At 46.3% G+C, this 122,091-nt stretch overlaps 2 protein-coding genes and 1 long non-coding RNA gene across 6 annotated transcripts; 1 reads left to right on the forward strand and 2 right to left on the reverse strand.

Annotated features, from left to right (window-relative positions):
• Positions 1-8,406: 8,406 nt before the first annotated feature.
• Positions 8,407-18,741, reverse strand: LOC119220839 (cdc42 effector protein 4-like). The gene is made up of 2 exons (XM_037477105.2): positions 18,420-18,741; positions 8,407-11,239 (listed from the first exon to the last, which is right to left on the reverse strand). The coding sequence occupies exon 2, from the start codon at positions 11,139-11,141 to the stop codon at positions 10,113-10,115; it is 1,029 nt and encodes a 342-aa protein (XP_037333002.2). The 5' UTR covers positions 11,142-11,239; positions 18,420-18,741; the 3' UTR covers positions 8,407-10,112.
• Positions 18,742-24,093: 5,352 nt separating this feature from the next.
• Positions 24,094-96,110, reverse strand: sdk2a (sidekick cell adhesion molecule 2a). Of its 4 annotated transcripts, none has more exons than XM_037476328.2 (45): positions 95,860-96,110; positions 55,549-55,711; positions 53,864-53,970; positions 53,449-53,596; positions 51,428-51,561; positions 48,080-48,191; positions 47,457-47,647; positions 47,117-47,200; positions 46,787-46,981; positions 46,205-46,321; positions 45,832-45,999; positions 45,337-45,439; positions 44,331-44,507; positions 43,908-44,044; positions 43,183-43,330; positions 41,904-42,044; positions 41,408-41,589; positions 39,320-39,435; positions 38,907-39,102; positions 38,715-38,813; positions 38,421-38,612; positions 37,393-37,514; positions 37,145-37,254; positions 36,850-37,000; positions 35,715-35,952; positions 35,509-35,624; positions 35,172-35,361; positions 34,851-34,949; positions 34,513-34,707; positions 34,203-34,404; positions 33,987-34,090; positions 33,670-33,740; positions 33,450-33,585; positions 33,248-33,304; positions 32,696-32,797; positions 32,474-32,589; positions 32,160-32,346; positions 30,751-30,888; positions 29,953-30,114; positions 29,698-29,823; positions 29,449-29,613; positions 29,211-29,351; positions 28,056-28,200; positions 25,746-25,875; positions 24,094-24,709 (listed from the first exon to the last, which is right to left on the reverse strand). In XM_037476328.2, the coding sequence occupies exons 1-45, from the start codon at positions 95,999-96,001 to the stop codon at positions 24,293-24,295; spliced, it is 6,672 nt and encodes a 2,223-aa protein (XP_037332225.2). In that variant the 5' UTR covers positions 96,002-96,110; the 3' UTR covers positions 24,094-24,292. The 4 variants fall into 4 exon arrangements, with proteins under 4 accessions (XP_037332225.2, XP_037332223.2, XP_037332224.2 ...); XM_037476326.2 differs by having other exon boundaries at positions 28,056-28,224; XM_037476327.2 differs by having other exon boundaries at positions 29,953-30,135.
• A 13,463-nt stretch (positions 96,111-109,573) lies between these two features.
• LOC119219842 (uncharacterized) lies at positions 109,574-112,886 on the forward strand. Its single transcript, XR_005120548.2, has 3 exons — positions 109,574-110,075; positions 110,177-110,239; positions 110,789-112,886. It is a non-coding gene; the product is annotated as an uncharacterized LOC119219842 (long non-coding RNA).
• The last annotated feature ends 9,205 nt before the right edge of the window (positions 112,887-122,091 follow it).

Genomic DNA, 122,091 nt, shown 5'->3' on the forward strand with positions numbered 1-122,091 from the left:
GCATACTACAGCTTGTACTACTCCAGCAGGATTTAGCACACACACACACACACACACACACACACACACACACACACACACACACACACACACACGCACACACACACACACACACACACACACACAGCAGGTCCCACCCACTCCTCTCCCAGCCTAACCTTGCTATTGAACCACAGCAATGAGAGACGTTGGGATGTTATGCTTTATGCATTCCAGATGAGAACTTAGCCCGTTCCCCCCACCCATATATCTATGAGTGTTTCAGAGCATGTGTCCCCTTCATTTAAGGATTTTTTTTTTTTTTTTCGGGAAGAAAAGTTGGGTGTGGTCAGAAGCGACGAGTAGTGTTACAAACATAAAACGTCTATACGTTTTGAAGCAGTTTTTACATTCTTTGAAACGACAACGTTGGGATATAAATTCCGATAAATAAAGCGCTTTCAAACGGAAAGATGACATTAAATCTCAAATGTTGGCCATATGGTGTCGGCCAGATGTGAAGACAGAGAGCAAAATAGAGCGCGGCTGCTTGGATTGAAGCCCCCACTCTTTCAGAGATGTGGGGGGATGGTATGGAAATACTTAATTGAAAACAGGGGTCTTTTTTTTATATTTTACCCTAATAAAGTTACCCTTCAAAACAACTACCTGGGCTCTCGTTGCAGTGGGCCTACAGCTTCATTCTTGTTAAAGAACCAGCCTTTCCTTACTTCTACGTCATGAATACACAGAAATGTGTTACCTGCACACAAAAGCAAGTAGTAAGTCGGAGAGGACTTTTGAATGTGTCAGCCCGTGTTGCTTTCCCCCTTCCACGCACTCAAACCACACACCGCCAGAAGGCCACTCTGGAGATGTGGGGGGGGTTTTCCCGAGGAGAATATTTCATTCTTTGAGGTCATGGTTGAGTTTGTAGATCTCCAGTCGGTAAAAAAAACTACACGCATGACTGTGGGAGGAGGGAGCAGGGGGGGGGGGGGGGGGGGGACGCCGGCCAATTCCTGAGAAACCCCAGACGTGACTACAGCTCTACGGCTGCACCGTCGGTGACTGGAAAAAAAACGAAACTCTGCGATGACGGTATAAGTTCCCCCCCCCCCGCCCCCCCCCCTCGCACAAATGCGTTGAAATACCTCCGTGTCTAATGAGAGACGGCCAAATGCCGACTACTCGTCGGGTCTCATCATCGAATTTGTCTTTCTTGGGTTCTGAACTCTGAAATTCTGAACTCTATCAGTAGTTCTTATCCAACGAGAAGCCCTATTTTCTCCCTTTGTGTCGCCGTCCCGAGCTGCAGACGACAGGCAGCTGGAGCGACCATAACACACATACACACACACACACACACACACACACACACACACAGAGTCTGGGCCACCCCGGTCACACCCAAGGCATCCCAAGCACGCAGGGCCAGGCACCGTCACAGTGGTCTCCAAACATGCCGACGGCCCTCACTTTGCATGTCCGTGTGTGTGTGTGTGTGTGGGGGGGGGGGGGGGGGGCGCAGGGTTTGATAGTGTTCTAAAATGTCAGCATTGTGCAGCGCTCCGGATGTATGTTGCAGACGGAGCGAACACACGGCGCTGTGACAGTGGGCCGAGTGTCTCTTTTTTCTCTCCTCTCCCCCCCACCTCCCCGGGGGCCGACACCGCGGTGACCTCACCTCTGCCTCTCCACCCCGCACACTCCCCACTTCCAACGCTTCCTGGCGTGCACAGAGCAGCGGCACAGCTGGAGAGGACAGAAAGAGAGAACAAAGACCCGAATGCGATGATCACTTAACCGTTCCTTCTCTATTTGTTCCATCCTGCTCTGGTTCACATTTGGTCCAACCACGCTGTAGCCGACCAAATTGGTCAAACTCCCACGTAAGCATTCTTACATTCTTGATCACACACACACGCACGCACACACATACGCACTCCCATAAAGTCTGAGGTTTGTTGCTGTCAACAGCTGACGTGTTTGTGGAGATCGGGGTGTGAATGGGGCCGTTCTTCGCTTGAAGTGAATCTGGTACGACTTCCATTGCCCCTTTGAGGATCCCATCGAGCTGTCAATCAAAGTAAAGAGCTACAGATGTAAAGGGTGGAGAGGGATTTAACCGGGCTTTACAATGCTGGATACACAGCCAAATGGGAATTGTCAGGTACAGGAGAGCCAGAAGGTGGCTTCGTGCTCAGGAGGGTCTTCCAAACTCCGACAAGCCTTCACATCACATGCGAGGCCTCGCATTGAGTGTTTGTGTTTAAAATAGACACAGCAGAAAGATCATGAATTCAAGCCTACAGGCAACCAAAGAGAAAGATGTCTCGTGGCATCTGTGGGAACGTTGAGATTGTTTAAGAGATCAAATAATTGTGTGCCGCTGCTGTTTTTGACATTAGTTTTAATCCAGCATTTGAGTCGACATCTACACTCAAAGCGCACACAAGGTACGGTCCTCTTCTGCCCCGTTATTCAACGTTTAGCTGAACGACGTTCATGAACAATACATGTGCTCTTTTACGTTTCTTTTTTCGCTTCTCTCCATGTCATTTGCACACCATGCTCTTCTGCAGTGGGCATGCCGTGATTGTGCGTAATTGTTCTATCGAAGCGAGATTCATCCTAAATCAATCATTTGAATGATCGCATAAAGTCAAATGAAATAAACACGACGCTACCCAACCCTTAAGAAAAACAAACACACACGGTACATCTGTTCATCATCTGCTGGCTCTGATTAGTAAACTCAGAGCAGCAGGAGGAGGAGGAGGAGGAGGAGGAGAGTCAGAGCCTGGCCGGCGTGGCGACGAAGGGCGCCAGCATCGGGCCAGACTTTTCCCCTCTTCTCCTCTCCAGCTCTCAGCCCCGGGGGAACCACGGCCAGAGGGAGGGGAGCACAATGTGGATGACGGAGTCTTTGTGCGGAGGAGGACCAACACCCAGGACAGTAATGTTCTGAAGACACCTCCCTGCATGAATCTGTGGGATTCTCCGGTGTTGTTTCGAATCTCCAGACACACCCTGATTCATGATGCCGTTGAGACGTAACCGGAGGGAATGAGCTTTTTGAGGCTGCGACAGGGCGGACTCTTGTGGAGCTCGCGTTGAAGCGGGACGGCGAGAGAACGCGACGGAAAGTCGGATTGGCTCTGCTCGTGCAAATGTTAACGGGCGAGACCCCTGAGGAACCCCTGAGGTTTTAGTCCCTGTGTTTTATAGGGCTAATGCACAGAGACAGCGCTTATCCCAACAAACCGAGTACACACAGTGAGAAGTGAACGAGCAGGAGGTTAAGTTACTCATTAATATAGCAGTGATGTGAGAGCTGTTGAGTTCTTTATTGACACTCATGAATGCGAAAACTTCTGAACTGATATCTTCTTCAATAGACTTTTATTCAAAGCACAGTGCGTTTAATATATGTCTGTGCAAGGCTAACGTATACGTGCAAAGACACATTAAGATTACTGAGGAAAAGATTAACTGAATGAATGAAATGCGTTGGACAAAAGGAGACACTCATTTCAGATGAGTGTAAGAACTCCACCCTTCGGTTCCTTCTGCAGTGAGTTCGGGGCGCTGGCATCACTCAAAATGTCCAAAAACGTGCGGACATTAAATTGAAGAAGGACTCGAAGGTCAAAGTTTAAAGCTGGCCTGTGGGATGTGACCCTTTGTGATCCCGCCCTTCCGGATCAGCTTAAAGTATTTCGCTCCACAGTGGGCACGCCGTGTCTCCTAAACAAGGATGGCTTTGTGTGAACATGCATACATCCTCTGTTGGGATGGCGCCACGGCCATGTTGGCAACGATGTACTCTCGCTGTGTGATCAACATCATAAGCCTCTTTCCAACACTGCTGGGTTCACCGTTGCCTACACGCAGGGATCACCAGGAGAAAAAGGTTTCTTTCTATAGGGAGCTTAACTCTAAATGTACAAAGACTGATGACTGGATTTTAACTGATTTTTTTTCAAACATTGTGTGTGTGTGTGAGGACGTTTCACAGCAGCCCAAAGGCGTGGGTGGCTGGAGGAGTGTGATACGTGCTTCCTCAAAGCGTCGGCCAGCAGGCCATGGACAGGCCTTCGAGGGGAAGTGGAGAGTTGCAGACCCCCGGCTCCCCCCCACCCCCCCCCCGCCAATCCTATGTGGTCATGGCTGAATGCAGGCCAGGCCAGACCTCATGTGGACGCACATGGCTGCAGGAGACGCTTTGAGACAGGGTTGGAAGAGACAGACGGAAGGAAAGAATGCAAAAAGGAGGGGAGGAATTATTGTTTCTGCGCACATGGCAAAACTGATTCCTCCGTGTTCACATCGTAACGGAATCTTGGCAGAAGTTGACCTTATAATCAGATCATTTTAAAACAATCATAGGAAAGAAAACGTTGTTGATCGGATTTAAACGGTTGTTTTGTTCATAAACAGCCAGAAGATCTTGTTTAGAATCCATGGTTTCCCTCTGGTGAGCTGACGGCGGATTTGGCCATGCGATTCTGTGGTGTGGAAAAACTTATTTTAACAGTGGAGATTTTTAGTCTCGCCCAAGGAATCTATGACACAATCTCCAGATTCATGAAGAAAACCGCTGGTTGATCAACAACTGAGGGGGGGAGAGCGAGATCTGTGTTTTTCTTGGGGAATTACTCCTTCAGCTGTGAAAGCCACATTCTGACACCGCGTACGTGTAGCGGGCCCTGAGCGGGTAAAGCTGCACCCGTGTTAAGTGGATGGGCCAATCAGCAGAGGCATCTGAAGCTCTTCAAGGCGAGGACACCAGAGAGGTTGTTGTGCTTCCTCCTACCCTCCTCCTCCTCCTCCCAACCATGTGTGTGTGTGGTCTCCTGCTGCTGGCCCGCTCCGTTTCAGGGTTTAGAGGTCAATAGGTCAGCACTGGGTACTGGAATGTTTGTGTTAGCTGCTTGTGCTAACACCGATATCCATGCTGCTGCTTTGGCACCGCTGGGAGTACCTCAGCTTGGCGACGCAAAAATAAAAACATTTGCTGGTTTGACTGTCCTAAAAGTGCTAAGAACGTTTCTTGGGGTGTTCCGATTTTTCACTTCTCTCATGGGCGGGGTTTCGGTGTGCCTCACTGACACTGTGCGTGGATCGGGTCAAAGATATGTGCAACAAAACTATAGAAGAGGATTTCTGGACGCCATCCAGCTTTCTCAGTCTCACTTCCAGCCACAAACATTCATGTGGGGCTTCGGACCGTTGCACTCGCCTTTCAGTTCAGTGCCAGCAAAACAACTACACACACATAACATAACATAACAGAACAGAAATGGCTGTTTGTTTATGACCCATTAAAAAAGGAGAAAAGCCAAATACTGCAAACATTAAATAAATATGCCAGAGTGGCTCAGAAAGGGTGTGGATTTTTTTTTTGTCGAGCGGAGCTGACAAGCGTAATGCGTGTGAGTGTGTGTTTGGGAGGGAAAAGGGAGCAGAGCGAGGCGAGGGGCGGTGTATGGACAATTTTGTATTCTGTTTCTTTTCTCCCCCATCCCCCACTTTTTACTTCTCCTCCCTCCCTCCCTCCTTCACCAGTCCCCCCCCCCCGCCCCCTGGTCCACCAGCAGGTTGCTTAATACTTTCCAGATTTCAGGAAGAGTCTGCTGATGGAATTTGGCGGAAAAGGCTGTGGGTCCAGGCAGGGGCTTCAGACATAATAAAGCTAAAGGCAATGAGCGCCTCCCATTGGTGGCTCGCGTAAAAAAGCAATGTTTTGAACCAAGTTTGAAACCAAAGGGAAATGACATTTGACAGCCGCTGAAGCAGATAAAAAAAACTGCATGCAGGGAGTTGGGAGTGGGAGAAACAGCTGCAAAGCAGGCTCCAGTTGCAAAGCGCTTCTATTGGGGGGGGGGGGAGGTGAGCAGACCTTCCTGAACAAATCTGCCATCGCAGGTATCCATTTCAAATGTGCGGGAACATTTAAACAGATGTGGTCACACCTGGCCTATTCCTGTAAATCATCCAGACAACCTCCTTTGACAGTCTTGGTGATTTTTTTTCTTTTTTTTTTTACTGTTTTTCTATAGAAACTGAAATTCGGGCTTAGCACTGAAAAATGAAGAAAGTAATGATATGATACAAACAAAGGTGATTCATTTACAACCCAAGAGTCAAACCAGCCATGTCACAGACACGCCCATCACCAGATGTGTGCCGCATAGAACCGCTAGGTGGCGGTAGATAACAAGGTTAAAGACCAAGAGCCATTGGCTGCCTGCTACTGGCTTGTACAATGCACAAGATACATAATTCAGTTGAAAGTCGTGATAAAAACCAAAAAAAACAAGACTTTTCCAAACCAATGCAAGTGGTGACTAGTAAAGATTTATATTTTAAGAGGAAAGACTAGCAATATCTGAAAAGAATAACGATTTTATACAGGCAGAGAAAATTAGGATCAATAACCTCACTAGTTTGTAGCCTATTGACCACGCCAATCAATATAAACGGCTTGCTTTTACCACAAGTGTAAGAAAAATTACTTGTTCTTGCCTTCTGGCAGAATGGATGCTGGTCTAAAGTGCCTGTGAAAAACTGAGCGTGGAAAGAGATTAAAGATCCCCTGAAGTGGAGATGAAAGATTGAATTGAAAAAAAGACACTATGGAAAAATGGATCAGTGTTTTTTCAGCACGCAGTTTTGATACGGAGGGACGATGCAGGACTGATCCCAAAGCAGAGGTCACTGAACGCTGACCGCGAGAGGTTCAGGGGCACGTGGTCAGCACTACTAATAAACACAGATGCAAATAATGATAAACGTTCCTTCCTCCAATCCGAGCGATGGAGTTTCGATCCCAGGGACAAATGCAAACCTAGAATACAAAACCAGGCCATTTATTCGTCATAATTTGAGGATAATGGTTGAAAGAAATACGTTTTATACAGGAAGAGGGGGATATTAATAAAATATGTATTTATTCCAAAAGTGGAGCCTGACTACATTCAAATAAAATTTGACATGGGTAGAAACTTACCTTGACACGCTTTCAAAAGACATTGACTTTTACTTGAGGTAATTTAAAATGGTATGTTGGCACATTGCAGGCTAAATAAATGGAAAGAGTGTAAAGTGAGGAGAAAAATGTCACGGTGTTAATATCTCTCAGGCACTCCACACTAAGACGCTTTATGTTTGTTTTTAAACTCTTTGAAGTCCAAGACACTTTACCTGTTTCTGGTGTCCTCACTGCTCGTGTAAGGAAAAATACTGCAATGGTTTTACTCACAGAAAGAAAGAACAAAGACCCGAATGGGATGATCACTTAACCGTTCCTTCTATATTTGTGTGAGGAAAACGTAGCCCCCCTGTTATGAAATATATATATGTAAAATCAACATAAAACGTGCACCTGCATTGAGGAGAAGTGATCGCAAAAGACTTTTGGGTAATCATCACAGCAACATTGGATTTGCTTACAAGGTAATGTGTGTGTTATTAGTCGAAAGTGTATCATCCAAGCATGAGCATACAGCTGTGAATGTAGGTCCCATTATGATGCGTTCATAAGTTTAGAAGGTCGTATGTATGATAAAAAAATGATAACGTAATAGCAATGTATTGAAGAATAGCATAGTATTACTACACAAATCAGCGTAGTTTGGCAAAAAAGTCCGACCCGATTCCAGGCTCTGCTGTCCGTCCATGTCGAGGCGTCCTTGGGTATGAGCCCAAATTAAGAGTTCTATAAAGGGTGATGGGTCGATCCCGACCCATCAATGTTTGAATAGCTGAATGATTACGTTCAACATCCACTATTTACTTTCCACGTGCTATTAGCTCATACGCTGCATGTCTCAATGAGTCTGGATAACAAGCACTTCAAGGGAACTACATTTAGTTACTGGTTTATCCCTGAAACCGCCAATGTTAACATCATTTAGCTATAAACTAGCGAGCAACATGCACAGCGAACATGTGCCTGTGTGGACATTCAGCCATTTTTTTTTTTTTCATTCTGGGTTTCCAACAAAAAACATTCATGCAGATTCATGAAAGGACCAGCTGTTCCTCCTGAGGGGCAAACATAATAACTTCTCAGTTTTATCCTTGTGTAGTTTGTGGCTGTTTTGACACCAGTAAAGCTTCTGCTGAGCTGCTGGCCGGCTGTTTGAAAAGCTGTAGATGCTCGCAAAAAAAAAAAAAAAAGAGATGTTGACTCATCTCTCTCACACAAACACATTTACTCATGTCATCACAGCATTCTCAGCTTGTGTAGTAAATACTTAAGACACACATGCGACTAGACCCCAATTACTTCCTTCCTCCCTCTTCCGACAGGAAACAGGTGGGAGTGAAGGAATTCCTTTCTTCATGCCACTGATTGAGTAGCACTTGTAATATATTCTCCTCGGAGATCATGCTGCATTATATATGAGGCAGTAAAGGTGTTGAGGATTTATTTTATTGAAAAATATAGGTGATTTTAGATAATACACAAAAAAGGTATAAGTAAAGTAATATACATTATACAGAAAGGGCAACAACGATAACATCCCAGTCGCACAAACCGTTAACACTAGAAATTACCTGAATACTTTAAGTAGTGTTTGAGAGATTGCAAATATAAATATCCAGTTATGCAAATTTTTATTTTAGAACACATCTTTATTTTTGCACGTACAAGCTTAAACTCCGCCTTAAAACTTAAAAGGGATACAAAGAAGGAAGTGCCAAACAGATTTGACCGACTCTCCCAAAAGTGAGCTTCATGAGTAGAATTATTTTGGCTTGAAGATTACAATTTGGCACATCTGTCTGTTTCAGTTAAGGCAGCGGAATGAATCAGCGCAACTGAGCCTCAATACTTGTGGCAGCAGCTTCTAATGATGCAAGAAATACAGTCGAGCTGCAATGACAATGCAACTTCCATAAAAACAGCATCCTTTATTTAAGGCTATTGAATCGATTTCTTTTCATCCACTATAAACTGACTTAACATAAATAACATTTTTTTAATTTTTTTTTTTTTAAACATAAAAATAAACAGGTATTAGACATACTGCTCGTAGTGTTCGGCTTAATTGTGCCTGCTGATTTTACCACCAATCCCTGCCCACGTAGTGGTGGAAAGCTCTTGATACACGAGGGGTCAACATCTTGCACACAGTTCAGTTTGCTTCGCTGCAGCTGCCTCGTTGTACAAAAACAAGGAAGGAAGTGGTTATAAAAACCCTTTTTCAGTTTCAACTTGATATGATAGATTGCCGTGTGGAAGGCAGCCAATCCGCGTAAGTTATTGGAAATCAAACGAAAGAACCAAAACACCAATCTGTTCATTGAAAGAAAAAAAAAAGACGAACCAGTGTACAATCGCTCCCCTTTGGGTCACACGCCACTATTCACCCCTCTAACAGCAACACATTGCTTTTTAGTCAATGCGTCGTCAGGGTTTTCTCTAATCTACACTAAGCCCGTGTGGCGCTCACAGTGAATGAAACACAACAGAAGAGTTGGTGTGGTTGGTTTTGGGCTTCGCCGTCCAGCTCTACAGCAGGAAAAAGGGCAGCGGCACAAGGACCCCAAGTTGCATGAGGGGGGGAACCGGACAGATCGATGGACCCATCCGTGCTATATTCATTTCAGATAAAAGGGGCTCAAGGCAGGCCTTCACACTCCGGTGACAAACACAGCCCCCTTTCATTGTTACATGATACAAGCCAGTAATGCTATGGAGAGAGAGAGAGGCCTTCTGTTCACTTAATGCCTCGTGATGTCCCCCGTGGCCAGTGAGGGAGACGAAACAAATCTAAAAAAGCCACGTGAAGTGAGAGGAAAGAGAGGGTGAACTGAGCTTTAGTTATGGAAAGTGTTTTTGTGTTGTTTGTGGCTGGCTCTTCCCTGTCAGCTCCCTCGGTGTTCAGAAGGGGAAAGACGGGATTGATCGACAGGGAAGGCTCCCTAACAGACAGAGTCTCTCCCAAAAAAGGAGCATTCACTCAATGAAATCTTTTCCACAGTCTCGTTCCCACAGCACCAGACAACAGCGCCTTACTACACGCTGGTTTCACCCCCTTCCACAGCGCTGTCCCGTTATTATTGTAAAAAAAAAAAAAAAAAAAAGAAAGAAAAAACTTGGAGACTACTTTGGAGACTCATACGCGGATCTCATCGTCCTCATCTTCCAGGAAGGAGGAGAAGTTGCTTTCCTCCTCTGGCGGGGCGCTGAAGGTGGCGCTGTCCGTGTCCCCTGCGTAGGTCTGGCCGTTGGGCTTCTCGTCCAGCGCAGCGGAGCCGGCGCTGGACATGGAGCAGCTGTCCAGATGCTGCAGGTGCCTGGGCCGAGCCTCGGGCGTGTACTGCGGGGCGTACGGCCCGACGCCCGGGGGGCCCGCGTCTGCGGCGCTGGCCGGCTGCAGGTCTGCGGCGGCGTCCTCCTCCTCGTCGTCGTCGTCCCTTTGTCCCTCCGCGCTGTCCCCTTCCTCGCCGTGGGCGCTGAGAGGCGGCGAGGCGCGGCCCTCGCTGCTCTTGCCCTCCTCGTAGCCGAGGTCGTCTTCCTCCTCCTCCTTTTCCATCACGCCCAGGATGTCGCCGAGCATGGAGGGCCCCAGGTCCACGTGGAACGACATGACCGACTCGGCGTGCTTCATCCCGCCGCCGTAGTGGCGGAGGGGGCTCTCCGGAAGCTCCGTCAGCTCGCCGAAGCGCATCTCCTCCAGCTCCAGGTGGTGAGCGGCCGCCGCCGCGCCTCCGCCGCCGCCCCCGTCCGCCTCCCCGTGCTGCTTCAGGGGACTCGAGGACAAACTCTTCGCCACGATGCCGTCCGCTCGGTGGTCATCGTTGAGGAAGGGGAGCGACATGGCGTTCTTCACGTAGGTGGGGGACCCGGCGGGCGTCGCCTGCTGGTCCACCCGGTTCACCGACTGGGAGCGCTTGCTGCTCCTGAAGGTGCGGGACAGGAGGCCGGGCCGAGGGGAGCGCGGGTAGAAGGTGCTCTCCGGGGGCGGCTCCCCGGAGCGCGTGCTGAGGAAGGAGGTGTCGCCGAACGCGTCGCCGCTGCGGCCCACGTGCATGGTGTGGCGAAAGTCGCCGAGCGGCGCGCTGATCATCTCCCTGGTCAGGTCCACGCGCGAGCGCCGCTTGCTGTGGGAGGAGCCGGACACCAGCTGCTTGAGGATTGGCATGGTGGTAGGTTTGCACCGAGAGAAATCTTGAATATAGTCCTGCCTTAAAAAGGCCGTGGAATGATTTGAGGAGCTTCAAAAACCGTCAGCCAGGGAACCTGGGAAATGAAATGAAATAAGTTAGACATTAAAAAGATACTTTTGATGACGGAATCCTTCATATTCAATTTTCAATCTGTTGGATTGGGATGCACAATCAAACACACATTGTTTCTTACTTGATGATAAATGTGAATGCATAACCAACAAAATTCTAATGACCCATTAATTGCAAGAGTTGAAACTTCCAATTACGCAGCTCCGGCATTGAATTGGAGAGGGTTTGTGGAGGGATCTTCTGGTGCAAAGCTCCACTTTGACTACACAGCATATGGTGTACGAGCAAGGGCTTATTTTCTAAGTCAATGACAGTCAGTTTTAGAAGAGCAATAACACCGAGTGTGCTAGTCAAAAGTCACCTAAGGATTCTTTGACAAAGGGTACATGAAAATATGATCAGAGACAGAAACAGGTCCCTCGCCATCTCCTCCTCCTCCTCCTCCTCCTTAGATAACCCGCCTTTAAGCCCCCAGAGGTGTGTGACTGACAGCTGAGAGAAAATAGTGTTTTTGCAATATTTAAACATGCAGCCCAAACAGCGGGAACCTCACCACAGGCTGACAGCTAGTCGCTGCTGCTGCTGCTGCACCGGAGGAGGACGGCGCCTCATTAGTGAGAAATGGCAGCATGTAACGTAGACATTAAAAAAAACACGGTCATGGTGGTCCGCAAGAATGAACTGAACAGGAAGTTTCGGGGCAGAAAGTCATCCGAAATAGCCGCGCCTCTGACTTTATGGGCGGAGTCTCTACGGTTTCACTTAAAAACAGGCCGGCAGAAAGCGCTGCGCCTGCATCGAGCCCCTCTCTGGCTCGCCCTGGTCTGTTCCGCCCAGATACGGATTTAGCTCGACTTGAAGACACTTTGGGCCAAAAGACACAGGTTGGAGATTTACACGAAAAAAGGCTGCTTCTTGTAGCACATTGACCTCGTTCTCCCGTCCCCCGCCCGCCCCTGGCGGAGCCGCTTATCGTCTTCCTGTTGATGCCCTCACCTGCTTTTGTTACCATAGCAACAACCTCCCGCGAGCGAGCGAGCACAGGCGTTTCCTGTCGGGCCGTTGAAGGCTTCAGGCTCAAACGCGTGTCGAGCACTTGGCCTCCTTCTGCGCGTCTCACATACACTGCACCCCCTTTGAATGAGAGGTCTGCAGCGTGTTCAATCACTCACTCCATCCATGAAGTGTACATTTGAAACGGGAAAGTTGGGGGGGGGGGGGACGTAGAAAAATACATAAACGTTCCGGCGCTGTGGGCAGAAGAATTCACACCCCGACCGGAATAGTTTATTCTGACTAGTTGCTTCTGGGTGGCATAATCAGGAAAACAGTGGATGAAGAGGGGGTGGGGAACTCTGAAAGCCCCCCCCCAGGGCTGGGATAAGGCTGAAAAGCTCAAAAGGTGCCAATTACAGGAACATGGGTACAGAGATGTGTGAGACGTTCACCAGGCACATTGTTCTTCAGCTCAACCCGATCCAGAACGGGCCTTTAAGAACTTTATTCACTGTAATCTAATGATCCACAGCCCTGTTCTTATGGCTTTGGGGTGTTTTGTGGTGGTCCGTGCATGCGCATGTGGGTCTCCACGTGAATTTAAAAAAAAAAAAAAAAGAAAGAAAAACAAGGAAAAGGGCCTGAGAAGGCAGCAGTTAGTGTGGGAACTGCAGGGTCACAGCGGGGGGGGATTGACTTTATAAACAGACTTTCACAACACTCAAGGTCTGGCGGCAGTTGGGAACCAATGGGAAGCCGGAACGTGGGGGCAGGAAAAAAAATAAAAAAGGGGACGAGACGAGCGAGCAAGGCACATCTGCCTCGTTTCATATTGACAGTGAAATTGGAAACCGGTTCTTCCACACACACACACACACACACGCCTGTTGAATGACATATGGTTTTGAAGTGGATGTGGTATTTCTCAACTGCCGAGTGAAGCGCAACACTGGATGTGTGCATCCACAGACTGAATGTGATGAACACTGGGAACGCTTCCAGACTGTCGCCAATGCTGCTTCACTTCACTTAAGCTTTGGGCTAAATGAGATTCCAACCCACTTACCCCCCAAAATGGATTTACGTCATGGGAAATGTCAAGTTAGCTCCGTTTATTTTGATCACGTAATTCAATTATCAATATAAATACCTAGCATTGGGTTGAAGGAGGCTTCTAAAACTGCTTAATTATCATGCTGTTGTGGTAAGGTAATACATGTTTCTTCTGAGAATTTTATCCTCCAATAAAAAGGTGTTATAAAATAGACTACATTCACCAAGGAGAATTCGGGAGCTCAACGGCAGTTCTATAGTCATTTGTAACTGCTGTTAGGAGACGCTATTATAGCAGGAAGTGAGGACAAGACAAAACCTGATTGACGTGTGTCAGTTGTCACCTATCGTCAGTTCTCTCACATGGGGGAAGTCAACACCTAATACACACACACACACACGCACACGCACCTCGAGGGTTGAGCCCTGGAGAATCGTATTGGTGCGTTATCAGTGCAGTGTGTACTTTACTGTCTGGGAGAGTGGCTGCTGGAGTGGGGGAGGTTTTCACTTTGCCTCTTTTGAAGTTACTGACCTGGATGGACAAACGCATGACCTCGGGGTGAAATGAAAGGGGAGAGGGGGGGGGCGGTCATTTTCTCAGTCCTGCTGACATCTCAAAACGCTCCGCCTGTACATATGGCGATCTCTCATTGACGTCCATATGTTAGGTATTCTTCACACACACACGCACACACACACACACAATTAAGCAGACAAATGGGCTTTCGAAGATCGGTATCTGCCGTACAGCTCAGTTAGTGCGGCTGAATGGCTCATTTAGGAGGGAGCAGCCCAAGGACAAACAGTGGAAATCACATTATCTCTCCATCGTAGAGACAGACAAGAACAGACACAAACGGAAGCTGCCCTTTGAGCAATGAGCGGAAACACACTGCTCCGAGAAGTAATGACAAATAAAGCCCCCCCCCCCCCCCCCCCCCCCCTCCTGCTTGTAGAAGGTCCTGATTTGGCCTAAATGACCCAGACCGTAGCGCTGGGTCTGAGCGGCGTGCCATTTGCTTGCGGTGGTTTGATTCCCATCAAACCGTTGACCTACAATTGTGCCCCTCCGGCCATTCACGGCGCCCGGCGCCCTGCACTTCCACTGCCACCGGGGAGCCGAGGGCTCGTTTGGGTTCGAGTGTGAATCCTCTGTGGTCTAAAGAGTGAGGCAAATCCCAAATCTGTTCCTGTGAATTGTTGGAAAGGCCAAAGGGAAGCGCGGCAACAAACTGAGCACGTTGGCTTTCTGACCAACTAGTTTGTAGCTGTGAAGCCGTTCCTCAGAGGGCACGCGGTTCGTCACGCCGAACACGCCAACATTGTCCATTGTCCGGACATTTTAAAATAAATATTTGGGCCGTTTATCGACAGTTGGAAGTGTATTTTTTAGCTCTGGAATAATGTGTTAGACAGCCTTCGTTATTTGACAGTACAACTCTGAATAATTACTGACAGATTATCAATAATATATATATAATTACTCATAAGGTGCATAGAAATAGAATTACTCTGGGAATTCCAAATGAGAAAGCCTTCCTTAATCAGAAGAACTCAATATTAATACGGCTTTTCCAAACGCCTCCAAAGGAGAAGATAAAAGTTCTGCCTGCGTGCAGAAAGGTGAGAGATCTTGTCCGCGCTCTTACCTGGCCTGCTAGTGAGACGTTGTCTGTTATGCTAATGTCACACCCAGCAGGACATTCTGCTCGCTGAGGATCAAAGCGCAACAGAGTTTTAGAGCTTCCATGTTAAAAAAAAAAAAAAAGCGCCTGCAGAGTTTGAGTTGGCATTCATATCAATGAGGACTGATCGGAAGCGATCCTTTGATCAGCCCGTGGAATATTTGAGGAGAGAAGATTGAGCTGGAAGAACAAGTCAACAGTTTTTAAAAATAGCATTTGGTTTCCTGGTGCATGATTGGACAAGTAACCGTCATGATCCATAATAAAAACAGCATTATCGGTTATAGAAGGTATGTCTTAAACGCGGTACATCACATGATGATCAAGCAATGGCAGGTATGTTGTAGTGCTGCATTGTCTTTACTGCTTTTTTTACCCCCGGATGCGTGACGTCACAGACACATGAATCAGTTAATTAGTAAACAGTGAATATGTAACAGTGTTACTTATTTTTTTTACATCCCTTACTTATTCAGTTTCTCTTTTAAACCAAAGCTGGGGATTGTTGGAACTCTGAAAAGACAATTACATTTAGTTTTTAACATTTATTTTGTTTGTCGAGGTTGAATTAAGTGTCTTAGGATGATCAATTAAGTAAAATGAAAGGTATCCGACTCAAGTCTGGTGGCTTTAAGGGAAGCTTTTGTACGTAACCTGTCCAAATCTTAGTTTTGGTTTTCATTAAACATGGAGTCCAACGAGCGCCACGAGGCATCACACCTGAAACGCGTCCTAAATCCCGCGGGTGTCGCGTTGCAACCAGTGCCAACCTAGGGGCGAGAGATATCGGTGACTCCTGCAGTTTTTTTGGCCCAGCAATGAATGCGGATCGTAAACATTCCCACTCAGCGCAAAAAGCCAGATGTTTCTGGGGAGGTTTTTTTTTTCTTTTTTTTCGTCCATGGGAAAAGCAGGTTTAGTTTACACCGGGCTGTCAGATGAGCAGAGGAGGAGCGAAAGACGATGAACAGAGACATTACAATGAATGCATGTGGCACGCGCCTAAAACCTACCCAGCCTTCCCATTGGCACAGATGGTCACCACCAGATCACGAAACACAAAAGCCACCTCCGCTCCGTTTTCAAATTCACATTTCGTGAATCTTACAAAATTACCTTTATGCTACGTGACAGACAACCTCAACGTAGGCGTTCGGCCCCACTCCTTCTCACAGGCGCGGCTAAAAAAAAAAAAAACCCCAAAAAAACCAAAAGAGGTTAGCTACACATGATGGGCGTGTTTCTCTAAATTCATTAGCGTGTTAAAGGGCTTTGTCCACAGGAAGGGCAGGGAGAAAATGAGGCTGTAAACCCTCCCATCGCTCCGGAAATCCACTCAGTCTGCCCTTCCTGAACACTAAAATTAATATAAACAGGGCCCCCATGTCTTCCCTCATTATGCATTACTGATGGGCTAACCAAACAAACACTGCTCATATCTCCATCAGCCCATCGTTGTAATATCCAGAGTTGGGGGCCCGCGCGCTCAACAACATGGAGATCTTCTCCGCACCCCCGGAGACCGCTCGGCCTTCCGGCGTCCTGATCGCCACCGAGGGGGAGACCGAGCGCCCACACGATGGAAAGAATTATTGCTTTAAATGAGAGCGCCATAGTTAGAAAAGTCAAAAACACCCCAAAAATGTTTTTACACTGACCTCCAATCTTATTAATTACACAATATGGGTTCAGGGAGAAAGACAAACTGAAATGTACAGTCAACAAATACCAGTCTTCTTTCTAGCCATCAAAACATTTGCGCAGCGACATTGTCTACTGCAATCATTTCAAAAAATGCTCGATATTACAACAAGGAAACAAAAAAAAGAAAAAAACATTTCCTTTTGACTCGTACCACGAGTAAACGGTGCAAAGCATGCTGGATCAGACCAGAAAACAATGCCACCAAACAAAAAGGCACAGGAACAAACACGGCAGTCACACACTGCAACATGAGACGCCCTGGAGAAGTTGATTTGAGGACAACAAGGTTATGTAAAGAACGGTAGGCGGCAGCGTACTAAAGAACTGTTGCTCTGTGATACGAGTAAAACCATGAATCGTGTACACATTTAAATACTTGCAAACGCCCCACTTCCTTTCAAAAGCACAGTCAAGTCCTCTGGTCATGCAGCAGGGTGCTCTCCCCCATGCAAAAGGAGCATTCCGGGGGGGGGGGGGGGGGGGAGAAAAGTAACAGTTTATGTTGGTATTTCCTGGAATGCGAAGGGGGCTGAACAGGACACACACGTTGCAACGAATGAGCACAAACACTGAAGACATGTTCAAACAAAAAAAAGGTGGCGGCCCTAAACACTCACTGGGCCACAACTAGCACACAACGTTGCCCTTCAGCGCCCCAGAAGGATCTGGTGACAACACAATATCAAAAAAAGGGTTGTGTTTCCTGGGCTGTCCTCTGTGCCGTGGCCAATGGGCGAGTGGTTGGCACACAGGAGGAAGGATAACTTTCACCTCCAGGCAACCAACAACCTACAGGCACTTGGATGCTGGGTAATTTGAGAAATAAGACAAAGAGTAGAGGCAGCAGAACCTGCACGGGCTGGTAGTGTGTGTGTGTGTGTGTGTCGCCTTTCAGAGGGGGGGAAAGCAAACAGGCTAAACCTGTGGACACACAACTCTTGGCGATGAGGCTCCATTGTTTGCAGTGTCGTCAACCTAAACCCATCACAGCGCCTGCGCAGAACAATTCGACATGTCACAAAGCTCTCAGCGGGATGTGGAAAAAGAGAAAATTAAACCTGTGGGAACAAAAGAAATCCGGCCAATTTGATTCGCGGTCAGATAACATTCTCTCCTCAAACAATCGGTGAGGAGTGGTTATCAGTGTGTCGGTGAAGCCTAAATACATGAGGCCTATCACATTATTGTGTGCCCGGCATTGAGCTTATCAGATGCCATTGAGGGTCATCTTTTGGTCAGTGTGCCCCAATTTTGATCATAGTCTAAATTCACAGATGTTTCAAAGCATCATTGGCCCAATTTAGATAATTTTGGGGCTTTACATGTGTCCTCAGGTGAGGCCTGTTACGAGTTGCAAGGTGCAAAGTACAAATGGGAAATCGTTGCTTTTCTCAACAAAGCAGCTGGAGCTTATGAAGACATTGATTACTGCCGATCGCTGCACAATAACCGGCCCAATCCTCCGCAATGCACAGGTCTGTAGCGACCGCTACTAGCGACCATGTGCATGCACCCTTCCATTCATCGGTCCAGTCATTCATTCGCTCATAGGAGCCGGCTGTGCATCGGGGCTGGGTCAAAGGAGAACAATGAGCCGCTGACCACAAAGGCGTCAGCTGGCCGCCGCACGCGCCGCTAAACGGAGCAGCTCGGCTCATGAGAGCTAATGATCCGCCGTTCAGACCCGGTACAACGGGAGCGCCGCAGGTCAAGGCAAGCGAACACGGAACACGCACTTACCGAGCATCTCCCATTCATTGGGCCGGCTGGTGTTTCAGTAGCAGGCCCCCGGCAGGTAGATTGGGGGGGTGGGAGGGGGAGGGGGTGCATTCATCCAAACCAACGCAGGCGAGAGGCGATGAGATCGATCTCTCAGGAAATCCAATCGGAGAACGCGGACAGCGTCTTGTCTTCTCTTCTCTTCTCTTCTCTTCTCTTTGTGTGTGTGTGTGTGTGTCTGCATATAAACGCTGTCGGTGCACAGAGGCGGCGCCGCGGCTCGTAGCGTGCAGAAACCCACTAGAATGCCTCCTGCTGCCCGGGCGGTGCGTTTGAACACGCCCTCTCCGCGTGGCTCCTTAAAGACACAGGCCGCCAGCACGGGGCCCCTCGCAGAGGCCCCGCCCTCCCGCGTTATTAACAACGATGACACATTATCAAACACATTAAGAGAATTAAAAAAAAAAAGCTGTATCATCAGGGAGCCGTGGTGTTTCAGAGGGCTTTTGGTAAAAGAAAGAAATTGAGATGAAACCGTGAACCCATCTTAGAACGTAACGTAAGAAGTATTTAAGGAGTTATTTAAATTGCAAATAGCAGTGTTATAGTATAAAAAAAAAAAAGTATTGTTTGAACTCTTTGTGATATGAGAGACGACTTGGCAGGGGGAATATTGTGCTGTCATCCTCTGTGAGAGCACAAAGGAAGTAAGAGGGGCCCTACGGGATATTTCGGAGAGGGTGCGTGCAGTGCGAGGGAGCCCCGCACAATTTACAGGGATTTTCCAAGTGGAATACACAAGTTAACACAGCTAATGAAGACCCAGACAGCATTGCAAATTGCGGGTCGATTAGAATAAAGCCCATCAGGGTGTCGTACGGGAATGAAAGGAAAAGTGCGTGGTTAAAAAACTTTCTCATTTTAAGGGGAGCAGTTGAAAAATGCTGATGCATTTCTCACGTCCTTTCGATCACCGAAGGTCTTTTCGAAGGACCTTTGTTTGACCACGTGTATTCCAGGCTCAGCCGCTCATTAGTGCCTTTTGCAGTGGAAATGAGTGGGAAGCAGCCAAAGTACACCCCGAGGCTGTGCACGCGCACCCTGAGCTCAAGAGAAAGGAATGTGTGAATGGTTGATAATTATCACAAGGCCCGTCCCTCCACTACCTGGACAGGAAGACTTTTGTCTTTGCGTCATGTAGTGTTAGTCTATCCATACTGGGATGCATGCTGGGTGTCCATCACACACATTCAGAAGTTATTTCCTGCCTTTGGCTTTGTTCCCAGTCAGGCCCAACAGCAGACTAGCATCCTGCATGATGAGAATTTGACTTTAAGTGGCCTTTTGTCCACAAACAAATTGCATTCAAATTTCTAAAAGTAGCTTTTTTAAAACGTACCCAAGACCCAAAAAAATCAATGTTGTCAACCTGTGCTATAATATATATCTGACACACAACTCACACACAATTTACAATATAAGTTCACTTTAGATTAATATTAAATGTGTTGACAGGATGTTTCCCATTCAAATCGGTCTTTTTCTCTCTCTCTTTCTCTCTCTCTCTCTCTCTTTCCAAACCAATTAAAATCTGGCTTAGACAGGAAATCAGACAATGCACTTTGAATAACAAGATTACGGCAAAACCTGCATTCACACGCTTCTGATCTGTCAGCACATTTTTTCTCCTCGCCATTATCCTGAAGAGTGAATACACCCATCTCATGCATCCAAGTGCTCATTTAGTTCTTTAATGCAATAGAGCTGAACTTACATCGAATGAAGCTAACGGGAGCAGAAATCCGGGCTTCTCGGTTCTACGTGCTGCTGCTGAAACAGTGCTGCGACAGGCTCCTTTTGTTGCAGCCATGTGTATCGCATTGATCACTTTGTCCGCTCTGTTCAGCGGTCCAGCAGAGGAAGAGTGTTTGTGCAGCGGCGTCTCAGCTTTTGCTTCGCCAAGTGCAAAACTATGCTTTTGAAGTTTGGGGAAAAAACAAACAAATCCATTCTCAGTTGAGGTACTTTAGACATTCAGGAAAGTCTTTAATTATCTGGCTTTTGATGTTGAATTATCTATATGGGAGTCACTTCCAGGACTCTAGGTTTTTTACAGCACCAGCAGCCTGATGGTGTATATTTCTTAACCGTAAGAACTACGAGAGAGAGAAAACCCTTCCTTAAAGAACATTGACAAGTCAATGAGGCTCACACAGTAGACTCCTCTCATTTGTCTTCTTCATCTGATTTGATTGATCCAAATACTGAAGTGTGGTCAACAGCATGGCCGGAATTAAAACTAAATGGTGAATAAGAGTGCCGGGAAAAGGATACTCAAACGCTTCCGGATTCCCAAATCCAAGGCCCATCGCCTGAGGTGACACGACAGTCCTTCTTTGTTAGAAATACTCCTTTGATTTTAGTTTAGTACTTTGAGTCCTTATGGAGAAATACCCAGACAATGTTCTAGACAGGCCAAGATGAGTTGAACAAGTACACACACTTCAGGAGAGGGCAGTGGTGAAAGCTATTAGCGAGCTGAGCTCGACAAATGGATTATGATGCAAAATCTCCAATTTATTCACCCTCCTGACTGCCAAGACGAAGCCTGCATCGGCTGCATACTGATGGACATTTGACTCGTGAGTATAATAACAAAACTCCAGATGAAGTTTTAAAAAGCAGTAACGTCCAATTTCCTTCTCCATCATCCATCCTTACTTTGTCCTCATTTTGGAGCCACCAGTCAGGCCGAGTAAGCTGTGTAGCAAATGTGCACTGATGCACTCAAAGGAGCACAGTCAGAATAAGGACACATTCTGTAAAAGCCGGTCCCACGAGGAGATACTGAACTGAAATGTGAGAATGTAACAGATTTGTTGATGTGAAACGGCGTCTGTGCATGTGTGTGCGTGCCCAATACTCTGTTCGCCTTCTCGCAGTGAATTGAGTGAGAGTAGACAATAGCCAAGACTAGAATTACCATCATTATTATTATTTATGTTTCCAAGAAGAATTATTCAAAATATTACAAAGCCATATGTGATATTTCATATTTCAAAGCTGAGCTATTGTTTTGTTCAAGAAACAGTGGCTCTCGGGGTACGTGAAGGCCCTCCAGCAGGTAGCTGAGATTTAAAAAAAATAAATACATTTAAAATTAGCATCCATTCAAAAATACTAAGACTAATTTTTTTTTAGGGATTTATTTCATTTTATTTTTTATTATTCAGTACGCTATTCAATTTCATTATCCTAAAAACCCAGTCTCCCCCATACCAGGATGCTTTGACCCAACCCGGGCACGCCCCCTGTCATCACCCGTCAATCACCGCTGGAGTCGAGGCTGAAGCGTAGCAGCGAAGCTGCTGAAAACACGTCCACGAGGGGCAAACCACCCCAGAGTGTTGTTTCAGTGCTGACGGCTCAACAAATGAGACACACGCCGTGTGCTACATCTCTCTTTCAACCCAAAAGGCTCCGCACTGCTTAGGGGCGACTTAGCCGAAAGAAATAACGTGACCCTTTGAGTTGGCGTCACCTTGAGTTATTCTACACCTTGTTTGTCCACTTTGTGCCGCTGTAGAAACGAGTCTGTGCACAACGACCCTGCTAAATATTACGATTTACGATTTCTTCTTTCCAGGTAAATATAACGTTTTGATGTAGTTTGCGTTGTTGGCATCATTAACCGTTCCTTGTTGAGAGCTGTTTAGAGGGGGATGAACTGTACCCAATCACAGTTCTTGCACCTTTAAGTAATAAACTTTTCGATAAATTAAATTATCCATCAACTTTTCAAAAGTATGAATCTGTGAACATTTATCTGAACGTAAAGTGTAAATAAAATTGACCCATGCCGAACAAACTGCACCCTTGACTTGTCTTTTCACTTTTCCCTTAAAACCCCCCCAGCCTGATCCCTTTGGTCCTCCCCCTTTGCCGGGCTTAAGATCAATGTTTTTCTGGCCTGAAATAAGGAGATTACCCGGGCTCACTCTCCCACACTCCCCAAGCTTTATAGCATGCTTGCACCAGATCAGGTTCTTCTCCAAATTCTTCCCTGTAACTCCTGCTCTTAACGCCTCCCGACTACATCTCTGCTGTGCTTGAGCACATCAGGTCATTTGAGGCCCCGTTTGATGTTTGAGTGTCATGATAATCAGATCTTGTAAATAGGTCTACTTAGGACTGTTCTGATATAATTTGCATTTCCTTAAAAATAATTAGTTTGTTCCACTGTTTCAAAGCTTTACCACTCTTTCATATGTCAGAACTATGAGTCACCTGTCTTATTTGCCAATTTATATTTGTCTGTATTATATTCTAAAATATACATATGAGGCATGAAGAAAAAGCCATTACAAAATAGAATAATTTATTGTAGAGAGCCACCATGAATAGGTCCATAATATTTTCCTCATGATCTATACAGTGATGTTCACATTGGAAATTTGACAGATGATAATTTGGAGTAACGGTCTAATTTTATACACTATGGGTCCAACTCCAGCACAGCAATGTCCGATCCAACCTTTGTAAAGAACCAGCATATTCAAAAAGACTTGTAGAAAACATCTATTGTTACATATGCATACGTTTCTGTGGTGAGCATGAAACACATTTTCTGTCATATCAATGCTATGTCACACCGCAACATGTCGAACAAACACGGGACGATTGTTGTTGATGTATTTCATGTGCAATACTTGTGTCCTGTCAATCATTGAATAAAGTTTATTAAATAAACATAGACACAACATGAGGCTGAGCCTCATGAACAAATACATAATATCAGCTTTCTTATTTTGAATGTTTCATTCTTAGATTCATCTCGTGTTATTTTTTGTTTTCTTGTCAAGATAACACATTAAAAAAGCATTTAGGTTTTCCAGTTTGTTGGCTTATTATTAATGTCCCAAAAGATCGTTCCTCTCGTTGTTCTCACGTAGCACTTTTCTATGTGTGATAGGATAGAATAATTTGAACCAAGAGGATGTGTGCTTTTGGTCCTCAGTCATATTCTGTAATGACAAAACAGAAAATGGGTGCACATTTTAAAATGTGGTCTTTGTTTGCACAGCTACTGACAAGAGCACCAGCACACAATCAACACATCCCCATCACTACTGTGAACGTGCCACAATGCTGTAATGTGATTAATAACACAGCCACTAGTGATTTTCTGAAAAGGTTTAGCTTGAAGCGGACCGATATAAATATCTGGTAAACAATATGAGACAAGTACATATAATAAAGACATAATGCAGTTCCAACAACGTTTGGGCAGAGCAAGAAGTTCGAATGCAGCCCAGAGCCACCGTGACCACAAGCGTCAAAGTCGATTTCTCACCATCAGTTCGTTCTCTGTCCAAAAATCACATTATTCCAGAGTTGCTTTTCCCATCATTTAGTCCCGGCAAAACCAAGCGGTCCATACTCTATAGCCTATATGTTCTACCGTGGTGTTTTTTCTCCATAAAGCTCTCATATCAAACAATAATACAGTGTTTTTACAACAAGGTTTTCTTTTTTTTTCAGAACATCGGGTTCTGTACACCCTTGTTTATATATTATTCAAATAAATTTACTTAAGCAACGCATAAAAAAACAACAACCTCAAAATGATTGTCTCTGCCGGCGACTCACCATTCACACGGGCCTAACGCGGCCAATCCGCACGCACTCTTCACAGAGCAGAAAACGCTATTCAAGATGTCTGCAATGCTTAATACTGAGCAACAACTTTTCTTTTTTTTTTAAATAGACAGAAAAGAAAACAAACAGAGCAAAGTACAAACGAAGCAATAAACATCGATGACTCTTCCTCGGGCGTGTTTTTTTTCCCCTCCTCTTCTTCTTCTTCTTCCCGTTATTGGACCGAGAGCTCTGTGTCAAACGAAAGAGGAGAAGCCCGCGGTAGGTGTCTGAGCGGCACATCCCAGGCTGCTGGGGGGGCGGTAGAGGGCGCTGTGCTGGCTGGGGGGTTCGGAGGAGGACAGCAGGGACGGGGTCGGAGTCCGGCTTCCCTTGGACCTGAACAGAGTGCCCTGGCCCTGGGGATGTGGGGACGGGGCGCTCTGGGGGGGCAGAGGGGGCAGAGGGGGCAGAGGGGGCACGGGTGGTGGGTGCTGGCGGGGCTCCTGCTCCACCAGGGGCTCGGGCTGCGCGTAGCCGTACGCCGGCGGTCGAGAGACGCCCTTCTGCTGCCGCCGCCAGGAGTTGTAGTAGGTGGGGTCGCTGATGTAGTGGTTGACGAAGGAGTGGGTCTTCTGGCGGCTCTGATCCATCTCGTATTCGCTGTCGCTGCCCTGCAATCACACCACACCGAGGACGCTTTTTACTGGCGAGACGGCAAAACATTGCCGCGCTACCACGTCGAGGCTAATTCTAACGCCGCACAAAACGGGGCCATGACACGGCGGGGTGTATCTATGGAGGGACGACTGGAAGTCTATTCATCCGTGCGCAACTCTACGGGGCGGGAGATCCTTCCTATTGGGCGTCTTTCAAACACGGGAGCTCGTACCTCTGCGGAGCAATGAACTGATAAGTGTATAGGTCGGTGACCTAGAATTGGACAAAGACAATGTTTACACAATTTATTTAGAGTAACAAACCTTCCGTCTTGTCTGTTGCAAGTGGTTGTGCGGATGAATCCTGCGGCCCTTCACGACACGCTGAAAATATTACAGGGTTGGCACATTTGTGCCCGTGTCTCTATAGAGACACAACGGCCTAACAGATGTTGAAGCACCAAATATTTGCACAAGTGGCAGGTAAACAGTGGGAGGCCTTGCGGAAGGAAAAGAGAAGCACCGGTTTGTGTACCCCACCAGTGCCGCGTTTGTTCAAACGGGGTGGAGCAGTGTTTTGACTGTGCAGGTACCAGTTAAATTGGCCAGGGAGACCTGGCGCGAGTGTGGGAAGACAGATGTTCAACCATCTGCCACCATCAGCCACTCTGCCTCATCATCCGTCATCCCTTCTTACCTCCCTTTCCCCTCACTGGACCTCACGACCCGACACACACATTTATTAGGAGACCCAGCAGCCAGGATTGATACAATGTTTCCTGTGTATTAGTTAGGGCTTGGAGGAATCAACGTCTATTTCTTTCATTATGAAAAGCAGTGATGACAAAAATGATAGGAAGTTATCAAGAAGACGGACGGTCAATGTGACAAAAGTAAAAGGGATGCGAGAAAGGTTTTTTTTCAGAGTTCAGAAAGGTTACAACTTTGCCCTGAAATTCAAACCGCTGCATTTTAATTTTTGAAATTGAAGTTAATTTCCTAATTCCAGAGGTTGATGTGAGATGGGCTGCAGGCCAGGGTCACGACCTACCTGAGAGTCAGATATCTCGGAGGGTTTCTCGGTCAGACTGCTGCTCTCTGCTGGGATCAGGTCATTGTACTTGGTGCTGACATCCTCATCCGAGTAGTGCAGGCTTCCAGGACTGGGCCTCGGTGGAGACCTGGAGAGATGGAGTACACGAGTGTCTGTGAGAAAGAGAAAGCCAAGCTGCGAGAGACAGAGAGACAATTGTCACACAAGAAAAATGTTTCTTTTGATAGTCTTTTTTCAGATTAACTACTTAATGTCCCGTGGTTCTAGACCTCTGCCAACGAGTCATGTCGCGGTTGATAAACATGTCTGTCCAGAAAAACCTTTCTGACATTTCTGCATAGGAGTTCTTGAGTTACGGCCCAAATAATTTTCTTTGACCGTCAGTTCAACCTTGACTGCAAGTGGACGCGTGTGTAAAGACATTTACTCATGGACAGCAAGAACGGACCGGACACATAACGTACCCAGACTAAACAGATCATTAATCTTTATAGCTTAGTTCAGACAAGAACAGGCATTTTTAATGCATTCTGGGAAGCATTTTAATCTTTGCATTTTAGTCTTATTCTTTTGCCAGCGGGCTTTGAGTTCTGCCCCAGTTTAGCTCACATTAGACGTTTCACAATGCACAAACTGGATCCTGCATGCAAACACATGAGCATTTTCATGAAAGGATTCTTTGTGGTGATTATAACTCAATGGGTGTACAGATTGAGTCAGAGATTTAGACAGTGGAACTAAGCGTGGCCCTGAGTTCTTTTAAGAGTGCAGGTCAAGGAAAAGACTGCTTCCCTCTTTGATCTCCAGTCATTAAGTCCATACAGTGAAGCAGAGAGAAACATCTATGCAGACAATTATTTTCCTCTTCAGCAGTAATGACTGCGCTGTGTTCAAGGTCTGCTGGGATTGAATTGGATGGTCAGAGGGCAGAAACTGGACCGATACCCCTCACATGACTGAGCTACATCAGTGGGCTCAGTAGGCTAACACAGCATTAAAGGGAAATTATGCTCGGTTGGTTTTTAGAAAAATGCTTTTTAACTAGGCATGGTATAAAAGTACATTTTTAAATAAAAGTCTGAAATGGAAAACATAAGTTGGGGGCAGAAACGACAGCCATACAACACTGATGTCAAGGGTAATATTAAGGCATAAAGCAGACAACCTTGACAGCCTCTCAAATACAAATTAATATCTTTTGAGATATTTGCGGGAGCTAAATCACTGGGAATGCCAAGAACAGGAAGCTTAAAAGACAGAACATGACAACGACCATGAAAGGGTTGACACAACAAAGAGACATCTCCTCTGGGTTAAAGGGGATGATGGGAGGGGGCGGACTGTGGAAATAACACCAACAACCATCTACTTAGAATTCAGACATGGTTGAGTCAGACATTCAAAGGATGGGGACACTCGAGCGTAGGGGAGGGGCGATGGATCCTGCCACGGATCACCCTCCAAAATGCTGCCAGTAGGCTTTGAATTATTTAGGAGAAGTGTATTTTTTTTCCCATGGCCTTATCCGTCTATTTCATCCCTCTTTCCCTCACCCCTCCAAATATCCTGTAGGGATCCCTCCCACTCTTCATCCCCAGTCCACAGATCATTAGCAGAGAGTACAGTACCAGATTGGATCTCTTCAAAAGAGACGGAGCAACCCAAGACCCTTTGATCCCCTTCTCGGCCTCCTTGGTCAAGGAGAAAACAGCACAACAGAAGCAGACTCTGGACCCCACCCCACCCCCCCCCAAAAAAATACATTCCTTTTGGTCTTGTGCTGCAGAGTTTGCGTAAATTCCTCTTATCTAATGTTTAACTAAACATTACCAAAGAGGCAGCCAGTCAAAGTCCTGCTGACTGGTGGACGGACGTGTTCTCATACAAAGGGGGCTGTACTTTCTGTTGCGACAGCACTCACAGCTCCAAGGAGAACTCTGGGCTGAAGACCAAAAGAAAAGGCACGCCGTTGACCCAAAAGCACCCTTTGTCTAAAGCAGTGATGGACGGACAAAGAGCCCTCCAGAAGCTCATGAATGCTAATTAGCTGGTATTGTGCTGCCCCCTTATGTGCATTTCGCTTCACACAATCGGCGAATGTCAACGAGGGGGAGCGGAAGGAGGCTCAAATCAGCAAATGGGTTCCTCGAGGCTCGCTCGGCTCTCTCCAGACTGACAGGCTATTGTGAGGGAAGAGGAAGATGCTGCACCGTTCATTCCCGTCCCGCAAGCAACGTGTCCTACAACGCAGACCGAAACCGCGCAGTCTGCGCCTGCAGGAAACAGTCGGCTGAGCACCCGACTGACCGTGTGTAGATGCCGTTCTTGCGGCAGAAGGAGTTCTTCACCGAGAGGCGCCTGTTGTTGAGCTCCAGGGCCGGGAAACGTCCTTCGTCGAGGCGCACCATCTCCCCGTGGGTCAGAGGCAGGGCCGTGCAGTTGGAGTGGTTGCCTGGACAGGGGTATGAGGACGACACTGTGTGGGTTGTGGAATGAAATGAGTGATTGGTGATCTTCAGTCAAATCTTGACCCAGTTTCAGCCGAAAGGACGAGTCAAAAACGACACAATAAGATTCAAGCACAAGGCTTTTTAAATTTTTTATAGCTAACATTATCTTATATGAATAGGAAAACAAAAAACTGTTATAACAGAACTTGAATGGATAATATCCTCAATTTACATAGAGAAAACAAGTGACAACTGCAACGTAAATCGGGTAAGTCGGGCCAACAGTCCAGTCAAAACGGATCATAACAATGCTAATTGAATGAATGAATAATTCTCTGCGGCCACGCACAAACACAACAAGTGTTCACACCGAACCCTGTTCACCGATCCGTTACAGGTGGCTTTGAGAAGGCTCAGGGGCCGTTACTTGTTCCCTGCAAAAGGCTCTCCCTTCATTCCCATCACTCTGTCAATCTCCAGTTCTGCTGGGTACCTCGAGCACTTCCAAAAGATTTGCCCCAGATGCCCTCTCTGTGATCATTTGCCAGCCAAAACGCGAAATCTTACGTACATTAACATTGATTGACTAACTGTTTTCTTTTGGGGTTTTTACTCAGTACTTTGTACTGATTAAGAGTTTCTAGAAGCAGAAATGTCTCCTTGGAAAATCCACAATCATGAGAAACGGCTTCTGGATACAGTGCTGGGAGAGCCGCTCCTGCTGTGGTTAATAATAATTACAATTATTATTCTCTGTCTGACTAATGACCTGAACATCAAACCCATGCAAAGCCATTCATCCCGGTATTGATCCTTGCTGCAGTTAAACATGAACAATAACTGCTTATCCACCTGTCTATGTCTTCCATTTTTCCCCCGTCAGCCAAACAATGTAAAAGATAACCAGGAAAATCTGTCTGATTGTGTGAGCCCTCTCAATCCCGTTTTCCATCAAACAGACTTTCAAGTTGCAGAGCTACAGAAAACGTGTGCAGACAGACGTGTTGCCTACCTGAATCGGTTTTCTTGGTGTATTTTTTACTCTGGCCCCGGATGATGAGGATGAAAACAAGGAGGAGGATGAAGATGAGGCCCACCAAGGCAATCACCACCAGGAACCACCACTCCTCATAGAACGGAGACACTTTCTGTGCTGAATACAACAGGTCATACACATTAACGATCAAACAAACACAAACAAATATTGTTTTGTGAAAACATTACGTCATAATGGCTCAGGCTCAGCACACCTGAAATAGAGGGGGAGGGGGCGCTGGGCGATCCGTAGCCGTAGTCGTTGACGGCAATTACTCGAAAGTCATACGTGAGCCCTTCTCGCAGCATTTCCAGGTTAAGCGTGTAGGATGTCACTTCTTTAGGAATATCTTTGATGAGGATATCCCACAATCCTTCATCTACAGGCAAGGTGAGAACATGTATGAATGGGAAATACTAGTTGAAGGTACAGGAAGCCCGAAAACATTACGTGTGTGGCTCACCAGAGGGTCTGGCCTCGATGACGTATCGCGTGATGGGTGCACGGCCTTGATCACCGCTGGTCCAATGCAACGTGAGGGCCGTCCCGTACCGAGAAATAAAGGGTTCTCCGGGAGGGCCCGGGGACCCTAGGAAGAAAAAAAAAAAAAAACGACGGATAGCTATTAAAACAGCCTCCTCACTTCAAGAGAAATGTTATTATTGCCATGAATGTCAGAAGAAAAGCAGTAATGCATCACAGATGTTGAGATTCCCACCTTCTCCCGGGCCGGTGGTAATATTGGCCTCCACCTCGGGGCCATATGTGAGGGTTTTTGCCCGAATGCGATAGTTGTAGGTGACACCATCAGCCAGGTCTTTGATCTTCATCCACAGGGAAGCGCTGCCCTTCACATCTACTGTCACTATCTTACTGACACCTGGGGTGCGAGGAGAGGAGTCTGTACAGGAAACACTAAGACTCTAGATGGTGCTTTCTACAAGCGACAAATTGCAAAAACGCTTTTCTTCCAATGAACAGACACAAACAGTTACAAGACTACGCAGACAGAGATCAGACATTTATATCTTTGCATATATAACAGAAAAGGTCTATTTTCCAGCAGCCCTCTAGACATCCGGGTAGAGACACCAGGATCTTTTCGTAATACGCCGATTGATATTCCCTTTCCTAACTGCTGTGTTCGGCTTGGGTCTGGGTCCATTAGCGGATAGCCGAGGGAGCACAGCCGCCTCAGCTCAGCATTCCACCTCTGCTCCCAATTTACTTGGCAATCTGGTTAAAGCAACCACATTTAGCCAGCTATTAGCCGCTGTTGTTTCTCGGCGAGAGAGGGGGCTGCGCAATGTCTCACCAGAGCCTTCCAACGTATTTTATCAGCCGAGCCATATAGGTTACCGCAGGGCCTACACTCACCTGGAACAGATTAAAGCATGAGCTTAAGCAGCGCGAGTTAAAAATAATATGGCAACGAGGCAAAGGGGTTGTAAATCAGTCTGAGAAAGGCGGCTGAGAAATGTCGAGGAGTTATTAGACTCCGGGCACAGTTTCTCACCATCGACAGGGGTGCAGGGCTCATAAACCAGACGGTAGCCCTCAATGATGCCGTTGGCCTGCTTGGGCTCTCCCCAGGACACGTTGACGGAGCTGGTGGTCAACTCACTGAAGTGGATGAAGCTGGGAGCACTTGGTGCTTTTGGTGGCGAAAAAAAAAACACAGTATGCATACAACACATTAGGTACAGCAGCCACCTTTGAATCTACATCCAGGAAACCACTTGTAAATTAGCAGTGTTAAAATCTGTAGTTTATACACAGATTGGGACAAAAATAAATGAGAGAAAAAGCTCATTATTTATTATTTAAAGCTTATACATCTAAAAGATTTTAGTAGATTTAGGGAAATATGACAGGAAAGTCAAAAGGCAGCCGGATGATCTGCAACAGGCAACGTGATACTTAGAAGAAATAGGTCCTCTCTGCTAAATGGCTGGAGACTGAAATACTAATACATCCAAAATGAGAGAGGATTTATTGTTCGTTACCAGAGCATAATAAAATGTGTTCCCATTACTGGGTAAATCAGGTAGCGTGGTGTACGGCTCAGATCAATACAAAACAAAAAACATCTATTGAGTCAATAAAGTACTGAATCATTCTGTGACCTTGAATAAGAGCTGGGTGAATTTGGCCAGCTGACCCAACCCAGATCCAGCTATGTTTCAGGATTTTGCCACAATTCTGCAATAACATTCACAAAAGCCTGTGCTGGCTCACGTCCCAGTGCCCTGTTGTGCAGAGGGCCGAAATTGTGTTTTTTAAAATTCTCAGCACTTTGTACCCGTTGCCAATGTCACAGCCTTCAACGGGGCGGAAAAGACACAAGAAACGTGTACTGTGAACCATTTTTGTGCTGAAACCGCAGAGGAGGGACTCTAGCTAGAGAGATGCAACTACACAGAGACAGCCTTTGTGTAGTTGAAACCCCCCCCAAAAAAACTAATCTACATGTGTCCCCCGCAGTCTGTATTCATGCTCCGCCACCACCCTCGTGGCTTGTCCTGGATGAAGAGGCTGACTTTCTGTCACATCTCACAGGGCCAAACTAAACTCTTTGGTGAAAGTGTTCTATTTCCTGGCGAAAAAGGGGTGTGAGTCAAACATGATCTGTCCTAAAGCTCACACACTGCAGTTCACACAGTGCCAGTAACTCCAGATAATAATCATAATCTATTCTTTTGTAGACACCTTCTGTGAGGGGAGAGAAGGTCAACTTTGAGTAGTCCAAACAGGCCCCATTGATTATTGAGAATGAAAATCATTATGCAGACGACAAAGGGAGACAGACGCAGAGGAAACACTTACCAGCAGGTAGAATATGTCAGCGGCAAGACAAGTGTCTTACTGCTCTTTTGATCAATCACTTTAATCTCCTCAAACACATCTGGATGGAGAACCCCTCACCTGCTTGCTGAGTGCGCCCTCTGGTGGGCAGGGAGCGGGGCCCGTCCCCGGCAGCATTGAAGGCGGCCACGCTCATCATGTACGTGGTGTAGCCGGTCAGGTTTTTAAGCTTCACCCCGAGCTCCGGCAGGAACAGAGTGCGCAGGCGTTCCGTTTCATTCTGGAGCTGAAACTCCCAGAAATAGATCTGCACACAGAATTAAAAAAAAAAAAAACAGTTTAGGATCTTTCAATGAAAATATAGAAATAAGAAAGGGCGGGATGCTTTTTTGGCTAATAAGCCAAAAAAATAGAAAATAGACATTTTGTGATACCTTATAACCCTGTATGTCCCCGTTCTGAGCATCCAGAGGAGGAGGGTCCCATGTGACATCCAGCTGTGTGGCCGTTGAAGACTGGACCACCACGTTTTGGGGAGGGGATGTCGGGACTAGAACGGAGATGAAAGTGATCGCATTTTACACCCGTTCCATACGACTGACTCAACATCCAAGACGTCGATAGGTAAGTAGAACACGTGACGCAGGGAAACGTACCCGCCTCTCCGACGAACACTTCCTGTGGTGCACTGCTGGGACCCTCTCCCACAGCGTTGTACACACTCAGGCGGATCTCGTAGCGTTTGTGTTTACTCAAATCTGCGAGGACAGAAGCCATAGCAGCATTGTAATTGAACGGTTCGGATGAAAGCGCGAAAAAGAGACGTTCCTCCAGAGAGACACGCAGTCGTAGCGATCCCCGTTGGCAAGACAACATCACAAACTGAACCCGAAGCAAAGACGAAAAGACGAAGCCGTGGAATTTTAAGGCAAAGTGATGAAAAGATGGTGTTGTTGGGGGAAACACGGGTGAAGATTTGTCAGCGAATGATGAGAAAGGAACCCACTGGAATTATGACACATCAGCTCCGAGAGAATCAAGTCATGTGCACATCTTAGGAATCAGAGGCGGTCCCCGAGCGGATGAGGCTGAGTGGGAGGATGGCGCAAAGTGTAGACGGTGTGAATCATTACACAAATGGCGTGTTTGCATGGAGCGGATGACATCCAAACAGATGGAGAAGGACGGAAGAGGGTCATGAGACTTACTATCCAGTTCATACTGGGTGAGCGAGGATTCACTCAAGTTCCTGATGCTGTAAGGAGCTGGAGGTTGGATAAAGGATGGGGAAACAAGGGGTAGATCACACGGAGACATTATTAGCTGCCTTGGACGCAAAGGGAAGGACATTCAAGGCTGCATACAACCAGACGTGGTTGAGGGGGTAGCCAGTGAAGAAGGGGAACTCACCAGCGAGATCGGCCCAGTTGGCGGAGGGACTGTTTACCGTGCGGACAGTGAAGCTACGCAGCCGGTCGTAGTGTAACTCCCGATACCTCACCCTGAACCCCAGCAGGACGCCGTTCATGTGATCCTCGGAGGGCGGCTGCAACGAGAATAGGTCTGCTCATTGCCCAACACTTAACCAACGTGGATTCATTCACGACACTCACTTAGCTAAGCGGCGTACCTGCCAACGGACCAGGACAGATGTGGTGGTGTGAGGTGTAACTGACAGGATTGTCGGGGCTTTGTCTGGAGCTGCAGAAGTGAATAACAAAAACAACAAAAACTAACACGGCTGAGCAGAGTGATTTATACAATTCAAACAATTCGCCGGAGAACAGCTTGAGAGCAAACAGACGTTGTGCATTCACTGTGATAATCCAAAGTCAAAATAATAATGTAAAGCCATGTTCATTCAATCACAAAAGCGTCCTTGTACGACCGAACATAAAACCAGAGGATACGGACTGAATGGTGACATGTTCTGCTGCGAAACCTTACCGTCCTGTAGTGTAGTAATGGCCTCACTCTCCTGGCTGTATTCACTGTCTCCGATGTCATTAGTGGCCTTTACACGGAACTGGTATGAAGTGAAAGGCTTTAACCTTCAAACGAGACAAAAAAGGATGTACGTCACGTACAGCATATTCTGCCCTGCTGGATTCAGGTTCTCTGACTGAAGACTGCGGTCGCTGACAAGTGGGCTTTCACACTTACCTATCCACCATGTAGGACTGGGTCTCATGGCTGACCGAGGCAGAGTGGACAGTCCAGTTGCGGTCCGGCAGCTCTCTGTACTGGACGGTATAATAACGAACGGGCGATAGTCCATCGCTGCCCGGTTCCCATGACAACAGCACTCGGCGAGCCTGAACCTCCTCTTGAGGCACTACGGGACGGCTCGTGGGTTGCGGTCGGGCTGAAGGGCGCGCGCACGCACGCACACACACACACACACACGCGCATTCATAGCATCTCGTACTTGATATTTAGGGGGAGAACAGCTCAAACAGCTGCGGTATTTCACCTCTCTTTTCCGTGGTCACCACCAACGCCTCGGCGGCCTCACCCCAACCCTTTCGGGTCTGAGCGGTGAGGCGGTACACGTAGACCGTTTCTGGTTTCAGGCCGGACGCCGTGTACTGCCGCGCGCTGGGACTCAGCACGTCCACGGTGGCGGCGTTGCTGTTTGAGGAGTTTCTTCGGTACGTGATTTGGTAGGCTAAAAGATGAATATTATGTCACAGGAGAACCATTTAGGCTGCGGCATAAAATCAAACGATATTATAAACGAAAAGCGAAAATACTTTCTCTCATGATAAGATCTAAGGTCATGGATGAAAGTCTGTGAATTTGCAAACTCACCGAGGATAATGCCATTGGGCTGTGCGGGAGGCTGCCAGATGAGCCTAACGGAGGTGGTTCTGACTTCTGGAAAGAGGATGCCTACTGGAGGGCCGGGTACTGTCATTCAAGTATAAAATGACAAATTAGGCTAATTCCAAGTGGAATAGGGCAAAACATTCAATTTTACAAACTTTTTATTTTAGAGATTTTATAAACTTTGCAAAATGATGTAGTAATATTATGTCAGCCTTTTTTTTTTTTTTTTTTACTTTACTTTGAAATTCAAATTTTTCAAGATAACAAAAACATGCCATTGGTGGATAAGATGGATATTTTTACCATCGTCCAAGGTCCTCTCCAAAATGGACGGCGAGCTGCTCCTCCCGTCTCCTATACGTGTGAAGGCTAAGACCTGGATCTCATACAGGACGTACTTGCCGAGACCACTTAACTGGACACTGTGGGTGATGTTGCCCTCCACTTCCCAGAAGTTGGGAGCTTTGTCTGAGTCCTTTTCCCTATACACAACCTGAAATACACAAAAAGAATGCTATATAATTAGATGAGTTTCAGGAAATGAAGAATAAAGTAAGAAACGGTTTGGAATGCTTTTTTTGTTATTTCATATTGCAAAACAATTTACGATATATTATTCTAAAACAAAGATGACGCTGACCTTGTACCCCAAGATGAGTCCATTGCGGTCCGTCTCTGGCACTTCCCCCCATCGCACCAGGATGCTGCTAGAGGTGGTAGCAAAGGCTGACACGTTGGTGGGACCGCTGGAGGGTACTGCGGTTAGAGACATATGGATGGAGCTTAGCACACTTCACCTGCACGCATGGGTTTGGCATGTGTATGAACATATTTCCCCCCCCTCACCAGACTCCCTGGTCCTGCCGTGGACCAGCTGGTTCCAAGGCCCAGAGCCGATACCATTGATGGCCTGAACTCTGACCACATACTCCGTCCACTCCTCCAGGTCTTCGATGGTGAACTCCCTCTCGAGCCGGTCCATAATGACGTGGGAGAGAACGCCCCCCTTGGACCCGGCTTTAGAGTATTGGACCCTGTAGCCCAGGAGATCTGGATTCCCATTGTACTCCCACTCTGGAAGAGGCTAAAAGGATTTGTTTTTGTTTATAGTCCCCCAGTCGAAGCAAAAACAGCATGACATCATCACTGAGTGCACAATGAGGCAATTAGGCAGTAGAAGCTGTACTTCACAGTTAGTTTACAACTGCTAAGAGGCATTAATATGGGGGGAAAAAAAGCTAAGCCCTCTCAGCACTTAATACTAAGTGGTTTTAATAAAATGTGGCGATACTCCATTGTCTACAAATAATTGCACATTTATCTGTTAAATCAATACCTGTGCAATCGTAACCTGCAGCAGGCATTTTAGTTCTCGAAAGGCATGAATACAGGTCGCAATTGAGCATCAAAAGCTGAAGTACCTGCCTAAAAAAAAGATAGTGTTACTGAAATGTATGTGGAGTGATGTCACACCGCTGACACCACTATGTTGTTATATCCAGATGAAATGCTTGCTTTGTAATCCTGCCGGAGGTACAGCAGTATCTCGCCTCTGTCTCTCACTCTCTGGCAAAGCTCAGGAGCTGGCACCGCCATAATGGACAGATGTAGCACACAATAAATTGCTGCTGACGCAGGAAGCCCCAACAAACAAGGATGGGGTGCGTGCAGAGCACAAGAACAAATAATTTTTTTTTAAAAGCATTAAAATTACACACAGTGAAGAATCAATGAACTGTGCATTCACACTCTGTAGTCCCAGCTACAGGAGCAGTGATGGGCTTAAGCGTCTTTAGGACACATGGACAGGACAGCGGGTTAGCCGGACCTGGGATCGAACCGCTAAATCCTCTGATTGGAAGACGGCCGCGCTCCCCAGTCAGCCACAGCTAATTATGGGTCGGTCCAGTTGAAGCAAACCGATGTGGAGTTAAAAAAAATGTTTTGTGATATGGATGGGTAAAAAAATAGAAAGACCTACCACCCAGCGAAGCCACAGGCTGGTCTCGCTGGCCGTGCGCAGGGTGACATTGGCTGGAGAGATGTCTGGAGGGGCCTGCAGGGTCTCGATCTTCCTGGAGGGCTGACTGGGAGGACTGGTGCCCACGATGTTTACCTGACGCATTCTGAACCTGGGGAAGCAATAAACCAGCTAATGGTGATATAATCAAATGATGGGTGATTAGTCAAGAAATGCTGGTCATTTCAGGTAGGATCACATTAGAGTATTTATCAGATTGGCTCAAAAAGGAATAGGAAACCGTGCGTGTGCTTACCTGTAGAAAGTATAGGGGTTCAAGTCCAGGACCTCCAGGGATCGAGCATCGGGTTCGTTAGCCAGCTGATGGACCATTAACCACTCTTCATTTTCTCCTATTATGCCAATCTGGAATGCACAGAGAGATATTGGTGTGATATCTACAGCAGAATATATTAAGATGAAGACATTAAGACATCAACAACTTTTAAAAAGAAAAACCCAGACTGTGAGTCAATGTGTTAAAAGAGATACAAAGCGTCTTACCTGGGCTTCGACGTGCCAACGGGAAATGGATGTCTTTCCATCATAACCCGGTTTAAACTGCAGGGTGACCGAGCGAGGCCCGATGTTGGAGATGGCTAAATTGGTTGGAGGACCTGGCAACTCTGTCCAAGGGAATGCAGAAAAGACAGAATACAACTGTGTTGAGTCATAGTACATTGTTTTCCGCCCATTCAGTGGAGACAAAGCCCTTTAAATTCTACTTAAAGCTTGGATTTGTAATATTGAGAAACTAGCAAGAGTACTATAGATTAAAAAGGAACATCCAACTGAAAAACTCAAGCCAGTGGTGCCAACTCTTACCCAATGAAAGTAGCAAGCAGCACTAGGTCCAAAAGTCAGTCTAAATCTGAGAACAATGCTCTCAAGTCAACTACTACAGACTGTATACGATGCAAATGCAAATGAAATATGCGTATGTCTGTGTGATGTTGGCCATATGTTTTAGTGTTTCCTCTAATATTACATCAGGGCCCCCAACCACCTCATAATGCCCCCTGAAAAAGGTTTTTGCAGGCAGTAACGTCCCAACACATGCGTGCATTTATCCGTGCATCCCTCCCTACACACACTACAGTTGTAAACCTAGGGGAAGCTTTGAAGTACATGTTGCATTGATTTAGAACAGATGGAATTCCAATTTCTGGGTGACTATCAACCTGAGAATGCAGCCACCTGTCCTTAAAATACTAAAGGTGAGTTACAACAGTACAGTAGTAGTACAGTAGTAATGCACAGGGGTATTACTTACAGAGACTAAAATTCTTTTAGCAGCTGGCTTTAAACCTTGGCTTTATTCCTACATTTAACATTTGGAAGTGAAAGGGATTGACTTGTTTTGGATGGCAGCAGCAGGTGGCCATTTGAGGAACTGCAGCTTTGGGCAATTCCACGTTGGCTTTACGTTAAGCCTGCCGAGTTCAACGCTTTACGTTAAACACTGACGGCCCGTCCCCGCGGCCTGAATGACATTCAATTCAAACGACTAATCCATACATTTGAACACTCACCCGGTGGTACGCCAGAAGAAATAGTGGAGGCAGAGAGCTGTCCCTGGCCTTTGGCGGTCATGGCCGCCACCTGGATGGTGTAAGTGGTGAGAGCAGTGAGCCCTGTCACCTTGTACTCCTGAGTGAGGTTGGGCAGATAATGGGTGACTCGAGTGTTGGTCCTGTTGAACTCCTCCCAGGAGATGCGGTAACCTGAAGGGATGAGGTCAATTCCAAATAGCAGCGTCCACAGTAACCACAGAGACCGATGCAAAGACATGCTAACGTGACATAATTATCTCATATAACGGTTACCCGTGAGAAGACCGTTTTTCTCTTGTGGCTCCTTCCAGCTGACTTTTAGTGAGGTGTCCAAGATATCAGTGAAGCTCAGGTGTCCCACGGCACCGGGGGCTGTGCAAATAATACATCAGGCAGTAAACAGACTGAACAAAAGCCCGAACATGTATCTGCAAACACCAGAACGTCCTGAATGGGAGAACTCACTGTCCTCGTGGGTGCGCAGCCGCTGGGGTGGGCTCCGTGGGCCGTCTCCGGGGGTCGTGAAGCACAATACGGACGAGTAGTACTCGGTGAACTTTTTCAGGCTAGAGATGTAGCCAACGTGAACACTGTCCTGGAAGTTGGGACGCACTGTTATCACAGTGACCTCGTTTGCGCGACTAGGTTCCCACGCCAACAGCTGGAAACAATGCAATAAGGGAGAAGGGGTTACTGGGCAGCTCTCGTACGGAGGCAGTAAACACAGGCGAAAAGTCTAATCCAAACTCTTGTCATTTGGGCAAAACGTGATTGACGAAAATTAGACATTCAGACTGCGAGACGAGAATTTGCCTTCACAATCGTCCTCTAGCTCCGACCGCCAGAGCGCTTCGGTTGACAGAGGCGGCGCCGCTCACCTTGTAGCCCTGGTTGATTCCGTTGATGAACTGAGGGCTCGGGGCACTCCAGGTAAAACGCACCGTGGTGGAGTTGACGGCCTCAGCCTGCACATTTCCTGGTGGCACAGTGGGCACTGATCCAGATGGGGGAGAGAAACAGGGAGGAAGTGTCAGGGGGGAGAGATGGAAGAGAGGGGAGGGAGAAAAAGTGAGAACAGTGTGAGACCGGGAGAGAAATAAAACATGAGAAAAAAATCAACAACAAGAAAAGACTTTTGGATGAGCCTCGTTTAGATTCTGATGCATCGTGGAGCATTCTTATTAATTTGGGCTCATTTGGGGAGGAAGGAACGTGCCAATCAAAGCGGGTGTGAGAGCGGCAGCCTCAGGCGGCTTCCAGGTGAAGCCTGCGGCAGTTTGTTTGAAATTACCATGTGATTCTGATGCAATACCGGAAAACCAGTATCGGTCGCCATATCCCCGCGCTACCCTCAATTTCCTTTGAGCGTATTTAAATGCACACCATGATCTGCTCTTGAGCCTTTATTGGAGTGAGTGACGGGAACATCCCACTAATGACAGCTGAGCTAAACAACACCCGTTCCTTGTCCACTTTGCTGCTCACTGACAATTCCCTTAATGATGAAATTATCATTCATTTTTGGCAGGGAGAGGGAGAAATGGAAATTTAAACAAAAAGTTCAGTTTTCAAACTTTTGCTTATTAAGACAGCAATCTTGTGTTTCTTTACTAAAGCAGAGCATTTGTGCATTTGCTGTTCCGAACCTGCTCATTAATTTGCTGAATATTCAGCCACCATTTAAAATACATTCCAAGATTGAACAATAATGCTTAACTAATGAAACCCAAACACCTGCTGATTCGCCCTCTCTAATAAATACACCCGGGCCGGTAGTGGAATAGAATATATTAAATGGAACACTACCAATTTTCTTATGAGTGCTCTTGAGAATATTTAGCGAGTCTGGTGTAGAATATCTCTGTCCATGTAGTGGATTTAACATGTCAAGGAGTTACAGATATTTGATTGTGTTAAGCCTTTCAAAGCTTTACATACAAGATAAAGGAATTTAAAATCCAACTGGAAGCCAGCGGTGCATAGCCAAACTAAGAGCAATATATTCTTTTGAGTGATGGTTAAAGTCTTGGAGCAGCTACACTTTTGTAATCTATGCACTTACTTTTTAGGAAAGCTAGTTTGTTATTCCAATTACGTTATTCCAATTATAACACCGAGATGCATTGGCTGTACTACTGGCGGTACTTTGGCTATATTTTTAGACAAAAAAGTCCTCATCCTCTTAAGTTTTTGAAGAGGAGAGAGGAAGGTAACTTGGGGCAATCACTAGAAATATGTAGCTGTGTGACACAGGGGAAAGTTCACTATGTGTGTTGTAATTACATCCAAAAGATGACGTACCTCATCACCTGGTAGTGCAGAATCAATTATAGGTCTGCTGAGGAAGTAACAGGAAACGTTTCGTGCCACCGTTTCCAGATAGTCAATAAAAATACATTTTTCTTTCTTAAAACCCTCCCAAAAAGTTGATACAATAAAAATCTACAAAATGAAAGTAATCTGAACCATAGTAAAAAGCGTGGCTTGACTTTTAGAAAAATGCTCCGAAGAAGTTATTGACTCACGTCTGCACACAATTAGTTCCACAATACTGCAGCACTTAGTGAGAAATTACCGACATAAAACAGCAGTGCTGGGTGGCAAATAACACTTACACAGCCATGTATTTTACATTCCTTTAAAAGCAAGGAAATGTGCTTTAATCTTTTTACCAACGTGTGTGAAACACCTTTTCAATATTAGCAAAGGAAAAAAAAAATCCTCCTGTACAAAAAAAAAAAAAAACCCTTGGCTGTCACTCCTCTTAATTTGATTGCTCAAAATAGATGATGATGAAAAAACAATCCTTCACAACTTTCAGGCCGCAGGCTCAACACCAGCCAGGAGACTAATTTGATGATGCCCGTTTGTAGAACTAAATAAAGCCTCTGGTGCTTAAAGCGAACCGCAGACTGCTGCTTGGATGACTCGGCCGTATACAAACACCAAGCCTGTGCTCCCCTCACCCCCTTGCAGTGTCCATTCTGTGACTTTATGGCTGTAGGTGCCCAGGCCTGCTCCGTTATAAGCTGCCACCTCGATCTCATAGTTGGTCCAGATGATGAGGTCCTCCAGGAGTAGACTGGTCTGGTCTGGGTTGGTGATGTTTTTCATCTGACAATCCACAGGGAGCCCCGACAGACAGTACCTGGCAGCAGAGGGAGTGATTGATGGAAGAGGGGAGGAGGGACAAATAGACATAAATACATTAGAGCACAGGTTAGAGATAGCGGCAGAAGAGAAGAGGCCATGAGCGTTAAAGCGGTTACTAAAAGTTGAATCCAAATGTGAAAACATTTGAATGGCTGGAATGGTATTTAATTGCCACGAATGAGTCCATTGCAGTGCTGAGCGGGAATGAAGAGACCCGGGGAGAGAAAGATTCAAATTTGAATGGCATTGGCCCAGACGGGCATCGTATCCCTGAAAAAGAAATGGTGCCGTCTATCACAGACTTCTTACCTGATGATGTAGCCCTGGAGTGGCCCATTTTGATGGCTCTCCGGTGGTGGCTGCCATTGGATCATGATGGACTGATTGGTGCGGCCACTTGCAATGACTGTCTGAGGGGGGGCACTGGGAGGCTCCTCGGGGAGAGTCAGTCTGCAGCAGCAAGGAAAGGAAAGGCAAAGAGAGGTGAAGGAAGAGCCAAATATTGAGAACATGCATTAATTATCAAGTTACTGCATATTTCTATCACATTTCATCATCAAATCATCATAAAGGCTGCTTTTTGTAAAAAAAAAAAAAATTAGGAGCACCATAAAGGAAAGCGGCAGTGTCTTTGTCCAAAACATATTCTCATAAAACTGTCCGCAGAGGGACATCTTGCTATGACAAGGATCAAATAGGCCTGGGTAAAAATAGAGCAGCACAATAGAGAGACGGTTTGAAAGAAAGATATAAAAGAACAAGAACGATAGATCCAGGCAGACTTTTTTTCCCCTTAAGCCAATTTAAGATGACATCTTGATTTCTTTCCAGTGCACCGGAGCCCTGCTCTGAAGGAGATGAAGCGGCGTGTTTAGGATCAAAGAGGTGTGCCCTGAGAGATGCCTCAGAACCCCCCCCACACTATCACCGATGCTCAGTCCCCCTCCTGCGGTGCACTCGTGTCTGGGTGCCTCCACACAGGAACTCACCTCAGTTAAATGGGTGTGTGGTACAAGCAGTGTTTGATGGGCTTTTCAGGGAGTTCCTTGCTGCAGCAATTAAATGGGTTGTACCGATATGGACCAGGCCAGAATTTGGTATTTAGGTGAGTCTTAGCATTAGTGTGCGCGTGGGGGAAGGCGCCCCCGTGTGCCGTTTTTTTTTGTCGCGCTAATCAAGATAATCCACTTGAGATTTTGAGTCCGTGTGAAGCTCTGCCTCTTTCAAGCCTCTGTGTAATTTACGATGCCGAGCGGGCATGGAGCTTCAACGGGGGGGGGGGGGGGGAGAGTGAAGCTGGGTCAGCGCACCCATCCTGTCTTCACAAAACGCAATTTCAGCTCATTCACAGTTTTTTCATCTTGGAAAAAAAAAAGAAAAAAAAAAATCCTGAAGCTGGCACTCACACAGCGAGTGAAGCCCACAAATGTGCAGTTTTAAAAGAAAATAATCATTTCCGTTGAAAGACGGGGGAGAAGAACGGCTTGTTCCGGATCTGCGGCGCGACGCCTTTTAATCAGTCGCACGGAGCGCCAGCAGCATCTTTAACGCTGAGCGGCTGCAGAGCCGGGCCGAGCTCGGTGCCTACCGGTCCGTCTCCTTGCTGAACTGGCCCCGGCCCACGTCGTTGACGGCGCACAGGCGGAACTGGTACGAGCGCGCCGGGATGAGGCCACCGACGGTGACGCCAGCAGACTCGGGTTCGATGTTGGCCATGAGCACCGTCCAAGGGGCATCTGAGGAGGACAAGACGCTCAATTTACCCCGGGACAACCACGTGGAGGAAACATTTCTTCAAATTCAATGTTGTTCCTCACTATAATGGCACACCGCTGTTTTATTTTCAGTAATAATATTGCAGCTACTGATAAAAAGCAAGTCATTTATTTTGAACACTCCCTCTAAATATCAGATTGAAATTCAATTATCCCCAAAACAGATCCTATCTGCATTCCCGGATTCATTTTGCCCTTAATGAGTTGTCATCTTCTCTGTGAGCCGGAGCTTCCATGAAAAATGGCTGAACAATTCTGCGAGAGCAAGAGAAGCATTGGGCGTTGACAAATTTGGTTCCACTGATCACTTCCAAAAACAAAAAAAAACGTATTCGCCAGGCAATTGAGTTATACTCGTCGCAGGGAAGGAGAGCGGACGCAGCGGACAATTCTAGGGACACAATGGAAATGTAATCGAATAAAAATGGCCGGCGTATGAGTGTACAAAGTGAAAAATATAGCATGCAGGCTTTTTCCAGCAACCTGCACAGCGACTGGGGACGCTGTTGCCGACGGAAAATCAGCCAGAGCCACTCACTGTTTTCTGAGACCTCGAGGATGTAGCGGATCAGGGGGCTGTTCCCGTCGAAGGCCTGTGCCCATGTGAGGTTGATGGCCCTTTTCTCCGTTGTGCTCAGAACTGCTATTGGGTTTTCTGGAGCATGGGGCAGTTGCCTGTTTATTTGCATGTGTGTGCGTGTGTGTGTGTGCGGGAGAGACAAAGAGATAAAGAGAAATCAGACAAGAAAGGCAGCAAATAACAGCATTAAACAACCGAGCCGAGAGCCTCGCCTTGTAAATATCAGAGGATTTGATGGATTAGATAGAAGTGCAGCGATAAAAAAAAACAACAGTGGGAAAAACATCCATCCATCATGTCCCGGTCAGACATAAATATGAGAAGAAAAAAAATAAAACAGCAAGATAAGACCAGGCAGACGAAAAAGGCAAATATGCACACCTGACTCTGAGGTGGGCATTGCGGGAGTCGTTGCCACCCACTGAGGTCACCCTGCAGGTGTATGTTCCGATGTCACCCGACCACGTTTGGGAGATGTGCAGCGTCCCGTCGGGATCCAGCCGCAGGCGGGGGGACGTGTTCACGTCAATCACCGAGCCGCTCTTCTCCCACACGTGCCTGGAGGTACGCACACAGACGCTTGTTGAGAGCGCTTCGCACGCCCACGCCGCGCGCAATCACACTTTAACACTCTGCATCGGAAAGTTGTGACAGTAAATCTGCGTGTTTTGTGTCAGTGGGTACAGCGGAACACAGAAGGCGCTGACACCGACGGAAAGCCCCGTGAGGCTTAAGGGTAAAGGATTTGAATCTTTAAACCATCTCTGTCTCTGTCACACATACAGTACAGTCCACGCATTCCTCTCCTTGACATGAATGAGACCCCCCCCCCCCCTCCCCCCCTTCTCTCAGTCACATACAAATACACACTCCAGGAGCCCCCGTGATTAATTGCGACTGTTCAGGCTTTCAAGCTAATCTCCTCTGTGTTGCGTTTAATTAAAGGCACTGTCTGAAGTTATTACTCTGTTTACATATTCATCTGTTTACCCCCGCGATCTGATCAATGCCGCGGGCCCACAGGTGACAGGCACTCTAATCACTGGGCCCCGCAGACATCACTTCACTCCCTCGGAGACGGGCGCACGTGCGCACACTCTATCATGATCAAACACCGAGGAATGGGGCGATGTGACGGACTAATTCCAAATCACACTGTAAGACTTTCAAAGTCTTCCCATAGGAGGTCTTATGGGTAGATAAACACTAGGAGAGCACTCGCAGATTTCATAAACTAATTAAGTACAGCATTCATTTACAAGCTTGTTTTCTAAGCTCGGACGGCATGGCAAAAGCAAACGGGGGGTTATTTCTGACGTTTGTAACAATTGCATGTGATTGAAAAAAAAAAGATAAAAGAGACAAAAGAAGTGAACATCGTCATTACCTTACGATGACACTCGGGTCGTGGGTCACACCACAGGTCAGAACGGCCTTGGTCCCTTTGATGACACTTTGGTCTTGCGGTGGCTTAGTGATGCGAGTACGTGCTGGGGACACACACACACACACACACACACAGCTTGTTATTCAGCGGCCGTGTTTGAACAGCGGATTGTTTGCTGGACGTCTTTCACTCGATGTCTGATTGAAGCCGGGTGAATCACAGCGCATCGCCAACGGGTGGAGCTGGGAAGGCTTTCATAGAATGATACGTGGATTTATGCACAGAAAGACTACGCGAAATGAGTCATTAGACTTTATTTTTAGACGATGCTCTCAACGACCTTCAGCAACCACGTGTTCACCGCGTCTACAAGCAAATAAGTCATGGATTAAAAGAAGGATGCTTCTTTTTTATTTATTTTTACATTGCTGCGGAGGTTTAGAAAATGAGAACAGACACATATATAAATATGAGCAACGTTTCTGATAAGCTTACCCCAGACAACTAGGTCGGATGACGCTTCATCAATGCCCCTGGAGTTACTGGCCATGCAGGTGTAGGTACCAGCGTCAGACAGGTGAGAGGGACTGATTAGCAGGCTGCCCGACTCCAGCAGGGTGAACCTGGGCAGCTGGACCGAGCCACTGGCCAAGACACGTTCACCTGCAGGCAAAGGTGCGAGGGAGTGATGGTACGGTGATGGCGGACGGACAAAAAAGGGCAAACGGGGAGAAAGAGAGATTGTTGGAGGAGGAAAACCGCAAAAAGTAAAAGGTTCGAGAGGAAAATGCATACGTTCATTATCCTCATCCACATGCGGCGTAATGCACACCCCACCTCAGAACCCGCCTGCCTTTAGCCTACCCACCTTTCTGCCAGGTAATGGCGGGCCGCGGCGCTCCCGAGGTCTCACAATGCAGAATGACTGACATGCTGTCAATCACGGCGCTGTCGGAGGGGCCAGAGGTGATGTTGGGAGCAATACCTGACAGGGTAAGGGGTCGCGCACAGAGGAAAGAGATTCTGGTGAGACAGAGGCGATAATGAGAGACATAAACAGCTTCCTGCCTAATAAAGCGGACGCCGGCCGAGCGCTTAATGGACTTGACAAAAGCGGCGGCTGTCAGGTCTCGTTCTCGGGGACAGCTCTGAGGGCCTGACAACCCGCATCCATTTTCTCTGCCTCTCTTAAAACTGTTCTCCGATTTCAAAAATAGCCGATAGTTGCATCCGAGTAGACAATCCTGTCAATGTGAGGAGATGTATAGATAGACGGGTGTAGGAGGAAAAAACAGAGAGGGGGGGAAAAGAGGATTAGAGACGAGAACAGAGGAGCGGATTTAAGAATAAAAAAAAAAAAGGAGGGAGGGAGGGAGCTGAGGGGGGAAAGATGAGCGGAATTAAGCGGCAGCCGTGCAGATAGCTTTGAAATCTTTTCAAGGGAACATACTGGTAACAGCCAGGTAGGTGTTTGTCTGGATCTCTCCTGCGAGATTGCGGGCGAAGCACTGAAACATCCCCGTGTCGTCAGGCAGGAGGCCGTTGATCTGCAGACTGCCTCCTACCAACACCCTGTACCTGGGGATCTTCACCGGGCTGATGGGCACCGCGTCTTTGTACCACACTATGTCTGGCTGCGGCGTGCCTGCAGAGGGAGGAGAGGATTATTTCATTCCCCCGTCACCGTGGCGCTTATCTTGATTTTTTTCGTCCCTCCATACATTTTTCCTCTTTCCCAAAATGCAATAGCGCACTTATAAACAAAACACCATGGTCTGACCTCTTGCCTGACACGGGATATCCACCACCTTCTCCATCTCTGCACTGATGTGAGTTGGCGGCTCTTTTATGAGCAGAGGATATTCTGTTTCAAACAAGAAAAAGAAGCAAACATTGCAGCATTAAAGCCCTTAAGAACAACTCACAAATCAGCCATGCTTTTTTATCTTGACCCTTCTCTGTTGAGCTAACATTCGCAACCCTCTAGATAAAAGCATCGACTCAATTACTGAAGTATAAAATGGCAACAAAATATTCTCGCAACATGCTGATGCAATATTTAGACAGTCTGGACTCAGTTTTTCTGTGCAAGTTTAAAATGAAAGCCGTGGGTTATTTACCTAGAACATGCAGGAATGCCCCAGCGGTGACTGGGGGGAAGCTGCTACTGCGGAGGGACGCTTCGCACTCATAGAAGCCGCTATCGGTGACTGCGGGCAAACTGATGACCAATCTGCGGCCAAAATCTCGGATCCCTGTACTGACCACGGCCCCGTTTTTCCTCCAAGTAATACTCATTTTGATAAGGGGTCTGAAAGAGAAGAGAAAAAGATGAAAAAGAGCAAGAGATACGGAGCGCAGTTTGGGTTTTTTAATACAGATGTTTATTCTGTTTCAAGGCTACGGCGCATTGATGGAGCAATGCGTTGCATCTGTCATCCTGATTAAGTCTTTGAGTCAGAGATAATAGTAGATAATAGTTTGAATCCAGGACAGAGATTGCGCAAGATAGCCCCATAACAGAGGGAAGGAAGCCTTAAATCAAAGAGAAGAATAAAGAGGTACAAAAGGAGAAACATATAACAGCTTTCTGCCATGTTCAAACAAAAGGTTTCAAGTTTCATTCGAATCACAAAATGCGGAGGTGACAGGAGGCGTTTTGATAGAGGGTGTCGCTCTACGTGTGCGCGTACGTTCACGTGTCTTCTCCTCCGCATCCATTCGTGGCGCTGTTACAACGTACCTGGCATTAGCAACGCACTCCATGACCGCTTCGTTCCTCCCCATGGTTACGCTGGTGTTCTTGGGGGGGATGATGATGGAGGGGGCAATGGGGTCCGCGGCTCCTCCAACATCTATCGAAAACACACACACACACACACACACAAAAAAAACTATGAACCGTATGCAAATGTGCGATTGAACGTGTGCGTCCGTGTGATGCAGAGAGCTGAGCGCGGAGGCCGTCGGTCACTGTCACCCGCAAGAAGCCCGGCATGCTGTCGCCGACTATTAACACCTCCGGCTCTACTCCAGATCCTCTTTCTAGTGCACACAGCGTTTTCCCAAGCACAGTGTTAGCCCAGGTGTTAGAAGCCATTATGTAGCATAATTGAGACAAACACAAAAGGCGATTAAATGCAGCACCATCACTCACGGGTTTCACGGCGCCTCCAGCCAACCATCGATTCACTGCCCTCAATCAGTGATCTCTCTTTGAATCTGATCTCATTTCCACCCCCCCCCCCTCTCCTCCTCTCCCCCTCCCCAGAGTACGGCTTCGGGCCCTTGCGCTTGTATGTGTTTGAGTGATCGCACGTTTACAGGATATTTATGGTGTGTGTTCTGGGTGCGCGCAGGTTTGTGTTCGCTCCATTTGTGTCGGCGCGGTGAGTGTTTTTCAGAGCTAGCCCAGGTTAATAAGGCTCCTAGTCAACTTTTTTTTTACTATCATTGCTCTTATTTTGTGCCAGCGCGTTGTAAATCACACCGGTTCAAGACCCATTTATTAGGGAATTTTAGCAGCGTAATGACAAGAGCTTCCACTATGAACACTGTCGGGTTATTGCTGTCCCGCTCCCCATTTGTTCACTTTGGTCGATATTCCAGCTGAATGGTTTTAAATAAATTCAAACTGCATTAGAATAATAAAAAAGAAACACAGTTTGGCACAATAAACCATGTAAAGTTACATTGTTTTGTGGGGCTCCGAAAGCAAAACATATTGATTGTGCCACATACTGGACGACTGAGCTTTGCATTTTTAAAGGAGTGTAAAGGATAGACCTGAGTAGAGCAAAAGAACAGCTCATGTTAAAAGTTGTTTCAGCTGTTCCCGAAACGGTTGACTGTGTTTCACATACAAAGAAGAAGGAAAAGAAGAACAAAGTTAGAATGTCAAATTACCTGCTGTTGACATTTTGCTTTCACATTTAAAGAATGCAGATACGTTTCAAAACGAAAATATTTGAAATGACCTCAAAGCATTCCGGAACACATTGAAAAGATAATCCGTAAGCAGCTTGTATAAAACATGATGTTTACTGAAAAAACCCCGACATTTTCGATTTCCTGAGCAGACAGAAGTATACTATGTCAAGCATGATTTTGAGAACATTATTGACACTATTATTCATTGGCTTATTGAAGGCCCGTAATCCGCGCAGAACAGCTCGTCAAGAGTTAGAAAAAGTAAAGTCAGTTGATAGGATACACAAGGAAAAATGTAAATCACTGGAGTCGGAAGTTAGAGGCTAAAATGAAAGATTACAGGCGTGATTTATGCAATTTTCTTTTCCTAAGACTTTAGTGGGATTATGTTTCGATTGGTGTTGGTCTTGTGGTCTCTGAGCTCCTGGTCCATTGTATTGTAGTGGCGAAGAAATAGACACAGAGAGTACGAGGAGGAGGAGGAGGAGGAGGAGGAGGAGACGTGATTGATGGAGAGTGAAGAAGAATAACTGTATCAGCAGTAATGTTTAATCTTCTACCAAGGAGGGGCGAGAACACAATAAAGTAAGACATTAGTATTGGCATTAACAGCACATACGGCCAATAATTATAACAATGATAATAATCATGCGTAATTTGAGTTGACTGCAGTTGCCGTGTGGACACGTAAGCATTTATCAAATGTAAATATACAAAATCAACACTTTGGTCACTTTAAATAAATTCCTCAATAGTTGGCTGAGAATGTTGTCCATGTTTGCCAAAGACAAAATTAAAAATGTGAATCCATTAGTCAAACAACTTATATTTTCAGAGACTCATTGGTGTATTGCATTTCATGAACTCTCATTGAGACTACCTCAAGTGTGTAATCTTCTAATTAAATGGGAAAATTGAACAACACGGTGACCTGAATAGCAAATTCTAACGTCGCCATATTGTTTCCATCTGTCTCAGTCCCGAGTCAGCTGTTGTGAATTTCACATTGAAAAGTAAAATAAAACGCAAAACATTTGCCCACTCGGAGTAAGCTGACAATTAGACTCAGCTCTGTCTCATTCATATGCCTCCCAAGGAACTTCACACTCCCTCTGCTGCATATTTTTGTCTTTCCGGCACAAAAACTGCTAAATATTACAAACAAATGCAGCCGAGAAGAGCTTATTGACTTTCAGATGCAAACTACGGTTGTGTGATATGCAAGGTCAGATAAGTGATATTCATGGATATCTGGTCCCCACAGATTGCTGTGCCATGGGTATTGAGCACTGAATAGTAAACACTGTATTAACAATGTGATGAGCAGATGCCGGAGTGAGCGAGAAGCTGGTATTAAAAAACGTGCAGCTCAGCATGGCAGAAGGTTAAAATCCTCATATGACCCCAGTTAGATAAAATAATGTGAATCCTAAAGAGATCCAGTGATGTTTGTTATCAAAGGCTGTGTCAGGTGTGGTATGAAACATAATCACTAATATCCACTCCAGAGCCAGTTAGTGGCTCCTTGCAGTGGCTGCTGGTGAGAGAGACGTTCTCTATCTAGATGAAAGTAAGTGGCAGGATTGCAGCAGCTTTGCTCTGATTGAGCCAAGGCGGGAACACGTGGGAGGACGTAACCTCGCGAGCCTGAGCAACGCCGAGCCGTATCTCAAGTGGTGAGCATTCTTAGGAACGACCTTCTAACCCGATGTGTGTGTGTGTGTGTGTGTGTGTGTTTAACGTGTGTCATTTTCCTAATAGTCGGCTTTTTGTGAGGCGCCACTTTCGCGGGGCCTGGGGCCTGGGGCCCGTCGCATCGAATGCGGGAGCTCCGCCTCACGTGCACCTCGTGACCGCAACTCACTGCGGGTCGACGCGCAACTGTTGTATGCGGAGGGTGTGATGACGGCAGAGAGGAGCGGGCCAGCAGAGGGCGCTTTGTCTGTGCCTAACGTCTTCTGCCTCAGACACCTGTTGCGAGAATTGAAATATGTGTTGACCTGATAAATAATGAGTGAAGTGAAGCGTTTTTTAAATTTTTTTTTTTAATTTGCAACAACCTGTTTAAGCAAGCACCTGTGCGGACGAGGAAGACTGTTGACGGAAGGTGTGTGTGTGTGTGTGTGGATGCACGTGCACACGCGTGTGTGTGTGTGCTTACCCTCCACTGCCAGTGTGATGGGCTGACTGGTTTTGTTCTCCCCATTCTTATCATTGACGGCCTGGGCGTAGTAACGTCCCGCATCGGGGGCCACGGTGGACAGGATGACCAGCGTGTTGTCCAGGGTGATGGCGCTGGGTAAATATTCATGCACACGCACAGAAAAACACACACACACACACATACCATATTAACATTTTTGGATACCGTGGCATTCTGAAGACACAAAGGGCTCCGGAGGTGAATGCAGTTCAAGCACAGACACTCATACCATTACACCAAAGAGTAGCTGTTTCTCAAAGTCCATAAAAACACACAAACCCACGCACACACTTAACCATAAATTATGTCTGAAAAGAACCACACAAAATGTTTATTTTGCGAGCACTTCCGTCAAAAGGTGTTTTGGATGAATAGTTCAGAATGCGTGGTGTTATTTTTAGTAGTATTTACAAGTAACAGCTTAGTGCAACTGATGAACTGAGATGTCTACATGTTGAGTTGTAAGATTTAAACGACAGTCAAAGCCAAAATATTTGTGCAACCTGCCCCAGCGTAAGAAGATGACGGACAGCATCTGGTACACATCAGCTTCAACATGAGCTTCATCACTCAAACCAATGAGCGGCCTTAGCATTAGGCTATGCTTGTCTTGGCTGCAGTGTCAGATTTTTGATTTGTCCCACATTAATTTCACTTTTACAGGAATTATGAAAAGCAACACAGACTACAAGAAAGTGGATGGATGAATGTAAAAACTACAAACCAGCAACTGGCTTGAAAAAAAAATCCTTTTAGTGCCTCGAGAATGGCTGTGCGTTGGTGAGGCCGATGTTCGAGAGGGTCCCATTAAATGAGAGCTGACGCAGAGCTCGCGGCCGGATTAGGCTCTTTCATATCTGCCAGCATGATCCGTGCGATAGGCGCAGGATCAACAGACCCACTCCTGGACAATTAGGAGCCACGGCTCTCGCCGCGCCAGCAGACACTTACGCAAACACGCAGACGCGCCCCGCTGAATATCAACGCGGCCCGACGCGACGCCGGCCAACGGTGTCCTGTCAGCGGCTCTCATTGTCACAGCGGTGCAAAGCTTCACCGCTTCACTTCTGATGAGAGTCAGCCACACAGGAGCCGCTTCGGGAGCAGGTCTAGAGCGTAGGATCCCCCCCCCACCTTGTGCTGTGGGGTCTGGGGGGGCCCTGCAGGCGGAGGGTAAACGCACCAATCCGCTCTCTGAGGGAGAGCACGGAACTCTGGCTAAACGTCTTCACGTCAGCTCCAGCGAGGTGGCGTTTGCCCGCCTTGGTTTGTCTGCAGGGCTAAATTAATCTCAGGTCATTACCTTCACAGTGTCTCTTCAGGAAAATTGTATACCTGAACGGTCATGAATTTATCCGAGGAAGAAAAGCCCACCTCGCACACACATGTAGGTTCAAAGCTCAGCCCACACAGTTATTCAGTCAACCGTAAAACTCCCACTGTGCACACGCCGCCTCACACAGATTCCTAACACGAGCACATACACACACCAAAATCCACCAAGGGGTGAGAGCTGTCAGTCAAACATGCCATCAATTGAGGCCTTTTGTCCAATTTTGTCTAATTGGTTCCCCTGCTGCGTGCACTCTCTCTTCCCTTCAATCATTCCGGCTGCAAAGTCAATAGGGGCGATATAATAACCCGCTTTATCATTGAGAGGTGAGTCAATGATGAACACGGCCTGCGCCAACATTCGTTCATCAACCGCTCAGCTCAACTTCACTCAGGCTGTCTGTGTGTGTGTGTGTGTGTGTGTGGGGGGGGGGGGGGGGGGATCGGAGAAAATCCGTGAGCCGCATTGAACTTCTTGGGGTTCTCTGAAGGCAAAGATGTTCTGATTCAGCAGCAAAGCGCTCACCGACCACTCCTATGCGCGCGCCGAGACACACAAGGAGACACACAAGGAGACACACAAGGAGTCACACGCGCGCGCGCACACTCGCTGCCACTCAAACCCGAACGGACAGAGTTTGACTTACATGCGCCCGCTGGAGGGAATTTTCCGTCCGTCTCTGAACCAGGTGATCTGCGGCCGGGGGAAGCTGTGTATCCGCGGGGCCTGCATGAGGGCACCTTCACCCTGGGATACAGTTTGAGACCTTTCCTCCTCCACAAAACCACCCATGTCTGGCAGTTTGAAAGAGAAGAAGAGGAGACAACGGATGTGAGCCCGAGAGGAAAATTAATACGAGAAAGGGAAAAGTGTTTTGAAATGCATGCCGGCAAGATGAAAAAGAAGAAGCGTCATTCTTATCACATTATGTACCTTTTTGAAAAGCTAAGCTCCTTTACTCAGAGTGACTTATCCACATACGGTGCCTGACAAACCTTTAACAAAAAAACGGTGTCCTCCCCGTACTCTGTCAAGATATGGGGTAAGAAACCTGCACTTACAGGCAACCTGCACTTCGGTGCTGCACTGCATTATAGCGCCCACTCGATTTCTCACAATGCAGCGGTAGTGGCCTGCATGCGCCCGGTCCAAGGAGGGGATCAGGTACCTAATGGGCACACATAACCCAACGTGCCATTAGACATCATCAGCATCATTGCAGACAGACATTTTGTTAGACGTATTGGTGCTTTTAACCCCCCCCCCCCCCCTCCTCCTCCCAGCACACACACACTCAAGATGGTAAATGTATGTTTCATTGGGAACCTGAAATACAGCTTTAATGGAATTCTACTTAGCCATGACGCCATAGATGGTCCAAATTAGGACTGTAACAGAGTGGCCAAGTGCGATTAAGAGGGGATGTGCAAAAAAAGAACGCCGTCTTACGAGCATCGTTGGAGCTAAAGGAGTTTCCGTCTGACTGACAGGCCTCACAAAACCCCATTGTTATCCTGCATCGCCAGTCAGTTGAATCCAATCATAAGTGCAACTCTCACCCGTTAGTCCTTGGCGCCCATAACTCCGTCCCTCCCCCAGCGTGCATTCATGTTAAATGGTGTGTGTGTGTGAGTGTGAAATGCTCCGTGGATAACCCCAGAAGCTGAGTCCCCTTTAATTGGTTTGCGACAGCCACTTAGAAGTGTGGAGTCCGCACCTACCATGTTGGCCCTGCACTGCAATTCAGGGTAAGGGTGGGTGGGTGGGAGGAGAGGGGGGGGGGGCAGTTCTGATTAAATGGATTCCAGTCCTCCTCTTTGATCAGGGCTGGTGAAGAATAACAAGCAGAGGGCTGGCCCCGCAAAGCAGACCCAGACACTAAGCCACGTGAGAGCACAGCCAAAGACCGAGGAAAGACGGGCAACTAAAAAGGAGACGAGGGGAAGAAGAGAGGCGAGAGGATGCGAGAGACATACAGCTGAGGGGATGTGTGGCAGTGCCGGGTGCAGCCGGCGATAGCAATCACACAACGCCACCTGAGAGAGTCGGTCCATGTCTGGGAGACCCAGCGGACTCTGGGCAGAGAGTTAAGAAAAAGGGCTCGAATTAGATGGGTACTGACTTTCACTGTGGACTTTCACTGCAACCTCGAAACGGACGTGGACATGATACACACACACACATACAGACACACAAAAAAGGCCTTGTTAGCACATGCTGAATCTTTCTTTGCCACACTAGTCGTTAGTAGAATTCCTCTGCATTGTGATGCGAGGCTGTATAAGTATACAGTAAGTGTGATAAAAAAAGTGCCCAGGAGAACTCCGTGGTCAGTGAAACGGCATTATACTGCAGACGCAGCAAAGTGGCCCACCCACACTGCACAATCTGATGAAGAAATATGCATTGTATAGATTTTGTTGCAATGATAGTTTCAAAAAAACAGAGGGAGAGAAAATAACATACAACAACAACAATAAGTTATCTGCACCCGCTTTTGTGAAAACCAGCACAAAATACAAATCGGAAGGAATCTGACAGTCCCCTGAACACAAAATGTTACATCTCAGGGGACACATGCAGCCAAATCAGTCTTGAATAAATCCATAGCAATTACTCTCGAATATGAATAAAAATGAGCAATTGAGCTATTAGTTACAATTAAATGCCGCAAAAATGTCCTCATGTACTGAGCTAATAATATATGATAAATGAAGAGATAAGGAGGTGAGCTAGTATCCCTCACCGGTATTCCAAGGAGAAGCGAGTGAGTTCGCTACCATTGTAGATCCACTTGAATTCCAGGGGCCAGCTGCCCTCCGCCATGCAGGTTAGGACCAGGCGGTTCCCCTCCAGGTGGACCTGGGTTTGAGGAGGGTCCATCTTAAAATAAGGTGCAACGTCATCCACTGGAAAGCAAAACAACGAGAAGACATGGTAAGAGGAAAAGCTTCAGTTTCAGTAACTTCTCTGAGCAGACAGACAAAACAATTTCAGCGATTCGCCGGAAATGATGACTCAGAACAAGCTATTTACATTTTTCCTCTGCAGTGATTGGGACCTTGAAGGTCAGCAGGAAAGCTTCCCAAAAAAGCACATGAAAGAAGTTGTTATTGCAGAAGCAGCTCACTCTTTTATTCCATACTGAAATGGGCTGGCAAAGAGGTAGAGGAGCAATATGCGCAGCAGAGGAGCGGAAGTGTAAATGAACTCTTCCATACCCCGAGATCGGTGTGAAAGGGTGGCAAGAGAGACGAGGGAGGGAGAGGGAGATGGAGTGAGAAGGAAAAGGGGAAAAGACAGAAAGCAGATGGAGCAGAAACACAGCAGAGATTGTACACAAAAATAAAAAATAAAAACGCCAGCAAGTAGGTGGAGGAGAGAGTGCGAAACAAAGAAGCCCCTCGGTGGGGCAGGGGGAGTCTGGTAAGGACTGCTTTAGAAAACACAAAGTTTCCCAGCCTTAAACCCCCCCTTCTCTGACAGGATGAGTTATGCTCTGTGCCCCTCTTCATTTATCTTTATAGTTCCTTAATGCGGCCAGATTAAACAGGCCTCAGCCGCAACGCTGCACACAGCCAGTGCAGCCAGGAAAAGCCTTTAAGGTGCTGCGCGAGGTCCGTGCCTGAGCTGGGGAGACAAAGTGCTTCTGTTTGAGCTGATGAAAAAGGCCTGATCAGACCTATTGATCCGTCTGCCTCGCTAGCCACGGGCGACACGCCGTCGTGCCGGTGTTTGAGGCCGGGTTATTAGAGTATACTATATTAATAGTTGCAGTAAGACGGTTCTGGGGGTCTACCACACGGGGCTGACTCGCTCCAGATCGCCGCCCCCCCCCCCACCAAGCAGGCTAACGCCAGATTTGTATGGTGGTGCATGCAGAGGACAGTGTGGTGGAATAGTGGTGATCCTCCACCGAGTCCTCTGTGTTTCCCATACACGCACAACAGGACACACACACATAGAGATGAGCACACCGAATACCTTGTTGAAAGCTGCAGCGTACTCGTCATCTGTTAACGTTGATTAAAAAAGACACCACTCACAAAACAAGGCAAACAAACAAACAGGCCTCCTTAACGCTTTCTGTTTTCCTAGACCAGTCTTCACAATTTTTCTTTCTCCATTTGGTAAGAAGAAAAGCCCCACTAAGTGGCAAATTGTTCTACCACCCGCATGCATTTCTCAAAAAAACCCCAAAAGAACACTGTCAAAAAGACCTTTGAAACTGATTCTTGTCTGAGGCCAAATGTAACAGCCATCCTTGTTTTCCCCCCGGAGCGGAGTGGTGGCTTTTGATGTAATTCCGTCCACTAGAAAATGTATTCTTCTTATACTTCACACACAAACACGCGCACCCACACACACACACACACACACACACACACACACACACACACACACACTTCCAAAACATTCCCTTATGCCTGAACAAACGCACCAAGGCATCACCCGGCCCCTTCCAGCTGGTGTCGGGGCTTGGTGGTTGCATGCACTTAGCAATGTGGATACATCAACAAGCCACCATTAGAGAACTGCACACACCGGGAGCACGGAATATTCTTAATACCAATTTATTGATGTGAAATCGCAGAACAGGGAATTGAGTGCATGGTAATGTTGAACCTGGGTTACCTGTTGTGGTGCCATACATACATGTGTTATACATATGTTTCTGTCTGGAATTACTCATTAAGGTGAGCCCAGATTATGGATCCCTACACACTGGCTCTCTGCGGCACAAAGTGTGTATTTTTAGCTACAAAGCCAAATGAGGAGGGAGGTAAAAGTCACTGTTTAAGATCACATGCAGTTCACTATCAACATCCAGGAAAATACTTCTCACCCTGTAAGTAATCTGGTCTTGAAGACTCTTTGAGAACTTAATGGCCCCCGACCGTCAACAGTTCTGCTGAAGGGGAGAAATAGGACCAATTCCTCTGCATCTAATGAGTTTCCAAGAGAGAACCTCATGTCTGACCCTCACTCTCTCCTTTCTCTTCATCACTGTGCTTTTGATCTTCGCAGTGAACCAACAAGTTCAAAAAGGTGCCGATTTTAAGGGTGTTTTTTTTTGTGCGTGTCAGCCACTGCAAATACTATTATATTTTATATATATATTTCACACACATACCTATATTAATGCGTCTGGTTTTACTCATGCAGGTCAACTCCCACATCAATTCCAACTACATTAACGCACAGCCTTATCAAAAAAATACAGTATGATGGCTCAGTGTATTAGAGTACGCGGCTGTCACTGAGCTGCAAGGTGCTGAGCTGATCCATAATTTGTCTCAGGCGTCATCCTGCTTTAGAGCACTGTGACAAGGAACAGGAGTGCAGGGAAGTGCCTGCTCAGGCAGTCCTTCAGGACCATTCATTTCCACGGCACTGCGAGCGCAGATAAAGGCCAAACGAAACGTGTCTGCAGATCCCGGGCCGACCAAAAATCTGGCACCGGAGGATCCAGGAGGGCTTTAATGAGGCTGCGGTGCAAAGCCGCTGCCCCGACAGTCGAGCTGCACCGCCAGCCCATCCAGCGAGGACACGGAAACACCTCTTACTCTAACCTGACAGCCGAGGTTGAATGGTGGCACGTCTCCAGCCGGGTCCCTTGCTGCATACACAGAATTGCAATGGCTGTGGGGACAAAAGACCAAAGGCACCGGGGCTGCTTTACAAACCAAGGCCCATTGTGCCCCCCCCCCCCTTGCACCACGCTGGCATGCAATCACACAGACGCCGTTCCCATTCTGCCTTTGTCTCGTGTCGTCTCTCTCTTGCTTATTTAGTGTCTCACCTCCTTACCGCCACTTGCTCTCTGTTTGAGTCCCTGTGGCACCTGTTTCAGACCAGGTAACCACATCCCTCGGCACAACGGTACCGCTGAGATGCAGCGATGAAGTTGGACCCCCGGCCCGTCGGTGGTGTACAGCCTTGTTATACGCCTACTCTTTCTCCATTCTCCCCACCACACCCTTGACATACGCATTCATGTATGCACATAACTTCCCTGCTCCGTCGGCCGTCTCCAGTCCACCCCATGGAGCATCATGTCGGGAAGGGAAATTTAGAGCTGTCATTTAACCTCTCCAATCGGACTTTAACATGCGAGATGGGTCATGGTTAGCCTCTGTGATGGGGTTCATGCAGCAGTCATGGCAGTGACCCTGACCTGGTAATGGGCTGGTTAAAGGTTGTGGGCTGATGGAGAGAAGTTGAAAGCATCTTAACGGCTGCCGAAACACCTCCTTTTTAGGCACTCACGTGCACGACACACGCGCTTGGCTCTTTTTTTCTTGAGATGGCCGCGTTCCGACGAGGACAGCCCCAATGCGAGGACACGATTCAATCCTGAAGGTCAGGCCGAACTGTCCCTCCGTCACAAGCTGTTGTCACCGTGACAACAGGCACCCCAACGATCTACACGCCATCACTTAGGTGAGTCAGAAAACAGGTGGACGCAAAGGAAGGGATTAAGAAAGGGAGCCGACAAGACGGTAGAGAGAGAGAGAGACGTTTAAACAGATGGTTGGAGAAACGCGGGGCTTAATGATGAAAGAGAGAGAGATAGAGAGAAAGAGAGAGGAGAGAAGTGATGTAGATCAAGGATAAGGTGAAGGATTGAGGAGGGGGTGTGTGTGGGGAGGGAGGGGGGGTGTGTAAAAAGGAAAAGAGAGGAGGGTGTCCTCCAACGCTAGGCGGCAAGGTGAAGCGACCCATTAAAGCCAAAGCCAAACAAGCAGGCCAGGCCTGGAAGACACGTACGGGAGATGGAGAGCCTCCATCTGACCCGGCACTCCTTCAAAGAAACGGCCCGGGGATCAGCATCCGCATGCGAGTTCTACTATAACGCACCCATACCCCCGGTTGGCCCCTAGAACCGGATCGGCCCAGCTCATTAGATACACACACGATGTATAAGATCTTTGTAATAATGCTGTGGCAATAGAGTCGAGCTTTTAAGAAGCTCACGCACACTGCTCAGAGGGAAAGAGATGCAGCTCCGAGTATGGATTTCACGTCGAGTGGCGTGAAAATGATGATTTTTCTTCCCGACGATGAGTTTGCTTTCATGTTGCACATAAAGTCCTCAAGTCGCCGCCGACAAAACACAGCGCCTGCAACCCGGCTGTGTTTAGCGGATCGCCTCGGGTTAATCGATGTGTAATTGATGTGATTAATTGAGGTGTAATGTAGCGCGATGACGTGTCTGGGATCCCAGTTGCCGCGGGGGCTGACGTGTGTGCGTGTGTGTGTGTGCGTGCGTGTGTGTGCGTGCGTGCGTGCGTGTGTCTAGGTGTGCCGGCGTGTCTGTCTGATGCCACTGCATCACAATTAGAAGCACTAGGACCCAGCCAACAAATGAAGATTTAATTAGGAGTGGGAGGCCAGTCAATGGTCAGCGGATTGAATTATCCGGAACACACACTCCAGCGGGCAGCGCCGACAAATTCTCACACGCACACACACACACACACACACGCACTCAGAGACACACTCACTTTCTGTTTGGAATGTTCCTTGTTTGCCTCGCTGCTCCTCTGTGTATCTCTCTACCTCCCCGCCTGTTTCAAATTCTATTTTTCTTTTTCAGTTGCACCATATTTTGTCTTCCCATCTAAAGTTTCTCTGCTCTTTCCCCCCCCCCGCTACGATATCAGTTTCCTCGATTTGCCACTCGGTCGAGATGTCTCGCCGTCTCTCTCTGCCGTCTTTGTCTGCGCCGCTCCTTACTCCGCTCCTGACTCTCCATCTTCCTCCACCCCTTCCCCCTTGCCCTGCTCTTTAGCATCTTCCCAGCCACTATATTTCATGGCGTACCGAGGGACGTGTCTGCGAGATCCAGGAGCCTAATTAGCGAGTCCGGCTCCAGGCAGAGAACAGGGCACGCAGAGGAGCACAGGCGCAAGGCCCAGCGTCAATTAATGAGACCTCACACACCCACAGCCGCCATTACACGCCCTCTGCAGCATCCAGTCTCCAGGCAGCTCGGGCCTCGTCCCAAGAACAGTGGGGGGAAAACCGCAAATGAACAACTGTGGCTACATGTAGGAAAGTTATGCATTAGAGCACCGAGGGATTGCCTGAGCTTTGCAAAGGACAAAGGCAAAGACTGTGCTCGGCCTTTGTGGCACTTAAATAAGATTTATGTGTCGTAGCAGCGAGTTGGTAATGGAGTCTTGGAGCAAAACAGACAAATGTGAGCCAGGCACAATCTCGTTCCTTTCTAAGGATGCGCTGTGTAACGTCTTTTTTTTTTTTTAAGGAAGTGGGGTTTGGAGAGCTCTCTCTGACTTGAACAAAATGGGGAATGATGGAGGCTTGCCTCCCGTTGTCGTGCGCGTGTGACTGACATCACAGCGTCATTTCCCAGGTGACACGGGCGGCTTCTGCGGTTTGGGAGATGATGTGAGGTTTTTGCGCCGCACATCACACAAACACACACACACACACACACACACTCTGTCTCAGACTCTCCTCTTTTCACCAGGGAGAAGGGAGATAGTAGGGGGTGGGGGAGGAAATAGGTACAAATTTTCTCGTGATCTTCGTGAGAGCTAATTGACATTGCATGGAAAAAAATCCCCCAAAACAAACAAAACAAAACAAAAGAAGGCAACACAGAACAGATAAACGACAGTAAGTGGAAGAAATAGAAAGAAAAACGAAACAAGGAGAGCTGCATCGGGAATAGGAGGCGGGCGGCTTTTCTCAAGGCATGAGAAGGTTGGAAATAGGCCTAAGCGAATTTAGAAAGTAGGGCAAAGACTAATGGAGGAAAATAAACAAACGCGGTGAAATGTGAATTCCACAGGGCCCTGGGTCATTAGAGTTAATACCGCATGCTATGCCATCTGCCGTGATTGTTTACACTAGCCTGGATAATTAGATCCCAATTAGTAGACGGTGTGGTGGAGGAAAACTTTATTTCACACGCATCGAGGTGGAGAAGATCAGACGCAACTGCAACACCTCGCTTCCCGTCCAGCGTGGGACCTTCACGAAGACAGCAAACAGGCCTTGTTTTAATCGTTTGACGCATCTTTCCCATCCCGACATAAACATTTAGACAAAAGTTGTACCTTTATGCGGGAGGGTCACATTTTGCTTTTGACTTTATGAAAGCCTGCCGGCTCCTTGTTCTCCATTTAACCCTCACTCTGTGTCCGTGTGTGTGTGTGAAGGTGCATGAGATTGCGCTCATCCTTGTGTGTCGGCGACCGCGCGTCTTCAAGATACCGACAACGCGAGTGTTATCAGGCAAAATGCACGGATTCAAACCGCCATGTTCCATCCGTGCTTTGCTCCCCAGCCGATCCCCTTTGAATCTCTGAATTGTAGAGATACCACAGGCATGCTAATAGTGTTCTGCTAAGTGCGAGGTATCAAGCCGCTTGCCGTTGTAATATATGCGTGTGGAATGGCTGGTGATTGTGATTGTTATCCTGGTGGCAGTGAGTGTACGGGCGCCAAGCAGTGAGTGGCAGGGGGCCGGCAGTAAATGCTAATGGCAGAGAGCAGCTGACGGAGAAAACAATTATTATCTCTCTTCATTATTTTTAATAAAACCTGCTTATCGGTCTCGCTCTCGCGATCAGAGCCCAGTCATGGACAGCCATGAGCAATGATGCTTTGTTTACATCTTTGGCCGAAGACAAACACCTATTTCTACCGACGCGTCATCCAGCCGAGGGTTTTAGATCTCAGGGGTCTCTCAAATTTGCGATGCGTCACACAGATTCCAGGAGTGCCCCGTTAGGTCTTTGGCGGGAACGAGGTGGATTTCCAGCTTTTCTCATTTTGGTGAAGGCGTGGTATGACGTGTAGCCGGATAATCACCTGCGGGAGGAGGGAGTCTCAGCTCCTAATTGAAACCTCGGGAGTGTGAAAGCCAACAGAACGGTGCCAGTCCAGTATCAACGCCTCCCTCCCCACCACATCACAGTGGCCCCCTGACCACCGTCTTCTGCCATCATCCGCGCTCGAGCCCCACGTCGTCTCCGTGCGCCGTGAGAGCTGCACCCCCCCCTCCCCCCCACCGCGCCCTGAAATTACTTCCTTCAGATGGAACCTCAGAAAGGTCTCTCTGACCCGTGAGGCGTCTTTGCCAGTCCACGTGAACTCCCCCCCCCCCCCCGTCCTCTCTCCCTCCCCAGACCTGGAGGAAAGACAGCAGAATGAACACAGCGCTGTGGCATTGTGTGAAGCCATGGTGCCAGCTCCACGCCAGCAGGCTGACAGCAGATCCGAGCGCCCCGACATTATGCTAATGGAGCGTTTGGCTGCCTCTTACTCGACTTCACACCACATTGCTCATCTCAATTATCAGATACAGTATCGGGTGCTTAACGGGAAGCATGCGACTCGAACAAAGCATGAAAAATGTCTCAGTCGGAGAGAAGCTAATTGTTTCACGCTCTTCACGTGAGCATTTAGGGCGGTTTAGTGGAGGAAACACTGTGAATACTTTCAAATTATGCATGCATGAGCATTGCATAATGACCTGATGCTAATTCTGGTAAACCACGCTACATTAAAAATGTGTGTAAGTATGTCTATTGATTATGAAGTACGCAATTTTAAATACATTAAAAAAATGCCAAGCTTGTCTGACATGATCACCCGGGCTTTTAGAATTTATTATAACGTTTGCATAGGCTACAGCTTGGAGCTCTGTGCCAACATCGCTATCTAATATAAATATATGAGGTTGATGATGTCTTTCTAAATATATTTTGTGAGCTTCCACTGAAGCCAACACTGCTGCCAGTTTAACTGCATTGGTGGCACAGGTTGCATTTGGGTTGAGGGTTTACCTTTGCTTAAGGAGAAATCGACCCTGTCCCATCCGGGATGCAATCCTTTAATACCCTAGAAACCAAACGCGACCATTTTGTCTGCACGAGAAAGAGAAAACTGTGTAAAGAAGTTTAGAAATTGTGGAGGTAGCCAAGGTTAGCTGTTTTCTTTTTGTCATGGTCTTATAAATATGTAGTAGCTCTTTATATAAAAAAGGGAATTCCAACCCCAGCAATTTTAGACTTCATGCAATGTCACATATATCCTGGAGGTTATTGTTATAAATTACATAAATTTAAATAGGATCCCCATCTTCCATCAAGTTAACGTATGCAGAGAGCTTTCCCCCCACCCCCGCCCCCCCCCCCCCTCGTGTTCTTGAAATGCTCCCATTACTGCTCTTAACACACTGTGTGAGAAAAAAAAAAGAAAAATCAGGTTGGTAATTCTCTGAACTTTCTCCGCCTCTGAGGACCTACAAAGCGGAGGCATTGACTGTTGTTGGCTGCAATCGCACATTGAAATGTGTGAACGATGGTGCCGATAGGCATAATGTTACTGGCGCCCGAGCGACGGGATGAGCGATTTGAAGGCTTAACGTGATCCCTCCGAAGCCACATAGAGTTACAGCCTGTGATTTACATTATAGATTTCTGCTAAATTTCCACTTTTGGAAACGAACATCATTAAATGACAACACGACGGGGAGCCAAATAGAGTGACACTTTTTTCATGTTTGTATTTTACACCCAGGATGGGACCTAATTCCACACTGCTACATCTATAAGCCGCGCATAAATACACATCAAATAGCATTTTTCCAACCCTCATAATCCATGGATAATCTTCATCTACAATGTGAGCAGCACTAAATTGGAGGGAAGATTCACAAATGAACATATTTACATCAGTCCCATTAGTAAGGCACTGAAGAGATGCTGCTCCGAGATCTGCCACTGCTTGAAAATGCCTCCAGGCACTTAATAATTATATTAGAAGCACTTTAGCGCTCACCATGCAATGCTAAGTAATGTGCTTTAATACATGTATAATGCCATGGATTATAACTCAGGATATTAATAAATCATTTTATTTATTACTTCTCTTTAACCATGGCGAGTAATTGACATGTTAAATCTCTGTCATGGATTCAGACACTTATATGCCAGATATATATATATATATGTATATGTGTAGTTGAAAGTGTACTTGACCTATATGAAGGACATACAGAAGTCTGAGAGAGTACAGTGTGGGTATCTATGCAGGCAGGTAATGTAGGTATCTATACGTATACGAGGATGCATTCTCTCCAGTTGATCCGGGACTATTTGGACTCTCCATCGGATTAAAGAGATGTGCATGTACTCCGCGGTCCCTTAATGACGGATCAAAGCCCATCATGTTCCTGGCCGAGTCGAGGGTGATCATTAGCGCCGGGGTCAACGGGGCATCATTATCCAGCACGCTTCCCATGCAGCATGTTTACTCCTTCCCCAGCCACACTGTGCGTGCACCTGTGCATGTGTGTGGGTGCACATGCCTGTGTGCGCTCATCAAATGCATCCGCGTTGCTCTCTGATCTCAGCGCAGCGTGTGGGAGGAACATAGGTCTCTCCTGTGGCCCGTTTCCCCACAGACAAAATGCTGCTCCAGCGGTGAGAGCGAGCCTCATCTATTGCACCCCCTGCCTCCATCAACTCACTTTCCATCTGTTACGACCCAACAGGCTGATCTTCATGGCTGAAGCTCATTGTAAAACCCTAGCATTGCTGATTCAATAGGCTCTGGAGGGTTCCGACAATGACCAATTCACTCATGACTATTATTCATCACAAAACCTTTCCAGCTCTCCAATAAAATCCACCACCCACCTTTCCTACTCCTTTTGGTACGCTGCAACAATCCATCACTTCCAAATGTATTGCCCATACCATGCACACAGAAAAAAAAACACACATGCACAAAAAACACTTTTGTCTTTACAACTTGACTGAACAAACTCTTTCTCACTTCAGAAATTGCTATTTTAGTGCAGGGCTATTCCTTCTCCCAGCACTTTCAAATAAACTCTTTCTCCCTTTGCTAACATTCCCTTACGGCTGACTTCTACCGTCCACCCTCCTCAACCGCAAACGGCTCTTTTCCACTGCCAACTTTGTCTCTCCCCCCCCCTCCCTCCCTCCCTGCCTCTCCCACCTTCCGATGCCACCCATCCACTGCCTCCATGCCTGACTGCTCTGACAGGCCCCAGATCCAAGCGGGGAGGGCTTGATCCCTGCGCGGAGCGGAGCTGCGGCGGCGGGGTCCACTCTCCAACCGCTGGACGCAGAGCCCTAAGCCACCGATTAAAAAGTCATGAAGGCTTTTAGGGGCGTGCAGGGCTGCAGTTTCCCACTCCTCTGTGGATTGACTGCCTGAAAATAGTCTTTGTGTTCCCAGAGACAACAGTAGAATATGCAGGAGGAGGAGGAGGAGGAGGAGGGGAGGGGAAGGGAGGGTTATTGAAGAGATGCGGGTTAACAGAGCAGCAGTGCGTGGGCCACCTCCTTCTCCCCTGTACTCTTAAGCAGTACTCTCTCCTGGCCTCTCGCTTCCTCAGATTAGATGAAACACCCACGGCCTGCACGCCATTGGCCCCTGTAGGAGCGCTGCGTCCATGCTTTACGAGCGTGGCACTACGGCTCTTTTAAAGTAGTGGCCTCCCACGTACCTTTCTGTCATGTTGAAATCTCCTTGGGCGACCGAGGTTCACGTCCAAGGTCAGCCGCTTAACACCTCACAACAAAAACATCTCACTGTCATCCTAATTGTATGGCTTTAGAAAAAGGAAACATCTGGTGATGCCTTTTTTTGGAATAAACAGACTTAATAGAACGGGCGGGCTTTCAGAATGTGCCACACAAATCACGCCGGTGACCGGCGGCTGCAAGGACAGGTCGCACGTACTGCAATACATGTGTGGACAAGGCCTTGAAAAAAAAAGAAGAAAAACTGGCCTCCCAGCATCGTTTTAGTCTTACCAAACAGCAGCCATCCATACGATTGTCACAAATAGCAGCCAGCCACTAATGGAATCAATAAAGCCTTGCAAATATTTACAGGACAGGAGAGGCTCCAGCCAATCAATCCCAATCTATAGGACGATGGAAGGTTCTACGGTGGCTGTGTTTCAGGTTTGAAGAATCAATAACGTCAGCTTTGGAAAGTGAAGGAAGAAAAAAAACAAAAAACTATAGCAGACACACCCCTCAGTCTTTCACTTATACACTATTTCCTTCCATCATTCTGCCCCTGGATTTTGCCCCCCACCCTCCTCCCCTGCAGTTGTCTAAGTTTGAAATCTCCGGCTGCGCCTCCCAGCAGGTAACTGCAACCGCAAGGAGTGCATCCAGCAAGGTAGTGTGAGACGGCTTTTAAAGAAGACAGAAGCTGTTGGATGTGACAGGCTGTTGAAAGCCTGGGAGATAACAGCATCTGCTCCTGGAAGTCTTAACAGGTAGAAAGAGACAGAGTAAGGGTGTGTGTGTGTGTGTGTGTGTGTGGGGGGGGGGGGGGGGGGGGGCTGTGGGTGAGAGGCCAGGGAAATTCTCTGAATAGTGGGATATAAAAACAATGTTGCTCGGTTCCTCCGCACATTCGCAGGCAACAAGGACGGCAGACTGAGTGACTGAAAGGGAAGGGTGAGAGCAGCGCGGAGAATACGAAGCGGAGTATATTAAAAACTGATTGCTTCCATGTCTCTCAGGGGACCGATTTTCTTTTTTTTTTATGCACAAGGTTGTAATCCCTAGTTTATGTTCTGTAGTAACTAGCTCGATAAAATAAATCAACCGAGCACATAAAAAGTGAATAAAATGGAGTATATAAAAGTTTATCATGGCGGCAGAAAGACCATGACCACCCATGGTGATCATTTATTGATACGTTGACGCCTGTTAAAAAAATTGAAGTGTTCTTCATCTTCTGATCAAATCTGCAATAATGTCACGCTTTTGTCTGGTATGCAAGCAGTTACCGGGCCCCACACGGCTCCCCGGTCTCCAGACTAATGAGGGGGTATTTGGGGGGAAAGGATGAACGGAGCAGGAAGAGGCGCTCGCTCCGTCTCCGATGCCCCTCGCTGTGTTTTCTGCTCTCTCGTGCACCAGGCTCCTAGAGAGAACATCAGATGCGGCTACAGCTTCTGCCAGCGGCTATCGTTGCCTCTTTAATAACCAGCCTCCCTCTGTGGGGACGTGTACTGTACATGCGGGAAACAAAACTGTGTGTGTGTGTGTCTGCGTGTGGGAGTGTGGGTGCAAATTAAATAGCCACGCAGAGGCCCCTTGGTGGCCAGGTTTAGCATGAACAGACCATTCCAAACAGCTTGAAGCCTGTAGCAGTGCACAACAGTGGCTTCACGAGGGCACGCAACCAGTGCTCTGTTCATAGCGGAGCCACATGTCACCGTTCACATCACAGCCGCTGCCCCGGGGCTCAAAAACGCAAAGTACCACTTCATCACCTAAAGGGCCCGCCTCGGTGTGTGTGTGTGTCTGTGTGTGTGTGGGCGCACGTGTGCAACAACAGCGATCAATTCGGCAGATATGTGTATAAGTCAGCAGCTCCACTACGGCGTCCATGCATCATGCAGATCTGAATACTGGGCCACGCTCAAAAGAAAAGTGACTGTATCCGGATCTGATAGATATTTCACAGCACGGCTCCGTCATTTGAATTTTTCAACTGAGCAAATTCCATAAAACAGATCAAATTAAAAATGCACCAGACAGACCAAGTGTGTGTGTGTCTGTGTGTGTGTGTGTGTGCAACAGGGAGACAAAAGAAGGGAAGGAGACAGACTGACCGCAGAAACTAGAGGGCCCACTTGGCAAATCACATGTGGTTCTGACTGCCAACTTGAGAAAAACGTCAATTACTCTCTCCGCATCTAAAACTTTTATGAAAGCTTCTGGGCTGTATCAAAGCCTTCTCCCTCACTAGCTCCCTGGAAGATATTTTTTTTCTCAGAGAAAATCGGCTTCAATTATTGAAAGCGTGGCTTCAAGTTTATTAGTGTTTTTTAGGACTTCCTTCGAAGAGCTGTCCAAGGTGCCGTTGTGCATACCAACATGGTCTTGTTGATGCCAACCTGCCTTCCTTACTGCAGAGACCCTCTGCACAACACTAGATCAGTTGCCTTCAGTGTGATGTATTACATAGACATCAGTCTGCAGACAAATAGGCAACATGGGATGGCAGTCAACACAAATGCATTATGAAATGAAATAAGAAACAAAAATAAAACAGAACTGTGGATTTATCCTCAAATCTGTAGCACGTTGTTAATATTGAATCAGAGCTCCTTGCTCCATCACGAACTGACTCGGGCTCAGACTCCACCGCTAAGGGCCGTATATCTTTCACAGCACTGCATCAGACACACAAAAATCCTCCTACATCCAAAAGTAACACTGTTTTAATCCCTTCTAGATCAAAGACGGCAGCGAGCTTTGCCTCCCCTTCATTAGGGAGGGATAGAAGACAGCACGGAAACCCTCCCCGTTTCTCCAGGACTGAACGGCCACGTTTGATCAATCAATAGCAGTCCACTAGCTCTGCCCTAAGTGCTCCTGCTGAAATCACTCTCCTCCGAAAAAAAAGAAGAAGATGATGGGGTGGGATACATAAGCACACCTGCACAAACTTTCATCAAAAACAGTCTTTGGTCAGGGAGTGAGTCAAATTATACTGGGCTTTGTTATGTTCTGTTCCAGCAGAAAATCTGCTGGCTGACAAGCACTGCCTCGGTACTTAAGTCCCATCGCTCCAAACATGAAAGTCTGAATGCTGGGGAAAGGACAGAATAGGGATCAGCCGGGCTGACGCAGTGGCTAAGTACAACTGGGCCGCTGTCTGACTTTACCATTGTTGTTCACTGGTGGAACGTAATCTTCTTAATCACAAGCTAAACCTGCAGAACAATTGACCCCATTTTCATATGCGGCTTCTTATCTGCCAACGCGTGCCCATATCTCATTTAGAAGTGTTAGAAATCCCTTTTCAATCTAGGTGATCTGTTCTCACCAACCTGCCTCCACATTGCTCTAATCCTCTCTGATCTGATCCAATGCATATCAGCCAGAGAATGCCACATGTTCATATATCGAGTAGCGACATTCTGCTGAGCTGGGCTGTGATGTCCTATGCACGTGTCACACTGTAGGTACCTCACAAAAGTAATACCCATTACTAGCGCCTCTTTTGTGTATTCAGAATTCTATTCCTTCCTTTCAGATCAAGCCTTTGCTTTTTTTTTTACAATGCTTAGTTCTTTTTGTACATTCACAAAATTACTGCTTGTACAAATGCGTCTGTTGAACGGTTAACTATATCCCTTTGGTGTGAGGAGGGCTGCGCAGGTTGTCGGTACAAACAAATATATTTTTTTCAAAAATCAGTTCTAGTCTCCACTCCAGCAAAGTCGAGAGTTTTTAAAAAGAAGAATGTAGTTCATTCAGCCTGAAAGTAATCATGAACATAGTCTAAATCACAGATGTAAGCTCCCTTATAATTGGATTAACAGGTCCAACCCCCAATAAGACCAGCCGAGTTTACTTAACCACATTAGTCTTAAAGCGCCACACACCTACATTTTAAAACTAACGATTGATTGCTGTAGAAGGAAATCACTCATGGTTTTGGCAGGTTTTCAACCAGATGGAGCCTGACATATTTCCCGGGAAACATTGCGCCAGTGAAGAAAGCGTGTTTTATGATTTTATGAGCGTCGGTGAAAACAAGCATGTGCCAAATGCCCAATACTGACCACTGTGAAGTAAAGGCAGCTATGGTGATGTCACTGACTGTGGCGTCTTTACTTTGCATACACAAGTGCAAATGAGATGCGCCTGCTCATTGTCAACACAAGGTCAGAATCAGAATCTCTAGTCGGTATTTGCCGATGCAAATTGGTTCTGATTGTTGTAGATATTATTATCACAGAGATTTGTGGGGAAATGTTTGCAGAAGGGATTGAATACATATTATACACTGCCGTTGCGCAGTAATTATCAGAAACTTTTACCTCCTCGGTTGACGCGTTTCTTTACTAATTCTTTTGTGGAGAAGTGCGGCTATCGGCCATGCCAGTTGCTCTGGAATATACAGTACAGGCCAGGTCTCCATAACCCACGTCGCTGTGTTTATCAGGTTGACACTCTACCTACACAGCAGGAGAACGGTGTCACTGGAGGATTACCATCGCAGTGGCAGATTGTCTGGAGCTCAAAAATCAGTCTTTTTTTCCCCCCTGACTGGATGCCAGTCAACCTCCCCCCCCCCCCCCCCCTCCCACCAACCTCTCCACTCTCCCTCCCTCCCTATCTCGATCTCTCTGCTCCCTTTAGAAATCCCCAAGGAATGAGAAGAGATGCGCTCTTGTCAGAATGAGCAGCGTGGCTTTATTGTCAGCGTGAGCCGTCTGTCGTTGCAGTGTGTCTGGCCGGACCCCCTCCTGTCGGCCTGTCGGCCTGTCACCGTGGTTTGCGGGGGATGCGATGAGGAAACTTAGGCGGATTTGTCGAGGGGGAAATGAGATGACACCCTTATTTTCATGGCATCGGTCCGCCAGCGGACGGGAAAAGTCAGCCAACCGGATGGAATATAAGTAACAAACAAACAAACAATCGATATATATATAGTATACGGTACATCAGAGGCTGCCCTTCCAGGTCCGTTTGACGTTAAATTGACACAAGCAGCCGATGCCCGGTCCAGTGAGTATTGGAGAGAAGGAAACGGCTCTAGTGACATTAGGCAGTTCCTACTCACTTTCACACAGCCTGCGAAGTTTAAATATCGGAAATCCTCCCTGCAAGAGAGAAAGTGATATATATATCGAACGCAAAGTCCACTGTGAATTTTTTGCTTACAAATGAGTGTCTTCGACGGAACATACTTGTTTTGTTTTTTCCACCCAGGGTGTCGGAGCTCTACTCGGGGAGCAAGTGTGGTGCAGACTGGTGTGAAGCCACCAGCTGCTGACCTTTAATAGCATTACACAGCAGCGGGGAGTTCCCCGGTTTACCTGACTCACATCTTGAAAACAGCTAATCAAAAGGTCTCTAATGGCTTACCACCTGTGAGGAGCCGTATGGGTGTTTGTCTGTATATTGATGTGTGTATTTCTGGGTCAATATGTGTGTGTGTATGTCTGTGTGTGGTGCACGTATACTCATGTTATCTTTTGATTATACCATTACATTTCCACTAGGAAAAAGGAAATGACCTCTTTGAGCCACTACAAAGGGGCTGTGCTGCAAAGGCCCTCAAAGTCTGCGCAAGTCAGGAACATTTAATGAATCAAATAGTTTCCTTGTGTAGGAACCACAAGGCCTGTCGGCCACTGCTGCATTTCAACATGAACAAAGACGCACCTTTAAATGTTGCAAAGGTCAGGTCTAAATGCAGAGAAATCCTCTGTTGAATTACCTTTATGGATTTAGCTATTGGGATTAAATTGTCTGTAACAACAGTCTATTGTTTTTAACAGAGTTAACTGATATATGACATATTTGCTACATTTTCTGTTACCTAAGTTACAGTATGTTTATGCTTCATGGTAAATTCTCCATCGAGGTGTATTCACGCTTGAGGCTACGTTATATAAAAGTAAGAGGAATTACACTGAATAACTCTTTCCCAAAATTGCTCACCTTCTTCTGAGAACTAACTTGCCCTTTTTTTTCCCCATCAAAGGAATCCAACGGCCCTCGCGACTCTTTTCCTTTCAAACCTCCTCAGACTCCCTCTTAATCAACGCTTCTCCTCGACAGCCTCTGTCTGCAGGGCTCCTCTAAAGACACAACTCACACAAGTAAGACACTGTGACACTAAAAAGCAACCCTCTCGTCGATCAGATCAACATCGGTGCTCTATCCTCTTTATGATGGGGAAACACGGGGAGAGATGATGGAGGAGAGAGGAGATGTTGGACGAGGGCCGGGTGAAGGCGCAGGAGGGGACCCCGGGTAAAAATGGCTGATGCTGGCGGTGGGAGGGAGTGGCTTGGCCTGCTGTCATAGCTCCTGGAGAGTGGAGGAACTCAATCAGCGAGCGGGCGAGAGGCCCATTGTGCCGCCGCGTAATGGGAACTGGGAGATTTTATTAAGAGGGAGCCACTGCGTGTGCCCCTCATCAGGGTTTTCATTGTGGCACCGGCGGGCACAATGACGTCCGGGGAAGACAGAAACAAGGTATTTGCTGCCTCACATGCAGAAGAATAGACGGTTCCCAGAAATAGGGCCCTGCTTTGACGTCGGGGGGGCTCCGTTGCCCCGTAATTGTCATGGCATCTTCTTTGTTCGATCAATTTTCCTTTCCTCATTCCTCTCAGTCAACTATTCCTTCAGCTCTTTGCCTTTCTTTGTATTTCCAGCCCACTGTCTCCGTAGCTATTTATCTCCTTTGCTAATTCATTGTTCCATACGTTTCCAGACTCCTGTCCTGCAGTATGATAGAGCCACGCTGGCGGAAAGCTAAACTCAGCGATTTTCGCTGCGTTTCAGCGATTTGCGTGCGTTGCGAGCCGGCGCGGTGGCTTATTTGGAGGAGACAAGTGTAGATCAGTGTGGGAGGATTGCACTGCGAGAAGGTGTGTCAGCTCCACTAGTGATGGATCGTATGTGCTTGATGCTGTCAAGAGTTGGGTTCCCAAGAACAGAGGACTTAAATGCGGAACAGTGTATTCATTTCTCCCCCCCCCCCCCCCCCCCGGCCAGTACGGATAACTGTAGGTAAAGGGCATCTGGTTGATTGCTCTGTGTTAGTGTGCAGCTTCATGGGAGGAAAATAATAGATTTTCTGTCTGTATAGGTTAAATTATAATTCCCTCTCTGCTGAGATCCAACAGAACCCATTTAATATGGCCGGCAACGCTGCAGAAAAATGCCCAGCTTATGTTCCCTCTTATGTGCACTTTTTTTTTGGAAAACTAAGCTTTAGATTACTGGTGTTTTTACATGGCCTTCGGAAACGAGGTTTTAATGGAGGACCTCTTCAATCAGGCTGTCCTCCCACTAAAAAACGGCTGAATAGGTTGTCTGTGCAAGCAGCTTAAAACCATCTTCTATTTATTGACATCATTTGACAGTCTCTTCAAAAACGGTTCCAGACTGCTGTAGAATAATAGATATGCTTTATTAACTGCCAATGGTGTGACTACGGCTTGGTAATATTAAGGCTAAAGCATTTAGGTGCAGGGTTAAGGTCACAGTTTCATTAGGATTTCAAAAATATCGCTAGAAAACTGCAAATCACACGTCTGTTTTCTTTCAACATTTCACCTGACTCCCCAATCTGTTGCCCTCAGGTTAGTCTCAATTACACAGTTATCCTTTCAAATCTGAACATTGTTTTGTCTTGATTCATGAAGGAAAAATTGTTGGAAAATGTTATTAATATAAAAAATAAACACCTGGTCTGAAATATAGTCAATGTGAGTTAATTCAAGATATTAATTAATCAAGTTGAATTAACCTTTCAAAATGGCAAATTTATTCTACGGCTTTAAATGTGATGCAACTTTTGAAAATCGCTTTACGGCAACCTCATCCGACTGTGATTATTTTCTAATGGATTTTGAGCCGCTATCATCACTCTGTGTCCTGATCCGTCGCCGTCCCGATGAATCCAAACCTGCTCCTCACCACAAGCCACTGCCTCTCCATCACGGCCAATCTGATAAAGGGATGAGAGACAATATCATGTGTTCCTCACACAAATCCTGCCTGTAATCCCCACATTGTTGTTGTTCTACTTCCCTCCCTATAATCTCCTCGCAAGTCCGTTCTGTCCCCCAATCCACCAAATATAGCATATCACACATGCATCTCGGTCCGCCACAATTTGGGGGAGACAAAAGGAAGAGAAGAGAGAGCTTGAAAACTTTGGGAATTACTTTAGTTGTCTGTGTGATATAGTTCTGGTATGTGGCATAATACGGCTACACAAGCTGGCCATCTGATAATGAGGTGGGACAGAAGGGGGTTGGGATTACATGCCCCAACTGGGATGGAGACCAGCACAGGCCATATGTGGTCCGGTCCCTCCTAATCCCATCTGACCACTAAACACTTAAAGTCGATCTGACTTTGATCAAAAGACATCTGAAGAGTAGAGGGCGGATTGAGGGATAGAAAGACGTGTTTGAAATAAACGGATGACATGTCGTTAAGGACAAATGTTACTTTGATCAGCAGAGAAATCCCCTACCTTAAGTCCATCAACGCTGGGGGGAGGGGGGCAAGCCTGAACAAAGCCCTGCCAAATGTTGTTTCCTCCACATTTCTCTTTTTTTCCTCCCCCCCCCTCCCCCAGAGCTGGCATGATTCTACCAGTGTTCGGTTGTTCGCTGTATAACAGGCTCCATCTGCTCGGTTTCGGGAATGTAAAGTGATTGCTGTCGCACATAATTTCTCAGAAGCGGCTGGATATTTGTTCCAAGTGCGGCTCTCGAATGAACCACCCGAAGCGTAGGTAAAGTTGCATGCACACGCACCCACGCACGCTCGCTTGCACAGGTAACAGTCTGTCCCCCCTGAAAACAGAGACACTTGGGAAAAAAAAAAAAAAAGCATCTTCCACTGGACTTTATTTTTATCCAGTCCCTGACAGGTCCAACCACGAATGGCATCGAAGCCCATTAGCGTCAATACCGGGCTTTGAAAAAGGCGGAACAAAAACCCGGGTGAGACGCGGTGAATCAGACTAACCTTGAAACAGGCTCAATGCAGCCCAGCTGACATAAACTATAAACCCGGAGACATGAAACACAAGCATTGCTTTTTTTTTTGTTTAGTCTAAAAATACCGTAATTCACGAGCGTGGTCCGCATCTGACACGAAACGCAATAGCTGCACAGTCACTTTTGTTTGTACTGGATGCTTGCCCGCGATTAACAAGGGAAGAGCCAGGTGTTGTTTAGCCTCAGGGTCAGTTATGGGCTCCGCTGCCTGTTGGATAGTGTGGCAAAGCTCCACTGAACACTGTATATTTGACTGAATGCCACAGGACTCAATTTACAAGCTGTTGATTTGAGCCGCCGCGGTGCACTCCCCCCCCCCCCCCCCCCCCCCCCCCACCTCCCCCGTTGTTTGCACCAGGACACTGTCTGTTCTGGAGGCCTTTTTGTTCTGAAATTAACAAGCACCCCGGCGAAAGGGGCGGAGGGGGGGGGGGGGGGGGGGGGGGACTGTAATGGCCGATTGCGGCTGTGATAATGGTGATAATGACTCTCCTGTGTTCTCCTCACAATAGGAGGAAAACCTGTCCTCACCGAGAGGGACGTAAACAAATGAGGAAAAACAAACTCTTGGCAAAGCCCGGTGCTTTTATGCGACGTGCCGAGTTCTCAGGGCGCTTTGCCTGAGGACGTGGATCCCAGTCGGGGGGGGGGGGGGGGGGGGATCATTTACGGACCTACACACCACCAACCCACTCTCATCCACGACCTCTTCCTTCAACACATGTACCCCAGTGCACTAACACACACACACGTCCCTAACAAAAGGTGCTCTCAGAGAGGGCATTTCTCCGTATTCCTTGCTGTATTTATGGGGATTTTAGAGGTTAATATAATGCATAAACATTGCTGCAGGCATTTCTCTGTTTTTTAGAAAATGCCGACTGAATATATTACATTACTAGCCCCACTTGATTTTCTTATTTGCAGGCATTGGATAACAAATTATAGCTTTAAAACGTATATGCCATATGGCAAACTGAGGGAACAGAGTACAGACTGAGAAGTACTTTAGAGTGGGTTTCAGGAATGATCACAGATACCTTATTAGAGAGTTTTGGTGAAATCCTGTTGGATTTTTGCACATTGCCTGTTTTAAAAACACACATTTCAGTAGCTTTTTGTTATATTATGCTGCCAGCGAGGTTTAGGCGGGGTGAGAGAAGAGAGCAACATCGACTCTGATTTCTCAATCGCAGAAAACAAAACAAACAAGTGCGTTCACCTGCTCCACGAGACGAGGGAAAAATACGCCACAAAAAGTCCACACTCACAGCAAACATTTAGTGATTTGTCTCAATGCCCCCCCCATCCGGGTCCCCATGCAGGTGTTGGGGGGTCACGAACCAACGCTTTTGTTGACAGGTCTGACATGACAGTTAGAGAGGAACCGCGTTCACAACAATTAATCTCTGACTAAAGGCCCTTCAGACACAGCCACGGCGTCGGCCTGGTGATGAGGTCGTGCTGAGTGACCATGGCTCTGTCTTCCCGCTGATTAGTCAAGAGAGTTTACAAAGCCGCCGCAACTATGGGGCAGCCGTTTGTCCGTCGCCGTGTAATTAATCCATTTCCACGGCAGGCTGTTGGGAGTCCGCAGGGATAACTGAGGAGCTCCTTGAAAGGTAATCATTATAAACACACACACTGAACTGGATGACAAACCTGACACACAATAAAAGGCCCATTTTGAGGGACACGAGGGTATCTGACGCGCTGTCTTTACCTCTCAGTAAGAGAGTTGATTAGAGAAAGGTCATAGATCACAGCCCCAAGCAGTCACCACTCTGGGAGAGAAAGGTGGGGGAAAAAAAATGGGTTCTCTAAGTGGACTCATTAATCCATCCTCTTTAAGGTCAACACTCGTCTTTTTGCCATGACAGGCAATATTTGAGGGTGGTAAATGGTTGACATTTCCCGGTGGCTGTTTTGAAGTTGCCTTGCATAGCTTTACGACAATGTGACAGTTAACTTCCACACAGTGTCTAGAGGACAGAGGAAGAGGCCTCTTCGCTGGAGACACAGTATCTAACACACGTCATTTCACCCCAGAATGGGGGTGAAGCCGCGCTATGCTAATAGCTACACTTCCAGTTGATAACATACCCCTACGTCACAAGAGGCGATTTGTGCTCAGTGGCGGTGAAAATGTTGCCTCGCTCTCACAGGTGTTTGACACCATGGCTCAGCACACAATGTTATCTCCAGTGCAACCGGAAAAACAAAAAAACAAAAACAAAACAGATGTCCAGTCTCTTCTCTCTCTATGCAGCAACCCGCTCCCATCCGGCATGCACAAAGTCACCCAGTCACCCGGACATTAAAGAGAGGCAGCTGCTGGAGAATTAGTGTCCAAAAATTTCAGTTGAGAGACAGACATAAACAAGCATGACAGTTGGTTTTGGGAACGCTAGGAATGCTGATTGACAGTGCTCTGTCGGCCGGATTAGAGACGTTCATTTCGTCCTGAACTCAATTATATTTTACAAAGGCTGACATCCCCAGTTAATTGCAGCCTTTCCACATGAGGGAATTATTTGCAGTTCTCAATTCCCTGGCCATGTGTATTCTGTTCCGCATGTACAGGCTTCATCTAATGTGTGGAAATATTGCAAATTAGATCAGTAAAAAAAAAGAGGTGGGGGGGAAATCTGTGAAAAGTAAAAAAAATAAATAAAAGGAGGTGTCGAGAGGCAGATAGGAGTGAAATACAACTTCAAGAGTGAGCGGTGAGTAGACGGCCTCCGTCTCTCAAGTGAGTCTGGATCTTAGCTCAGAGACAGCTTAGTTCAGACAGATCCAGAGTGACAGCGTTCAGACGACTGACACAGTGAAGAAGAGGCGAGGACAGGAAAAAAAAAAAAAGTTGTGATGCGCCACCGGCTCCACCGTAATGAAAATGTGAATCTTGCCCATGGAAGGATGTGACAGGAGACCCGAGCTGGGGCTGTGACGAGGAGGTAATGTTTGGAAGGTAATGTCAAGGAAACCCGCGGGCCACCGGTACAGGAACGTCCCCGTGTGTCTGCAAGAACCCACTTGAGTGTGTGGGAACGGAGATTACCTCCCCCCGTTTCTAATTCACTCCCCCCCCCCCCCCACCCCCTCTCCCCGAATCCTCTTTCTAGAGATGGTTGACACGTGTCACAGCACACAGTCAGATTATCGGGGGGGGGGGGGGTCGCTAAATCCACCTCGGAGGACGACTCGGTGGGTGAGAGGGCTGCGGATGATCGGCCACACGGACGGTAATCCGGCACCTAGCGTCTCCCCGGCGAGAGGGGACGGCGCGCATGTTGTTGCTCTCCTTGCTGTCGCTGTACGTCGGCTGTAGTTGCCGTCAGCAGCTTCGGATTAAAGGGTTTTGCGGCGCCGGCTGACATGTGGACAGACAGCTGTCAGCGAGATGTGCTACAAACCAGAGCCCCTCCGCGCATGCACGGGCCTCTCTACCCTGCTACCCTGGGGCCTGGGGCCGCGCCCCCGCCCCCCCCCCGAGCGGCGGGCAGCTAATCCCGTATCATTGTCCCGTGGTTGTGTTTGTTACAATGGGTATCCGTGACATCACTGGTGTTGACATGGGCTCACAGGCAAACAACACCAGTGTTTATCTTGTCGTGGGTGAGATTCCATGTGAAAAACACTCCCAGATGGGAGCGAGGCTGCTGACGATGAGATAGCAGAGCAAATAGGTTGACAGATAATATTTACTGATAATAATCTCATCAAACAGATGATAGGAGGTCTTTTCTCAATTCTTCTCCACAAATAAACATCTCGTCTGTCATGCTCGCCCTGTAAGAATACTATGTGATGGAGTAGTCTTCATCCATCCAGGGAAATGCAGAGCGATAAACACCCTAAGAGGACATATAAAACAATGATGCATTATATATTTGATGTTGCTGCCGGTCCGTGTGCTATGACTCACTCACTGAGTGTTCTCGAGCGGTGTTTTGTTCTTTCAGGGAAACTTGACACTGTTCTTTCATTTGGTCGTCGTGACCCTACCGAGAATCAAGTCCTGATTAGAGTACGGCTTTCGCGGCTTTTTACAAGTGTTAGACATGTGTTTCTATTATTTTTCGGTAGATAAAGTTCTTAGGAGTTAAACGTATATTGAAAGGACCTTGAGAGAGAAAAACATCTTCTTCCTTGATACTTGATAGGAGCCAGAAGGACAACTGTGCAGGAGGACAGGTCAAGACCGGATCAGCAGCAAACCAAGGGACTCCCCGCTGCAGCAAGGCTCCGCACTTTTTAAAGCAGGCCAACAACTCCTCATGTCAATGTCAAGTCTACTAAAGCTGCACAGACATGGTAGCTTCTCCCTTCCCTTGGCCAGAGTGGCAGAGGGCTAACACTGGTTTACCCAACTGCCCATTAGCAGGGCTGAACCAGTGAAACTCAACCTCAGCAGACCTCTGACTGAGCACAGAGAAAAACCTGCTTCCTCTTAAGCTCCAGCAGCTTCACGTTGGACTAGAGAGCTGCTGCCATAATGATGTAAACAATTCATACTGGTATGATTCTGCGTAAACGGTTTTGCGAGTCATTGTTTTGTCATTTTTCCCTCTCCATCTGGGATATTGGAAATTCATTAGCCCAAGAACAGCCAGCTTCCAATCCCCGTACAAGCGATGGTGAAAATTGCCTTGGAATTACGTAAGACTAGTGTCGATAAAAAAACATGCAGCAGCACTCATATCCCAACCCCCCCGCCCGCTCCAGATGTTTGCTAAGGTCTGAGCTCGCGCCAACGGAGACGAGTTCTTCATTACACCGATCACGACGGAGGAAAAAAATAAAATAAAATAAAAAACCCTGCTGGATAACTATTCAGACACCCACTTACACCAGAGTGTGGCCTCGGTGGTCATCACGAGATGTGAATGATGGAGAGACAATCAGCATGATGGAGTGGCTCTGCTTGGTGCGCGGGGAATATCTAATGTATTCTCTGTGTGTCCAGGCCGAGCTGTTCAAACACTATCTTTATGGTTGGACGTATCCCAGGAGACAGCGATGCAGAGGTTAGACACAGAGACACAGATTGAAGAATAGCCACCTCTCCGCCACAGGGCCTGGCCACCAACCTCGCGGAATTTTTAATAGCACACTAAAATGTTGCGTAAAGACTAAATTGCTACCCTCAATGGGCAACAGATGATGAAATTAAAGAGATTTAGAGCCGTGGGGGGGGGGGGGGGGGGGGGGAGACGGGCCGTGCATGTCTGATGCGGGCCTGGGAACGAGGGAAGAGAGGAAAGAGGGCAGCAGAGCAAACCGAGGCAGCATCTGGCCCTTGTAGGGACAACACAGCTCTCTGGGAAGTCTCTACGGAGCAAGAAAGGGGCTGACTGATAGCTCTTTCTAACACCCACTATGTGCACAGACTGGCACTAAGCTACTGGTAACACCTGCTGCACCCATATGGCAGTACAATATCACCCATCACCTGAACAAAACTGGAACATGTGAGACATAAAAAAAAAAGAAAAGAAAAGTTCCAACTGTGCGATTGCAGGCCGCCACACAAAACCACTTCCTTCGACCCTACCCCCTACCCCAGGTAACCATAGCAACCCCTCACCTGTCGTCTCCGTCGACAAGAATAGGCAGACAGCCAGGTCAGAGTGACATTTTCTCTAACTCGCAAACACACATGCGCTGCGCAGCCCCTCATACTCGCACCAGCACAGACACGATGAACATGAAGATTTATACTCAATATATATTGGATTTATCGTCCGCCTTGTCCGACACCCTCCCTTTATACCATCTCATTACCCTGTGACAGACGAATCCAGACACGTACGCACGCACGCCAGCACACTTGGGCTTCTCTTCTCCGGACACAGGAAGCTGGCAAAGTGCCATCTGTAGCCCACAGAAATGGCACAGTTACCCTGACCTGGCATATTGCGAGCCCCGGCGTTTACGTGGCCCGGCATAAAGAGCCGGTGGGCTGCGGCAGCCTCTCTATTCACTAGAGACAAAACCTGGATCCGTGGCGTGATCTCGCCGGCTGACTCATGAATAGAGCCCACAATCCAGCAAACGGCCGAGCCAGTACACTCTGACACCACGAGGCTTCGCCCCGCTCCACACACCATAGATGGGGGACGGGGGGGGACGGGGGGTGCCGGTGCGAGGTGCTAGACGTAAAAAAAAAACGTAAAAACTGGCACTGATGATGGCGGCGTGTGCACTCGTGATTGAGCCATGCGCCACACAAAGAGACCGGGGATGCCAGACTCGCAGCTGCAATATACTGGGCGACGAGCAGTCATTGAAAAAAAAAAAAAAAAAAAAACTAACCGCAGCCTCGTCTCTTACAACCCTCCCACACCAACTTCTGCTTTTATCTCATCCCAAGTGTGGAAGGGAGTTAAAAATAATTCAAAGAAGAAAGGGGGAGGGCGGCTAGAAGACTGACACATTCGAACAAGCTCTGCTGTGAGGGATGTAGCTAAATGGCAGAGGCTGTTGATAAGTTGGGATGGGACAGGCTTTGTCCCGGGTGATGAGAGGGGGAGGGAAGGAGGGGGGGGGGGGTTCGGGGGGGTGGGCATCGCCACCTTGCCTCTCATTTTCTCGCCGCTTTAATCTCGCTGTGCACCGCAGACCCAGTGAGTCACCCGACGAGGAAAACACAACCAAAACCAATAGCCGGCGGATAGTGTGTCTTACGCTAACAAGCTTTTCACTTGGGGATACCATCGGCTCTTGTGGTTTTCTGATAGAGCTAATTAGGGATGGAGTGAGAAGCAGACCCGCAGCGATCCATCCACTCTGTTTTTATCCTCCTTTCCCCCCCTCTTTTTCATAACTGCTGCTTCACTTTTGCCTCTTTTCTATTCTTTCTGTGGGCTTCTTCTCTCTCTCTCTCTCTCTCTCTCTCTCTAACACACACCTATATCTGGATACAACCCGCACTGCCTTCATGTCACGCATCAATCTACCTTTCCGTCTTCCAATCCACTACACCGCTGCCCTCACAGCCACCGTGTCCAGCTCAAGGCCACTACTGCCTCTTAATCCCATTAGACCCAACACAATCAATTATCCAGCCAGCCGTAAGGATCTGAGAGCATTAAGAGGTTAGCTCGGGAGATTTAAAGCCATTGATGTCTTTGACAGGAATGCACCTCTCATCCCCCCCCCTCCCCACCACCCCTCCCCTCCCCCCTCCTCCCGTCAGCCCTGCAGAGCGTCTGCTGCTGCGTGTGTGTGTGTGTGTGTGTGTGTGTGTGTGTGTGTGTGTGTGTGTCGGCGCGTGTTCATCAACATGACACCACGGCACCGACTTGAGCCACCATGCATTGCTTTGCGGATCTTTAATCATGTCCCTGCCAGTCCCGGCAAATTACTGCCTCGTGATGGTAATCGATAAAGCGATGAATGCAGCCAGGGACTGAAGCCGCCGGAGCGAAGAAATACCGCTGTGTGGCCACTGGTGGGGTTCTCATAATCATAATCTGTTCCCTCTGGCAAAAAAAAAAAAAGTAAAAAGGGGGAAGGGGGAGGGCTGGGAGTCGAAAGAAAGACTCCTTTCAGGAGAACGATGCACGCTGGTACGTGGTATTAGCAGTCAGAGGTGGAGGCGTCGTGGAGGCACAGGTGCTGGTCCATCAATGCCTTCGTGTAGAGATAATCATCATCATCATCATGTGATCTGGACACTCGCCCTCCCACACCTGCGGGCCCCTAAACAACATGCCTCCTCAGCTGCCCTCCTTCCTCGCTGGATCTCCTCCTCTCACTACCTCCCCTTTATTCTCCACTCCTCCACCCTGTAGTCCCCACCAACTTGTTCCTTCTCAGGCGAGAAATTTAAATATGATCATTCCTCTTTAAAAAGGCACTACAATTAGCCACGTAATGAATATTCAGTTAACGGAGCAGAGGGATGAGATTGTGCGAGTTACAGAAATATGTGGCAGCTGGAACTAAAAGGTGAAACTCTCAGATCGGTTGTCAACTTACAACTAAAAAAACCCCCCATATTTTTCCATGTACTTCCTAGACAAAATAACACAAAACATGAATTATTACAAATACCTTATTAACATGAATGAGCAGTGCTGTGACATTTAGCGGCGTGATTGTAGATCTTTCTCATCAGAGTCCTATACATCATTAATGGTTCATTAATATTTCCAGTGATGAATCATTGATTATAGGGTTATTATGAAATACTTCCTCAAATCTCATGTCCCTGATGCGACCTCCGCTGGAAAATCATTTGGCTTCGCCTTGAAAGGCGCCGGGGCACTCGTGGCTCTAACTTTAACTCCACTCCTAAGGACTTGTCACTCCGCGTTCCAGATGCGGCTGCCAAGCACCTTCTCCAGCGGGATTCAAATGTGCTTCCTCATGCAGACACGATAGCCACTTTCCAATTTCAACTTCATCTTAAACCACCAATTTCTGCCGCCGCGGCGGTGATTGAAATATGAAACCCTGCATATATACAGGCCATTACAGCGAATACAAGGCCCCAGCTGCTGTCAGTCTACTCAGGGATGTAAGCGGAGAAGAAACAACAGGAATAAGCCACGCTCAAAACATATTTCTATTTATTTATTATTCAATAATGTGAATTGGCCCCTGACCCCCCTGCAGCAACTCAAGCTAAACTACTCTCAGAAGAAAATGGCAGCCCTGCTGATTCAGGGGGAAAATCAAACAGAATCCCTGGGGTTTCGTGGTAGGAGAGTTCAAATCTGACACAGAACATGATGAGTCTCCCCTTAGACTAAATCTTTTTTTGCTGGGTTTTAAATCTCGCAAACACGAGTCCAAAGCACGTTCACTTTCTAGTGGAACAACATGAACGGGCACGCCAAAATAGAAATAACAAGTAAATAAATGAGTCATTCCATTAAGCAGAATAATTCTGAGCATCTCAAAAAGTCTTTGTTTTGGGGTCTTTTGTAGAGCTTTTATCTGTCTTTTATGCCTCCCCAGGTGTCAACGGGAGGGTTTGATGGGTAGGTAACGGAAATTCAGCTAAAGAGAAAATATTATGAAGTAACAGTTGCTCAAGTTTTAAAATAAATGAGTTGAGTAGCATAGCACAGACACCAACACACAGTGGGGGGGGGGGGGGGGGGGGGGCAAATGCAGCTTAACACAGCTGTTGTCCACGGCTTTCAAGGTCGTTTCAGTGGTCAATTGGTTGACTCTGATAGCTCGCGTCCATGGGTGCAGGTGCAGTCCGACCCGGCTGAAGTCAGATGCTCAATGACTTTTCTGTGGACCTCAAACACGGAGCCGCTGCTCCACGGGAACCCGCCTCAAGGTCAGCACCGCGCTGTCAGTCATGCCCAATGTCCGCCCCTTTCCTCCTCAAGTGGCTGCCAGAGAACTCTCACCAAGGTTAAGGCCCTCCCACTTATCTCAATCAAAGTCCTTCCCAGATCTGTGAGGGGTTGGTCCTGTCCCGTGCTTATCAGGGCCTTCTTATTCAGGGCGAAATGGAAGGAAAAGAGCGCCAAACTAAACAGCTCGTCAAGTAAAGTCTTGGATTGTTGAGACGCAGTTAAAAAAAAATTTCGGTAACGGCGTTAGATGGAGAATAATAATAATAATAATATTAAGAGAAACGAGCCGGTGTGTTATGGACTGACTGATATTTGTTGTTTAATGGGAGGAGTAAGGTTTAATATTTCTGCTACAGGTTTCAAACAGCAACTAGAACATGGAAATGTTCCAACTTATAAATTAGATGCAATAACAACAAATGCTTTTTTAAGTCCACATTGGCTTGTTATTAATGGCCATGTGAGGTAATGACAGTGTTTAAATGTCAAACAAACACAAAGAGATAAGCTGACATACATTTGTGTCCCTTAAGTGATTCTAAAAGTAATGAATTCTGCATTAATTACAATAAATTACTCCACTTCACACAGAGAACACTCTATAAATTGTTTGGCAGGCAACGCGAATGTTGTTTGTGTGGCATGAATCACCAACTAACAATTTGACACTTGTGGATTTTCAAAAGTAAGAGAAATCTTCTTTCAAGACACCCACCCACCGCTCGATATTTCACACATAATAAACTATCCATCACTGTGACATCATATACAAAAGGCACAATTAGCTGTGACACATCACATCCTGAGTGTCCGGTGTGAAGAAGATCGTCGTTCTTAAATGCTGGAGCATTTCCGAATGGCATTATGCGGTATTTGTTTGTTTGTGTTTGTGTGTGTGTGTGTGTTAGAGGGGCGGGGGGGGGGGGGCGGTTGTCTGATCCCTTAATCTTCAGGGGCAGCGGTCCCCTCTCTCATCAACCATGCTCAGCCAATGTGACTGTCACTCCCAATCTGCACTGAGAGGGGAGCCCGCGCCTATTTTTATAAATGTATTCATATTCATTAGCCCCGAGTGTCATTCATAGCAGCGGTTATTTAATGCGCTGCGTAACCACCAGGAACTGGAGGAGCCTGCCTCCCTTCATCTCACAAATTAATAACACCGAAAATCACTGCAAAAGGTGACTACTGTCAAACAACAATAGCTCCTGATTCCCATCGACTGGGCGCACCTCCTCGTTTCTCCTCGACGCGCAAAAAACCCTCATCAGTGATCCCCCACGGGAAAATTCATTGTACGATCCTTTGAAATATGAAATCATTCATTTAAGTGAGAATTAATTACAACTTTCTTTTTTTTTTTTCCTTGACCCACCGCAGCATTCTGCCTCACAACATCTTGGTGGCAGCCGGTTAATTGTGCAGAATAACTGGTGTGAACGTCGGCAGCTAATGAGAGCAATTAAGCGTCAGTCTAATTCAAGATTTCACTCACACAGAGGCAGCACCCTCTGCTTTGATTGGCTCGTATGTATGAGGCCTACACAGTCAACCGGAGCACCGTTCAAGTGGCAGAGACCCGGACACAGATACACAAACATGACTGCACATGTTGATTTATACGTATAGTCCTTATATTGGATTGTCGGGACCCATCGGGCGTGCATGTTTCTCTCCGTACTGTACAGCCACTTACTCAAGCACCATTTTGGGCGACGTCCCTTCTAAAGTAAATGGAAGTGGGTTGCTTTTCACAGCCCTCTTTGCAATGTTTTTTTCATGGCCGTTGTTTCTGCTCCATCCCACTTTAAATCAAGAACACAATGTCGTCCCCCCCCCCCCCACCCCCTTTCCTCAGCCCCACTACCCCACCGTACTTCACTCTGGACAACATTAATAAAACAAGCTTTCAATGATGCAGAGTGCAACGCCACATTGGGCTCTGAGCGCCGGTGTGATTAAAGCTTTTAAACACCGCCACCCTTTGAGTTTGCATATGTCAGCTCTGCAGCATAGTGGGGTACATGTTATCTCTGTCGTTTACGTTGTCTCCTTTTCTCCCCTTCACTATTCTTTACTAATGCAGTGGGAGCAACAACAAAAAAAAGCCACTTTAACATATAAAGCAACAACAGGAGCTGCATCAGTGACATTTTTCTTTAGCTACAATTAAGTTTTATGTTGCGGCGTCTCTTTTCTCTTTTGTATGAAGATATTTCTCTGTGAAGCATTTTGAGAGAACGGCGGCAGATCAGCGTAACGTTCACTCTCAGAACTTTTTGTTTTAATCGGTTATTTCTTCTCACAATTCCTCGCTGTAATCTGATGACAGCAATCCCCTGAGTAGAGAACGGGAAATAAAATGTTTTAATTGAATTTCATGAAATTAAACATTGGCAAGAGCAACTTCATTAAACTGATATAATCCCACCGACTCCCCCCCCCCCCCCCCCGTTTCTGCTTTCCCCCACAGGCAGAGAACATGTCCACCATTGCTACCATAGAGATTTGTTCTCCAACATTTCCTTTCACAGAACAAGGAAATTACTCCTTCAAAGACCCCTACTTGCAATTGAAAATAGCAATTTGTGAAAGCTTTGAGGACAATGACACCGACATCCAGCCCGAGGCCTGACGCCACAGCAACACAAGTCAGAGCAGCTGCAGCCACTTTAGGGGAATCCGCTCGCCAAACAACACGAGCCGACCTATCGCACCGCAATGCTCCGTCTTAAGTCAGGCGTCACAAATCAGTTTTGAGCCATCACGGGAACGTCACGTTTGATGCAGATCCGATTTGGCTTCGCTCTCTCCCGGGGGGGGGGGCGGGGGGGAGGCCGCGCGGCGGCCTTGAGTGGGTTCACATGTCCGCTGCCCCGCCAGCGCAGGAGGGAGGAGGGCCAGCGTTGTTCGGGTGCGTTTCTTAAAGGTACGACTCGGCGGCTCCTTAGACGAGAGGAGACAGCGACCCGAGCGTTTGGGACACGGCGGCCCCCTGCAGAGTTAAACAGGCCGCCGTCACGGGCCCCTGTGACAGGAAATCTCACTCAGATCACAGAAGGCAGCGGTGATCGCATCTGACGCGCGCCTCCTCTTCCCTCGCATGCCATGTCTTTGTTTTGTGTTGGTTACTTTGTGCTTTTGTGTTCTCCTCCCCCACCCAGCCTTCATTTTCCCTTTTTGAAACATTGAAACGGTGACCTTCTTCTCCACATTGCCCGTCTGTGAGAGCACGGCGGAGCTGAAGGGTGTGTTGAAAAGGCTGATTTCGATTAGGACAATTAGACCCGGGGGATGATAACCAGAGATGGGTTATGTCTGGCACCGGGCCGAGCACACCACTGTAATCCAGGGGCGAAAGAATATAAAAAGGCTGGCAGGGGAGAGAAGTGGAAGGGTTACTGTTTGGGCTCCAACTGGGCACACTAATCCCCTTGATCCCCCCCATTTTACTGTCAGCTGTTTCCTAGCTGCCGTCGGATCTGCACAGAATTCAGGATTTGTGCTACTGTACACCACAGCAATCTCCACCCCACTGATGCAGCGCTCTTCTTTCTTTCCTCCATCAATACACCTCCCCCCCCCCACCCCTCCGGCCCTTACACCCACTCCACCTATCGCCTCATCCTAACGTCCATGTCGACTTCCCTTTCTGTTCCCCTTTTCTCCATCACTTGACTCCAGCTGGGGGGGGTGGACTCCGACGTGGCATGGAGACAGGTTAAATTGGAAGGCATTTTGTGCAGAGGGCCACCAGAGCGTGGCGCTTCCCGTGGAAACAAAAAAAAAACAAAACCAAAAAGCTGATTCTGATTTTGTCTATTCACATGAGACGCCATGGCTGTGCCCCACTTTTGTTTATTAGTTGTGCCAAAAACGGCATTCGAATACTGTTTTTGGTCTTTTGAGAAATCTCCATTTAGCGATAATGAAACAATCCTTGCCCGTGTGTAGAGGAAAATGTATTTGGATACCAGCGTACATAGACACTTTTGCCGTGTGCATGTTTGTGCATCTGCTAACATGCATTAACACAATAAAGGCACTTTTATTGCATTCCGCTTTCAAGCTGCCTTTGAAATTAAAATAAATATGCGGCTGTATCTGCAGACGATCTCTTTCTTCCTTGTCAGTATTTATTGCTTTCAGGAGGTGCAATGCCCCACAGACTTGCAGCTTAACCTCCGAGGAGCCCTCCCAAACTCATCCTTAATCATTCCGGGCGGATACACATGACAGACTCGTTTTTGCGTATTGGCAAATTCATGCTTCATTGTCAAACACTGGCTCTGCATGGCCCCACACCAATTAATCCTGTAAGCAAGTAAAGGAAGAGTGGGTTTCTTAATGTGGTTGATTTCAATAGGAGCCGCTGTTGTGCATTGATTTGCGGATGTACTGTACACCTACATCATTTGTATCATTTAAACCGTCAAGCTCGCCGACCATTCCTGTTTCTCTGGAGCCTTCGTTCAGTCTGCGTGTTCGATTGGGTACTTTAAATCTCACCAGCCAAGTAATTCCATGGCACATTAATAACAACGTAATGATCCAGGATAATAACTGTGGAGAACTTTGTAGTCTATATATCTAGGTCTAGGTATGCTATAACTCATGTTCAAGGAAATGCAGTTCTATCAGCAAGCTCACGCCTTTGAAAGCGCAATCAAGAGCATTTTCACAGAAATTGTCGGCTTCAAGTTCAGTTTTTTTTTAGTTCTGTAAATATCTCTGTGAATGCAATGTGCCTCTGGTGAAGTAAACAGGCCTCCATCCCGTGTTGGAAAAAGTCTTTGTCTGGGCTTCGCCTTGAATCCCGCCATATGGTTTCAGTCTTGCACTTGAAGCACTTTCATGGCCTGTGCTTTGAGGCCGAGGAAAGGGGATCCAGATGCGATGTGGGCCGTGGAAGAAGAAGCCTGCAGTCCCGCTGTCCGCTCCCGTCACCGTCACAATTCTCAACAGACCTTCTTTTGATGTTCGAGGCAAGGACACTGGTCAAAAAGGGAGGTGCACATTAAAGTATGGCCATACAACAAGGACAACCAGTGCTCCCCAATGCCATACCAGAAAGGAATTCCTTATCAGCAAACACTAAAAAGGCAGCTGGATGACATCGTAGGCAGACATTTCTTTAAAATGTATCCCACTGCATGCCTTCGACCGAACGGCGCTTAATATCCACACCGGCTCCTCCCGGTGAGTCCACCAAGCAAGCCATTTGTTTTCAGTGAAGGTGAAGCTCTGTCAAAATGTGACAGGAGTGGGGAGAGGCCTGATGCCTATCTTTTGGAAGAGGAAGAAGAAGGCAGGAGGTAGGTAACAAAAGTGATGTGAGACGAGATATGGAATCCCATGTGGCCAAGAACAGGACGGTAGGGGATGAGAGTCAGCTCTGGTCCTACTCAACACTGAGCAAACGGCATTGACATGCAGCTTGAGGCATGTGGCCAGGCCCCCTGGTGGGACTGGTAGGCTTCATGCCAAGCACAGCTCGACCAGCAAACTCAGCCCTGCAGATGGAGGGCATTGGGGCTGCGTTTTTTTTTTTCCTTCCAGATGAGACCCCATATGTGGACAGGAAGTGTGCCATGAATTGAAATAGTTTCACGGTTCAACTAGCCCTGCTTGCGCGCTGACCCCTGCCTCCACCTCCGTGAAGGGGGAACGGCACCCATGCAATACTTTTCCTTACATTCCGGGGGGAAGAAAAGTTATCACTAGTTACTAGGGCTGTCAAAGTTTTGAAAAAAGTAATCGCACATTTAAAAATCAATCTAGATTTATCTAAAGACTAAATCTAAATTTGTGTGTAAAGTGTATTTTAGACAATTTCATTTGTTTAATTGTTTGTTTTTTAAACACAAAACTACACACATTTGATCATCTTGGAGGCATAATTCCACCGCGTAGAACATGTTGAACTTGAGACTCTTCCTGCTGTGCCGTGCTCACAACTCAGCTGTGTTTGAAGTGCCAACGATCTCCCCAAGTTATGCCAAACCACTGTCTTTTAGGGACACAGTGGTGGACACAGTGGTGGCTACCAACAGATTCCTGGCACTATCCGAGTGGTCCGTTTGCCACTCATCCCCTTCCCTTTCTGTTGGACACGTGGAGGATTTCCACAGTTCTCCGCTGTATCCTTGCTTCCAATGCAAAAACGCTCTCTGCGAGCGACCTGACGTGCCGGGGGGGGGGGGGGGGGGGGCGCACCGGGAGCAAACAAGGCTGTGTTGAAATATTTTATCGCATTCATCTCAGCCACAATAATCTCCTAGATCAACGCATTCACTTTGACAGCCTCTTACATCTACTGGAAATTGCAGCCGTGACATTTTTCTTATTCCATCTTCTCTGGTTCCAGATGTTGTGGACCCGGTTGTCTCATCAGACTCGATAATTCCTTTCTTTTCCATGTTTCCGTATTGAGTGACAGAGCGATATGGACGTGCCTAATCCGGCCACTGCTTGCTGCGTGTGAAACCTGCTGCTGGTGGCGGTGGTCGGGCAACGTAGCAAACTGCCTCTGTCTGAGGTCAGCGGAAGACTGGAGCAGAATATCAAGGTGTGAAGAAATCACCCATGTGAATGTACAAAGAAAATGGATTGGTACTAGCGGTTGTTATCACACGGAGACAAAACAGTCCCCCTCCTCCAGCCCGTTTCTCCTCCACTTCTCTATTCCTTTGCCTCTGTTGCCATTTTATTCACAACGAAAGAATACACTCGTCGGTCCCCAGGAGGGGCGGGCTGAATGAGAGCAGAGATTCAGTGTGCACATTATGCTGTAAAAAGCGTTGTTCCTCACCACGGTGTTCTACGAGATGCCTTTTGTGAGGTTTGAATGTTTACTCGGAACAGCTCGGGGGCCTCAAGAGAAATGTATGGTCCAAGAAAACTGCCTTAGTACAATCCCTCTTTTCCCAGGATGAAGGTATAATGACACCATTTTGAGGACTCGTCCCAGTCGCGTCCTCGAACGATGCTTTGATGAAGCAACGTACACAACATCTTTGCTCCCTTGTCAAAATGATACGAGACAAATTAAACGAGCGGAGCCGCTTTGAGTCCCCTTCCGCATCCAAGGTCATTTCCTTCCAATATCTGTCCCAGCTCAGGGCCTGCTCCGAGACATTTCTTTTTTGTTCTTGATAGTTGAGGAGGGGAGGGGGGGCGTCCTGGCCCGGAGTCAGATTGATTAGAATTTAAGCTAAGAGAATTTATAAGTGAAGGATTTCTCTCTTTGCCTTCGCAGCGCTTCTCTGCTCAGACTCCACAGTAAACAAGGATACGGGGTAAACCAAAACCCTCCAACGCCCAACGTGATTAACAGTCGCACAAAGTCAACGCTGCTTTTCATTCTGAATATTTCAACTTGAGAAGCCTAAACCGTATTTTTTAAGGAGGACAAAGAAGAGATATCTGCGGGTAAAGCAAAATGAATCAATCTATTGAATGCCCAGGTTAACTGTGGGCCTTCTCTCTCTCAACAAAAACTCACCCTCATTGCATTCAGCACCAGCACAGCCAGACTGAACCTCAGCCGGCTACCACTAACATGGCAGCAGTGCAGACTCACGGAGGGAGAAAGGACTCTTTGCCCCATGCAAACAGACATTACCATAACCCTTTAGGCAAATGGCAATTACTGGGCAAGGGGCGAATGCCAAAACCCTGTGGTACAAGTTAATTTGATTACATTTCCATTATGAACTATAAACACAGTTTTGCTGCTCGACTGAGCCAATTAAAAGCCTCCAGAAGCTAGAAAACGTTGACAGCACAGCAGCTCTATTGTTCTTCAACAATAGAGCTGCAGATTGTGATCATTTGTTCCCCTTAAACAGGTTGGAGGCATTTGCACTTTCTTTCTCTTAAGAAACATTAACATTATCATTTGTAAACAAGGTATAAGGCTTTATCCATTCATTTTGAATGCTCCTGCCAGCGAAAACGCACATTTTTCCGTTTCCTTGTTCTTATTCAGCTGTGATGTGTGTGGGAATAAAGCATCCTGCGACAACGCGAATGAACACGTGTAGACGGCGACTGGCAGCCGGAGAGAGAGAGAGAAAAAAAAAGGAAAAGGCCGCCAACCGCCCCGGACGCGGGAGGCAGCCGCTGGAGAAACACGAGCAGCCGGATCTGGAAGCCAGGCCACAACGGCGTTCCACCTGAGGCTCAGTGCGGAGCCACTGGCTGGGCTTTCTGGACGCGATCCACGTCGCGAGGAAAACACGCGCTCGGTCCAAATTTCGGCAGACATCTGCTAGCTCCCCGGAGAAGTAAACATGTTTAATTGACTAAATATCGGCAGACAGAGGGGTGCGTGGTGATTTAGGGTCTGCCGGGTGAGAAGTCACAGCGCTGCCACGTCACTACGCTCCCTACAGGACTCAAAAGTGCCTTAAATCGCAGGAAAATGCAATGATTTCATCACATATGGCTGAGGGTTTAGTAGCAAGTCTAAAATCAAATGCCTGAGGCCAAATGTGGCATCAATGCAAGTATGGAGGTCTACTTTTCTTTCACGAGCAAAACGTTATTTGTCTTTTACGAGTGGGCGTAGATAATCGGGTTTTGATCAGTCTCTGCTGGAACTGGGAGATGCATTTGTCTATCTTCCTGTGTTTGCTTTTTCTCATGTCGATGTGGTGGTTTGTCACTGATGTAGATGAATTATGATCTGGTGCAAGTATTAGCGCGGGGAGATTTAATCACACGAGGATTCAGGGTGTTTTAAACAAATGCTTTTTTGTAAGCACACTGGATTATCATAAGATTTAAAGATTTGGAAATGCCTGACAGCTGTCAAGCTGTGTAATAACGTACGTCCAGCAAATTACAGCAGCTGCCGGTTGGCAGAATGTCAATGCTGCTATCAAGATTAATGCTCAATTGAGAAGAACATACAGTAAGCGCCAGATACCACACACGCAAGAACACACACACACACACACACACACACACCCACCCACCGCATGACGCAAATAGAAACATAGTCACTCACAAGACACAGGTGGATGTTTAGCAGTGGAGGCTTTGTGGAGAGGAGAGAAGATACAGAGGCTGCCACGAGGGTAACAAACAAGAAGCCTCACACTCATTTCATTTCTATTTTAATGAAAGGGGTCAAAATGAGTTTGAAACAACGACACGCTGAGAGCTGCCTGTGGCGGGAGAAAGGTACTCCCGTGGACTGGTACCAGCTATCCCCCCGTGTGCCGAAGCAGCCAGTGGTATTAAACACAGCAGGCGCCTCACAAGGAGCCTGTTGCAAAACAAGTACACGCTACCGCCGGTTCCCTCGGGGGGCCTCGGCTGCGTGGATATCGCCTAATTTACGACATCCTCAGAGGTCCTCCCTGCACAGGGGACAAAAACAGCAGCCTCTCTAACTACATGCACAGGCACACACGCACCGCCAGTCATTTGCAAACACAGAATGCCCCATGAGGATGAAATCGGCTCCCTGGTCTGAACTCTCGCTTGTGAGAGGACCCTCTGCAAATAAAGCAACTCCATCTTCACCGGAGAACCCAAAGCAGTGATTGTGCACCAGAGGAGGTCCTGATCAACTGAAAGAGCAGGCGGACAGAGAAGCAAATCCCTCACCAATGCTAATGTGCAACCGGGAATATTTGATGGGCCTGAACACCAACCCGCAAGAAGAGAAAGAGGTCCGTTCGGGGAGGGAAGGGAAAACCCCCGTAAGGTAGCGTTGAAGCGCTCGAACAAATCCTCGCATGCAGCTTGTTAGCTTGAGAAAAGGATGGAAATACCAGCTAGAGGAACTGTGCCCTGCATAACAAGAGACGCCAGAGACTCTCTTAAGATAAGGCTGGGAGCACTTCAGAGCAAGGCGACCTGTTCCAAGACAAACAAGCAAAGGATTAGGCTGCTTTTAGCACTTTGGAGCACTGAGCATTGTGATTTTAAGATGGGGAGTGCTAGAGAAAGCCACCTGTCATGTGAGTCAACTTCCACGACTAGATTTTTATTTTTTTTATTTTTGTTTCCTCCTTCGAGACCTGTTAAGGTAAATGCCGTAAAGGATCTGAATGGGAAAAAACACCCATCTTTCTTTTGCGGTTCCCTTTCTAATAAAAAGCGTGACCCTTCGGTTGGAATTTTAAGCATGAGGTTAAATACTATTTGACGGGATTATCCGTCGGCTGATCGAAGAGTGCTGATGAAATTCTCAGCCCAGTGAGCCCACACGATTCACTTTTCCTTCTATCAACTCACCTTTAGTTCTCGTGACAGTTTTTTTTGCGGTTGTGATTATCCAATTCGGAAATATCGAGGCAAGAAGGATATGTTCTCTCTGCTTCCCCCCCCACCCCCCCATCAATCTACCGTCTGGTGTGTATATCTCATTACCTTTTTCAATGCTCAGGAGTGACAAGACGCACCAATTTACCCCGGAAATTGTATGATTAGTGACGTGTTCACGCCTTTATCCTCATAAATCTGACTGTGCCGGATGTGAATGAAACACGGGTGTTGGCAATTATTCATCCTTCTCCATTACTTTCACACCTGCGAGCCAGAGTGCAAAAATGGACATTAGACAAAGGTATCAAAGTCATCAAATAATGGCCTTGCCTCATTGTTCCATGGTCAAATTCTTTCTGGCTAATAACTGATTTTGGTATCCTAATGACAGGAGTTTGGAGGTTACTCAGAAAAGGCTGCTGGTGTTTTTACAGATTCATTTTTTTTTTTAAATTGTTGTAACAATGTAATTTTTTTGATGCATGCTCATACAACCACAGATCGTTGCAGCTCATTTAAACCATTATTAGTGTCGAGCTCTGCAGAGGCAAACTGCTGGTGGTTATGACATTATTGCGGTATTATTTGGAGGCAAAAACGTCACATTTATTCACAGTGCTGTCGGAGGATGAATTGACGAATGGAATCTCATTTAAGAGTGTGTCAAGTCTGGCTATTTGAGCAAATCTATAAAAGCTAACCATGCTTGGACAACAGTTGTTTTTTTTTGTAGTTTTTTGCTTTGCCTTATTGGACCCTGTACATTGCTGCCACGTACTTTCTCGTGCGCTTCTCCGGTCGCTCCATGCAAATAGACTTTGGGTGGACAAAAACCTCAAGAGTTGTTCATTTTTACCTTGAGCCCGAGCGCTGAGGATGCAAGTCGCCGTGAGCAGAATCCAACAGGAGACCCGTCCGGTCCGGCCCGCTGTGACCATGGTCCGCGGACCCGCCGTCGAGCCACCGGTGCGCCTTCCACGTCTCCACGCCGGGGACATGTTGCTCAGTGGGCACGCGCGCGCACGCACACACACACACACAGACACACACACTCTCTCTTTCCCCGGAAGAGTCCTGTTCGATGGCTGCTCCTGTGAGTCAGACTGATCCTCCTCGCTGGAGAAAAAAGATGGGGTGCGGGGGTGCGGGGGTGGGGGGGGGTGAGCGACTGGGTGCTGGTGGAGAGAGCGCGCTCCGCCACAGAGCACCGGGCGCACACTGACAGACACGCGTCGGTACGAAAAGCCCGTGGACAAGTCCCGCGTGAGCGAGGCGGAGTCAGTCCAATTGAATTTGCTCGGCTGTCAAGTGTGCGAGAAGCAGCATTGACTTCATCTTCTCACTGCTGCGAACACTACTAATGAAACTGAAGGAATAGAAAACGGCAGGATGCGAGTTCACTGCTTTTCCTCACATTTTTTTTTTAGTGTTAGTCCTCTAAACTAAAACAGGATTCGTGTATTCTTCTAATGAATACCTCCCCATTGCAGCTGTCTTTGAGCAAGGCACCACAGCAAAGCTCTGCTCCATTTCATTAGCCAGTGACCAGCAGTAGGTGCCTGCAGGTGTGCGCGTCCTATTTAGTGTAAGTGTAAATAGACTCCACCTCGGCAAAGAGAGGTTAAAAACGTTTCCAGTGTTCCGAAAAAACTACTGTCTACTGTGCCATTGTTTCACCTACATGCTACTTTTTCTTTCAATCAATTGACCATTGCAAAGGATATACTGTAGATGTGCGCACTGGAGCCAAACAACGCGAAGACAACTGCTCTGTACGCTACTGCCACCACGCGGCGGGAAGGAGAAATATGGATGTAGAAATATACCTGTTTGGACAGCTGTGATTGATTGCTGACAAATTAAAACCAAAAGGCCTAGCTTTTTTGTTGTTGTTGTTGGATGCGTTAACTGCCAAGTTTAAAGCCTTAACTGGGTCACAGACCAGCCAACCTTGCTGTAGATGTGCTCCTGCGTTGGCCTCCGTTGGCACTGGCTCTGTGGTGTTGGTAAAAGCGGCACAGCCAAACCATTAGATAAGGCAAACGGCGTGAGCAAATTGCCTTACACCTGTTGTTGTCTGGGAGTGCTCAGCCCATCAGAAGGCTTCCTGTCAGCAGACGAGGATGAAAGGTGTGTGTGTGTGTGTGAGAGGAGGGTGCACATATGGGCTTTGATATCAGCTTCGTTGTCTTCGTCGTCTTGTGAGCCCACTAAAGAATGCGTGTGGGGGGGGGGAGGGCAAGGCAGCAGCTCTCGTACAGCCTGGAAAAAAAAAAAATGTACCCCCCTATGTGTGGCTTTATGAGGCGGATGAAGCACGCCGTACTCCCCCCCCCCCCCCCCCCCCCCGTCTGTACATGGCACCACCCTCAATTTGATTCCCTGGTCTTTTTGCTCAACAAATTACCAGCTTCCCTTTGTCCCCACATTTCATGCAGTCTCATTTCTACCAGTTTCTTTTTTTGGTCCTCCACTGCTGCTTCCCTTTATTTCCTCTCCCATCACCCCCCCCCCCCCCCCCAACCCCCACCCCTATAATGATGTGCTGATTATGATTATGAGGCTCTTAGGCCAGCAGATTGCTCTCCAGTCTCATTCGCATGCTGTGGAAAATTGCTGCTGTCCTGAAGCCCCCCCCCCCGCTGTGCGTATCGGGCAGGTTGACATTAGCAACCTTCTGGGAACAGAGCTCAGCCACCGGGGCAGGTGCTCTGTCTCCGTCTCGCAAACAGTTCTGCGGCATAAGAAACTGAGGCTGGCTGAGGCGACCAGGTGTAGGGGGAGGGGGGGTGGGGGGGGGGGGGGGGGGGTAATTGTGTAGCTGGCAGTTATACTTTTACCTGTCAAGCGAGACCAGTGCAGTGTTACACACGGTTTAATAAAAACCCCCAAAGAAATGTACTCATCTTCCAACATCACGACTGCTCCATTAGTGGGGACAGTATTTCCATAGAAGATGTGATTGTTGTTTAATCAGTGCTTCATCATCGTGTTCCAAGTAAACTAAATGACGAGTAAAAGAAGGGTTGAGGGACAAGAAATGATGTCAATAACGGGTTTTATCATAAGGTACCGCAGGAGTCCTTGATGGACTAAATGATTAGACGGTCGCCACTGTGCTTCAGTAACCTCGACAAACTAAATGAAGGATGAGAAAATCTTTATAATAGAAACCTTTGATTTGATTTTGAGACGTTGGAGAGCCTTGGAAGTCTCCCTCTCAAACACGTCGCTTTTCTTATTGTCTCGTAAAAAGAATTCATCTCAAGCGTAGTTTTTTTTTTAAAGTGTCTTAAAGGGAGATTAAAATGACTGGTTGAGAAAGATGCTCTCGGCAATGTGACATTTTCTTAAATGGAACCAATATAACTTGTCTCTTCTCTTCCCTTTGGAGGCATAAATCCTAAATACTTATTTGAGGCATCTGATTGAGTTCACCTACATTGGGCCCGGGATGGTAATGCCCTTGCATGTAGCAAGTGAGAGACGGGGGAATGCACCATGGACTTTCAAGAGCTCTTCCCTCTCCATCAGTTCTCCCGATTCGAAATGGCTTGATTGAAATGAGGCGTCATTTGCCAGTGACCCTGCACTGCCTCACTTATGCATGCCAGCACGATGATGCAAAGGAAAATTGAGTGGCTTCGAAATACCAGCCTCCGTATCACATCTGTGGGAACACCAATAGGAGAGTCGCTATATGAGCCGTTTCTTCTCAAACAGGAACACAGTCCAACTAATCACTTGGAGCTTTATTGGTGAGTTTTCATTCGGTGTGTTCCTCCGGAGGTGTTGCTGCTCATTTTACAAGGTCAATGTGCTTTTCTAAGAAACAAATCTGGTCCGGGCAAGTGCGGGCCTCACGACACATAAATAAAAGAGTATACACACCCAGACTCACACACAGAACACAGAAAATGCACAATATCGCTGCATCTGTCTTGACATCTCATTTATAGTAAAAGGTCCTCTCATAGCTCTTTCATTGAGAAAGTGGGAAAATTTATAACTGTAAAATAAAACGTGAAAAAAACCCACCAAACTGCTGCTTCGCGATACTTTGCTAAATCTCAGCAAAAACATCAGAAGGTAATCTCACATTCTACGTCTTCACCACAATGAAAACATGAAGCTGTGCATCTTTTTGACTTCTGAGATACTTAAGTTTCAAAATGAATTATTTGAAACATTGGTACATGAACTCCAGCCTCACATCAGCTAGCTGCAATCAAATGATCATAATTTGTGTTTCATAAAAAAGAGGCTGGATAGTTATATTAATAATATAAGAATGCTATTTGGTTATAACCCAAGGGACAACTCACTTAGGAATATTGCCTTCAATCACTGGCATAATTGGTCTCGTAGATTCTCACTTTGATGTGAATAACATTAGCAATTTTCCAGTCATTTTGCATTGATCTTCCACTGCAGAATTCTGCCCCAAGAAGCAGCGGCAAATTGAATGTCTTAAACTGAAGATGTGAAGGGTACATTTCATTCACGTTGTCAGAGAAACTGCACTGCCTGAAAGATGCAACATCATTGGGATTGATTTGTGCCGCAAGGCCATTTCTCTTCAGTATACATTGATAGTGTCCATTGAAGTGGTATACATGCTACATGAGTTGGATCTAATGGCCACTGCTTTGGCATGTATCGTCTCAACTACCTGTAGTCCATGTTTGAAACAAATATCTTGCCAGTGGAAGCACTGCTGGGGAGAATAGTGTTTTAGTTTCTCTGCCCTTTCTGTCGCTTAGTTGAGTCATTCTGAGCAGCAGATAGTGTGACAGCTTCAGCACTTTGCAGCATAAAAAGAACTTACTTTTATTACTAAGGTCCTTTTGAGATGATTCAGAAAATGTGGTTGAACAGATCACACACATGGGGTACTCAACAACCTCAAATTTCATTGACTATGTAAAACATTTCATAGAACAAAACAGCTAAATTTTCTTGGTCATTTTGAGATCACCAGCTGATTAAGGTCATCTTCAAATTTAGCTTTGGAAAGTAATTAAAGCAGCTATTTACACACAGAGCAAAATCATTTCACCAACTAGTTCTCCACCCTGCCCTTTGGCTGATTGCATCATACTGTTAAATCCTTGAGCCCTTAAACCCCCCATGGTATATTATGGCATTATAAAATACCGTGGGCACGTTAAAGATTAGGTTGGATAAAAAAAGTTAAAGAAGCTAGAGGTCTCTTATGATTTCTCACTGGTTTGAGCATGCGACAATCTTCCCTGTAGCCATCACTCTACCATAAGTCTCTTGTGTGTACGCTGCTGTTGTGGCATAACTATTCAACTCAATATCTCAAAGAGAGGCAACCATGTCTCGTCTTCAATATCATGATGTTATGGATCTCTGTGCCCTTTTCATTACTGTGTTCATCACTGCCCAGCTGTGCTGCAGCCTGTCTGTAAGCAATGCGGGCAGCAGCGACATCAGCCCCTGGGGTTTAACAAAGTGGAACGAATCTGAAACCAAATGTGTTCCAAAACCAACATTCCCAGTTAGCATTGGGCTGGATATCAAAAGATAAACTGCATGTCTTACCCACCTGTCCCGAGCCCACAGAGATTAAACTGGCGTCTGTTTTGTCTTAATATAATAGTTGTTTTTTTCAAACACAATGAATTATGGGGGCCGAATGCATGTAATCAGATCAGCGCGGGTGAATTATCGCACACTGCACGGAGGCCATTATCCCATACTAGCTGGCTAAACTTAAACCAATTGAATTGCCGGAGAAGCTTAGCAGTGACAGAGTGATTTATGTACTTTTCAGGTTTGGCCTGTGGTGGGATGTAAATGAATGCGGTGCAGCTGGAGAGCTGCGATGTGAATTGTTTGTGCTGTCTAGTAGGAACAAGGCAAGGTGTGTGCGAGAATTAGCATTCAGTGCAACCGCTCTTCGCCCCTCTCCTACACAATCGTAGTGTAAATGAGATGACTATAAAATAAAGAGTGACTCATCCTTCCATGCAAACTGCATAGAAAGTGTCCCCGAGAGCAGATGCCAATATGTCAGCTTGCATCAACTGTACAGTGTCAGTGTCAACTTTACTCTCAAAGTGAGTGACATCAACTGCTATTTAGTCATTAACAAAAGCTAATGCAGCATACGGCCGTGACATACTAACAATATGTTTGACTAAGTAATGATAAGGGCGCTAGAACATTTGCAGAGTGTCCCGCTATTCCTAATAGAGACATTGAATCATTTAGCAGCAAGATCTTGCTCTGTAAAATGAGGCTCGGCAGATTGCTCAACCGGCCGCAGGAGAATGGATGACCCGTCGATAGTTTTAATGAAAGTTTGTCAAATATGCTGTGAAATGATATATTGATTTCCATAAAGAAACAATAAAGTGGCCGGTAAAGTCCATCCATCCACAACCTCAGACGAGCAGATTTGACGGGGCTGTTCGGGCTAAGGGTTGATCTTCCTGCACAGTTTAACACCTGAGTGTTAAAGCCACACAAGGTTAACAGAGCAAGACATCATTTCCATTAGAGAAGCCACTTGAGCTGATTATAGAGAGCTGTGGTGAAGTGATCATCTCGAAACATAATTAGTGTCCTCTCCTTCGGCCCGCCGGGGTGTCGGGCAGCATCGCTTTTTGGTGGACTCTGAAGAGGTCTCCTTTGCTGACGTCCTCGGAGACCCGAAGGAACTTCAAACGACCCCACTTCTGGCACCAAATAGTGGTGGGATAAAAAATTTAGACTCTGAATCAAGAATATGTCTTCCTCTGTTTATTTCCTTGCAAAAGGGGAAAGAAGTCACAACAGCTACGTGCTCAGTGGACTTTGAGGAACATCTTTAAAGGGCCAAAGCAGTTCTCATCCCTCAGGAGACAAAGTCCGGTTTACGGATGGCATCAACAGAAACCCGCTTACATTCCAGGACATCAATCAACTTATTGTTACACTACAGCCGTCAGTCTCCTATCACTGTGAGACCCTTCAGCTCAATACTTTCCCACAGCCACACAATCCGGGCACCTGCTATCTATCGACTGTTTGCATAATAAAACATTGAAAGGGTTGCAATTTGTTTTCTCCATTACAGACGTCAAGACAGTGTGCTTAATTGTCCGTTGAACATTAACCACTGGGAGCAGGCCCCTGGTTGTCTTTTTAACAACAGTCTTAGGGCGAATAGACCGAGCTCGTTCCAGGTCCACCTGTATTTTGCACCTCGGGGCATTTCGTGGAGGAAAGTCAGATTTAATCTCCCGTTGATGCAACATGCCCACGTCAGTCCATGCAGTCAGCCTGCAAACCTCCAGGAAGAAAGCCCGCGGGCTCCAGCAGCCTCAGCACCACACACAGCCCTTATTGAGGCCTTATCTATTCCCACAAGCAAAGTCTTTATGTCTCAGCTCGGGGTTCTCAACTATCACGGGATCCACAAGCCGTCCTTAAAACACGGGGTGCCTCAGCTGATGATATTTATGCTAAGATCGAGTAATGAGTAGAACCAAGTACAGTTGGTGAGGCTATGTAACACAAAACAATAAAGACTGTCGAGAGTGATCAGTAGAATGTATGCAGTCTGACTGCAGTCTGACTACATCTGATCCGGAGTCAGTATCCTGCCCTCACTGGTCTGTATTGACTTCCCCACTCAATAATGGCTGCCTCGTGACCTCACAGTGACTCAACTCACAAACCTCAGCCTCAGTTTTTTTTTTACTTCTTCACCGTCAAGTTGAGTATTTTAATGTCATGAAAATATCATCAATAAAAGATTGACAAGACCGGGGAGGTCATGGTCCAAATCACGTGGGGACTACATGAGAGTTCTGTGATTTCGGTGTGAGAGATCTGACCTAGTACTCCGTTTGCCTCGTATCATCATCTTATCTCATCCGGACGCACACTGTAGAAAAAGGTTTCTCTTTTATTGCCTTTTTTTCCGAGTTAGAGAGAGCATCGCACGACGGAGGGCTTGTCTCTCTATTTATTTCGCCTGCAACATCTCTCACACGGCGAAGAACTCATGCCAGGTAGCCTGCTCCTGGGGCTCTTTCCATCCATCCTCCTCGCATACAGAGAGAAGCCTCCAATGGTTAGTTGCTCACAGAAGGCTAACAGCATGTGGAGGAACCACCATGGCAGACTGATGCAACCCGAGGACCGACAACCGTGACTCAGATTTGAGCTCGGTTTCGGATGTGGACAGACGTTCGCCGCGAGGCCAAGCACCCGCTGTCCTCAGTGGTGTCCTGCGTCACCGGCGCCAGAGTTTCACAGCGAGGGGACGTGGCTGGTTAAGGCTTCCTGGACGATGAAGCCCTCTGTGGGCTTTGTGTTCCCCTCCGTCAGATCTTCCAGCCATCCCAGCACGCCTTCTATGTCCGGGTGAGTGGGAAAGCCTCCCACTGTGGTCCAGGGCATTCATGTCCTGTCTTGTGTTCAGCCTCCAGAAGGTAACGTGACTCACTCCTTTCAACACCCAGATTGCCACCGAATTGACTCAAAGGGTAAATCAGTCAGCCACCTTCTCAAATTCCAGTCACCACCTCCTCGCTGTTGACCACGGAGGCCGGACAAATAAAAAAAGAATATTCTTGGTAGCTTTCATGGGTTCTGGTCAGAAATACACACTCAGCATCTTTACTTGCTTTCTGCAAACTATTTCTCTCTTGATGTATTATTGACGTCCCTTGTGCTACAACAGGAAGAACTGGACACTGATGTGTGCTGTACCAGATCACATGGGAGTCACCATGCAGGCTGCAGCATTGCCTCAGGAGTACCATGTTATCAACAATGTAGTCACACTTGGTAAGATACTAGGCTTTAAAAATTGCCGTCTTGTTTAAAGAAAACTAGTTTGGCAAAGATCGCCCAGTTCCTCAAGGTCCAAATCTTACTAACCTTTTCACAATGTAGCTTATTCCAGGGCGTTTTCATCGATGATGAAAAAATATCATCTGCTGCCACCTTTGAAAACAAAATAAAAATACACTGCTGATTGAATATTTTCCCTCAAACAAAATAGCTCTCCCAAAATTTATTTTTCATCCTGGACCAGCTAATGTCTTATTTGTTTCTCAGTCCTGCACCACATTTTTTCATTCCAATTTCCTGTTTCCCCCGTCTCCAATTTTCTCTCACACTCTCCATTTCAAATGTCGAGGAGCAGCAGCAAGCGTCTTGCCATTGTGGCCTGTGCTCGTAAATCTGGGATAATTCTGCACCCCTCTTGCACGGTGTATAAATCTTCTCACTCACGAGAGCACTGGTCCTTTTGATGAATCGGCTCTAGAGAGCACAGGGTGCCAAGCGAGCTCCACCGGTGCGTAAAGCCCACACAAACGGACCCGGGTATCTTGACAGGCTGCGAAATAGTCACAACATGTTATGTATTGTTTTCATGTACAGGGACACAAATTGTCTGGTGGAGAAAACAAAATTAGGATCCTTTTTTGTGGTCGATGCACAAATTAAAAGCATTTTCTTTTTTTAAAAGATGCTTTTGCAATGCATCACCTAAAGGTGTGCATCATTCCATCCAGAATGAAAAACTAAATCTCTGAAATATTGTTAATAAAACCATGAAAGCCAGATTTAAATCATTAATTCATTAAAAGATGAAAAGAAAGTCATGTTCTGAAGATTAAATCCATGATTGAAATGTTGAGAGGTGCAGTCAAAGTCATCAGGTTGAGGCTTGATTCATGCATGAAAATTGCCATAACAACACATCAGTCAGTTTGGTACAGGGGTCGAGTTTGTTGCCACGCAGACACGGACAAGTTTTTTTTTTTTTTTTTTTGTTGCCTTAATGAGAGAAACTGAGGATTGGAGCCGCCACTAACAAACTGTTTTTACTTTGTGCTGAATTAATACCAGCTGCTTGAGTAGGCTCAGTTGATCTCCATGTCAACACACATTACCGAGTCAATCTCGCAGCGTGACTACTTGCTGAGAAACCAATCATGATCAATCTCGTTGCCTTCTCATAAGCAAGAGAGAGGCGGCGACACCCTGCCCAGCCTGCCAGGTGACCGAAACGCTTTTTCAAAAAGACAGCTTGATGACATGGTTCCTTGGCACTCCTTGGGCATTTGGACGTCACTTTCAACAGTAAATGAAAGTGCCACAGAGGACATCAGTTATCATGAAGTGCCTGTCATTGAAAGCATCAAACTCTACCTGATACTTCACAGGTGGTGATGGAAATGCTAATGTCGGTGTCCAACTGGCAAAAAAAAATAAAGTTGGATGGATGGATTACACATCAAAAAAATTCTATGCTTCAAAAACAACACCGTCTTGAGCGTATCTATGAAAAGGAAAGTTAAAAACAGTCCTTGATGTTGTAGCAGGGGGTATCTGGAATTGTTCTTCATACACTAAAGGATTTTTACGTAATATTTGAATTAAGGACCCTGACTTCTGCATGTGTTGACAGGGTTTACTACGACACAAACGAAAACGTGAGCGCAGAGAAAGATGTGACTCCAGAGATGGTTTAAATTAATGACCTCTGGACATAAGTGGCTCCGTGGAACCAATGGGACAGTCTAAATTGGGATAGCCGAGAATGGGCAGTTTCATTTGTACATACAGCCGGTCCTGCAGTCACCACTGGCCAAAAGGTCCCCCACAACTCCAGATGGCCCGTCTGTCCTTGAGTGGTACGGGCATAAAGTTAAAGAAGCAGCCCTGTTGCAAAGGTCGCTCATTCAACCTACAAAAGGAGCCTTTTAGTAAGACGCTAAACCCTCACATGGTGCGATGTCGCTCAGTGGTGAAGGAAAAACGTCGTAGGCCTGTGTGTGTGTAGGTTGCTCCAGCAAGGCTACAGCCATGCTCACAGCTTTACGAAGCTCTACGTAATTTTAGGTTTGAGACAAACCTAATATTCACAATACCAAGTCTTTAATTCGTCTTCTAACAACAAAGAGTTTTCGAAATGAAACAAGTTCTTTTACCTACCTACCTGTCTAACCTTATTTTAAACCAAACCAAGTAGTCACATAAGTCTTCTGGAGGTCAGTTAGATCAACGTAATCTGCAATAAGTGCAAAAGATAACATGTTAAAAAGGTTATTGCGATCACTGTCCAAGGGGAATTCCTGACTGTTCCAGATGTAAAAACACTATCGGTTCCTTTTTTCAATTTCACCACAGAAACAAAAATGTCACCTTCAGCCCGGGCAAAACGAAAAGTCAGAGACATCAGCCCTGGAACAGTGAACGTCTTTACCATCCATCAAAAATCTATTAGTTCTTAAAATGACTGGAATAAATTCAAGCAAGTTATTTCATGACACCTGTACTGAGCAGTCGGTTCTAGTGCAGAAGGGATGGAACTTCAAATAAAGTGTGGCCGGGAATTCAGTCGGGAAGACTGGACGAGCTGTGCCGTTCCCAAGGTCGCCGGCCCCTCTCCCTGTGGCTTTGCTGCCAGCTGATTGGGGGCGGGCTCCTGTAGTACCAGCCAAACAGACGGTGGCACCGTTTGCGTAAACCAATGGCATTGGTGCTGTCAAACTTTGAAAATGGTTTTCCTCTGTGTTGCTGTCGGTTGTCACTGCAGAATATGCACCAGAGACGACCCCCCCGCCACCCCTGACTCCTGCAAACAGCAGTAAAATCAGAGATTTCAGAGGAGGGGAGAAACTTATTCCTTTACCACCACCAGCAGTGTCTGGACTCCCGAAGCACCCAACAACTTTGCACTTTGAATATTTATGCCTGTTAAATAAATCATTGTTAAAACTTCAAGGTGTCTCCTGATTGAATAACATTAATTTATCCAATGTGTGATTGTTCATGACACCTTTTCCTTAGAGCACACAGATTTGGGTTTTAAATACCTATTTTTATAGCTTTTATACCGTGGGTAAATCCATCAAATATCATAATGTGCGTGGAGGACATATTCAAAATGTACACTTCAACACACAGGCTGCTCGCTCTGAACCAAGATAGCAAACTTCTTGCAACGTTGAAAAAGGCAGAGCATAGCAAATCCAATCCCTTAACTTCAATCAAAATCAAAATCAAAGCCCTTTAAATATTATGGAAGGAACTCAAATTAAAAGCATTTCACTTAACATAACTCAATAAAGAAAAAGTGTTGCCTATATAGTCAATTATTGGGAAAATTAAAATAAGGCACAACATACCGCGGACAGGTTGCAAGACTCAAGATCCTTTTGCATACTCTCCAATAATGTATGTAACAATGTATTTTTGTGTTGTTTTTTTCGTTACACCACTATGTTCCATTGCGCTACTATTGTTCAGAAAATCCACATTTTAGTTACCACTATGGAACCACTATGTTCCATTGCGCTACTATTGTTCAGAAAATCCACATTTTAGTTAATAAAAAAACAATTTTCTAATCATTTCATAGTTTTGTAAAAGAGTCAAATCCCCCCTGGTACTACACGCACTGTATATCCATGAATCCAAATGTGTACACTAGTTCATACAAGTTTGTCACGCACAATATATGTTTGCATTTGAACCAGATATTAAGGTGTCAGCAGGAGTAATCTAATTATCCTGCTACTAAGTGAAGGGCACAAAGGGATTATGGAGGTTAAGCACTGCATCCCATTAGTGGTCTGACACTTATGACCTCTGTCAATTCATTACCATATTTATTTAGGATACCACCTGAATCTAGCAACATATTCTGATGGATTACGAGAACTATGAAACTGTCCTCTCCTCTCACTGTGTTGAATATGAGACGCACAAATCCCTGAAATAGCCTTATTTCCACACTCACAACAATCCGCTAACAGGATGCACCGCGGCTGAGAAAGCTGGAGATTAAGCAGAACTGTCACTTTGTCAGGTCTATATCACAGCTCGATCCAGGTACCAGAGTCAGAGTGAGTGGGAGGTGCAAAAAAATGTAAGTCGCCCTCAGGTGCGTTGGGGTCTACTTAGCACCTGAATAATGCAATAAAATATCTGATGATTTATTCTGCAGTAAACCCGAGCTTTTGTCGGAGCGTCTTCAGATGGCAAGTGTTTGTAGGCGGTTTGGGGGGAGGGGGGAGGAGGGGGGGGGGGGGGGGTGGGGTGGTTGTTTGCATGCTTGTGTGCACAAACCCTGCCGGGATGTCTGAGTACATGCCAACCAGCGTGTGTTTAAGTGTTAAACCCCGTGGGAGGTGCCGGCTGAGCGCATCGCAGGTGAGGGGCTGTGCGTGGGCTGCTGTCGCCTGCCCCCCCCTCTCCATCACTCCCCCTCCCCTGCTTGTCCCCCTGAAATCTCACGGCTGTTTCATGTCGTTCATTAATAGATGCCCCCCAGGGCCAGCGATAGAGCTCACCGGCGCCTTTTATTACTGCCAATCCCCTCTCAGAGTCGTCAAGGTCAAATCCGCTTCACTGTCGCTCACCTGTCGCAGTCAGCATGCTGACATTTGCGTTGTGGGGAGAAAGAAGAAGCGAGTGTGTGTCAAAAAAAAGAAAAAGAAGAGGGATGAGGGTGAAAGGGAGAAAGAGACCGAAATGAAATAATGAAATGCATTGAGCGCTGCCATGTGAACAGATGTCTGTTCTGTCCTTGATTAACCGTGATGAGTTTAACTCCTGGGAGACTACAATTTTAAAGTAGAAATATATAGGCAATTTGTTTCATGGAGAAATGTTTTAATCCCATGGTGATTGGCTTTTTAAAAGAAGCGATCCTTTCTCAGCTGAAGAATTGGAATTAAATGTCACCTTTGCCACACAGTGAAGCAGAATTATTCTGTATTAGAATTAAATGTATCGTATAATGTGTACACATTAACTTGAGACAGAGAAATATAAAGGATACAAAATTATAACACTATTAATATACCAAAAGTGTAAATGGTTATTTCATTTAGCATACGGTCAATCATTGGATGCTGTGGTTTGCGTACTTGTGACGCATTGTCATGGATTTTATGTCGTTAGCTTTTTGCGATGAAACAAATGTGATTCGCCTCAGACTGATTGATTTAATGATGAATCCTTGATCACTGTGACACTGAGGCATCTTTTGTGGATGCTCTGGGAAGTTCAGAATTTCTCACAAAACTTCAAAGTGCAAAGTAACTGTTCCTTGCTCCCAATTAAAACATGTTTTGGAATAGAAATTGACTCCAATTACTCGAAAATTGTTTCAAACATCTGGTATCTTTATTTTGTTCAGAAACTTGGATGGGTAGTGCTGCTGTAATTAAATCAGTGTTTACTCATTCATGCTGCATTGCTCATTATCCTTGCTCACCACCATGTCTAAACTGGAGGCCCCATGACAAGTAGGCCTGTGAAAGAGTGTCTTTGTTGATTTTCATGCACACAACAAAATAAAATCCTCTTTTGGTGTTATGCACATTTTGGGTGAGTGTCAACAGAGAAATGGTCTGTTGGCACTGACATTTGAGGTTGAATTTATACTTGAAAGGCCAAAATATTTTTAGGGCTGACTTTCCTTGTCTTGTGAATGTGGAAGATGGGAAGGCAGGCTGGGAGGCCTCAGGGGGAAGGGGGGGGGCAAAGTATGACATCAAGAATAATCTCTAAAAGTTGGTCAAACAGTTCTGAGAAATCGTCAGCGAATACTGCAACCAATTTTTGGACTTAACTGGAGATGGGAGGAAACCTCTGCGATGTTCAAGACAGTCTGACAGTCAATTATGAGAATATTTTCCTCCACAGGGTTCCTTTTGAGTATACACCCGCAACTCCAATCTCAGACTTGAAAAGGGGGACCATTTTTCCAGAGAGTGAATTCCAATATCTCGCCTTTCCCCGTTTTTTTTTTTTTTCTCTCTTTTTCTAACTGGCAGACCCATGGGGTTAAAATCCTGCAAGCCTTGCAGCTCCTGCATGCAAAGTAAGGAGGGCTGCGGAGCAGCCGGCGGCCGCTCGTGTGTGTGCGACTCTGATCACTGCTGTGACATCTGCTGCCAGATGTGTGTGGACGTGTGCTCTGGCTTGTGTTCAGGGGACTGCAGCTACACCTTCTGTACCCTCTCCCTCGGCCTGCTGCAGAACTGTGTCTCATTCTTCACCGCCCGGCAAACCCAAGCGGTCGAGGTAAGACGTCTTCCAGGCGGGATGCAGCTGTTATTCTGATCGCCGCTGCATTGACTTCAGCCCGACAGTTTCCCACCTGATTGATTTTTTATCTGGTTTAGAAGCTATGACGGATCAGGGGCACGTGACCGAAGCCACGAGATGCGTTGATTCAAGAACAGCAGGTAAAACTAAATTTAGCTACAGAGTAGGTGTTTTGCTTTTGACATATGCTGTGGGATTTGAATGCCACTGAGCCCTTTGTGTCATCCAATCAAATGTTTCAACCAGCTATAACTAAATAGGAAGCTTTTTCATATGAGCTATTTAATCCACACTGACCTCAAAACTTCCTGCCAAGTTAACTATGGAATAGGGCCAGCCATTTCAATTGTTTGCTTCCAAGTGTATTTCAGTAATAGTATAAGTGCTATTTTCAGTGGGAAATAGCTCTTTGATCCCAATACACAATAACACAAGTCTCAATGAACTTAACTAGAAAACAAGGGTTTGTGTCACTGTATTCTGGTTGGGGGGGGGCAGGCTTGACCAGAACCATTTGAGAAGCAGGCTGAATGTCATCGTAGTTTGATCTGCTGACACGGAGGAGAGCAGCTCCATCGTGGCAAAGAAATGTAGACATGCATTGGGATGTTAAGAATCAAAAGCCAGCTGTTTTAAATATGTGCATCAATGCTGACTCCAAAAATGTAATGCTATTTCTGTATTAACAGGGGCGGTGCACATCTCTGCTCTGGACGGGACATCGTTCAGTAGCATCAGCGACTGTCAATCAAAGCAGACTATGTGTACATCAAGCAAGTCATACAGAACAATGGCAAACAATTCAGTCACCATCCGGTTTTCACCGAGTTACTAGGAAAATCTGTACAATCTGCTGCAATCCACTGCAACAACACCAACTTCAATAATAACAATGACCATAAGGGTGATTCAAAATGGCAGATAACAAAGATAAGAATCATTGCAGGACTGTGTTGGAGTTCATAAGACCGTGAACCAAATTAACGAGTGTCTCAATGTGTAAAAACAATGGCAGCTGTGTCAAGAAACTGCTTTTGTATGTACACAAACTATCTAGCTGCCCATCTTTTGGCACTGAGCATTGAAGGGAGTCTGTTTTTTTTTTCTTTCCCCAAATCTCTCTCTCTTTTTCTGTCTAATGAGGACCGAGATGAAAAGCACACAGACTTTGACAATTAGGTGAAGACAGCTGTCTGCGGAGCGGTTAAATGTTCATTAAAATCTGTCATCTATTTATGATACGTACACTCGCTAATGAAAGAGAGGTGAACATGTTGCGTGCGGAAGACAGTCATAGATAATGTAAAACACGACACGGACGTGGATGGATGTGTTTATTTTAAAATCCCAATGTTTGCTTTAAATAACCCATCTGTGGTTTCCAGTGGAGGCCTCTTAATGACAGAAACAGGATGCTTAACATCGACCAAGTGAAAGCGTTGCTCTTTTCACTTCGGACTAGATTAGACTGATGCGTTTGAATGGCCTCGTCCTGCCGTACAAGCAGCACTTCAAAGCGCACGTTAGATGTCTGCAAGATTGTTTTGCACTCAGAGGCAAACACAAATATTATTTGGTTGCACACCGCGTACAATCTGAAATCTCTTTGTGAGCCCGAGGACACGAGGTGCTATTCGCATCCAGTGAATTAAACCCTTTCATTTATCCGCCTTGAAATGGCAAATTTATGGAAATTTTAATGATTGAGGGAGTTATGTCGCTGCATCAAAAGAAGCTTAGTGTGAGGTCCTACGAGGAAAAGCCAGCCACACCGAGAATGTGATGGACTGCGCTGTGTCCCCCGGCTGCACCCGTCTGGGCTCCTGTGTTTCCCTCCTCCTTCGTCCCTGTGGACTCCGCTGTACATTTAGTACAACTCAACGTTTTCATCCCACTTAAACTCACCGGTTACACTGTGTTTCCGTTACCCCTTAAATTCACCTTATCCTGCTGATGTTGTTTGGCGGCATTTCTAATCTCCTGTGAGTCGTAAGCAATTAGCATGTTCTTGCTTCAGCTTGTATTCATTTTTTTACTGATTTACTTGAAATGTCTTTTGAAATGTGGAGGTCTTTGTGGCTGATAACGACAAGAACGACAAAAGGATTGCAGATTAGAATATGGACACATGCCAATGAGGACGATTATGAGCTGTATCTTAATTCCTGAAATTCCTCCTAGAAACTGGTCTTATCTGATCCCAGGACCCGCCTGGTGGTCAATGCCAAGCCCTCAAATGAATACATGGGCGGAATAAACTTCCAGAGGAGAAAAACAACCAGATTTAGTACCCAGTCCGTCTGTTGAGACTTTGTAAGAGGGTTGAAAATGTGTAGTTTGTTGTTGTTGTTGCATTGATTTCAAAAGATTGTTAGACGATTCTCACTATCAACAAAAATCTAATGACATCATTTTGCCATTGAATTATACGCTCATCAACATGTTGTGGAAGATACTGAAGTTTCCCTAAGAAACTGTGATTTATGTCATTTGAAGTTTTAGTCATATTCAATTTGTATAACAACGACAGTATGTCAGCCAAATAATATATAATCCCAAACTGCAGATTAAACCTTAAGTAAGATCATCCTTATATATTAATACCACAGATCTTGAACAGAAAGTCTCCCCATTGCCAAGTCTCAGTTAACAGTACATGTTGAATCGACTTAATTATTACAGTTGTTTAAATGTTGCATTGCCATGTTTCTAATCTATGTTTTATCGTCCTTATTAATGTATCTCTTAATTTAAAGAACAGAAGTGTTTGGAAATAAAATGTTTCATTTCGTGTTGCTCAGTCTCAAACTTTTTCTCACCGAAGCTCCCGGAGACTCACAGACGCACCTCAAGAGGGAGGAAAGGGGAGTGTACCTTCTCCTCCTGGCCCTTCTGCAGCCTCGTAGACCCAGTGTGAGCCAGAGGCATCTCAGCATGCTAAAAAGGCCATCAAGCCAACCCAGGACCCACAAACACTAAGAGGCCAAAGCTCAATCAGGCTCAATCAGTGCTGCAGATCGCTGCTCTGCCGACTCGGCTGTTGACAAACAGGACATCTAGTAGGTCTAAGAGGCTCTAAAGCAGTGGCTCTCAACTGGTCTGGCTCCGGGACCCACCATCACCCCTTAATGACATTTTTAATTACCCAAATCGAGGAACATTCTCAACATCTCAAATTTATTAAAAATCAAGTTCATAAGCTGAATTTTATATTCAGGATGTTTAGTTATCCTAAAAACCCAACGTCTCCCCCACATCAGAATGGTTTGACCCAACCTGGCACACGCTGCTGAAAACATGGACGGAGGAGCCGGTAAAAAAAAACGACACTCTGCTGCATTAAATGTCCCTTCAAAATAAAATCACAATTTTTAAAATCAATTTTTATTTTCCCATGCAAAGGCCCGCGACCCATTAACAACGGGTCTGTTTGGTGGCGATCCACCAGTTGAGAATCACTGCTCTAAAGAACCAACCTGAAGAACGACAACAAGCTGAAGACCTTTTTTCACGACTAGACACAACTATAGACAGGTATTAAAATAAAAGACTTTCAAATGACAGGCAACGGGAAAATGATGATGCCATTATGAGCCCTGCGGCCTCAACACGGGACGGTTAGATGATTCAGCATCCATCTGAAAGAGAGACAGCCGTACAAGCCAGAAAGCTCTATGAAGACATAATAGAAAGCGGAACAAAGTGTCGCCAGATGAAAAGAATGCAAACAAACCATAACATTAAACCAGGTTGAGAACGCAGCGTCACCCAAACTACCATTGATTTTCAGATGTGAATGAGATTATTGTTATTAAACCTCAAAAAATCTGATGTCAGTTGCAAAGTTGTCTTCAGATAATAATTCATGTATTTATGGACTGATCAACATGCTTTAGACCAAAACCAGGATCTCCTTTAAATTTGAGCTAATATGAAATGCATAATGTAATGATGTATTATTGACTAAAAAATATGATTCAATATTCTTATAATATTAAATATTACTACTAGCAATAACTCTGATGTGAATTTAAATAAATAAGTTAACAATCTGTAATAGTTTGCCTCACCAATGTGTATTGTTATTGTCTTTTTTTGTTAACACTGGGCTGAGTCTTATTCCTATAGGGTGAAGAATGTTAGAAAATAAATGACACCCTTTCTTCAGAAACCCCTTTTCTCATTGGGCTTGTCTTGAAAGATGTGTTCATTTACAATCAGCACAACATGAGAACTTACCCAATAATAGAAACTCGGGGCAAAGCCCCAAATGATCTACCTCGAAAAACGTGTAGTAGGATGAACAGAATTCAAGATCTTGTAAGGAGTTTTTTTTTTCTCACATCTTTGCTGTCATTCATCTTCTTTCTCTTTCTTACCTCTTTGTGTCTGAGAGCATTTCCCTCCCCTCGCTCGCTGTGCCTCTTCTCTTCTCTTGAAATCCATCGCCGATGTCTGCGGGTAATGTGTGGAGAAAGCCATTGTGTGCTGCTGTCAGTCAACTAGATTACGGCTCAGGTGGATCCTTATTGTTCACCCTCCAAAAATAAGTAGATGCCTCCTGACTTTGAAGGCCAAAAATATCAGAAGACGTCTGTTTTCCCCTGTTTTGGGACAAAAACTCGATTGCAAGACTAAATCGCAATTTGATTCAACAAAGCTTTAATCAACGAATCCTCAGTAACCCTGAAGTTGAAGAGATCTATGATTGGACACTCTATATGAAGCAGGTAGTGGTTCTAAAAAGTCACAAAAAAAAATAGACTGTGTCCAATCTTAGTTGTGAGAGTGCAGGTGGGTTGGTTTCATGGTCTGTCTCTTTGCCCTCCTGCTGTGTGCCAGGTCTTGAGATTCCAGAGATGCGCGGATGCCACCAGCTGAAGATTTGGGCAGGTAAGGGGCAATTAGTTTTTTTTTTTTAGCTGAAATTGGATTTTATTTTTGTCCACTCTGAAACCTCCATCTTTTCCCGCAGCACAGTCCTCCCACTCAATTTCCATCTCACCGTGCTGAAATTGGAGTGATATAAAGATGTGAGCTGTAGATGGAGAAAACAGTCAGAGATGGAAGAAAAAAGAGGGCAAGGGAATGGCAAAAGATGCAAAAAGCAAGATACAGGGGACAGAGTGAGATGGAAGGCTGACAAGGTGGCTGCACACAGATTTCAGCATTTCCAGTGCACACAAGCAAATATCTTGACCGTATTTCTCATAATAGCTTTTACTCATGTGGAGAAACAAACTTTGTAGCCATCACAATCCAGTAGGTTATTTACTTTAAGCTGTTTCCTTCTAGCTTCAAAATATAAACTACTGAAATGAAACGCATAAATTAAATTAAATGTTCAAATGTGTGTGAAAATGAAACAAAGTCAGCCCGACCTGCGCCCCGGCGCTGGTGGATGGTCGGAGACACTCATACATGCGTATGAATAGTGACGGAGACGTTGCTCATCTTGGATGCGCTACACGTTGATGGCGGAATGGTCAAACAAGTTCTCTGTACTTCAAATGCATACCAAGTCCCCTTTCTGTGGAGTCTACAATGGTAACAATTAAATGAGATTTACCAGCATGCATAATATGTGAGTGAAAATTGTGAGCTAAAAGTAAAGACAGAAAACAATGAATAGAAAAGTAGCGAATAGTTGGTTTGCATTTATAATGTATGGTCCACAGCCCATCATACAGCATTAGCAGGAAATCAGATCCGAAGACGTCAGTCGATGGGGTTGTACTGAAAACACACTGGTAATTGACCAATAGATTCAGGTAAATTACAACAATTATTTGGGAGGATCAATTTTGTGAACAGCATTTTTAACAGTTAAAGAGGGGAATTTGGACGGCAGGTGTACTAGAGCAACCACAGGGCTGCAATCAGCCCAGCAATTTGGTCCCATTACCTCCAGTTCGGTGCACACACGTCGTCACAACTCAAATGCAAAGATTTCAGTAATGCAGAGTTAAAAGTGCATTTCGAGACGTTGCTTTGGAAGAAATTGAGAGGCTGGAAAGATGGAAATGAAAACTCAGATATTAGTTTGCGGAGGATTTGTGTAGATAGTGAACGGTTGTTCATATGTTTTGCATGAATGAGGGTCAGAGTTCAGCTACTGGATAAACCCTCAGGAGCCCCACTTCCGTCACATTGATGGATACTGACAATAGTAAGGTCAATGTTTTTTTTAGATACATTTTCTTTGTGAGTGTTGATTTAAATTGTGTTTGCTGGCAGCCTGTTGACCCTGTTATGGGCCAGCCTCTGGCAAATGATATGCTGATTAAATGTCAGTGATCATGTTCAATCTGCTGGGGCAAGTCTAGTGGTATTCTCGACATCCACGTGCATTGAAATAAATTGTCTCTGTGGATGCAGGAATGGATGTCACTGTTTAGACAGACCCTTGCAAGAATAAAAAGACAAAAGTATTGGGATTTTACATTCAAACAAAATTCCCTTTTCACATTCAACATGAACCACTTCACAGGATAACATGATTTGCAAATGGTCTCTTTGGTAATTGGCATCAAAAAGAAGCATTTTTTTTCAGTCTGTTAAGGACAGTTAGTATGCTGAACACATCCACAAACCGCTAGATGGTTGCCTCCTCTGGAATCACAGCAAACACAAACAGAATCACAAAGTTATCCTCATTTTATTATTTATTTTCATTTTTTTATAAATACACTACATGTTTTACAATTATTTATCCCATTAGCTTATTTGCTCATTGCACAGCTCCTTTCCTCCTGTGTTTCTCTGCTTCCAGTGCAGCTGGTTTTAAAAAGAGCTTTTATCCAATCGGATTCATCATGTAGACTCTAGATCCCAAACTTTGCAGATTAAAGCATATCAGGAGATTTTGTTGATTGTCAGCGAAATGATTTTGTGTTTTTACATCTTCAGCAGCGTGTTCATTTGGCTTTTGTGTTGTTATAGTTTATATCTGATTTAAATCAAATCTTCTTGAGTGTGCAGCGTTTTAGTGTCGCAGTTTTGATGGATTGTTTTGTCATTGCTTTGTTGCAAATAAATGTGACTTTTTATTGTGAGTTTCCTTTTGTCATTCCGTTAATTGCATTGATTCAACTAAATGCATTGTCCATTAATTACGCAGCATCTCATCATGCACGTTTCGTCTATCTGCAGTTAATGTACTTGTAGGTAACAAATAACAACCTGTAACTGTGGGGTCATCATGAGGTTATTAGGCCATTTAACTGTAGTAAGACGACACAGAAGGACCAGGTAGAAAATGCACGGCCCAAACTCTGATCAACAGGTAACGCACACCATACAGACCTGCCTCCACCTCCCTGACCCTTTTGTACATGGAGCACGGAAAAGCGTCCCGGTTGCAGGAGGATGAGGAAGAGGAAGAAGTTGGAGGACGCGGGGGCCAGCTCTGCAGGTGTGACTTTCTACTGTGGAAGGGACCCGCTGCTCGGTGTACAGAGATGAACGACTTTGCCTACCCTCTGATAATTGCTCACTCAGGGGCAGAGAGAGGTCCATTAATCAAAATGAGCTGAGGGACTGCATGACTCCTCCACCTATGGCAGACTCCAGCAGGCCTCAACAACCCTGGGGCAGACCCGAAGGCAATCGGCTTCAAAGGAATCTGGCTGGTCAGGACGCTGTCATTCTGCGTTGTCAGTCAGAACGTCCCCCTGATGGTCCGCAATGTAAGTCGCTGACCAGGGCAGACGCAGGTGGGAGAGGGGAGGGGTCTCGGGTTATGAGAACGACCAATGGAAACGCCTCTCCACCTACACTTGAGGCAAACTGCACAATTCACATTGGGGATTTTCACTCTGACTTTGTGGGCACGCTGGAGAGTGAGCGGGAAAAAAGAAGAAGGTTAAATATAAGCAAAATAGAAAACCCTTCCATTCCACGCATTATATGAATATTTTCCCACAGTGAGCCGGCCTGCACCTAATTTCTGCATCACATCCCTCACCATCGAGTCAATAAAAATGACATGAATTGCATTTGGTGCAGTTCAAAACACGATATTAAACTGCAGTTTTGAGTGATTGTTTATGCATTGGTAGGATAAGATGAGACAAGATGAGATCACGGGAAGTGAGATGAGATATGAGGTTCTACGAGAGATTACCAGAACAACGATAATAGAAATGAAATATGAAAAATGATATTTAACGGTAAAGTAACACAAGGTTGAAAAATAATACAATTTAGATGATCTTTATAAAAATGAAGCGTGTCTGATGTTAATGCAGGTTTGTCCTTGTGTTGAGACATGATTGTTCACAAAGGGAGTTGAATCCATTGGTCGATAACCTGCTTCTAAAATGTGTTTGCAATTTGGATATTTTCTGTATCTTGAAAGTATGTAGGAATGGTAATGAACCAAAAAGGTTATAGAAGAAGGAATAATAAATATCTATTCACATGGTATTGACCTCAGGATGATGGAAGTAAAATGCTTTTTTAATGAAGATTTCACTCAGGTTTGTTTTGACCGTGTTCATTTGCGCTCTATGATACGTGGGCTATTACACAGAAAGTTTCAAAGAACTTCAGTTTGGAAGAACATTTTTAAGCAAATCAATTTGTCAATGAATAGTGCAGGAAAGATATAACACACATTTTAGACTGCTCCAACACAGCTGTGCACCAACATTTCACCACTTCACCATGATATTTCTATATAGCTATTGTAGTTACCTTTTGTGTAACAAGCTAAAAAAAAAAAAAAAACATGTTTCAGTTCAGCACCAAATAAATGGTAAGCATAGCGGAGCTAAATAGAGATATTTCTCTTTTGGTGAGAAGAAGACTGAATATTGGACTAAAATTATCCCAGAAACAGAACTCCACATAAATAAATCAACTGAAAGAGTGATAATAATGATGATTATGATACTAATAATAGCGATGATTGTAATAACCATGATCATTAAATGTGTTTGCAAACCATTAAAGCTTTTGTCTGCTGCTCCCAAGTAGAAAAACAAGTAAGCTGTAAAAGACGTATTGTATACTGGCATTACATGATGTGTGTTCTAGTCCTCATCATTTGATTAAGGCTCATAAATTGTGAATAGCGGTTGATTGGAGCAGCAGACTCCGGGGGGTGGGATCCCTCCTTCATCTTAAAGGCAGCTCCCACCGGTCTTCAGCGACAAAGCACACCATTCATGTCTGGGAGAGCCAAATTATTATCATCCCCCCCCCTCGCTCAGTGTACTGAGGGCCATGTCCCTGGGCAGGTTGGTGGGATGGTGGGAGTCCCCCCGTCGCACAGCTGGTTATTGAATGAAAACCAGTTCCTCCCATCTCATCCGTGCACGTTCACACACAATAAAGAGTTTGTGTGCCGTGTGTGTATGTACCACACACATCTGCTTTAATTAGGGGCGGGGCAGGGAGCCTTGGCTTCAGGGCCTCACGCGGGAGCCCACGTTGCGTTGGCGTCATTGCGCTATGGGGCCTATAGCATTATCCCTCTGTTTGCTCTCAATATGTCAGCTGTGATCCCCCCCGCCCTTCACTTTACTTTTAAACCCAGCTGTGTCGATTACAGAACCGTACTCTCGCTTGCCCTCCACTCACATGACCAGCTGATTTTTCCAGACAGTTGCATGAATTAATAGCAGCCCGGGTGCTTACAGTGACACCTGCTCCCCACTCAGTCTGGGAGATGTGCACTGTGGGGCTGCCAGCGCTGTCTCCCCCAGGGGGACGTGTCCAGAGAATCCTCCACCGGGTATTTCCATCCCACCTCTCAAGTGCTTCATTCAGTAATAAAGTTCTTTTTTTTTCATATTTTGCTGTGAATAGTTCAAGCCAACAACACACAGCTCAGCTGGACGCTCTTTTTGAATCTTCTTTTTGAATTGTGGAATCCAATTTGGTGACGGATCGCTGTATTGCAGCAGTGCTTTGACGGCAAGTACAGCGTGAACCTGAGGATTAGTCAAGATGATCGATGGCGCGTTCGAGGTAAAAACTCTTTAGTTTAAACCCATCTGTCTTCTTTCTCTCATTCGCAGGATAACGGAGCTCGGTGAACTAACACCGCCTGCCGAAAACCTGCGCTGTTTAAAAGTAATGAAGAACAAGCTGTATTAAAGTGCTCAGTGAAACTTTCTGAGGAACCTCCTCTGTGCCGTACAACGGGAAATCTTCAGGCTGACAAATTGCACAAAGCTATTATTACTCAGTGACCAAGGGAATCACTTTGACAAAACCAAGCTTCAGCAGGTAGCTGTTGCTTTTCCTGAGAGCACATGAATAGTCTTTTTTTGTAAGGTTTTCTAATGAAATAGAATTACCGTCTACCAATGTAAAAGATAATTTCCATGAATTAGGAAGCGTTGATAGAAATCTATACTGTACTGTATATGCTAGTGATGCGTACAATGGAGGAATGAAGAAAACCGTAATAAAGGAGGTTTTCATTTACAGACATACCTACTTTTATGCTAATTTTCCACAAATCTAAACTTAAACCACACCATTCTTAACCTTGTGTGTGGGAACATGCATTTTCCCTCCAGAAGGAAGGCGCATCCCTCCATGTGACAGTATAATCAGAATTATAAATAACCTGAGATAGATGTACAACTAAGTACACACCCATTTTTATACATGTACTTGCAGACACACAAACACACACACACATAGACATAAACAAGAAAAATTGATTACCTCCTTTCCCTGATTGCAGCTCCTCTGTCTTCTTAACCCAAATTGCAACTCCAGACACAAAAGCGTTCCATGTGGTTGATTCAAACAAAATAAATCTTGCCCGCTCTCGTGCTCTTTGAAAGCCAAATAGAAAGTGTAACCTCTTGAGTAACAATTGAAAAACTACAGATGCAAAAATATGCCCATGTAGGACATGTCCAACGCATATGGACAATATCTTGAAGAGAATATCCAGAAAATTCTTCAAGACGCATACAACGTTTCATTTCCTCCACTGTGGCTTTATATATTCCCTTCACATCTGAAACAATTGGACATTATTCCTCCAGGAGCCCTATCTCTCCAATTACCCATTGACTCCACACTCCATTGATTTGAATTTTTAACTATTCAAATTCTACAATACATTTGCAATTTAATCACTGACAAAACTACTTAAAATTCAGTGATTAAAAAGATTTAATTATACATGCGTTTTTAAGTACGTTATCCACTATGGAATACTTTGGTTGTACAGCCCCGCTGGTGGTAGGGAATCAAGTGCCCCCCCCCCACCAGCAAGCCCCCACCCCCATGCTTTGCAGTACTCTGTAATGACGTAATCATTTCTCTCTCACACACCACCTTCTCTTCCCAACTCTCTACACTCTGTCTGCGATACTGTTTGTCACATGTATCACAAAGCAGTCTTTAATGAGTCTCTATCCATCACTCAGACAAGGCGCTTGAGAATGAATCTGAGACCTTGTCCTTACCAGGAGCCATTATGTGTAATGGTTGTCAGCTGTTTGGAATTCATTACCCTTGTGCGACTGAAGTGCGTTTCGAGCAAGCGAGGGGACTCGCGGTTATTCAATAGCCGAAATTGGAAAAGACGCCATGAATGGATCTTTGCAATTTTGCTTGTATGAAATTATCGTGAGGCTGAGTGTTGTCATTAACCAGGGGGGTGATTTACTTATCTGTGGTACAGCCCTCTCGAGTTGACTGAGTTGTGTCTGGGAGGAGGACCAATCATCAACGACAACAAGGGCGGTGCTCCCGCCTCCGATCCCACAGTGCTCCCCTCTCTCTGTCTTTCTATTAGCACACAACGCTCCACAATACACCTGGAGTGAAAATGTTCTCGCAGAAACCACTTGAACGAACCACACACAAGAGTACGCCTTATTGAAGTCCTGTGTGCGAGTATCGATGGCATGGGGTCAGTTTGGGAGACGTCGTACAACACAGAAACACAAACCAGGGGGCTATGTGCAGCCAAATAAGACGTGTAAAGCAGAACAATGCAACCCACTTGATATGCAGC

Source organism: Pungitius pungitius, chromosome 12 (assembly GCF_949316345.1).
Source record: "Pungitius pungitius chromosome 12, fPunPun2.1, whole genome shotgun sequence".
NCBI classification, from domain to species: Eukaryota; Metazoa; Chordata; class Actinopteri; order Perciformes; family Gasterosteidae; genus Pungitius; species Pungitius pungitius.

Bases quoted from the DNA above. Each gene is read 5' to 3' on its own strand.
- LOC119220839 (XM_037477105.2), bottom strand. From the start codon at position 11,141: ATGCCAATCCTCAAGCAGCTGGTGTCCGGCTCCTCCCACAGCAAGCGG.
- sdk2a (XM_037476325.2), bottom strand. From the start codon at position 96,001: ATGTCCCCGGCGTGGAGACGTGGAAGGCGCACCGGTGGCTCGACGGCG. The intron at 48,192-51,427 runs GTAAGCACACAC...TGTTTTCGATAG, and splicing joins CATCACACTGGCAGTGGAGG to ATGTTGGAGGAGCCGCGGAC. The intron at 30,136-30,750 runs GTGAGAAACTGT...TTTCCTGTACAG, and splicing joins GCCCTGCACCCCTGTCGATG to ACTCCTCTCCTCGCACCCCA.